Source organism: Anopheles moucheti, chromosome 3, assembly GCF_943734755.1.
Source record: "Anopheles moucheti chromosome 3, idAnoMoucSN_F20_07, whole genome shotgun sequence".
In the NCBI taxonomy this organism is placed as follows: domain Eukaryota; kingdom Metazoa; phylum Arthropoda; class Insecta; order Diptera; family Culicidae; genus Anopheles; species Anopheles moucheti.
In genome coordinates this window covers 34,359,488-34,481,383 of record NC_069141.1, presented here as the reverse complement: position 1 = coordinate 34,481,383, position 121,896 = coordinate 34,359,488, and the positions used below count along the sequence as shown (strand labels likewise).

The 121,896-nt window shown below is 46.1% G+C and overlaps 13 protein-coding genes across 16 annotated transcripts; 5 read left to right on the top strand and 8 right to left on the bottom strand.

The window, feature by feature from the left end:
- Positions 1-1,594: 1,594 nt before the first annotated feature.
- Positions 1,595-6,299, top strand: LOC128300343 (facilitated trehalose transporter Tret1-like). Its single transcript, XM_053036367.1, has 6 exons — positions 1,595-1,682; positions 4,443-4,806; positions 4,870-5,213; positions 5,295-5,509; positions 5,590-5,790; positions 5,857-6,299. The coding sequence occupies exons 1-6, from the start codon at positions 1,595-1,597 to the stop codon at positions 6,085-6,087; spliced, it is 1,443 nt and encodes a 480-aa protein (XP_052892327.1). The 3' UTR covers positions 6,088-6,299.
- Positions 6,298-9,218, bottom strand: LOC128300342 (oocyte zinc finger protein XlCOF6-like). Its single transcript, XM_053036366.1, has 2 exons — positions 8,991-9,218; positions 6,298-8,912 (listed from the first exon to the last, which is right to left on the bottom strand). The coding sequence occupies exons 1-2, from the start codon at positions 9,020-9,022 to the stop codon at positions 6,656-6,658; spliced, it is 2,289 nt and encodes a 762-aa protein (XP_052892326.1). The 5' UTR covers positions 9,023-9,218; the 3' UTR covers positions 6,298-6,655.
- A 1,814-nt stretch (positions 9,219-11,032) lies between these two features.
- Positions 11,033-12,369, bottom strand: LOC128304152 (uncharacterized). Of its 2 annotated transcripts, none has more exons than XM_053041300.1 (2): positions 11,818-12,369; positions 11,033-11,753 (listed from the first exon to the last, which is right to left on the bottom strand). In XM_053041300.1, the coding sequence occupies exons 1-2, from the start codon at positions 12,032-12,034 to the stop codon at positions 11,290-11,292; spliced, it is 681 nt and encodes a 226-aa protein (XP_052897260.1). In that variant the 5' UTR covers positions 12,035-12,369; the 3' UTR covers positions 11,033-11,289. The 2 variants fall into 2 exon arrangements, with proteins under 2 accessions (XP_052897260.1, XP_052897261.1); XM_053041301.1 differs by having other exon boundaries at positions 11,033-11,750.
- Positions 12,370-13,434: 1,065 nt separating this feature from the next.
- Positions 13,435-19,391, bottom strand: LOC128300876 (leukocyte receptor cluster member 8). The gene is made up of 5 exons (XM_053037104.1): positions 19,272-19,391; positions 16,887-19,143; positions 16,624-16,822; positions 16,336-16,543; positions 13,435-15,992 (listed from the first exon to the last, which is right to left on the bottom strand). The coding sequence occupies exons 2-5, from the start codon at positions 19,044-19,046 to the stop codon at positions 15,710-15,712; spliced, it is 2,850 nt and encodes a 949-aa protein (XP_052893064.1). The 5' UTR covers positions 19,047-19,143; positions 19,272-19,391; the 3' UTR covers positions 13,435-15,709.
- A 2,203-nt stretch (positions 19,392-21,594) lies between these two features.
- On the top strand, positions 21,595-27,932 carry LOC128302066 (cysteine sulfinic acid decarboxylase). Its single transcript, XM_053038787.1, has 4 exons — positions 21,595-22,453; positions 25,053-25,209; positions 25,284-25,494; positions 27,020-27,932. The coding sequence occupies exons 1-4, from the start codon at positions 21,728-21,730 to the stop codon at positions 27,618-27,620; spliced, it is 1,695 nt and encodes a 564-aa protein (XP_052894747.1). The 5' UTR covers positions 21,595-21,727; the 3' UTR covers positions 27,621-27,932.
- A 142-nt stretch (positions 27,933-28,074) lies between these two features.
- Positions 28,075-28,971, bottom strand: LOC128304181 (brain protein I3). Its single transcript, XM_053041341.1, has 2 exons — positions 28,842-28,971; positions 28,075-28,751 (listed from the first exon to the last, which is right to left on the bottom strand). Exons 1-2 carry the CDS (start codon positions 28,915-28,917, stop codon positions 28,324-28,326), a joined length of 504 nt encoding a protein of 167 aa, XP_052897301.1. The 5' UTR covers positions 28,918-28,971; the 3' UTR covers positions 28,075-28,323.
- Positions 28,972-29,463: 492 nt separating this feature from the next.
- LOC128302178 (brefeldin A-inhibited guanine nucleotide-exchange protein 1) lies at positions 29,464-37,389 on the top strand. 2 transcript variants are annotated; one of them, XM_053038931.1, is made up of 5 exons: positions 29,464-30,298; positions 32,025-33,669; positions 33,706-36,333; positions 36,505-37,126; positions 37,201-37,389. In XM_053038931.1, exons 1-5 carry the CDS (start codon positions 30,043-30,045, stop codon positions 37,387-37,389), a joined length of 5,340 nt encoding a protein of 1,779 aa, XP_052894891.1. In that variant the 5' UTR covers positions 29,464-30,042. The 2 variants fall into 2 exon arrangements, with proteins under 2 accessions (XP_052894891.1, XP_052894890.1); XM_053038930.1 differs by having other exon boundaries at positions 32,025-37,126.
- A 2,053-nt stretch (positions 37,390-39,442) lies between these two features.
- LOC128302115 (carnitine O-palmitoyltransferase 2, mitochondrial) lies at positions 39,443-41,945 on the bottom strand. The gene is made up of 2 exons (XM_053038852.1): positions 40,837-41,945; positions 39,443-40,769 (listed from the first exon to the last, which is right to left on the bottom strand). The coding sequence occupies exons 1-2, from the start codon at positions 41,615-41,617 to the stop codon at positions 39,550-39,552; spliced, it is 2,001 nt and encodes a 666-aa protein (XP_052894812.1). The 5' UTR covers positions 41,618-41,945; the 3' UTR covers positions 39,443-39,549.
- Positions 41,946-42,269: 324 nt separating this feature from the next.
- LOC128301679 (actin-related protein 2/3 complex subunit 1A-B) lies at positions 42,270-43,915 on the top strand. Its single transcript, XM_053038269.1, has 2 exons — positions 42,270-42,639; positions 42,720-43,915. The coding sequence occupies exons 1-2, from the start codon at positions 42,567-42,569 to the stop codon at positions 43,769-43,771; spliced, it is 1,125 nt and encodes a 374-aa protein (XP_052894229.1). The 5' UTR covers positions 42,270-42,566; the 3' UTR covers positions 43,772-43,915.
- A 56-nt stretch (positions 43,916-43,971) lies between these two features.
- On the bottom strand, positions 43,972-44,837 carry LOC128301681 (protein D2-like). Its single transcript, XM_053038271.1, has one exon. The coding sequence runs from the start codon at positions 44,802-44,804 to the stop codon at positions 44,184-44,186; it is 621 nt and encodes a 206-aa protein (XP_052894231.1). The 5' UTR covers positions 44,805-44,837; the 3' UTR covers positions 43,972-44,183.
- A 313-nt stretch (positions 44,838-45,150) lies between these two features.
- LOC128303736 (DNA polymerase delta subunit 2) lies at positions 45,151-47,236 on the top strand. Of its 2 annotated transcripts, XM_053040792.1 has the most exons (5): positions 45,151-45,469; positions 45,532-45,715; positions 45,874-45,882; positions 46,219-46,343; positions 46,404-47,236. In XM_053040792.1, exons 1-5 carry the CDS (start codon positions 45,182-45,184, stop codon positions 47,172-47,174), a joined length of 1,377 nt encoding a protein of 458 aa, XP_052896752.1. In that variant the 5' UTR covers positions 45,151-45,181; the 3' UTR covers positions 47,175-47,236. The 2 variants fall into 2 exon arrangements, with proteins under 2 accessions (XP_052896752.1, XP_052896751.1); XM_053040791.1 differs by lacking the exon at positions 45,874-45,882.
- An 8,620-nt stretch (positions 47,237-55,856) lies between these two features.
- LOC128304816 (protein dimmed) lies at positions 55,857-59,621 on the bottom strand. The gene is made up of 3 exons (XM_053042053.1): positions 59,220-59,621; positions 56,914-57,168; positions 55,857-56,606 (listed from the first exon to the last, which is right to left on the bottom strand). The coding sequence occupies exons 1-3, from the start codon at positions 59,619-59,621 to the stop codon at positions 55,857-55,859; spliced, it is 1,407 nt and encodes a 468-aa protein (XP_052898013.1).
- Positions 59,622-62,748: 3,127 nt separating this feature from the next.
- Positions 62,749-64,902, bottom strand: LOC128302464 (rac GTPase-activating protein 1). Its single transcript, XM_053039292.1, has one exon. It carries the CDS (start codon positions 64,849-64,851, stop codon positions 62,920-62,922), a length of 1,932 nt encoding a protein of 643 aa, XP_052895252.1. The 5' UTR covers positions 64,852-64,902; the 3' UTR covers positions 62,749-62,919.
- Positions 64,903-121,896: the final 56,994 nt, after the last annotated feature.

Genomic DNA, 121,896 nt, shown 5'->3' with positions numbered 1-121,896 from the left:
ATGGGGGAGAGTGAGGAGAACCCAACAGAAAAGCAAAAAAAAAAGCTATCCATTCGTCAACAATCAACAATTGCCTGCTTGTGCTTAAACGCTTCACACACCATGGCGCACACCGTGAAGCGTTTACACTCCAAATATGATAATTGAAGTCTACGGTTGCTATTCGCCGGCACACACCGCTGGAATGAATTGCTTGCAATTTGTTCTATTCAAACCGTTTTTTCAAATGGTTTCGCGCGTTTTTTGCTGTTGTTTGTCTCCCTATATTTGCGCACCCGTACAATCCCTTGCGATCGTCGTATCGTTTAAATATCAGGTACCCGGCCGCGAACGTCTGAATGATCAGAATTTTGGCAATGGTTAACCTTGAGTAAATTGATCGCAGGAAGGGGATTAATGCCTTAAAGGCACCGTATGATCATGTGTCCTTCAAGTAGAAACACATCTTGTTTGCGAGACCGCCAAATGGAGCATCGTGTTTCCGCGATGGAGCACCGGGAGATGGGGGGGGAGCGGTGTGTGCCGTGGGCTAAGTGGACAATAAGTGAAATCTACGTCACGTACCGCTATGCGACGCCGCCTGATACGGAATAAGCGCCGTGTCTTATTGACAATATATGTGTATCCCATTTGCAATTGGTATCATGTCCGTATCACGATGGGGAGCTTCTTGCACTTGCCCGGCCAATGGGGGGAAGCCGCACGGTCATGCACGGCCATTGGCCCTTCTACGCAAACGGTGGAGATCTAAGCACAGCACAGTCAACAGCTCCCTTTAACCTTCTGCTGGGGCAGTAAGATTTCCGAACGAGTTCAGCGGCCGGGCGATAAACACACCGTGGTCAGCTCAAATCTCGTCATCTCCTGATGTCACATCATCATCTCACACCGTTGCGCTCGTTGCTCCGTAGCTTCCGTAAAGGTCTGCCCTTTCCTTTACAGATAATAAGAGGATCATAATCAGCGGAGATAGCGTAACGCGCAAGGGATCAATCTTCACTACTCACCTTTTCTGCCAGACACAGACACTAACGACTGGACGGCGTAGTAGGCGCCCTTAGCCATGCGGAGTGGTGTTACATTGATGAGCGGGTGATAGCGTCCACCGACAGAATAAACGGCATCAATCGGAAGTCGCATATCGGTGGGGTTGGTGGAGGAGTGTTGTTGCGCTACCGCGTCCATACACACAAACGCAAGCCCGCTGCTGATGCGTGAGGCGGCACCGGACGGGGGACGGAAGTGGTCTTACGCAGCAAAGCAGCATACTAGCTGGACGCGGCGCTACAAATCGCATTCGCCGTCGGTACTCCAAACGAGCAACAGCGCCACACCGTGTGCCCACCAAGCGGGTTTGCACTTGTTCCTGTGTCTGCCAGTGATCGCCGATCGCCGCGCACTTTTAGAACGATCGGGTTCGGGAAAAGTTTACCGCGTTTGCTGCATTGCCACGTGTTGCGTGGAGGAAATTAAAAGTCACGTGTTTGGAGTGTAAATAAGCGTGTGCCTGTGGGGGGGAGTACCTGACGTGCGAAAATCCTGTTGTTGTGTTCAAAATTAAACAGCCAGTGCCCTCAGACCGGGAGTTTCAACGATGACGGCCGAAAAGCAATCCCCAGCCGGATCCGGCACGATTAAACCGGACCGGAAGATAGTCAAGCTTTATTTGGCCGCAATGGCGGGTAATTATCGTTGCATTGGATTTTTTTTTTGTTGGTTGCTTCGTATTCTTCGCTTCGGAATGCCATCCATCCCCTAACTCCATTAGTTTCTCCAAATTCGACATTCCATGCGTGTGTGTGTGTGTGTGTGTGTGTGTGTATTTGTACAACAACAACAAAAACCAAAACCCGGTGTCCATACTTGTTTTTGCGTGCCGCCTTGTGCCTTTTGTGGGAGATGATCGATTTCGTCCGAATGTTTCAAGTTCAATGTTGAAGTACACACACACCTCGTCCGTCGCTCGCAGCGTATGTTGCACGGCTGCAATACAATCGACGGTTAAATCTATAATAATAGTAGGGTATACCTACCGCCGGAACACATCAACACACCGGCCACGTGCACACGTATTCATTCACCGTTTTTCTCACACCCCATGAACATCCAGCTCATCTTCTCACACACAATGGCTTCTCGTGCGATCGCGCGATCGCGTTTCCCACCACGCGCGTGTCTAGCCGTATGATCTTCAGCGCCCCTGCTGCTGCTGGCCAGTATCGCTGGATCGCACAATGGATGCGAATGAAAACAAACCTATCACCGAAAACAGCACGCTTAGAACTAATGCGAAGCGTCACCCAACAAACACAGGATGTCGGGTCGAGAGTGTTTGAAGAAGGCCCGAACGGATTACAAGCTGACTCTATTTGCACTGTCTGCCCCCGAGGGGCCATGTTGTTTGGCTTTCGTAAGCTCAAATTCCCCACAACAATCCGCCGGTGCTTGGCGGAGCCTTACAATGGGAAAGTTCCGTTTCACTCGGCAACCCAAAAAAAACAACAGATATCCTTGTTGGAACGGAAGGTCACCGGTGAGGGGTTAAATAATGAGATGGGAGTGGCACGGTGCATCACCGGCCAGGTGATAGAATGAATCAATACCACCATCACGTACACCATTTTCACCAACAACACCTTCTGCAATGCGATATCCATCTTGTTTGGTTTGTTATTAATCCACTGTTTGGCTACGGGCCAGGGGTTTTCTGTTTTACCCCCTAACATTGTTTACGCATATGTTGTTATGGATCATCCAGCTTCTTCTGCGCTCCAAAATGGTGCAACCGTGTACGGGCACTACTAGCAGCAGTAGCAGTAGCAGCAGCAGCAACAGCCTGCCTTCCCTAGCAACCGTGTCAGTCAGTCATCTTCGTAAGGTGCAATTTGCAGGTCTGCCCACCCTGATAGATAACAGAACTGAGAAGACAAACCCACCCGCGGTGAAGTACTATTTGCAGCGGGATATACAGCAAAGATCTCGCAACGTCCGAACCCTGGGAACGATGCGTGTCATGTTATCGAGTTTCCGATTTTTATCGAAGCTAGAGCATAGGGCTTGTGCCGGTAGGGAATGGCTTTCAAGAAGTCTTGCCTCATTCTATTGTTTAATTTAATGCCTGGACACCTGGAACGATCCCGGCGTGCACACTAACTACATCACGCGACATACCATAGTGATACCGAGCTTTGTGGTTACTGAAAAGGCACGAGAAAAAAAAGGGACCAGTTTACACACCGTACGAATGAATGAATTCTATTAACGAGCAGCGTACGGTGTAGCAGCACAATACAGCAGCATTCAATACCCCGTACGGAAGCTAATGTTCGATAGATTGTGCTGGATAGGGAATTTAATTTTGGTGAACCAATCCCACTGTAAATGGGTTTGAAAGAAAAAAAAAACAGACTCGCGTCGTCCATTTCGCTGTGGAGACAGCATCCGTTTGTGGGTATCCATTAGTGTGATAGCGATCGAACAAGTTGTCGACTGTTGTTCCACGTCGATAAGACGCGAACAATACCGCGAGCAGACATACCACCGTACACGGCGACACGGCCTATGCGTCATCGTACCTTTCCGGTTCGTATTCGAATGGGCCTGGGATAGGATCATTGTGATCGCGGAGATCGTGCTTTGAGATCATCTCTTTATCCACCCGCAAAGTGTAATGCGTTCAAGATCGTCTAGTACTTCAAAGAAAAACAGACCCAATATGATGATAGTGCGCACTTCAAATCATCCATATCAATCTAAACACCGTTGTTTACCGAACCAACGTCCTAACCTCCAATCGCGGTGGGAATTATCTTGCAGCTCGAATCGAAGGACGTGCCCCACAACCACTTCACCTTACGGTTACGGTTCTCTCCCGAAACGAATGGGACCGCGCGGTGGTGTGTGGGGCGTTTAGTGTACGGCTCCACCTTCGGGTGATAATTCGTGACCTTAGCAAGCTGCTCGATAAATAGACACATCGATTGTGATTAACCGCAGCAGGCTATAGACCGTCTGAACCGGAACGACCAATCAGCCGTACCATTAGATTGCTATCGGGGCTTGGAGGTTGCTGCAGCGTTCGGAAGGAGAACGTCATTGTGTTGTTGTTTTTTTTTCTCGATTCCAGTCCGAATCCGTCGGGTGGAGTGGGTCTCCACCTGCATACGTCACTAACCGTGCGAAAAGGGCAAGTGCATCATCAGTGCTATTTATAACACAAACTCCTCTTCCGAAGATGCGAAGATGCGGTGATAAAGATTCATTTCGTCACCGAGTGTGTTGGCTGTGCGATAATCAGTGAGGATGGACGATGGACTCGGTGAAGGTCCCCATTAGCCAGTGCCCATTGTTTATCATTGCGGTAAACGCCCGCGACTTATCTTACCCGTCTCGATTGCATTTTACCCCTCACACACGCGCCTAATCGCCTTTCGTTCCAACAGCCAACATCATCTCGCTGTCGCTGGGCACCGCCATTGGTTGGCTGTCCCCGTTTCTGCCCTTGCTGATCTCGCCCAACTCACCGCTCGAGCATGGCCCCGTTACGGATGTCCAGGCGACCTGGATTGCGTCGCTACTGTGCATCGGTGCGTTCGGTGGTACCTTTCTGTTTGGCTGGAGCGCAGAGAAGTTCGGCCGTAAGCCGTCACTGCTGGCGACGGCGATGCCACTGGTCGGGTTCTGGGGCTGTGTCGCGTTCGGTACCTCGGTCGAGGTGCTGTACGTGGCCCGACTTCTGGCGGGACTTGCAGCGGCTGGCGTGTTCCTGCTCGTGCCCATGTACATTACCGAGATCGCTGAAGATAGGTAAGGTTTAATGTCGCACCTTCGACAGCTGTATGCTAATCCATCCCGTCCGTGGCTCCACAGGATACGCGGAACGCTCGGCTCGCTGTTCATTCTGTTCCTCAACATCGGCACACTGGTGTCGTTCGTAATGGGCAGCTACCTTTCCTACCACATGACGGCGTACATTCTGTTCGCGCTACCGATCATCTTCCTGGCACTATTTCTGCAATTCCCCGAAACGCCACAGTACCTCATTCGGCGCAACCGTGTCCGGGATGCGGAAAGTTCGCTGAAGTACCTCCGCGGATACACCTCCACGCCGGACCATTTGGAGATGTTGCGCTCGGAGATGGACGGACTGTTGGTGCAGGTATCCGGTGAGAAGGACAGCACGGAACAGAGCAGCATTTCGTTGGCTGACTTCGGTAAGCGAAGCTGAACGTTGTCGTAGATATAGGCAACCTGCAACACAATCTCATCATTCCCATACGTCTCACCCGTCACAGCTCCAAAATCAGCACGCAAAGCTCTTCTGATCGGACTGGTGTTGGTGTCGTTTAATCAGCTGTCTGGATGCTTCGCGCTGATCAACTACACCGCCCAGATCTTTGCCGACTCGGGTTCCGATCTTGATCCCAACATTGCCGCCATGGTGGTGGGCGCTATACAGATTCTCGGCTCGTACGGATCGACCATTATCGTCGATCGTTGCCAGCGGAAGGTAAATCGCGCGGCCGTTGAATAGAAACACACAAACACCATACTGATGTGACTCACGTTTGCTAAACACCTTACTTACAGCACGTGTACATCGCAACGAGCTTTTTCGCCGCGATCGGTCTATTCGCGATGGGGACGCACGGTTATCTGAAGAGTCAGCACGTGGATGTCAGTGCGATTAACTGGATACCGGTCGCTAGCCTATCGTTTGTCATATTCATCGCGTCCGTCGGTATGCTGCCGCTTACATTTGTTATTCTATCCGAGATACTGCCACCGAAGGTACGACGAACCTTTTCAGCTATTTGGCGATTCTTCACTAACACAACGACAATCTCGTTTTAACAGGTGCGTAGCCTTGGAGGATCCCTCTGTACGGCGTTCCTGTGGACGATCAGCTTCCTGGTGGTGAAATATTTCCCCGTCACGGTCGAACTGATTGGGCTGCATGGTTGCATGTGGGTATTCAGTGCCGTCTGCCTACTTGCCGGGCTCTTCAATGCCGTCTTCATACCGGAAACGCGCGGTCGCAGCATAGAACAGATCATACACGCAATGGAGAACAACATTAAAAGCTAGAGAAATACCCTTGTGGTCGAGTGGAGCTTGCACGTTTGATGTCTTTTGGGAGAATGCCAACCGTGTTGTATATATAGTATTTACATACATCCCAAAACGTTATTATTTATAGAACTACCCGTATTCTGTACATATTTATCGAAAGCATTTGTTAGGTGAAATTTATCAACACACACACACACCCGAGTGAGAGAAAAAAGGTCAATAAAAGATTGTCCATCCCGAAGCAGGGAAGTGGTTTATTTAGTAAATTAATAGTGAAAACAGGGGGATCGTACAACTGTACAATATTGCCCATTTTCTTTGCTTTTATTTAACGTTCGGCAATCTATGTAACGAAAAGAAGTTTCTTCTTCTCATGCTAAGGTCATGTGCCTGCCGATAACTGTAGAAGGCCAGTTATTTTTACCACGTTACCGAATAGTCCGCGTTCCTTGCTACAGAGGAACGGTCTACGGTGAGCTTTGATACCCGTATCCTGGTACAAGTGAAAGACCGGGCGCCTACACCACCGGAACCGTCCCGGGAAGAAAAAGCTTTGAGCTTAATATAGCAAAGTGGTTCGAACCTACAGTTCGATACCGTGGGAACGCTTGAGATGCACCTCTAGTGCGCTCTTATAATCGTACTGCTTGGAACAACGATCGCACGCGAACGCGCGGACCGTTTCGTGAGATTTCAAATGCCGCTTAAAGTTGCCCTTGGTCGAGAACACCTTCGCGCATACCTCGCACGTATACGATTCCGGTTCGCGCGGTGAATGCGTCCTCGAGTGGTTGTACAGTTCCCGCTTGTCGGTAAACTCCTCCCGACAGTGATAGCAGTAGAACGGTACGCGAGACGTATGGTAATGAAAATGGTTCTGAAACTGCTCGAACGATGGCAACTGCCGGTGGCAAATGTTGCATACCGTTTCACGCGTGTCATCGTTCGCATCGTACGTACTGCGCATCAGATCGAACTCATCGCTACGCGCTGGCCCACACTTAGTACAGTCGGGGTACGAGCAAAGGTGCGTTTTATGATGATCGCGCAGCGTTTGTTGATCCTCGAAACGCTTAAAGCATAACGGACAACGAAACCCACCATCGACTTGCCCGTTAGCTGGATTTTCCGACTGTTCCAGTTCCCTCATGTTCTGCAGAAAGTCGGTTGTCCCGGCGGCAACGTGATTGGCTTCATGTTTCTGCAACGAGTCCTCCTCAGTAAACGTTTCCGGACAGTAGTTGCACGAAAAGTACAGCACGTTCACATCGAGCGATGCGTCATGCACACCCATGTGCACTTCCAGCGCACGTTTGTAATAAAACCGACGATCGCAAACGTTGCATTTGAACTTGTTCCTTCCCTGATTGCCATTTCCGGTGCTGGAGCTTGCTACGCCGCCGCCGCCACCACCTGCACCATCCCCAACACCACCCGTCCGATCATCGTTCGCCTGTTCCTTCTTTAGCTCCTTTTTCGGGCGTGGAAAATGCACCTTAAACATGTGCTCCTTGTGGCTGGCCTTGTAGCAGAACACCTTCTCACAGTGGGTACACGCGATCGTATGCTCTTCCTGCAGCTTCTCATGGTACTGCAGCTGACACTTTTGATTGAACGTCTTATGGCACCGTTCGCATTTGAACGAGTTGGCCGCTATGTGCGCCGCCTTTTCGTGCGTACTGACGGTACTCTTGTGATTGAAGCGCTTATCGCAGTACGAACATTTGTACGGCTTTTCGCCCGTATGTAGTCGCATATGGATGGCTAAACGTTCCTCATTGTCCAGCACCTTGCTGCAACGGGCACATTTGAGCGCTTTCTTCACCTTCTCATGGATGCGCGAGTGTACGATCAAGTTCGACTGATGGTTAAAATACTTTAGGCACACCTTGCACTGGTACGGCTTTTCGCCCGTGTGTAAACGCCGGTGTACCTGTAGCTTTTCGGCAGTCGCAAACACTTTACCGCACTCCACGCACGAAAAGCTATTGTCCACCCCGTTCTCGCCGTGTACCTTTTCGTGGCAGATCAATGTGCTTCTGGTGCGAAACGTTTTATCACACATTCGACACTTATAATCCTGTTGGGCCCCATTCGACAAATGCGTTTTACTGTGCTTTTCTAGCTTCACCTTCGTATCGAACGTTTTCGGACAGGTTGCACATTTAAAGCTCGCTGGTTCGGGTGCTTCGCACGTATCGTACGATGGCCGTGCTTCGGTTGCAGCTGCCGGAAATGAGGTAGGAAGCATTGACGGCGGCGTTTCCGTGGTCAACATTGGCACGGCGGGTTTTTGGAGAACATATGCATACGGTTCCATTGAGGATGGATCCGCATGATCAAAATACTCGTGGAAGCTTGCTGCATGTTGCGATCGTTGTATATGCTCGGTTGCAATTTGCTGCGGTGAATGCATATCGGATGGCACTGTCGGAGTAGGTGGTGGAAGATGCTGTTGCTGCGGATGCTGCAGGTGCGTCACATGATGGTGGTTGGGGTGTGCAGTTGGGAGATGCGGAGGAGGATGTTGAATAAATTGCTGCGGATGAGGTTGCATGTACGCATTCGACAGGTAAGGCATGTCGAACTGTTTTCGATAGAACAGAGGTTTCTCCAAATCGACCGATTCCCCGTACTCGACGCCATACTGCTGATTCTGGCTATAGTTTACTGGCGGTGTTGCGGTTCCACCATGGATCACCGTATCACTGACCACCGTGCCCGACTCCTGCTTGATGTACGTTGGGTTGGGTACTTTAAGGAACGTCGGTGTAGTGTCATTTGCCGGGAAGAAACCCGAGCTCCCGGGAGGTGGTAAGGGTTGGGAAATGACGCCACAGCTATAATATAAAGACGTTAAGCAAACATCATCTTGAATGTATCTTGCGTTGTCTACCGACGCCAAGGACATTACTTACTACGGTTTGTTGTAGGTGTTGTTGTATTCCATCGCAGTGGAAGACGCCACCGCCGGTGTTTGTTTTTTACACCGTTATCCTGTTTCAAGCTTATCCTAGCTAAGCATCGCGATGAAATTCCGTTCTCTACCAGCACGGGAGTACCCTGAAGGACCGGATGGTTGAATGATTGAAAAAACAACTACGAAATCATTGATAATTTGGTAAAACAATAACGGAGATCTCTACAATTTTGTTGACAACAAAAACTCGGAAGTTATTGACGTTTTGCAGCCGCGACATACGAAGCGATTACCCAACTAACGATCAATTTATGCCCAAAGACCATGTGAAATTGCAATGAGACACAGTGAGAAAAATATGATCCTTACCAATTATAAAGACTAAATCATACCTACACTCAGCGATTACAACTATTTATTGTAACCTATGGATAAACTTTCTCATTATCTCAAGTAAAAATTATCGAAAAGTGAAATAGAAAACCGGACGTAGTGCGCATAGAATAGAAATCGCAAATAGAAAATCGGATGCCAGCCGGGCATGATGGTGCGCAAGATGGCGCGAAAGATGGCGCCCATCTAGGCCCAACATGGCGCTCTGCTGGTACATGCAAGTTCCTTGCATTGCAAGTTGGTTGCAAAGTTAGTGTATAAACATTGCATACCTTACGGCGCAGTACCAGGAGCTACCTCTTCCGTGGATGCTCTCCTGGTACTATACATTCGAAAACTGGTAGTTTTCGAAGAAATTTTTCTCGACCAACGTGAAAGTTAGTGTTTAAACATTGCATACCTTTCGGCGGTTTTCGATCAAAATTGCTGTACTAGGTGCTACCTCTTCCGTGGATGCTCTCCTGGCACTATACATTCGGAAACTGGTAGTTTTCGAAGAAATTTTTCTCACCAACGGGAAAGTTAGTGTTTAAACATTGCATACCTTTCGGAGGTTTTCGAGTAAAATTGCTGTACTAGGTGCTACCTCTTCCGTGAATGCTTTCCTGGTATCGGCAATCTGAAAATAGCTGGTTTGTATGGAATTTCGTACTGGTTTGTTTGCGCCATACGAGAACAATAAAACTCACGTCGAATAAAGCGTGAAAGGTGAGAAATTGTCCGCGAGATATTTTACTCATTCAAACAGCTCAGGGTAGTGAGACAACTTTCTAGTTCACATCTGCAAACGGTAACTCAAATGAACATCTCAGTATGGGGACTTGAAGCTGTCATCAAGACCGCTATAATGGGAAACTGTCATGCCATAAATCGAGAACAATACGGGGAAAAACGGATTGCTTGCAATTGCAATTTACCCGGTTCTTTTTTTAAATTCAGCTGCTGTTTATCACAAGCTGAGCAATACCTTATAGATCAACAAAAGGTTTTCAGTTAAATAGGTTTGCTCGAAAACCATCTCCAGCATGCTCTCTACTGCACATGGCATCCACTGCAAGCAGAGCGCCGAATGAAATGTGATCGATCATCCTTGTGCTGCCGTTATTGCAAGGATCCTTCGAACCGTTCTTAAGACCAGCAGAATCACCAATTATCACACTAAGGCGAGAAATATATTGCAGGAGAGCGCCGGAACCACTGACTAGCGTTACCAAACATTGCCAAGTTCCAATCGCATTGACAGATTTGATGTTTTGCCACGAGAGATGCAAATGCATCCTTTTTTGTGATGCATTTCTCGAATGCTGTTTTTAATACCCACACCCACAGCATGCAGCTTGAGATTTCTTCTCACTGGAGGAAATATGAATGGATTCGTTTGGCTGAAAAGCGAAAATAACGAATGCTGATAAACTGGGCATATTGTTCTTAGGCAAAATGACAGACCCAGCACAGGTCATATGTTTGTGAATGCTTAAGGTGAGATATATATATCCATTTACAGTTTTTTGCATAACATCGAAGCGAAGAAAATCACAAAATCTTCAACATGCGTCTCTTTCTTTGTCTCACAAAGCTACACAAACAGTACCCTTCGGATCAAAAAACAGTCGCCGTGTGGAGGCCGGAATTCTTAAAATGCACCTACATAGTATTTATTCATGTAAACGAAATAATAATTATATTAACTTCCGCATTGGAGGACTCATACAGTTGACCATTGTCGTTACTTCGCGGTTCCACGATCGACGATTGCTGCGTTCCCATTCAAGAAGGTAGCAAATATAAATAATAATTAAACTAATCCATCCTTGGCTCAATGCTGAAGTAATCAACAGAAAGCAAACGGATTGTGCCCCAGCCTTTCAGCCCATGCCCTTCCTCTGCTACCAACCCTTGACTTCCTATGACCCAAAGGGTGGGGAAACTTTACAGTCAAGCGTCGGGGTAGTGGACGAGGAAGAGGAGGCCGAAGAAGACGACGGTGTAGGCGAGGACGACGACGACGATGACGAAGTTTCCTGCTGCTCGTGGTGCTGTTGTTGCTGCTGGTGTTGTTGCTGATCCCGAACCCGCCTCCGTTTGGCAAGCCGCTTCTTAGCAATCGACAAGTACTGCATGATTTCGCGCTTGGTAGTTTCGGCCGCCTCGTCAGTCATGCGGCTTAGCACCAGTTCAAGATCGTCGAAGAATTCCGCATTTTCCGAGCGGAACTTTATGTCCTGCGTTAGCTTTTCGGCCATCGTCGTCAGACAGTGGTACAGGATCATCTTTACCGTGCCGATCATCTGGGGCCGCGTGTACATATCCTGTATCATTCGCTTGAGATAGCTCTTCCCGCGTAGCTGTGGTTCCGTGTCGTCTTCTTCTGGGTGGAATATAGAGGGCAATTTAAATGTGACGCGTGCAGCTGCAGCAAGGATCAAACAAACCTTCATCGTCGGAAATAATGTCCAGCATGGACTGGCCGTCCGTTTCCTGCAGGAAGCATATCATCGCCTCGTCCGGACAGGTCGCGAGGCAAAGTTTATCGATGAGCGTTTGAATCTGCGCCAACCGCACAGTCGTTTCCCAGATCTGGAATGTGTTTGTCGAGATGGTGCTGCGTTCGTACGCTTCGCTAGCGATCGGCCGATTGTTGGGCTCCATTACTTTTTTACCAGAAGCGCTCGTTATGCGCACAAATCACTGCCAAACAAACATTCACTACACGGTAGCGACCAAAGCAAAGTGTTGGGATTGGTTTATAAATTTAGTTGGCCAAGTTTGACAGCTTTCATTCGAGTTATTTCTTTTTCCTTATTACAACAGATCACAGGCGCTGGTTGAGCATAAATTCTTCACCAACCAGCGACATTTTGAATAAAGTCTTGTAACTCTTTTGCCACTACACTGTCCTTTGGCACTAGATACGCCTTATTTACACGTTCGCGAGTCGAAACACAGTCGATATTAGCATAGAAACGAATGTCGCGGTTTACTTTGCACTGCTGCACTTCAACCTACCGAGCCAAACTTGCTGCACACATTTGACAGACTGCGTCTACGATTTGTAAACAATCTCTCACGTTCAACCCCTACGTTTTCTCTTTCTTCTCTCTCTCGCCTATCGCGGGTGAAAATCTGCTGCCGTGGAAATCCCGAACAAAAACTCTTCGTTTTACATAATTTGCAAGCTTCATTTTACCGTTTGGCCGCATTGTGCAAGATCTTAAAAACATTAACGAATGTCTTTAACATTCGCTATTGATGTCCTGCAATAAGTTCAGCGATATGAAGGATAGGAGTCATTTGCTAGATAATGCTTTGTGCTTTACGCGATTGATCGTGAGGCCGCTTCCTTTATTCCCATGTTGCCCTCAATTTGTAGTCAAATCATTTTAATTCAACATACATCGGGCAGTTGAACTAGCATCCAACACCTCAATTGTAATTCAGTTACTACATACATATTTTTCAAGAAATATTACTGATGCCCTAATTCCTTAGGCTGTGAACGTATTTATGTTACAAAAGTTGTATAGCACAAACTTACAGATTCCTGAAACGTGAACATCCCCAAAAAGGGTGCATAGCAGTAAGGAAAGAACTTCACCAACGCAGTTATTAAAAACTTGCAGTATCGGTTGACGAGTTCCGTCTTGTTCACGGCTCTACTGTAAGCCGTCGATCGGTCCCAGACCTAATCGGTGCAAGTAAAATTGCTCGTTTTAGGTTTATGCCTTTACTTTCGAACAATGGAAATAATATATCGATGGAAAGCTTTCATGAAGAGGTTACCGCTTATAAAGATGTCTCAACAACGTATGTACAATGTATCCACAGCGATGACAGTCGTCTACTTAACAACAGGTTGGTGATATTACAAGAATACAATTTAAACATAGAAACGGAACGGAAACCTTAACCTCATATGCCATCAATAGATTTTATGTTTTATGTATTAGGTAGAGCCACAGCAATTGCAAACTTATAGCGGACCTTGCCAACACCTATGTGATATCGATGCGCCTTTGTGAGAGAATGCAAACAGCGTGTTATTTTAACTAATTTATTTATTTATTTAATCTCTTACAGATACAGCTGATGCCGAACCCACCACAGAAAGGGAATTTGAGTTGATTCATTGAAACAAGGATAAAAATCGGTCTCCTGATGCCGGTAACGAATGGTTGCAAGTTGGACGACAAAAACTTACTTCTTTTGTAGCGCGAAATATATTATCTAGCAGTAATCTATATATTATATAGTATATATACACACATATCAACAATGCAGCAAAACGAATACGGTTCGAAGTTGATAGCGAATACTTCGGGCCGTCCTTCAGCTGGCTCTTGTACTAAGTGAAGCAACAGAAAACAGTTTAACAGTATGGTACGGGACACACGCAGAAGTATGAATCGATGCTGTGCTGTAGGTGGTAGTTCCACGTGATGCTAGATGGTTCGATGATAACGCCGATAACTGCAACGATATGTACTGGTGCATATCTCAATGGAAACATGTCTCCCCTGTTTGCTCCTGTGTGTTGGACACGATCCTGTGTGATGTACACAACGATGCTTTCAGCTCGACGAAGTTGATGAAGAACAGGCTGTTTCATCGACTCGGTCAACTAATAGTCACACCGTCACAACGTAGTCTTATGGAAGGGATGTTCGTGAGAAAGGATCATCTCGAGCACTCGAGATAGACGGGATGTTTTCAAGAGTTGCTGGACAGGAGTAACATATAAAGGTTACAAGGAATTCACCCAGGATGGATAGTTTGGATAAAGGAATTTTCCCCCAATAGCTGTGGCTAACAGTAAAATCTCCTCTTTTTCGTTTTTCGTCACAACGGATGCGGTTAGTGCGATCATTCGTAGTATGGTGTGTTGTTGGATATCTTCGACTAGCATTTTCCATAACCTGAAAATATTGCCTGTCTTTCTGCATCCAAAGGCAATACGCATACGCAGCAGCGATCGCAATACGCACAAAAACACAAAACTGATGCGTGTCCTTGTTCCGCAATAACTACGGGTGGTAATGCCGTATGCGATATGTTTGTTTCACCAGCTTTCCAGTTCTTAGTTGCAAACGAATATTTATAGTTGCGGTCAGTAGAACTTCCCCATACCGCATGCTCTTACTGCACGATTTCACACCGTATTCTTCCCGTACGATTCAGATGCAAACGCGTGCATGAGAGGCGCATTTAATAGCGGAACGGAAGAAAAATAAACAATAAAAGTTCCTCTGTGACACACTGTCGTATTCGAAACACTATATTCACTAAGAAGACACTTTTGACTCCAGATGGTGCGATGATGATGTTGTTTATAGAGGCTTACAGTCTCGCTCTTCGCTTCTAACTCATGGTGTTTTCCGTAGAGCTCACCATGGTATAACGGAATAGATGCGAGATTGGTTTAGTATAGAGCTTATGGTGTGGAATGTAGTGCTGGTGAAATTGCTCGATCATAACATGGTTCAAAAGAAACCTATACCGACATATTATAGAGAATATTGAATTTCCTGCCACTTCAGCTGTACGAGTGCTTTAGATTCTTTCACATAAAGGCGGTCACTTTTCTATAACGATTTACTTAACGTATATCGTCAGGCTATTGACTGTAGCAATGTCGTGTGCTGTCTAGCTTCGTGAAGAATGCTGTAGGGCCTGTGCAATTGAATAGCCAACTGCTATCGCATTGCAAACGTTGAATAATCTCAGCAGGCATAATGGCAACATAAGAAGAGAGCACATAATGGGAGACGATGTCGGCAAAACATTTTCCATCCGAAGGTTATTTTTACGCAGCATTACGAGTTCTCGTTCGTTTCACGATCACTGGAACCACCGTTATTCATCACACGCACTGAGCCTCGATGCATTGTGCTCACGTATAATATGCACTACACACAGATCCAATCTCAAGGCGACCGGATCTACTCAAAGTTCTTTCTGCTTTTGTGCAACAGATGCGTGTTTACATTATAGAAAAGAGAAACATTCTAAAACAAATTTTTCTCCTTCCTCTTTTTCACTTTCCGCGATCCGTAACGCTTTGAAGGAACCCATCTATGTCATGAAGGTGTTGCTAAGCACGACTCGAGGAAGACGATGAAGACCAGACAGGCAGGCAATTTTAGACAACTGCCGTGAACATGCTATTCTCGTACTTTGGAATACCATACAATCCGGTCGGTTTGTCGTCTGCCTCGCACGGTCTAGTAACGAAATCAACTCATAAGCATGTATCATTGGAATGGAGTAAAGGGCGACTCCGATTCCAGTAAGCCGAGCTCGTTTGTTCCGCTTGCTTATAGAGCGTTACTAGAAATTGGCCAGCACGTTCATGCATAACTTGCAGTCGATCACTTTTCTTTTAGCACTTGTTACACTTTTGTAATCCGCAGCAGCAGCAACCGTTGAAGCACCACCGCCCAAATTCATCTCCGCCGTATCCGAAGATCCCTCCGCCGGAGCAGGTTTGGCCGCGGGCACAGGTACAGTTGCCATGATAATTTCTAATGACTCTAACCACTCGCAACATTTTTCCTCGCTGTCGAAAGCCAGCGTTTGGCTGACCATTTCCACCGGAATATTGGGACGATAACTAAACACAATTGAAATCGTTAAATGGATTATTTGGCTAAAGACTTTTATGAGAGAGGAGATAAATGCTAAAACGACTGAAAGAAATGTTATGTAGATGCATTGATGACGATCGTTCCACAACCTTCGCAGCTGTTACATAGCTGTTCCAAATACGAAAAGGAAGTCAGGTCCGCTATCAAAGCTGAATCACACACGTCTCGATGATCACAAACCGCAGACCAGCAATTCCGTCAAGGAAAGCAAAATCAGACCGATCCTAGACAGCACCTGAAAATCTGGCCCACAACATGTCTTCCGAATCCCACTACCCCACCCCAGTATTCCCGTTTTTGCATACGTACGCTTTAATTATGGATTTGAGTGCTAGTTTGCGTTCACGCTCGATGAACCAATCGATTAAATAACCTGCCATCAATGGCGCATCTCGATAGAGCTTGAAGAAAGTGCTATAATTACTCAACGCCCAAGCAGATCGAAGTCGGAGCGCGAACCCAACTATGTCACTCTCCTTATCCACTGCCGTCAAAGACTTGAGAATGGTGGTCAAATCTGAAGATAAACGAGAAATAAAAAGAATTTCCCATTGGATGAATTATAATTTCAAAATAATTCATCGTGATATGAATTACCTAAGGTATTTTTGGTGAAGATGTAGTACAGGACACGGTACGCGGTAAACTCCAGATGATTTTCTCCACCTACATCGGTGTACAGCATTTTGAGTTGTGTTTGACACTGGTTAAACTCTTCGTGATCTCCTTTCTCCATGGCGATACGGGCATGAGTTTCATATACCTGAACAGTGAATGCATCTCGGATACCTTGTACCTACGATGGAAGCAATTAGTCAGCAACAGATCAGGTACATGCATATGTTGCATACCACACTTACCGTTAAATCCTGCCTGATGGATTTCAGCTGATCACAGGCATAAAAATAGTCCTGTTTTTCGACCCATCTCTTCTTGACGTTCTGCAGCGAATGGCGCAATACTTCCACCGGACGCACTTCGGATGGTGCCGGTGCCTTCGTTAAACGCAGAAAGCTCTTTTCCAGATCTCGACACGTACCGACAATATGTAGATCGAACAGATCTACCTCATCGTCATCATTATCGCGATCGCCTGCATCGTCAATGAAAATGCGAGATGCCATTGGCATGGTTTGTCTACGGTCCTTCTTACCAGCACCATTGAACGGCGACACAATGTTCGAGGCAACGACAGGCGGTACTTTCTTACCACTTTGACCATTGAACCGAGCCGCACGCTTCTTTAGCTGCTCTAAATCACCCTCCACCGCCCCGCCAATCTGGCCGTGTTCGGAATAAAAACCACCGTGCGACTTATTGTTTCGTTGGTTTTGCTGGTTTTTGTTGTTCTGATGTTTCTGATTTTTATGCTTCTGTTGCTGCTGCTGATGCTGCTTGTTGTTGCCCTTGCCAGAGGATTTGCCCGAGTACGCCGTACGGCTGTCGTTATCGCTACTGCTCGAGGATCGACGGTTCTTCCGGCGTGGTGATCGTGAATCATCACTAGACGACCGGCTGCGACGATTACGACTGCCGCTGCTACTGTAGCGACTTGGCGATCGGGACCGTGAACGAGAAGGACGATTTTTCCTAGCCGTGCTAGAATTTCCCGTTTTCACGCCAAGCCTCGTACCGAGCGATGGCGAAAGACCAGCGTTTGGTGATTGCTTTTTCCCACCAAATGATTGCTGCTGCTGCTGCCCCCCTCCCTTAACATTGCCCAACGGGCTCTGGTACGGGGCGATGCCACCAATTTTACCTTTGTTGGAAGACATACCAAGTACGCTGCTGTTCATGTTCGGCAACAGTACCTGTTGGTTCCGTTCGCTGTGCACGCTCGGCACTGGCTCGTTATCCCAGTCTTTTGTCCACAATTCACCCTTGTTAGCCGCGGCCGTAATTCGGCCCTTCAGACAGATATCGATCTGATCCTTATCGAAATCCGTCTTACATTTGGCGTAACATCTTGCTACAAAATTGTTCAAGCTTTGTGGCCAGTCATCGGTTGGATTGTGGAAAGGATCGGGTTTTTTGGTCGTACCTACCGGTGGCGTTGGTGCCTGTGGCTGGGGCAACAGTGCTATTCCGCCGGGAATCGCAGGCGCAGAAGGCAGCGGCGGTGGAGGTTTGCTTAGATCGGGCGGAGGCGTTGAAAAGTTTGCGGTTGCGTTACCAGGCGATATCGGAAGAGAACCAGCTGGCATTAATGGTGGAATATTGGCCGTTGAACCGCCACCGTTCATGAAAATTGTACCAGTGTTTCCGTTACCATGCTGCTGGTTGTTCATACCATTGTTTTTGTTCTTCTTGCGCTTCTTCTTACCACCAGCTCCACCGCTCTGATTCTGAAAGGCGGCCATCATCTGCTGATGTTGTTGCTGTTGCATATGCTGTTGTTGCTGCTGGGCGTGTATTTGGCTGGCCTGTGCGAGCGGATTATTTGCTACGATCGGGCTAACCCTTTGAGGGTGTTTGTTGATGTTAAAACGAATCGGACCGAACTGACTCGGAGCCTGCTTATTAAATCCCATCACGTCGTTACCGGGTTGCTGCTGCTGCTGATTCTGTTGTTGCTGAGGAGAGCTGAAAAACTTGTTGCCTGTCATTCCAATGCCAGATGATCCCATACCACCGCCATTACTGTTATCCGACATTGGACCAGAAGAAAACCCGGACGATGCATTGTTCATGTTTCCTCCGACATTGTTACCGCCCTTGTTGCTATTGGCACCAAAGGCAGACGATCCCATTGGGCCCTGCATACCACCACCAGTATTGTTGTACTGTAGCTGTTGGTACAGTGCATAAAACTGTGCATATTGTTGCTGTTGCTGTTGCTGCTGCTGCTGCTGTTGCTGTTGCTGCTGCTGTTGATTCATTCCGTAAGGTCCCGAATATCCCCCACCTGCAGCGGTCTGCTGTTGGACTGCTTGGGCAGCTGCTATCCAAGCAGCTTGCTGACTCAATGATTGATCTTGCGAGTTCATAATCCTACTTACGACTGTTTCTCCTGCATGCATCGCACGGGTACGACGATGCTACGACACGTTGTCACCTGGGTTATTCCGTTTCAGGGGATAATTCCAAAGCTTCCAAAAGAACCTCGAATATGCTTGCCTATATATGGGGTACACATAGCGAAGCGAAAAGTGAAAATTCAAGATGGCGACAATGGGAACGTTTACGACTCACACTAATTTCTCCTTTTCTCTACGTTTAGCATAGACTAAAGCACTGCCACTTACCTTAACTAGCAAGGCCAAAGTGTTATCCACGATCAAAAACACGATTTAAGCTTATTACTTCACAATTATATCACTAAATTTGAATCTTTTTTCCTACGCTATTTCAACACACATCACCTCTATGCCAAGATAACATTTGTAGTGATGGTCGAACCGATTGTGAACTATGACTCCGGGACTGGAGCGGATCGATGAATGTTTCCAATCCATGTCAAATTATTTAAACTTCAAAAAAACCGTTGCAAATATTATTGCCTCGCCAAGTTGAAAAATTAATTGCATTCAATATTACTACAATGCAACAATATTTTTATGCATAATCGTATTGTTATTAAATTCTGTATGAAGTTGTTAAAAAACGGGAATAAGATTTGATTTTTTTAAATTTCTTGTAAAAACTGCAAAGCTGTACGATGCCTATCGAATTATTGAACAGAACAGAAAAATTCATCAAGTTCCGGTGGACTGATTATGTCATTAGAATGATACCGGACGACCCACCCCATGAAGTCTTTTTAGGTCATCCACATGGACAGATAATGTTAAAATTGAGATGGCGTTCATGGCGTACATTCGGAGAGTACAGCTCAATTCAACACATTATCGGAATATCAACTCAGAGTCCCCCTTTACTCGAAACCTTGCACGTGTGCATTCACTTGCTCCTTAATCGCTGAATGATGAACTAAATTTTAAGTGCTCTAATTTCCAAGCAATCAACGCTAAATCAGCGCTTTAATGTTCTTTTACCAACGATGGTTTTCCCAACTTACCCTTTCTGCAATGAATTAGTTAATCACAAAATCACTCAAAATTCGCAATGTTAATAAGGATGCTTCAATTGAAAAAATTACACATTGTGCGACGCATAATGGGAGCATTTCTGCACAACATTCATCTGCCGGTTTTTGCAACCTTCGGGTGCAACAGCGCAAAAACAAAAAAGCAAAAGGTTCTACCATTTTTATCAATTAAAGATTTTGCGTGCGCGTGCTCGATAAGGAGGAAATCGTGTTTTTTTCCTATCTACACACACGCATAGTGCAGTTGGGCGTGCTAAAGTTCAAGGCAGTGCAAAACAGCATTAGTATGCATATGGAATGCTTCTCTGTTTAACCCGTTAACAATATGGTTAATAACAAATGGACGATAAACCTCCTCTAACCTCCCTCCATTCAACATAGCAGGCCAGGGCGATCGTTTAGCATAATTTTTTGCAAACGCGTGCCCACACGCGCGGATTCCATATCGAGGAAATGGTCTGTCAAGGACTTGTCCAAATAATATACTAGCAAAGTGGATTGTTGCAGTGGAATGATGAAAAAAACCCCTAATTGTTCTGATGAACTCCTCGGCACAGGAACATTTTAGAACTTGCATAACCGATGGATGCAACAACGTTTGAAATTTACGTCAGATAACAATGAAAAGCATTTAAGCATTTAGTGCAATGAATTACTATCCTCCCTGGAATATATACGGCAATAGTGCCACAAACATCGTAACGCATCGCTGAATCCGATTGATTTTTCAGTTAGTTTTTGCTCCACGATTTTTAGCAGTTAATAGATTTGCTTCTAAACACTGGGTGCGTTTTTATCAATCGATTGTTCTACCGCCACCACCTTCGCATCGCTTCTAAAAGCGGCTTTACGCATATTTGATCGATTCATTCAATTTTATTTTTTTGTTTCTTCATTTAATTACATCCCTTTCCGCACTCGGACAGGCGATCATCACATGCAACCTCGCCGAATTGTGAACACGGCAGCGTGCTGTACCACGTCAAACAACTCACCGCGACACGTTCCGGTAGCGCGGCAGGGCGCGTGCCACGGCACAAAGGCGGTTCTCGCGCATCCCCGACCGATCAAACGAGAGCTCAACGTTCGTTCTTGTATGTGCTCGCGAACCATTTTCCCCCGACCTGCAGTATTCTACGAACTGAACGAACCGATCGCGATCGCGGGGTTGATCTTGAATGGAGGCGCGAACATACGGAGCGAATCGTTTGAATTCTCGCGATGCTATTGGCAGACCGGCGCACGGTAAACGGGTAGATGTGTTCGGTTTGCGATCGCATCACACGGGGGTACCCGTCGGTGCTAGCGCTACTGCTGGTTCATATATAAGAGCGCGTGTCGGTGGCCAAAGGAATTTAGTTAGAGCCTGATCGCTTCAAAGGTTGCGCAGCTAGCAGTGCGTGTGGTCTACCTTTTCCTTGTGCTTCGTGCCGGTAAAAGCTCCAGAGCAAGGAAGCACTCCATCCCGCGAGGTGACCGAGATCCCACCCTGATCCCACTGTTGCGTGACTGTTGGAGTTTACAAGTGGAACATTTGCAAAGTGCCTTTGAGTGGTCTGCAAGCGTTTGGATAGTGTCCGCAGGTTGATTCAATCTTCAGTGCTTCGTTATCACACGGGAACAAGGCTTGACAAGATACGACAGAGCACAATAATGCCTGCCAACGGTGTGTGTAGTGTCGGTTTGGAGGTGATCGAAGATACGGCCACCTATGCCAGCGGCTCGGACAGTGCGGGCGTCTCGGAGGACGAAGATGTGCAGCAGCTGTTCGTGAACGGTACGCATCGTGTTACTAGTGTGTCCCTGCCCAAGAAGTCGGATGCGCGTGGCAAGCTGTCGCAGCAACCGGATGAAGGCAAATCGGTGTCGGAAAAGCGTTACGCGAGTCTGCCGAACCGCGAGCAGCACCAGCAGTTCCTGACGGAGTTCCTGACGGAGGTGCTCAATTCGGCCGTTTTCAATGCTACCGATCGTTCGAACAAAGTACTCAACTGGGTCGATCCGGAGGAGCTGAAGCGTACGCTCGATCTGGCCATCAAGGACGAACCGGATACGCATGAAAAGTTGCTGGAGTTGACGCGGGCCACCATCAGGCACTCGGTGAAGACGGGTCATCCGTACTTCATGAACCAGCTATTCTCGTCAGTTGATCCGTACGGGTTCGCCGGCCAGGTGTTGACCGATGCGCTCAACCCAAGCGTCTACACGTTCGAGGTGTCGCCTGTGTTTGTCCTCATGGAGGAGGTTGTGCTGCGCGAAATGCGTTCGATCGTGGGCTACCCGAACGGGGAAGGTGATGGAATATTCGCACCCGGCGGTTCGATGGCCAACGGGTACGCAATTAGCTGCGCTCGCCACAAGTTCATGCCTGACATTAAGGTAGGTGCCATTAGAAAGGGGACTGGTAAACTGTGGGACCAATTTTCTTTCGCTCAGCGTACAGAAGAACATGAGTAATTAAATCACTCCAATTATTGAAACAATGATTCTTCTAACAAACATACAAACATTATTGCTCCCCGGAGTAGGATAACAATTGGAACAAATCAACTAATTCACCCACGGCATGTACATTGCCGTGCGATTAGTTGTTTGCAATCATTAGCATCAATTTCTTTCGCGTTCGCACGTGTGCACAAGCACAATATCATCGTGTAGAGTTAAAAGTTTTCCTAGAACATTCTTATTCCACGCTACCAGCCATCTGTCGGCATCGTGGTGGCCTGTTGTCTGATGATGACTTATCGGCAAGGCGAGTGGCATCATCCATTCACAACGCAAAAGATTGGCACGGGTAATTCTGTGGGTAAATTAGCCGTGATGGTTTAAATATAATTCCTGTTTGGTGTTCCGACCACCGACCTGCACCATCCACAGCTAAAGTGAAAGGGATATTTTAGTGGTTCCACATGCGGAAAATCTGATGCGACCACAATTACAGGAACTGAACGGTGTAAAGGGATCCGAACGTAGAACCATTTGCGATTGCTTCCTCGCGGGCACTGTGCGGTGAGGTCCTATAAATAGCCACCTACGGCTATACGTCCCCCTGTGGACCAGCTTTAATTGATGGCAGGCACAAACGAAACAATCATAAAAGCTGTAAAAAGGCTCCCGTGCATGGATGCCCAAATAGCACCATCAGTCAAAGAAAAGGTTGCTCGGAAGGAACGCAGCTCAGAACAGAACTTTACGCTATCTGGCGCTGCCATCACTTTTTCGAATGCGATCAAAAATGGTACGGGCCACCGGGCAGGGACGTCCGTGAAAGACGCCAGAAGGCACATCATATCCACTCACCTACCCGCCCAATCAACCGTTAAACAGGGGAAGTATTACTTCCTTTCTGCTCGTCGTCGATCACATCCCCATCTGTGGCGTGTGTATGTTTTTTTTTTTTCGTTTGCCTCTCTTGGGCCGGAAAGGCGCTTGGCCCGTAACAACATGATGACTTTGGCCCTGAACATGGCGATCGTGCGCCCGTGAATGTGCCCGTGTTGCCAGACTTCGCAACAACAATAACAACGAAAACAAAAAAAAAGCACTGAGCCACAGAACAGATTGAAAGACAACAAAACCGCGCACGCTAACGAAATCCTGCCACGCGCGATTCTTGGTGTCGGTGAACGCGCTAGTAGGCAGGTTTCGGCGACACGCGCCAGCTCCACCGATCAGTGAACTGGTACAAATCGCTAACCGGCGTATGACATTGAAAAGCTAGCGGTGTTGAGATGCACAATGCGACCCTCTCCATCCGTTCTTCTTTCCGGGGGACGGGGGTGTATCGGGCCACGAATTTGCAATTCAGCTACCAGGTGGTAAACTGGTTTCGGCAAGTTCCTGAATGATTTCCTGAACTCATTAATCAACGTCACAAGCACGGCAGATAGTCGCCGTGATATCATAAGCATATCACGCACCACCAAAATCTCGCATGTTTACAAACAAACGTGCCAAACAGGTTTCGGATCGGTTGGACTTTGCAAGATAGTGAGAGGTCGATCGAGGTGCCGTTACGATCGCTTACCTTGGGGAGGTGATCTGTTTTTGTTAGGGTTTCAGTTTTTTCACCTCTTTGCAAGTCAACCATCGAACCATTGGGACCATTGTGGATGTGGAATTGAGGAGTGAACTCTTTGAGGTCCGTAGAATTCCCATTCTGGGGACTTGTTCAATCGTTGCTACATTATTACAATTGAAATGGAATACCAGTGGAAGAAACTTTGTTAAAAGCATATAGCTACTACACATCGCCTTCCATTCACTTGAGCTCGGAAATTCCTTCTCAATGGAATTACCCAGGTGTGGAAAAAAAGACCTTAGATCGAGCAAAACCCCACCAGCTGCAGTCGATTACAAAGCCCAGACATGCTGACTACTTGCTAGGTGTAGGTACCCGCTATTAGTAGGCTAATTATCACTGCTACTACAACTGCCATACCATATCAGTGCGGCTGTGATTGCGATCAATTCATCACATCGCACGCTACGATCAGGAATCGACAGCATGATCAACCATAATGTGTTTGACGGAGAAATCACTTTGTGAACTTACCGGCAAAAGGCAAGATCATTAACGGTGGGAATTCTAGCAATGTACGTCACTGTGAATGGAGCTGTTACGAGAATGATTAGAAGGCCTTGAATGATCGCTAAGCTCGATTTTTTAAATCGCTTTCTTCCGCTGATTTCGAACGTTGTATAATCTGAATCAGATGGACAATAGCGATTAGTGTACTGCATGAACTGGATTACAAAAGCGGTTGAAACTGAAATGCGCTTATCGGTTCGTAGGAAGAAAAGCTACTAAACAGTAGCGTAGAGGTTATACCATCAACACCAGCCCGTCTAGTGTCTAGACGTAATAGATACTAATCTGCACAGACAATCGATGATGCTATTCTTTTAACTATCTACTGCAGCTTCCATCATCTTACAACATCACATAGAATTAACGAAATGTCTTTTTGTTTTACAGGCGAAAGGATTACATGCCCTTCCACGGCTGGTTATCTTCACATCGGAAGACGCCCATTACTCCGTCAAGAAGTTGGCTTCGTTTATGGGTATCGGTTCGGACAACGTTTACGCCATCAAGACCGACAGCATTGGCAAAATTCGGACCGAACATTTGGGTACGTTGCGATCAAATCCCGTCCCACAGGCAGGCGAACAGGTTCATTGTTCACGGTTCTTTCTCCTTTTGCAGAGAGTGAAATCTTGCGTGCCAAATCCGAGGGAGCCCTGCCGTTCATGGTATCGGCCACCGCAGGAACGACCGTAATTGGTGCGTTCGATCCGTTGGAACAGATTGCCGATCTGTGCGCTAAGTACAATCTCTGGATGCACGTCGATGCGGCTTGGGGTGGTGGTGCTCTGATGTCCAAGAAGTATCGTACCCTGCTGAAGGGTATCGAAAGGTAAGCTACTCTACATGAAGGAACCGGAAGTGTTTTGAGTTTGGCTTTCGATTGCAGACGATGGTTTCTGTCGCGGCAAAGTAATACTGGTTTGGTCGCTCCAGTTTACCCTTTTTTGCGTAAAATCGAACAGGTTTCCGGTGGCTAGAATTGGCAAGAATAGAACGATTCTTTAGCGTCCAGTTCTTTGGCGGTAGTTTCAATCGATGATGGACAGCAACAGATCAGTGCGACGTTTCTCCCCAAGCGCATTGTCTATTACAACGAGTTTCCGCGTTGCGGAAATGAATGTGGCGCGATCGTATGGAATGCTGCCGTGTGGCTACTTCAAAAGTGAACACGTGCCCCGTAACCTTGCGAGGCGAGCAAAATGTTCTCCTTCATCTTTGTATGAATTCTACACGGTATTGTAACAATGCATTCGAGTGCGCACTGGCAGCATCATATCCGTCCTATTCGCTACAACTAGGCGATCGGTGAACCAATAAAAGTTTCTTTGGCCTTTACTTTCCAACGGTAGCGGCAAACTTCAAGCTCCTTCGCTGACCTTTGCGGTGATCGATCCGATCGACACGCTACTTTATCTTTGTGATCTAGTATGGCTAAACGATTGATCACACCCGGTTAATGTCCATCATTATTACACTTTCATATCGTTCTCTGGGACGTGCTACTTTTTTAATCTTCAAATTGGAGGTCTGATCTAATTGTTCATTTATCGGATTCAGTAGCCGGTAGAGGTTTCTAGTGTTTCTGAATTGATTTTAAGTCATAAAGCAGTTCTTGTTGGTTTGACTACTTGGAGATTCATTTCCGGCCCAACCGTGTTCCGTGTCCTCCATGGGATTGCTCTCTGTTCCACTTCTACCTAACCTCTCAACAGCAACAAAAAAGTATCTCGATACAAATGCATGCAATTATTGCCGCAGGGTGATTAACACCCGGCACCTTACAGCTACTGTAGGTGCTGGTTTCGCTTGATTCGCACAACAGTCAATTTTCCGGAGAACTGGAAATAATTCGCACCGTCACTCGCATTGCTCGGCGGTGGCCGGTTTTTGTGGCCTGCAAGTATGCACACGCTACCTGGTAACGACATTGGCCCAAAAGTTCTACCGTCGTTTAATAGCGACCGGTAATAAGAAGGCCTACCAAGTCTACCGAGTTACTCGAATAAAGTTGACTACTATTTCTTTGTACTAAACCGTACTGCAATGGAGTGCGCTTGTGCCGCGCCATGCTGATGTGCACAGTAAGGTCAATGTCAATGGCACCACAGTGAAAATGGTAAGATCCTTGATCTGCGGGCACATTGGCACATTGCCGGTAGAGTAACAAAAAAAGAAGGTGGAACCGACTAACCGTAACGCGACTATGGTCATTAGCGCATGTGGATAGAAGAAAAAAAAAACTTTGGAATCATTTTTAAGGCTATACTGTATAGTACCGTAGAAACATTGTTTGCATCTCTTATTGTTCACATATTAACTTGGTTTCTATTTCCACTTATTTCCGGCATCTGCAGGTCCGATTCGGTCACCTGGAATCCCCACAAGTTGCTGGCGGCTCCACAGCAATGCTCCACGCTGCTAACGCGCCACCGGAACATCCTGTCTGAGTGCCACTCCACGAATGCCACGTACTTGTTCCAGAAGGACAAATTCTACGACACACGGTACGATACCGGCGACAAACACATCCAGTGTGGCCGACGGGCCGATGTGCTCAAGTTCTGGTTCATGTGGCGTGCCAAGGGATCTGCCGGGTTCGAACATCACATCGACAAGGTGTTCGAAAATGCGGAACACTTTACCAACAGTATTAAAGCACGGCCCGGTTTCGAGATGGTCATCGAAAATCCCGAGTGTACCAACGTGTGCTTCTGGTATGTACCGCCGGGATTGCGCAGTGTGCCGCGCGATTCGGCCGAGTTCCGGGAACGGCTACATAAGGTTGCGCCGAAGGTGAAGGAGCGCATGATGAAGGAAGGTTCGATGATGATCACCTACCAGCCAATTCACGATAAGCCGAACTTCTTCCGGCTAGTGCTGCAGAACTCGTCGCTGGACAAGTCGGACATGAACTACATTATCGACGAAATTGAGCGATTGGGCAAGGATCTGTAATGCGACACAAGACAGTACAGTTCCTCGTTGTTTCCTGTTGCTTAACTTATTCACCTGCTTTATCACGTACAGATGTATTTATTGAACGCATTCGTTACTAGCAGCTAAATTAACAACAAAAAAGGCAGACAAAACTAACGACCAGTGTCGTACTTTTCAGAGATACAAGAGCAAAAGAAAGCGATGACAAAAAATGCATCCTATGCGCACTGTATAGATGAGGGCGATAGTGTTAATAAGAAACCGTGACACAGTGTAATAGCATTCATATCCATAGTGGGTGTAATGTTGTTCGCTTAAGAATACTTATTTGTGCTATATTGTAAGCATGTTTCAATATATACCATTTTTTTACATACAACATACTGTTATCATGAACTATTTGGTAACCATAATATCACATTAATCGCTGCGTGGACCACCAACCGTTGACAATAAATCGGGAAACTTTGTTTACAGGGAGAGTAGTCCGATCGTTTATTTTTGGTATTCAATAATAATAAATTCCAATAACAAGAATAACGGTTCAATACTCATAAACATGGTAAATTATGTTCAAAGATAATCATTTGGTACGCCAGATTATATCATCCTATCGCTAATGATCTATCACATACCATTAGTAGTACCATTTCCTTGGCTATATGCATATGGTTGTTGGTATAAATGATTCAAAAAGATTCCAATTTCCTTACCATTCGCTTCAGAACTGCACGCCACAATTGGTACAGCGACGATTACGCAGTGCCAGGCACGCCAGTATACCGAGTGGAAAGAAGAAAATGGCGCAAAATATTCCCAAACAGGAGTAGTCATCTTCCAGCATACCGATCCGGCAAACAGGGCAACCGTTCACGACAATAATCTGATGGTTGATTATTTCGGGACGTGGAGCCGTTCCAGTCTGTATGGTAACTTGCGGAATAATTGGCACTGCTGTTTTGTTACCATCCATGGTCCCGTAGCAAGGCACTGTTCCAACAACCGGGGCTACATAGGTGTGGGCTGTAGCGATCGGTTGCTGTTGGATGTATTCCTGTCTTGGATAGGACGCCGATGGTGCTGCTGTAGCTGCTGTGACTGCGGTCGGTGCTGATGGTACCGGTGATTGTGTGAAATTATGATTTGTGACTACAAACAAAAAGTAATCAAACAGCATGAGTAATGCTTTCGGTATTAGGGTTCTATTTTGCGAATGCGGAATAGCGCATTATAGCGTACCGTATTGTGTAGAATAATTCTCCGCTATCACTTGGTCGTACGACGGAGGTTCGTTGGAATGCTTTTGCGAAGCCATTTCGCGAAAAGAAATGAATTTCAACTGTTTTTCTGCGCCTGAAAAGAATTATTCACTGAATACGTTTGTGTGTATTCTGGTGTTTACAAAGAAATGATAAACATGCTGTCAAATAGTGGAACGAGATCGGAACGGTTTGTTCTAAACATCTTGAGTTCAATTCGAACCGAACCGGAATGGTGCTCTTGGTGTGTGTCGGAATTCATTTCGTAGCGAATCATTATTGTACAGCATGCAAAATAAAATCTTTTCTGAATACAAAACCGTTGCATGTTATATTATGACGAACAAGTGGTATAGATTACGAGAATATAATTTAATCTCTTTTAATTGTAATCCACATATGCCCATCACTACCCATCCGTCGGAATGTTAGCACAATGAGTGCTGTACTAAAAACTCGTACTGTCAACATGACGTGGAAATAATCAAAAAATAATCAAAGAAAAAAGTTTGTGAAAAATTGCCACCGTAATCGAGTACGAACGAATTGTAAATTGCCTTGAAATTTGTGCGATTCTGGTGTGTTTTTGTAGGTGCTGCGTTAAAGAGTGTGTGCGAGAGTGGTTTAATTTATTGATGGTATAAGTTTGGCCGATACATACAGTCCAAAGTTAGTGAAAGTTTTGCCCGAAGAATGGTGCAGACGTGTTGAGTTGCACTCAGGTCACTCCCATATTCCCCATTGCACCTAACCGATTTGCAGCCTCGATTCGGATCGGATTTCCCATTCAGTGTGGCTGTAAGCCACGAAGCATCCGTCCAAACTTTACTACGTCTGACGGATACGCTTTGCTGGTGAAAGATACGGGGTACCCTTTGGTTCGTGACGAAAAGCGCTGTAATCAAACACTTTCATTAACAATGGTTCCAAATTGGGTGATGCGTTTCCGGTTGCTAATTTCCACTTGCTAAAACGAAATACTTGCGTAGACCATCCACAACACCATGCAGCGGATACTGGGGGAAATCGTGTGAAGGATAAACCGTCACAATAATATCTGGATAGTTGGAGGAAAACAGACCTACAGCGAAAAAAGGAAAAGTTGCATCCGGTGAGTTGATGCATTCAATTCGTTCGGTGCCATCGAGTGCGAGGACACAAGAGAAAAAACGGAGAAAACTATGCAAACTGCGACCGGCAGCGTAGGAAAAACGAGCAACACAAGTAGCGGCGGAAGCATTAGCAGTACGACAAAAGGCACGAACGGGACGACGACGGGAACGTTAACCACCGGCAGCAATACTAGCGGAGCAACTACGGCAACGACAAAAACGAAAGAAATGTTTATCCTACGAGCGCTCGAAAAGATCCTCAGCGATAAGGACATCAAACGTTCCCATCATCTTCAGCTAAAACGTGCATGCGATGTGGCACTTGGTAAGCAATTTAATAGCCGATTAGTATTCCCCAAAGTATTGTCCAATGTGGGTTTGTTAACTCACTCTGCTCTCGTAAACCGCTTTTCTGTTCATTATGCCAAAGATAAGACTGAAGTAACCCTAGTCTCGTCGAGTATGTGTCATTCGTTTGAAGAGCTGTTGGATTGCCCAAAGAAGGGGGATTTACTATTGATTATATGTCTTTTTTTTGTAGTACTGTCCCAAATTTGATGTTCTCATTTTCCCCGGTCATTTTCCCGTATGGCCCGTATGGGAAAGGTTACTGTGTATCTGGGTGTTTTTTTTTTCTGGAAAAGCCTCAAAAGTCCCATCGGTACTGAGAAGAATTACGGCGAAGGTCGCTCATTAGGGCGCGTTCCTTGTCCACAACGTTACGCGTCATACGGGAGTGTGTAATCGCTAAAAGAAAGCGTGCCGTAGTATTGGCTGGAAGGAAAGGAAGGGCGATAACTGGAACAAATGTGTAAAATGAGAAAAAATCAATAACACTTAAGTAACCCACTTGAAAGGGGCCAGTACGCTTTTGTGGGTACGTACAATGGTGTTGGCCCGAAGCACATGTAACGCACGGGTTGTAACTGTCACCCTGCCTGTCCTTAAGGGCATCCTTGCACTGGTTTCGGTTGATTTTCATTCAATTAATTATGTGTGATATATGGAAAGACACTGATTTGTTTTTAGTGTATGTGACGCCGCTTTTTGTACTACTGTTTTATTTAAAGACAATTCTACTACAATTGGGGCGAATTTTAGTCGAAGTATGTCTTCATTTATGTGTTTTTTTCTATAAGGAAAACAATAATATTGCATAGTACGTCGTAGAAGAGAAAACCGGAGCTACAACTTTTAACAATTGAATTAAATAATAATATTGTGCTCTTTACATTAAACACTAGCTTCTTAACTGTAATAACAAATATGAATATTCAGCGTCAATACTATCTGCATAGTTTGTAAAATATGTTTAACATATGTTTATTTTCGAATTCTTATGACACCATATGTTACGGTCGAGTTGAATGAATTTGAATTATATTTTACTTTTATCCATATGCATTGCTTAATGATAATTTTGTTAATTATTTGTTGTTACCAGTTGAGGTTTTCGGGCATTCTTTCGGAAGTACAATAATTCCTTAGAGTCTTGGTAGTTCACATAAGAACCCCTGGTTTGTAGATGAATATACCAATACCTTCAAGAGCAGCTGTCCCATAATCTATGTCCAGGGTGACAAACATTGTTAAACTCTTCACAAACTCAGGTAGAGAAGGGTTTTATTTAACCGGAGATAACGGTCTGTACGCCGCATTGTGCAACCGAGGGAAATGGTTACACTGTGTGACTCTCGAAAGCATTCGCCATAAGCCTCGTGCCGACATGAGCACCACCGTCGCATTATTCCACCAGCACTGATACTGGTTTTTTTTTTGTTAATTTACGCGACCAAATGATAAGTGGCCGTATTTTAGTCATCGCTCAATCGTCGCTGATAGCGGATCGACGATTCGATTCAGTCAATCTGTTCACTTCCTTTCCCTGCTGGTTCTAGGGAATGGATGAAGTTTACATGAATGTATTCAAACGAATAGAAGATTATTGGGGATTTGCAGCGAAAGGTGTTATTCAAACTGGTTATGGTTCAAATGGTTATGTTTATGTACCGTTTTCTTACAAATTTCTTTTTTCTTTTATACATTTTTAGAGGACATTAAGGAGGAGTTGAAGCAAGCGGGACACACCGAAACCAATGGCGAAACACCAGTTCCATCGGCGGCGCTGCCGCTACCGAAGAACGATTCGGGCAACATCATCAATGCGGAAAAGTACTTCCTTCCGTTTGAGCTCGCCTGCCAAAGTCGTACACCGCGCATCGTCGTGACGGCACTGGATTGTTTGCAGAAGCTGATCGCTTATGGTCATCTGACCGGCAACATTCCCGACTCGTCGAATCCGGGCAAATTCCTGATCGATCGAATTGTTACCACGATATGCAATTGCTTTATGGGTCCACAGACCGACGAGGGTGTACAGCTGCAGATCATCAAGGCATTGCTGACGGTCGTCACCTCACAACATGTCGAGGTACATGAGGGAACGGTACTGCAGGGCGTTCGGACCTGTTACGACATCTATCTGTCGAGCAAAAACCTCATCAACCAAACAACGGCCCGGGCCACCCTTACGCAGATGCTGAATGTGATTTTCACGCGCATGGAAAATCAAGCTTTCGAAGCAATTGCGTCCGCTGGTGCGGCAAATTCCGTGGCAACGGGGAGTAGTAGCTCGACCTTACAGAGCACTTCACCCAACAATAGTTCCGTTGCGGGAACGGCGGGAACGGACGAATCTCCCACGCAGCTTAGCTCGGTAGTGAATCCGACAGAGGAGAAACATCCGGATTACGATACGGTCCGGGCGATCGTGGAAGAAATTGTTGATAATGTGATAGCACAGGCTGCTTCGAACGTTGAAGGCGTTGAGAGCGTACTTTCGGGTAGCGTGAGCGAACCTGCAATAAACATCAATGAAACGAGTGAAACAGCCAGCATCGGGGGAATATCGATCGGTGGTGGTACTGATTCGACATCGATTGCACGCGTCCCATCGCAGGAAAGTATGGAAGTGACGAGCGAGAACGATAGCATCGTGACGGCCAAATTTACCCATATCCTGCAGAAAGATGCCTTCCTGGTGTTTCGTGCACTATGCAAGCTTTCGATGAAACCGCTTCCCGAAGGACATCCGGATCCAAAGTCCCACGAACTGCGGTCGAAAATACTTTCCCTGCATCTGTTGCTATCGATCCTGCAGAACGCTGGCCCGGTGTTTCGTTCGAACGAAATGTTCATCATGGCAATCAAGCAGTACCTGTGTGTGGCTCTCTCGAAGAACGGCGGCAGCGCTGTACCGGAAGTGTTCGAGCTGTCGCTATCGATCTTCGTGGCACTGCTGTCCAACTTTAAGATTCATCTCAAAAAGCAAATTGAAGTGTTTTTTAAGGAAATTTTCCTGAACATCCTCGAGGCGCCCAGTTCGTCTTTTGAGCACAAATGGATGGTCATTCAGGCGCTGACCCGAATCTGTGCGGACGCGCAAAGTGTGGTAGATATTTACGTTAACTACGACTGTGACTTTTCGGCCGCAAATTTGTTCGAGCGCTTGGTGAACGATCTGTCGAAAATTGGCCAAGGTCGACAGGCGCTGGAGCTGGGTACGTCGGTTAATCAAGAGAAATCGATGCGCATTCGGGGACTGGAATGTTTGGTGTCGATCTTGAAGTGTATGGTCGAGTGGAGCAAGGATCTGTACGTGAATCCAAACTCCCAGACTACACTCGGCGATCCACCGTCGTCTGGTGGTACGGTAGTCGAACGTAAGAACAGTTCGCTTAACGTGAGTACCGGATCGCCGGTAGATGATCAGGTTCAGGAGATGTCTATGAAATCTCACGGCGGTTCAAGTGTTAGCATTAATTCTGTGGGAAGCACCAATACATCCGGAGGCAATCGGGAGGTGCTCGATCTGCCCGAAGAACTGGAAGAGCGAAAGCAACGCAAAGAAGTCATGGAAACGGGTATCGACATGTTCAATCGGAAACCGAAAAAGGGTATCGCTTTTCTTCAGGAGCGTGGCCTGCTCGGAACGACGGTGGAAGATGTGGCCCGTTGGCTGCACGAGGACGAACGATTGGACAAAACGCAGATCGGAGACTATCTAGGAGAGAACGACGAGCAAAGCAAAACGGTCATGTGTGCCTACATTGACGCGATGAACTTTGCCGAGCTAGACATTGTGGCCGCGTTGCGCTACTTTCTCGAGGGCTTCCGGTTACCAGGTGAAGCACAGAAAATTGACCGGTTGATGGAGAAATTCGCATCGCGCTACTGTGACTGCAATCCGAACAATACGCTGTTTGCCAGCGCCGATACGGTGTACGTGCTGGCGTTCTCTGTGATAATGCTGACAACGGATCTGCATTCGCCACAGGTGAAGCACAAGATGACCAAGGAACAGTACATCAAGATGAACCGAGGTATCAGCGACAATAAGGATTTGCCGGAGGAGTATCTGTCTCAAATCTACGACGAAATTGCGGGCCATGAAATCAAAATGAAGAATACGGTTGCGAACAAACCGGCCGGCAAGCAAATCATTGTGAACGAAAAGAAGCGCAAGCTGCTGTGGAACCTTGAGATGGAAGCACTCTCGACCACGGCAAAAAATCTGATGGAATCCGTGTCGCACGTGAAAGCCTCGTTTACCTCTGCGAAGCATCTAGAGCACGTTCGGCCGATGTTCAAAATGGCTTGGACATCTTTCTTGGCAGCGTTCTCCGTTGGACTGCAAGATTGTGACGATCCGGAAATAGCGTCCCTGTGTCTGGATGGAATTAGATGCGCGGTGCGTATTGCGTGCATCTTTCACATGAGCCTGGAGCGTGATGCTTACGTGCAAGCATTAGCCCGATTCACACTCCTTACAGCTAACTCACCGATCAATGAGATGAAGGCCAAAAACATTGACACCATCAAAACGCTTATCATGGTGGCGCATACGGACGGGAACTATCTCGGTTCGAGCTGGTTGGACATTGTGAAATGCATTTCCCATCTCGAGTTGGCGCAGCTTATCGGAACCGGCGTGCGACCTGAGTTTCTGTCCGGGCCGGCATCACACCGCGATGCACTAGATCCATCCGCTAAAGAACATATCGGGGAAACGAGCTCGCAAAGCATTGTCGTGGCGGTAGATCGTATCTTTACCGGTTCGATTCGGCTGGATGGAGACGCTATAGTGGATTTCGTAAAGGCTCTCTGCCAGGTATCGCTGGATGAGCTGACGCGTCCGCAGCCGCGAATGTTTTCGCTGCAAAAGATTGTCGAGATTTCGTACTACAACATGGGACGTATTAGGTTACAATGGTCCCGTATCTGGCAAATCTTGGGTGAACATTTCAATGCGGTCGGCTGTAATACGAACGAAGAGATTGCCTTCTTTGCGCTCGACTCACTGCGCCAGCTGTCGATGAAGTTTATCGAAAAGGGTGAGTTCACAAACTTCCGGTTCCAGAAGGACTTCCTGCGACCGTTCGAACACATCATGAAGAAAAACAATTCGCCCGCGATCCGCGACATGGTGGTGCGGTGCGTGGCGCAGATGGTGAACTCGCAGGCGCACAACATCAAATCAGGCTGGAAGAACATCTTTTCGGTGTTCCATCTGGCGGCGGGCGATCACGATGAAGCGATCGTGGAGCTGGCGTTCCTAACAACCGGCAAGATCATTACCGACCTGTACCAGACCCAGTTCCACATCATGATAGATTCGTTCCAGGATGCAGTTAAGTGCCTGTCGGAGTTTGCGTGCAATGCTCGTTTCCCGGACACGAGCATGGAAGCGATTCGGCTCGTGCGGACGTGTGCGATTTGTGTGAACGACTCGCCAAACCTGTTTGCCGAGCATGCGGGCATGGAAAACGATGTGTCCGTGTCGGAAGAGGATCGGGTGTGGGTACGTGGCTGGTTCCCGATGCTGTTCTCACTCTCCTGCGTTGTGAATCGTTGTAAGCTGGACGTCCGGACGCGTGGGCTAACCGTGCTGTTTGAGATCGTCAAAACGCATGGAGACGCATTCCGGGCGAACTGGTGGCGTGATCTGTTCAATGTGCTGTTCCGTATCTTCGACAACATGAAGCTACCCGAACACCAAACGGAAAAGGCGGAATGGATGACAACAACGTGCAATCACGCACTGTACGCAATCATCGACGTGTTTACACAGTATTTCGATATGCTTGGTCCGATGCTGCTGGCAGATCTGTACTGTCAGCTGCACTGGTGCGTGCAGCAAAACAATGAACAGTTGGCCCGATCCGGAACGAATTGTCTCGAGAATTTGGTCATCTCAAACGGGCTCAAATTCAGCGAAGACACCTGGAGCAAAACCTGCCAGTGTATGCTGGACATCTTCAACAGTACGCTACCGAATGAGCTTCTTACCTGGAAACCGGACCCATTACCACAATCGATCGTTGGCACTGGTACACCTGCGAACGTTCCCCGTGTGCACGAGAACGGAGATTTACCGAGACACGGCATTCTAAAACGCTCGGGATCTCAACATTCAATGCACGGTTTGCAAGATCCTAACGCCGGCGAGCAAAGCAGTGTTACACAACTGGCGTCGAGCAGTGGCAACAGTGTCGCGAATACGTCGGTACTCTTCTCCAACCTGCTTATCAAATGTGTCGTTCAACTCGAACTAATACAGACGATCGACAATATAGTGTTCTTTCCGGCCACCTCACGAAAGGAGGACGCAGAAACGCTCGCCCAGGCCACAGCCGAGCTTAGCGCGATTAACCAGCATGCAGCGTCCTATCCGTCGTCCCTTTCCGGCGAGGAGTGCCAGCGGGAAGAGCAGGGCATGTACAGCTATCTGAACACACCCCATCTTCTGCAGCTGGTCGACTGTTTGCTGCAGAGTCACCGGTTTGCGAAGCAATTCAATTCCAACAACGATCAGCGGACGGTGTTGTGGAAGGCAGGATTCAAGGGTTCGCTGAAGCCAAATCTGCTGAAGCAGGAAACCCAATCTCTTGCTTGCGTGCTGCGAATACTGTTCAAGATGTACAGCGATGAGAACCGGCGGCGTGATTGGCAGGATATAGAGAAGCGACTGATCGGTGTATGTACGGAAGCGCTGGACTATTTCCTCTCCCTTCCAAGTGAACCGCATCGGGATGCGTGGACATCATTGCTGTTGCTCGTAATGACACGGTTGCTGAAAATGTCGGATGCCAGGGTAGGTTATTTTATAGCCAACAAAATTCAATATTCATAAAACGTTTTCTATATAATGTTTCTTTTACATTTCAGTTCGCGGCACACATTGCCAGTTATTATGTGTTCCTGTGTGATCTAACGTGCGTGGATCTAAAGCCGGAACTGCGAACAGTATTGCGACGTGTTTTCCTGCGCATCAGCCCAGTGTTTGGAATCTCGAGTGCCACTGCTGGAGCGTCCAATGCAAATGCGTCCAATACGGTTCCTATGGCAGCTACCTAGTATCGGCGGCACGGCCCAATCTCTCGTACTACCAACAGCGACAACCACAGCAACAGGTGGCACCCACAATACCGTCATGGCCCGTGGCAGTATGTGCCGCACCCAGCGATGTACCATCATGCTTATTCCACGACCCATCAGCAAGCAGTACGCTCTTCCCTAACGTCCACCGCCGGCTGCCAGTGTCATCGTTGGCGTGCGCTAGCGCTCAGTGACCAGAACGGCTTTCGTTCCTTCCCGTCCTCACCGGAGCGACAGCGTGACCGGCTGGTGCACCAAAGACGGGCTTCATCTACCGGCGTTTTAGGTGCGTTTAGTATGGGCAGTTCTAGAACAGGTCATCCGATAGGGGTAACGATGCGCAGTAACAATAGAAGCAACAATAGTAGCATAAAAAATATCATTAACACTACCTCTAGTAATAATGATAGCGTTAGTACACGGCGCTCTTCAGCTGCTGCAGCACCTACAGCACCAAGTTTTACATCGTTGGTTTCTTCCTTCGCACGCCGACCCACGTCCTCTACTTCTACTTCGGCCTTTTATCCGGTGGGTACATTTTATTCCGCTAGCAAACGTGCGGCCATCCCCGGTAGGATGGGTGGAGGTTGCAAAAACAATTCCTCATTGACAAAAAATCGTATATTGTAGTCACGTGATTAGACACAGGTTTGTGTGTGGTTGAATACAGACCGGAGCACTTAGTGCACATTTTTATTATTAAATTTTTGGGATACACCACGCAACAAAATTCCAAAAAGAAGCATCTAAAAATTATGCTATTGACTTTTAAATCCCAAAGAAAATTAAGATCAAATGCATTGGACACGTTCCAAAGTTGAGGTATTGTTATCTTATTTGCACCAGTCATAATGTTATCGATGTGTGCGCATTTTATGTTCATGACAGTCTTTACAATTCAAAAACCCCGGTACGAACGCTACTTCTAAAGGAATGAAAATGCACTCGCTGCAAAAAGAAGGTGTATGATGTTTGTTGTAAATAGTAAAATAGTTGCTGGAAATGAATTGAATTAACACAACCACTAGTTGCTGCTTGGCTTAAGAATAATGCACCTTCACTAGTTGAAAGCAATTCGATCAATTTGTAAATGAGAGACTCTTCTGGTGGTCACTGGTGACAACCTTTTTGCCCGGAATAATAGTCGAAACTCAACATAAAAAGGAACGCAAGTGGCGATAGCAAGGTAATAATATTTAATCATTAAATTAACACGCATAAAAAAGAGAAATGGAAAGGGCAGGTTAGAAATTAAAGAGACAAACTCAAATACAACCCCCAGAAATGGTTGTGTGGTAATAGTTCAAGGAAAAACACTTTAAACTAGGAAACTTCGCTTTGTATACATGGGTGTAGTGAATGAGAGATTTCAAGTAGCGTGTGTGTGTTTCGAGCGGCAATCGCATGTTTATCGAAGTGATAACAGAGCCGGGGTAGACACGACTCACAAGCTAGCAAAAGCGCACGTCTGTTTTTTTTTGGATCGGTTTGGCGCAGAAATTTCGGGTACAGTATACAAATTGTGTTACATTTTGGCATTTCATAACTCGGCACCGAAGGCTAGGTAGGTATGTTAACGGGATCCGGTCCAGCAATAGAGAAAGGAAGCAATGAATGGGAGGCGTTGTAGCATATACTCTGTGATCGATGCCGAGCAAATCACAAGTGCGTAAGAAGGTGATAAATTAATCATTTATTTGTTATATGAAGTAATTAATGAAAGAGAATATACAGTATATATATATATATAGTATAATATATACTAATCTGCATACGATTAAAAATACACCAGTTGTAAGCTTAGTGGAATTTAAATGGCGCATTGTAGATGATGGACAACCGTTTTTTTTCAGAGATACTCCGAAAAGATAAAAGTAGATATCATCCTTTTGAAAATAAAACGAATAAGACCTTAAAAACATAATTAAACTAAGCAGGAAATAGTATGACAGTCTCACCAGAATATTGTTAGACTAAGTTTAGACGATAAACTTTTGATAGATTATTTGTTTATTTAGAAAATATTACAACTATCCCAAAAGCCAGTTTTCAACAAACGATGTCAATCGTATTTAACTTTTAGCTAGCTTACACACAAATCAGTGCTTCAATGTGCAATCTAGCTCCAACTTGTTACAATTATTTCTCTTTGGAAGACGGACCAGTGGCGGTCAGCACTTTGTTAATGTCTTCGTATGCTGCCCGAAGACAATCGACAAATTCACGCCCATTACGGTGCGGCTTGTAGCTCGTAACGACACTGCCCAAGTAACCATCCTGTATGTTATACCCGATGCCATAACCATCCTTTACAACCGGTCCGAACCCACCGGCCAGGAGAGCCGGCGATGAAAGTGTACTGGTCGACAGAATGTTATGATTGATAGCCGCATAAGCGGGATCTTGGTAAAGTGCCGGCAGGGGGAGACCATTTTTTTGAGCCGTATGCTTCAACCCGAACAGATGCCTGTCGAATCCCTGGCCCATTGCGGCATCTTTTGTTAGCTGACCATGTGCAGTAGAACATTGATTCATCATGTCGCGCAATTCGGCCACACTTTTCTTCTTCGCCCCATCGCGCCTTTCCATTTCCTCGCAAAAAGCTTTCGTAGCGAGCGTGCACGGTCGCATCGTTTCCGTGCGGCCATGGCGGAATGCGGCCGTACTGCACGATTCGTAGGTGGCCACAAAGGTGCCTGTCTGCTTGTAATTTGCCAGCTGGAAACCGAGCTGCATTACCGAATCGGGACTGATGCGCTGCTTTTTGCAGACACTCTTGTTTATCCCTTCGTACTTCATGTAGTTCATATCCAGCGAGTCGATGACCGCATTGTGGTTGTTTTCGGCCGTTCGGATGGCAGCCTTCACGCGATCATCGAACGTAAATTCGATCGGAACGATAGCATCTGATTGCTTATCGGAACCCTGCAGTCCCACATCTGCGAAGGGCGCCGTTGTAGTTTCTTTGAAAATTTCCTGAAAGTAACGCAGTACGGCCACACCATCACCCCAGGAATGTTCGAAGTTTATGCCCGCCGTACCATCTTTGGCAACGATCAGTGAAAACGATTTGTCGAACCATCGGTTCGTGCCATCGCCGAACAGGAACTCACGAATGGCTGGAATAGGATTGTCAGGATTGATCGTTGAATCGTCCAGGCAGAGGCAAAACAGTGCTGAATCGACCAGTTCCAGTGATTTGGCATTGTTGCCCAACTGGGCAAGATGTGTTCTAGCCGTCGCCCAGGTGTCACGATTTTCGGTGGTCAGCAGTCCTAGCGGATCGGCCGCTGGAGGTTTCGTATCGTTGATAATCCGCTCGAATCGTGCTAATAGTGTAGCGGGTTGTTCGATATTGCCTAAAAGGTTTGCCATAAGAAAGAATTCTATAATCAGACATTCAACTTAGCACCTGTTTGATCTCACCTTCTGCATCCAGCACATCCACGGCATACATGTTTCCTTTACGTAGGACAAGCACGTGACGGGAGGAATCGTTACGATAAATTCGGTCTTTACCAAGCTCGGGAATACGCGTACCACCAAACAGACCCTGATACTGGCTCATATCGAGGGGGAATGCCTTGAACGTGTACGCCACGTACGTGGAGATGATCGCCGGCATCAGCGAAGTGAGCGTGCGGAACATGTGCGTATCACTTTTAGCTGGATTCAGATGAAATACTTCCGGCTCAAGTGTTTTGGCCCGCAGCGATTTCATGAAGCGCAACGAGCTGATTACCAGATTGGTCGTACGCAACACCGGGTCGTTAAATGCTGGCCGTGGATCCGGATTCATCATCAGCAGCGGGTTGTAGTTCAGCGGCAGTGGCACACGGTCCCGAAGGTACATGTCGAACCAGGGCTCCGAGATGTAGCTCGTATGTTTGTTCTTTGCATCGAATTCCTTTAGCAATGTCTGCAGCTTAGGTCCATCTCCTTGGGCGAACTGGTTTACCGCTTCCTTCGTGCGCTCGAATGCATCCGGTGCAAGCAACGGCTGTTGAGCGGCCAGATAACGCGCACAGGTTTTATCCAGCTCCGGAATAGGCAATCGTGGCAGGGAAGGTTGAAAGTGCAGCATCGGTATCTTAGAACGTTGAAGATACTGGTACTCATCGCCAGCTGTTCGTCGAGTCGAGGTAGATTGACACCGTGTAGCATTCGCCAAGGATGCTACCCATTGGGTTTTCGGAACACGAAACATGTTTGAAACTATAAGGCACAACAACAGTCCAGGTCGATCGGCTCGCAACTCACGTATCGGTAGACAGTCGGTGAAATTAATGTTCAGTTCCCAGGTTCAAAGTTCACTCGCGCTATGATTTCACTTGTCCGAACAGAGGAACCATACATCAGGTAGAGTCATACAGGGGCTTCGCCGTAATCTTATCAGTCGAAAACAGGAGGAGTATTAACCAAAAACATAGGTCCGTGGATAGATTAACTAAAAACTAGACAATTGCATAAATTCCAACACGGACGGATATGTACGGCGGACGTAAACTTTGACGATGCGAGCGTTTTTGCCTTGTCAGCAGTGGCAATAACAACAGAAATCCGTTGCTGGCACCAGTCAAGACAACAAGAACAACAAATAAACAATACCACAGATGAATACAGTATTCAATTTGTACATTTGATCATTAAAGCGGGTGGATCGATTTGTTGAAAATAGTGCTAATTGGTTGATTGCAATGTCTGATAACTGCACAGCAAATGAAAATAAAAGCAGTTTGAAAAACAACATTGATTCTTGCGTTTAGTTTGGCAGCACGGCCATCTCACAGCATTGTGACAGCATACAGCATCAGCTGTCAAAACATTCGTGTACATTTTTTTCTGTGAATCATTTTCATACGAGTGTGCGTGCGTAGGATTCGCTGCGGTTGTCCTGTTGGATTTCTCCGGTTTTTACGGATAAGATTCGTGTAGACGGACCAGAGTCCGCGAATTTTATCATCTTTTCCATCCTCGGTGTAATTTCCTCGTTTCAAAGTTTACTCTACAATTGAAGTTTTTGCTTCAGAACACAGAAAAGCAACAGTTCTGTGCGATAAACCAACTCTGTGCTGCAGGGCGTTTCCTCGTTTTGTCTATTGCCTTCTACTAGGCGTGATTGATTGTACGATCTCAACTGCATTTATTGAAGTATCATGACGGAACGCCATACGTTTGGTGGAACGGTTAACCCAATCACTTGCCATGCCTGGAACAAGGATCGTTCCCGTAAGTTCCATTCCGTCCGGGGGGTATCTTGGGGCTTAGTCACGTACCACCTTCGTATTAATCATTTTTCTCATCCACAGAAATCGCTATCTCGCCCAACAATAACGAGGTGCATATCTATAAGCGCGAGGGTTCCGAATGGAAGCTTACCGACGTGCTGAATCAGCACGATCTGCGCGTGATGGGTATTGATTGGGCGCCCAACACGAACCGCATCGTAACGTGTGCCGTCGATCGGAATGCGTACGTGTGGACGCAGGGTGATGATGGAAAGTGGAAACCGACCTTGGTGCTGTTACGCATTAACCGAGCGGCCACCTGCGTGCGTTGGTCACCGTTGGAGAACAAGTTTGCCGTCGGATCGGGTGCCCGACTGATCTCGGTGTGCTACTTCGAGTCCGAGAACGATTGGTGGGTTTCGAAGCACATTAAAAAGCCGATCCGCTCGACGGTGACGTCGCTCGACTGGCACCCGAACAATATGCTGCTGGTGGCTGGTTCCACCGACTACAAGGTGCGCGTATTTTCCGCCTTCATCAAGGACATCGAACAGCATCCGGAACCGACGGCCTGGGGACCGAAGAAACCGCTCGGCCAGATACTGGCCGAGTTTAAGAACTCGAGCAGTGGTGGCGGTTGGGTGCACAGCGTTAGCTTCTCGGCCGATGGCAATCGGATCTGCTGGGTAGGTCACGATAGTGCGATCAACATCGGCATGGCAAATGGGGGGAACGTTGGCATCAAGCAGAAGACGGAGTATCTACCGTTTTTGTGCTGTGAGTGGATCTCGCCCCATTCCATTTTGGTGGCGGGACACAGCTGCGTGCCGCTGATTTACACGGTGGCCGATGGGGGTAAAGTTGTGCTGGCCGTCAAGCTGGATCAATCTACGAAAAAGGAACAGAGTGGCATTTCGGCCATGCGTATCTTCCAGTCGCTTGATCGTAATCTGCGCACAGAGAACTCCGACACCAACCTGGAATCGATTCACCAGAATGCGATCACAAGCGTGTGCGTGTACAGTGGTGAGAAGGGCAATGTGCAGCGTGTAAGCACCTCCGGACTAGATGGCCAACTGGTTATTTGGGACATCGATACACTTACACGGTCCATGCAGGGACTGAAGCTTTAAATGCGGACGCGATGGAACGCCTGGCAAAAAGTATTTTCTCTTGTCTCTTAGCATTGTTTAATGCAGTTTTTAATGTGCATCTTAACTGTCCCTCGAACAAGAATCGTTACAAATAAATACTTCATTCCAGCTACATTCGTTTCTTTCTACGCTGAATTGGTGAGCAACATCATTACGTCTGTTTTATCTCCCTATTATGACACAACTTCGGGACTTTTTGCACCGTGGATGGGGGGTTTATCAGTGGTGTTTATTTTTATTCTTTTTGCTTTTTTTCTTCCAGAATTCAGGTTTTGCTTCTAGCAACTTCTATCGCTTGCGTGGAAATGATTTTCAACAAGCATATAATAAGTGCAATACGGTACAATGTTTCGAAGGCTGCTTCGCTTCAATTAAGCCAATTTAGCCCATTTTATGCACCCAGCTGCTTGTACAGTAGCGGCACATAATCGTCATATTCGGCCTGATACAGGTTTCCAGCAACCGGGTTGCCCAGCTTGTACTTCTCGGCAAACTTGCGGATGGCAAATCCACCACGATTGTCCGCACTAGTGTTGGTCAGCCGTGGCTCGTCGAAGGTTAGTTTGCCATTTTGTTTGTACACCAGAAACACGTAACGGTGGAGACCGGTGCCCTGTGGTGGACCCGATCCAACGTACGCCGACAGCGTTTCTCCCTGCGCGACGTCGGCTCCGGGAATGTTTCCTACCAGCCAGTGGTGCCATTCGCGGTACGTCGGTTCCTTGCGGCTCGGTGCATCCGGATCGGTCATGCAGAGCGTGTACATGGCGCCACTTTCCACATTCCACTCCACCTTCGGTACGTCCTTTACCTGGGTTGGGGTGAGAACGTTTCCTTCGCTCACGACCGCACCGCTCGGGTACGTTACCTTGGCCACTTCGGTCGGTGCAACCGGTACCACGTCCGGGACGACTTCGTGTTTATCCATACTTTTCGCAATTGCAGAACTAAACAAGCGGATCGACGTACTAAGAATGGACGATGCACGAGTTTGCAGCCGGCAGATTGACATTACTCCTTTGGATGCTATCTCGAAACTGGGGGATCATTCCATTTCAATGGTGGAGAATGCATATGGGCTTCTGTGATGTCATTGATGTGCAAACAACGATACATTTTAGCACTTATATTTCGTCATAAATCATTCCGGGGACATTAAAATATCTTCACAAAGGAGGAATTCACCGGAATTCTGCCCCGTAAAATCGTAAAGAGGAATTTTTGGGGCATTTTGTATTTTCCAACAATCCACCCTGTGCTGTCAGTTTTCGTCTCAGCAACGTCAAAGTAGGCGGCAAAAATGTTTTGGTTTGGTTTCGCGTAGCATCTTCATCACCCGATACGTAGGACACCGAGAAGAAACGCGCTAAAAACACGGCCACCAGAATCATGTTGTTTCCCGAGGATAAAAACTTTTCCAACCCGCCGACTGGGAGTACATTCGAGCGGTTAACAGTACCCTACACGTACAGATCGGAAAGTTTCCATTTCGTAAAGAAAGATTTCTCAAAACAGTTCGCTTTCATTTATGCGTCCCGTTTGGAGGAAATGCTGAAGCTGTTGGAAGACAGTGTGCAGAAAAAATGGGGCACCGATATGCCGATCAGAAGATTGGCTGATCTGCGTGAAGATTGTCCTGAGAAATGTGTCATCATTGGTACACTGTTTAAGCATCAGGTAGGGCACAAATTTCAAATGGATCGAACATCATTAACAGCCTCCCTTTCGCTCACTTTCAGGAACTGAAGCCGAGCATTTTGCGTGAAATATCCGAGGAAAATCAGTTGGCTCCACAGCCGCCACGCTCACACTACACGGACGATAATGATATACTGATTTTGGAAGATGCTCTGCAGCGTATCAAGCTTGTGGGCAAAATAGACGTACACGCAATCGTAACGGGGGTGGTGTGTGCAGTTATGGGTAAGTTTGATCATATCCTATCTGTGGAAGAAAATCTGAACAGAAGACTTAAATATCGATTGAAACTACGGATCGAATGTTAATGTCTTGTTCTACTCGTTCTATGCAATCGAAACCATTGAAACAAATGTCCTCTCTGAATCGTTCCCCACCGCAAGGCCAAGACAGTAAGTGAATGAAAAGTCTAGCTTCACTGATTCTCACCTGTGTGTGGTTACAAACCAAAATGATCGTTATATTATATTATAATCATCCGCATGGTTTTATCTGGTTTTATATTATTATTCGTTTATGATTTCCTTCACCCAAAAGCACCCATTTTTATGTACATATTGCGATCAAATGATTTAATAATTGTGTTATTGGTTATAACATAGGTTAAGTTTCGTACAACTTTTATTGTTTGCTTTGTAATTTTTGCTTTGACCGTGTTAAAAATAACCAAGACTGATTTTATTTTACATATTGATTCAAAATCTTAATCGAATGCATTCCGGTTTTAGGGTACGAGGAAAGTGATGGTCGATTTTTCGTGGAGGATCACATTTTCTATCAAGGAGGCCCTCAGAAAGAACTGAAACCTTTGGAAAGCTCCCCGTTGCTTGTTCTGATGTCCGGATTAAATCAGGTAACTTTATTCGCATCAACATTGGTTCAGATTTGACACTAACATCACTTGGAAGTTTAGACGGCCGCAAACGATTTTTCTCCTTCGTTGGAATTGCTGCAGCAGTGGGTATTTGGCAATCTGGAACAGCTCGTCGAGGGACAAGATTGGGAAGCGGCCAGTATTGTTCGTATTATTATCGCTGGCAATTCGGTTAAAGCGAGCGCCAAACCTAAGAATCATCTACACTCGAAAGTGACAACCGAAACGGATGCACTCCTTGGAGCGGTCAAGTCCGTCGACTCATTAATACACAATCTCGCCCAATCGGTCCCGGTCGATCTGATGCCAGGAGAGTTCGATCCGGCCAATCATATGCTACCGCAACAAGCGATGCACCACTGTCTGTTTCCGCGGTCGGTTCAGTTCAGCTCGTTCAAGGGTGTATCGAATCCGTATGCCTTTGAGCTAGCCGATCGGTACGTTATCGGAACGTCCGGACAGAATGTGCTCGATGTGATGCGTTACTCCAAGATTGATTGTCCGCTGGAAGCGTTAAAGGCAACGCTGCGCTGGAGTCACATAGTTCCAACCGCGCCAGATACGCTGCCGTGCTATCCATACTATCAAAAGGATCCCTTCATCATCGATGAATGTCCGCACGTGTACTTCGCAGGGAATGTAGGTAAATTTATGACGGAAATGTGGACGGGTGCAAATGGTCAGAAGACGCGGCTCATTTGTGTGCCATCGTTCTCGGAAAGTCAAAGTATTGCCGTCGTAAATCTGCGTACGATGGATTGCCGCAAAATCAGCTTTAAAATAGATGGTTTTGAGGGAGTAGAAGAGTGAAGTCGTTGCGGTGGTGTGTGTAACTGATTTCATATTAATGTGTTCAATACATATATCCATAATTTTATACGAAAATAATATTTCAATGAATCAAACATTGCGATACAGATGAGAATTGAGAACATTAATTTATTTGCTTTAAGGAGGTGTAATTTTCCCAGAGACAATGAAAAGAACCTTCGGTTAGAATTCCTCCATCAACACACAAAAACACAGAGCACAAGGTTAAACATTTTCAATGTGGTTTTATTTTCACAACGCACACTTACGGTGGCGCATCTAGAGTTTGCTTATTTTTGTAGCCATATTTTGATCATTTTCGTTCTACAAACATTCACTAAATACACAGATTAGGATTTGTTTAGCCGTAAGACTGGAGATGCTAGACGTGGAAACTAAAGTTAGATGCATTATTTTGCTGTTTCACACACATATGCACATTCGTATGGAAGGAAAGCGTGTGGATGGAAGGGGGCATTATATATGTGAGCGATATTGCGGCAAGCTGAAACGACAGTTTGGGGCAGAATTGTGTCACAGTGGAGATTAAAATTAGTTAATTGTTTATAAGGAGGAGGAGGCAAGAAATGTATTTCGTTTTGCGTTCATTCTAATGTTTCTTATAATTGTAATGGCTTATAAACTACATGCTACTAATGCACAATCGTAGCGGTTGCATGATTTAAAAGCGAGTCAGTGTTTCTTATCAGATAGTAAGCTGAATGTACATTTACTACTAATAACAAAGCTTACACTACCGTGTGATGAAACACTTTCCATACACCAAATTGGCTTAATAGTTAACGAATGTGAATGGTAGCTGCTCTTATGGAAGGACGTGGATTTACAAGCCAAAAAACGTTTTCCTCCAAAGTGTTGCCTTCTCCCGTTTGGATGATGCATCTTGCTAGACTCTGGAATTTTGTTTCTTTGATGATTTTTTTTCAAGACAAACATTCATCACTGTTCTACGCATGTTTTACTTACTAAAATATTAACACCTGCATTGCAAGCTGGCGGTTGTTGGCACATTTCTGCTAGTTCCGGAACGTACTGTAACACACATTTAGTTTCGCCAAGATACGCATGGCTGCAGCAGGCAAGCTGTTAATGCAAGAAATTTACATACACGAAAGTAATAACGATCTTAAAAATAATCAACTCTTTCTTAAGCAAGTTTCGCACTCTTTTTACCTTTGCCTTTGTTCATTATTGTAGCTTTGCCGTATTTTAATTTCCTTCTTGGTTGTAACTTATCTGGTTTGTAAACTCGACGCATTTGCTATCAACGTTAGCATGTTTAGAAATAGCATAATTTGGCATTCAGTTTTCAAATTTGTCATTGTATCCATTTGTACTTATTTGTGTTTGGTACCATCTAGCATTGTTTCGTCTCTTAGATGTGTGTGTGTGTGTTAATTATTTTGCATATTTTATCTCTTTAACTATTTACATATTGTTTTGGACAGCTTGCGTTACCTTGCGGGAATGTAGGTATTGGTTATAAAGTTTAGTACTGGTTTACAATCTAAATCGTAACTTAAACTTCATCTAAGCTCAATGCCTGAATGTTCTAGGGGTGTCAATACTAAACATAAAGCTAGAATTAAATTTCAACAAACAACAATTAAGTTTCTAGCAGCTGGTAGCTCTTAGCGTTTAATTATTTATTTGCACAGCATCGTGTTGGTTTCCTGTCACGAATCGTTCTCTATGAATGCTCTAGAATGTATTAATTAACGCCTTTTTTGTTTAATATTCTGCTTTCTCTTTCTCCGTGTGAGTAACGGACGGTACCAAACCTGAGCTGCAAAGAGCCATGGCCATGTGATTTGAAGTCGTTGTTGTTATTTTTTACTATTATCTTCATTTACTAAATTTGGGTTTTTTTATTAGCGTTGGTATCTTTACCTTTCCTCCGTGTTTATTCATCTCCCGAAACGCATAGAGCAGTAAGTTATTATCTAAATGAATTAATTAATTAACATTTAAAGCTTCTACTTTATTTACACAAATTTTAAATTGTCTCACTGTCCATGCAATCGCTCCACATTCCGCCCATCAGTGTGTGGTAACTTAAATGCTCGACTGAACAGCACAGCAATGTTATTGCCGGAAGCTCGAAAACAACCGGACAGCAATTAGTTGACAGAATCGGTGGACAAATCAACAAGTCAACTTTTAACGGCACTGTTTTGTGCCACTTTCTTTAACAATATTGAACCAATCGGGTGATGATGATAATAATGGACAAAACGGTTATGGCGTTCTTCAGTGGCAAATCGTCTCGTTAAGGGATCCTCCTCAGTACTGCCGGGGGTGGAAAACAATCTCGCAAACCTTTAGCGTCGCGGAAGAACGGGTTTTATCGCACTGTTGAACACTGATTGTAAGGTACTGTAAAACGAAGTGAATAATTGCATTATGCAGCTCCATTAAATCCTGTAGGTGTTCCTCTGTACCGTACCGGATGTTGGCAGACGTACCGTGTTGTCACTACATGCGGTTTCATGCGTTACATTCCTTAGCGATTATCGTTTGAACAAGGAAAATATTATTGCATTTACGGATACTATGAGGAGAATTCCATACGGTCACTGACCGAACTATGTCCCAGGTTTCTATACAGGGTGAGCACAGTTTGATAACAACTTTTGCCATATCTTCCTTTTCTATCGCATGGTAGTTTAGTGGGTAAAATTTTTGAAAAACCTTACCTGCTTCATTAAAAAAATCTAAAACATTGTTAAAAAAGTGGGTACCACAAGGTAGTCGAATCTTATACTCGATTTGCAGGAACCTTTATTAATAAAATTATTTAAAGATTATTTTTCAACTCCCGATTTCTGCCAATTCTGTTCCAATGATACGACGACACGCGTTTTCGTTCGACTGTGCCAGAAACATCTTGATACCAGTAATAATTACCCCATAGGAAAGCCATCAGGAGGTTGGCGGTTCTAGGTTACTATTTAAAGAACGGATAATCCCCTTGAAACTAAAACAACCCATCCACCCAGATAGATCATCGGAAAAACAAGCCTTTCCCTGGATAAACAAACAAACTCTTCCTGTCTCTTCGTTTCGCGATGTTGGAATGGAATCTCGGAGACAAGTTGGGTGACTAAGATCTTTCCCCTTTCTGTATTTTGAAAGCATTGTCAGTTCCCTTACTGCCCCTTTTGCACGGTCCTGCCATCGACCTTAGCCGTACCATCCAACCGAACTGTTGACACTGTTTGCCATAGGGATTGGCACGGCGGAAGTGCGTGGTTGATTCCAGGAAATCGGTATGTCAAATTTGATTAACATAAATATCTTTCCGCTATATCCGCCCAGCAATCATTGGCGTAAGCGCACGACACTCGTCGCGAAGGACACACACTCACACTGGGGGGAAAAAAACGCGAGACGGAACGGAACACACGCGAACGGCGCGCGGTCCTTACGTCGTCAGCAGACCATCGGTCTGACGAGCGTTTGTGTGGCGTTGAAACTGAAGAGTACGTGATGTCTTGGTGTAGAATCCTGCATTTGCAAAAAGCAGCACTCGAACTCGAAGCAAAGAGCAACATGTTAGCGCAAAGTGTGGCCGCAAACATCCTTGTCTGAAGTTATTACTTACCGTCCTGCCCACACGCTAGAATCGGGAGAAGAAAAAAAAATCGTAAAAGGGTTTGACAACGCCGGCGTACAGCCTCTCAGCTCCAGCGGAAAATGTTTGAATGGAACAAGCAAGCAAGCAACACAAAAAAACCCCAAGAAATGGAATAACAAATTCGTTGACGCATTGAACTGACGAAAATCCTGATAAATCGTCCAAACCGGCAGACCATCGGAGGGAGAAGCGTGTGGAAGGCAGGAGGAGCATATTTTACTCCCTCGTTCTTCTTCCGTTATGGCACTTCGGTGATGAATGATAGGGACAAAAGGGTGAAACAAATGGTGACCGAAACGTGGAACGAAAACAGGCGGCTCGGTGTGTGTGTGTGGCCAATGTCGCCTTTGCTTGTGAATTCTTCCCACAGAGAACAGGCACATCCCGCCCCACGAATGGTGGTCTCTTTCTTCCTTTGTGTATACATCATCTACCACTTCAAGCAGCTTGTGTATTTTTTTTGGGGCCACCAAAACGTGGAGTGTTTTAAAGTTTTTTGTCACCTCCCCCCCCCCCCCACCGCCTTTTCGATTCCCTATTGGCTGTATTGAGGTTATCGGAACTCAAGTAATACCGAAGGGTGAAAAAAAAGTGTCCCTTATGGTGGCACATACACATTTTTTTTGTTTTGTTCATGGTGTTCCACACCTTCACAGGGCGTGTGTGTGTGCGAGTGCCCGGGAGATATTGGGTCTCTTTTGTAGATGCGTAAATCTGCGTGTAATGTTATTATAAACGGTTCCTTAAAGGATTCCCTTTTTTTTCTCCCCCTCCCAGGCGTCGGTACAATGGAGTGATTCGATACGAGGGAGATGCGAATTCCTGGAAGGATCTCCCACGCCCGCGCACCGAACCACGCGAAACAGATTGAACCGTTGTACCGAATCGACCCCGGGGGTTGAAGAACCGCTCGCTTTGTTTTTTTTTGCTTCTCCCTCTCCCTCACTAAAACCCACCACCCACCCAAGGGGGACGGGGCGCGATACTTTCGGGGGTGACAGTGTCTGCACACTGTCAAGAAGTTAGCGAGCACACACACGCCATCGAGGCGCGTATGTGTGAACGAAGAATCGGTTGATAGAATTAGATGAACATAAATACGTATTTATCTTCTTGGGCGCCTTTCGTCAACAAACAACGGTATGCTTAGGCCGATTGTGAAGCAACATGTGGCAAAGGAGATGGTTTTAGCGACGCGTGGCCCGCACTTGAACACGCACGTATGAGGATCGAGGATTCCAATGGGGTGTGGGAATCGAGAATCGTGTGGCAAATGTGCAATAATTGAGCGCCAAGAATGATTGTCGCTTGATTGCCGTTAAAAGGAAAGATTGTCGGGATAATAAAACATAATAACACAACGACGGTGAAAGCAAGGTAAAGCAAGGAATGCCCTTGCAGGGCTGAGAACAGACAGGATGGAATTTATGGTTGGTGTTGGAAGGATAACGCGAATCGGTGCACCGAAGAACCCTTGGTATTTTATTCCATTTTTAGAATATCAATTATTTGATATATTTTTAAACCATTTTTATCATGTTTGCCACTTCACGGCAAACGGTGCGGGTGCGATAAAATTCTAGCCTGTACTCGCCACGGTCAAAAGTTTGTTACGCCGTCCCGATGGAGACGCCTCATCCTTCACGCTTTGGCAACAGCCAGCTCCCCAGGCAGAGTAGATATATTTGATATATTTTTACATCATTTTCATCTTGTTTGCCACTTAAAATTTCACACGAATTCGGTGTCATTTAAATCGGCTACGAGTGCAGTAAAATTCTAGCCTGTATTAACCACCACGGCCAGAAGTTTCTTACGCCGTCCCGATGGAGACGCCTCATCCTTCACGCTTCGACAACAGCCAACTCCACAGGTAGGGTAGAGAGAAAAACACGAAATTATGATTGATGGATTCAGATTCTTTCTTCAATCGTACCAAACAACCCCCACCGGGTCGGGCGGGGCACGGTTTGTCAAATTATCCTATTCGATTGGGCTAGAATAAAATTAGTTCGAATTGCTTGATAGCATTGTGAATGGTTCGAGATGGCAAGGGTGAATAGATAGGACGTGACACACACACATACACACACACACACGCACACCTATAGGTTGTCATTGGAGATAACGATTTGACGATGACGAGATGCTGGTTGGCGAACTTTTCCGCTACATTCTAAATCGTTTTACTGCTCTGAATTCTTTCGCAATAGAATCACTCCGCTTCGGGCTTTGGGAGAGGAGTCAGACGCGGGTGTTTGTTGGAAAATTGTGAAACAAAATTTTGTTTGTAATATTCAAACTTACTTATTTTACACAGCTACCTTTGCCATTTTCCTGGTGTCCTATTGCTACCCATTATGCCACTCCAAGGTCATCGTTAAAGTCCTTGTGTACAGCAAGCTTGAGAGACCGCTGACGAAGGTTGGCTGAGAAGAACGGAACGAGGGAACTGCACGAAAGGACAAGATGAAGCCTATTTGGAAAAGGAACCATGAAGTGCCCATATACACGCATTGGCAGGTGAGACGCAGACAAGAATGAATGATAAGAATGGATCATCCCAACCTATCCGGATGAGTTAGATGTAGATCGGTAGCGTTATAGAGCTGTAGGCGAACGGTGCGCAATAGACGCAGATGGTAGTAAGGGTAAAAAATTCGATAAATGTATTATCTGTCGCCTTTGACGAAGATACGTTTATTCGGAGACGAACGATAACGAGACGGCATACCGCGCCCAGGCAGCGAGCGAGGGTCGTTCGAGGGCTCATGCCTTTCCCGCACCGATGTGACACGTTTTTCCTTCTGTTCAACCCACTAACTGCCCAACCAGAGCTTCATCTTAAGCGAGAAAGTTCAATTTGGCGAAGGACGAAAGGACATCGAGTGTACAGGAAGAACATCTTCGCGAATCGCGGGTTCTATACCGGCCTAAAACTCGTTGATTCGTTTAGCGACTTTGTTTTTTAGTGAGGCATGTTTTTTTGTCTTTACTGGAATGGCTCACATAAAGAGACGTTTCCCAAAAAATTGGAGTCCATTTTCTCACGAAGCACCCGATCCCAATACGACGGTGTGTGGTGTGTTGTCCGCCCGCCGTAGCGATGGAATGGTAATTGGATTTCAAAAGCTTTAGAAAAAGTTCGGGACTGAATTTTCCGGGGGTCGAAAAGATTCGAAATACATTTAGACATAATACATCTCAACGGAAAGCACGTGCAAGTACAGGTACGTGGCAGGGCAATATCTATTTTAGTATGTTTTCGAGGGCGAGTTTTTGAAATCATTGTATGTTTGAAAAGCAAAAAAGTTGTACAATGGTTTGAGGATAAAGGATTTAGAGACTAGTTAGAAACGCATTTTTAATCAAGAAAATGTTTACTGGATTTTTTTTTGGAATGTTGTCCACAGAGGGAGATCGCTCGTTCTTGGATGTGTCAGATTATTATTACTCAAATGCGGTGGATATTGTTTGCTTTGAGCGTAGGACACAACCTCATGAATTTTGGGGACCATCCCAAAAATCCTGCCCATTAACAGCACCATCCAGTACAATAGCTTACCTGAAATCCATTATTCAGACTGTACACACACTGCAATCGTCTTATTGTGCTGCAACCGTATGACGCATTCTTTTCTGTTCTCTGTGCAAAACAATGATGAGCCTAAGTGTCCCCACGGTGTGTGGCGAGATTAGACGAAATGTAGAGCACTAAAACATCCACTGTGTTCCGTACCGCTGAGTAAAAACCATCAAAATGATACCATACCACGTGGGAGGCATTACACGCCTCGCATCATGCCCAATGCTGTTTTCCCGGTCACGCTCTCCATATGGCCATTCTTAATATGAGAAAATGAAAAGAATTCACCATTTACAGTAGCTGATTGTTGTAACAGAACTCAAGGACGACTGCACTGCCCAGCTCGGGCCCTTACGAAACGGGGGAGGGCGTAGAATTTGAGTCCGCACGTGGAATACTAATAAATCACCAACCGGACAAAACTGAGAGCGAATAAATAAAACAAAAATCAGTCCTTAAGCAGAATGCACACAGCGGTCGTGGAACAATCTTGCGGTGTTGTCCCCGTTCACTTTGTACGGATGTGTAGCTCCAACCTTCAGCACTAAACATTACCTTAGCCGAGTGGCCTACATTGGAGTGGTGGAGGCCAACGAGCAAAGGGTGTTGGTCATCTAACGAAGAAGGTGTACAACAGAGCGCGGTGTGGTTTGAAGAATAAGGTTCGAGGACAACGGATCCCTTGGAAAGTGGATACGTGCATCAGGTATAAGTCAAGAGATTTCAAAAGCAGACCGTTCTCAGTCGTACTGTCCTCCTGGTGGTGCAAGAAATAGGATCACTGGGACATAAATTTAAATCACGACAAAACCAACCAATCGTAGTAGGTCGGAGTTTTTGTTCTAGTATTCTAAATATGAAAAAAAATACCAATTAAAGTGGGCTGTGAGCTCTGCTGTGAGAAAGTGTCCATAACCATACACAACAAATGGAGTTTTTGTTATTGTTTAGTCTAAGTAAATATAGAACTCTTTGTCCAGTTAGTGGTTAGAGACTTACTGTCCTAGAGCGACAGAGAAAGGACGTACAACATTATTGTACCACCTTTCGGCATTGTACAGCCGGATCCGGATCGAGATTGTTTGTAACGAAGCTTACAGTAAATCATCACCCAAAATATTTTTACCTGCCATTTTGTTTCCACTTCTCCCGGTCTTTTTGGGAAATCTTGACGGTAGATTTCTAGCAAAGATTACGCAAAACAATAGCAGGCGTCGTGCGCTGTGCAAGTGATTCTTGTCCGGTGTTCCTTTGCGCTGAACATTCTTTAATTCTTTTCCTTTCTGCTGGCAGAATGTTTGCCGTGTGCTACCAAAAAAACTAAGTAAAAAAATGCACATTTCCTGGACATTTGCAGACTTAAGGTTGGAATGCCCTTTTTCTTGTGTGGGTTCGGCAGGAATGATGGCCCACCTTCGGTTCGGTTCTCGAATGGGGATTACATCATTTGAAATGGATCCTCGTAGAAGCTGTTTTCGATATCTATACTGCTGGCGCTATTGTTATTGAAATGGTGGGTATTAAGGTGATTGTTGTTTATGCTACCGTGGTGTTGATGGTGACCATTCGCTGTCGTCACGACGGACACGTCTATGATACTGCCGGTGGTGTTGCTTATGCTGGCGTTGCTACCGTTATTGTTGCTGCCGGTGGTGTTGTTGCTGCTGCTGCTGCTGCTGTCATTGCTGCTGGTGGTGGTGCTGCCATTACTGCTGTTGCTACTGCTGCTGCCGTCCTGCACCACCTGCTGATGATGATGATGCTGTTGCTGCTGCTGCTGCTGCTGATGGGGAGGAAGTGTGAGATGATGCTGCAGGATGACACGGTCGTGGCAGTCGAGTGCCGTGCCGACGGTTGCGGAGATTATGTCGAGCGAGGAAGAAATAGGATCCACATCGGTTGCATGACATGGACCCACAACTTCCGGCTGCGCTTTAGCCTGTATCGCCGTGAGACAATTGGTCTGCATCGCTAACGTGGCCACCGTGCCGACGTCGGCAATCGGCAGGTTGGCGGTGGTGCCGAGGTGCGGTAGGGTACCGTTGGCGGCAGCCGCTGCCTCACCCTCACCACGCATCACGATGATAACGTCAGTTAACGCGGTGATATAATTCTTCGCCAGCGTGAGTGTCTCGATCTTCGACAGGCGTCTTTCCTTTTTGACGTGCGGAATCACTTCCCGCAGCGACTGGACAAACAAAGCCATTACGGTTGCACCGGCGCAAGCGGCGGCGGGGGTTCAAGTACGGGGTTCGAGCCGAGCACACCGATTGGACGAGTTCCGAAGCATATCCAATTGCAATCGATGTTTTACCCAGTAAGTTGACGAACATGAAAAACAAAAACCGAATCACAAAACAAAGGCACCAGTTAGGAAAAGTTGAAGAAGAACGGGCACTCTTTCTCAAGGACATGACATTCGAGTCTGAAGGGGGATAAAGAGAAATAATAGACGAACTGCGGCAGCAAATACCGACCGAGTTGGCAAATCTCACCTGAAACGCATCGTTTAAGCTGTGCATTCGCATTCGTTCGCGTTCATTCGACTCCAGGCGCCGTAAATTCCTTTCCTTCGCGTTCATCGCACCTTTGCGACGGCGGGCTGCACTACTGCTGCTGCTCCCATTACCAGCCGCCCCCTGGCCGGAGCGGCCACCGTTACTGCCCCGGCTGCCGGTGCGACTGCTGCCACAGCTTGTATCGTCACTTTGCGAGCTGGAGTCCGTCATGTCCGGGTCGATTGTAGCTTCCTGCAAAGGGGGACGGTTCATTTCAAAACAAAAAATGAACAAACTTATCGTGAATGCAGTTTGGTGTGGGTGCGCCCTGTGGAATTATAATCTTCTAATAATGGTCCCTTATTTTTCAGGTAATAATATTGGTATTTATTGGTTGGAAAACTGTCAGGGCCCTGACTATTCTCAAGCGCCAAGGAGGTGGGCCAGCTTGTCTACTCTTCGATCGCGAGCGCTAGTGAAAGAGAGGATCGTCCACGACTCAGAAAATGAAGGTTGGAGATCATTCGAGAGAAAGATGCTTAGAAGAATTTTTGGTCCAGTATGTCTAGAACCGAAGGGGTGGTCCAATAGTGTATTGGTAGTGGTGCCCGTCTTCACACAACAGAACCGGTCTAAAATCCTATTCGTACCAACCTCTTGAAGTTGTTGATCCGATGCAAAAGAATATGTCTAGAATAACTATGGAGGAGTCGCTACAATGACGAACTCCACGAGCACGAGCTTGCATGATGAACGCACTGCTATCTGACTAGCCAGGCTCCGATAGGGGTTGGTAATCATGTCATGAGAATGACACCGAACAACCCAGCCCGTTAAATCTTTTTAGGATTCGTGTTTAAGAGGCGAAATAAAAGGTCCAAGTAGAGATATGCAGTGCACCACCAGGAATGCCGGGAAATAAAATGGCAGACAACGGTGCTGCTCGACCGTGAGAAGACTCCTGCAGAAGACTAAAACCACGAAGCGATTGTAGGGGCAGGATAAATTTATTGCATCAATTAATAATAGCCTGTTTAATTCGTGTTCAATTTGTCATCCCTCTTTTGCGTAGGCTTTCTACTTACTGCCTGGTTCACTCTCCCATCGCATACCACGCATGATCGATTGCGGCAGATCGTTCTCGTGCCGTAATAGCATCATAAACTGTACACGATTACAATCCGCCACCCAAAAATTCATTTCGTTTTCACTTTCTTTTTGGCTTTCGTTTTAGGCTTCTAATCATTTACGACTTTCACTTTCGAAAGCCTGCGCTCCGGAAGGCGATGGAATTTTGTGGCAAACCGAAACCATCAAACCACCACCACCTTTCATCGTTCCACGACGGTTGTTGCAAAGGATCGCGTACGGTAAGGCAAAGTCGCCATTACAACAGGCCACGAACGCGGATGCAGGTGAGTCCTCGACGTACTAAAACATCCATTGCTTGCTGTGGCCAGTCCAGGTGTGCAGCAGTGGCGTGTCCGAAACCCGTGCCCCACGGATGCCAATATTCGTGAACCGGATTCAAGGCACGATTATCATTATGACAGAGTAAACAAACCGTTTAATATCCGCCACACCGGAACACGATACCGGTCAACCGGTGGTGTGAGGGGGGAGAGAAAAAAAAATACATTTTGTCGCCCTTTCGGCAGTCGAGCGGCGTCGAGTTCTCCACACAATGTGCCTGTGTGCTTTGCGATTCCTTCGGGTAGGGGAGTTGATTGAATTTTCGCATTCGCGGATGCGCTCAAATTTCGTCCACCTTCGCCCACCTGGTGGCACCGTGGGTTGTTCCGTTCCTGCAAACCCGAACCACCCGCAGTAGCACACAGTGCTGCACATCTTCGGTGTGCCGATGGTACTTTTGTGGAGCGATATCGATTTCAGTAATTAGAGTCGTAAAAAGTGTGGACTATCAGCTTATTTTTATCGCAAAATAAAAACCCCATCATGCTTTGGGCGGGTGTTTTGCGAGCGCACCGGATCGGAAGTTCACGCAGACAGGAACGAGCAGTGTGAGAAAGTAATATTAAACAAACGGTGTAAAGCTGGTTAGTTTTACAAGATAGAACCATGTGTCAGTAAAGTAACATGATGAAAAATCCTCTTTTCTGGTATGGTATTTTAAAAAAAATATGGCCCCTCTTGGTGGTAAAGTTTCCTAAAACCTGAATCAACCAAAAATAAAAGCTTGCGCTAACAACGCTGGGACAGCATCTGTTATTTTCGGGTTTTTTTTTCTGTGCGCGTTAAACCACCATCAGTAGGTCAGGGTAAATCGATAACAACACTCTCACCATTTGCATGCGTCTGGTGGCCCTTTTCGGTCGCGAGGTAGCCCTCAGGGTAATGCCACCGGTCGGATGGGTCGTTAGGGATTCACTTTGCAGCAGGTTTGCATTCTTATCCTGCTGCAGCTCCTGCTGATGCTGGCCATGGGCAGGATGATGGTGCTGCTGCTGCTGCTGGTGATGGTGCGGATGATGCTGCGAATGGTGCTGATGGTGCTGCTGATGGTGGTGGTGATGCTGCTGCTGCTGCTGATGATGATGATGCGAATGGTGTCCACTTCCATGGATGATACCGTTCGTGGAACCGTTCGAGGCCAGCTCGTAGAATCCGCTCGTGTCGGATGATTCTGCTATTTCGGCCGCGGCCAACTGCACACCGTGCTTATCGTCGGAAAGATCGGAACGCATCGCGATCGGTTGTGTAGTAACGTTTAAATGTTTTATCTCCGTTATGTGTGTGTTTTTGTTTTTTCGTTTGGTTTTTACTTAATTGTGGATGTCTTTTCCATGCGTGTTGCCTTTCTTCAACGACGTTCACCTGGAAAGAAAATGAGAGTATTAGAAATGGCAGAAACGCAAATAAATTAAAGGATAATATGTATATTTTATCGCAGCAAATTACGTGAAGAATCTCTGGCAAAGAACAAGGCGTGATAAAATGTTCCCCAAACCCCGCACGTGCGGCATTTTCTTTTGCACCCCGAGCCAAACGACAAATGCGCCAATGCGATCCTCTCGCGATGGGGACGGTAGTTGTGGCACAATCCTGACGAAAGGTAGGCCCCACAGATTATAAAACACTTCCGGACCAATTTAGTCCGCAATCTATTTTTATTTCAAGATTAATTTGAAGACATGCCGGGCCGAGAACGTCCGTGTCGACCGCCGACCTTATAGAACGCCGAGGCAGTTGGGTTGGGCGACCATCCTGGGGGACCAAATGGGCCGGGAGAGGATGCTCAGCCCTGAGCTGAAGCTCAACATTATTCCGCATAATGGTGTAGGTTGGGCGAAGGACTCGAGCAACCGTTTTTCTTTCGCTTGTTCTTCCACCGGCAACCGGCAACCCGGGGAAGGTGTGTTCTGTCATGGCGAGATTGTTCTACGACCGCAACGTTTGTAATAATCGCGAGCCTGCAGTTTGTAGTGGGTCGATGGAGCCATACAGATTATCACCAGGGGTGAAATGTTCTCCCGCTAGATGACGGGACGGGATTTGCAAGTCTCGCTCCGGTTCCGGATCGGGCCGGGCAAAGAGAGAACATGTTCTTCGTGCACGGTGGAACCGGGTAAATAGCAAAACCAAGGGAAGGAAAAAAAAAGATCTCCATCCTTCTAACCGGACCGAGGATGATGTTCCGGTGGCGAAATCAAATCTTCTGCCACAAGATTAATGTTGAAAAGTTTTGCGGTAAACCTGCGGTGAGGTTTTAAACGGGGCGGTAGAGAACGCACACACAGCAACAAAGTGGCTCACAGGATGGGTTATAGAACGGGGTGTCCTTTTTTGGCGTGTCCTTCGGAGAAGGATGTATGTTTTTCTTCTCGTTGTTTGTAAGACATTTTAATGTTCTATCTTTTTTTTTTAAACCAGAACGTGTTCAGAAAAATCGCTTTATTACCATATTAGGAGCAGTATTATAAGCTTCATTTAGTATACGGAGGAACAATTTCTAATTCTGGGAGAGTTAATAAAGCCGTTGAATAGGATGTGTGTTTTATATGTTTACTTTAACAATAGATTATAAGAAAAATCGATGGTGGTTAGAAAATTCATGAAAGGCCAATAATTTGCTAGAATATTCGATGCGTGGAACTCGGCCCTATCTTGAAGAATTTTTGAGATTCGTGTGGAAGTGGGTCCAAAAATTATTTCGACTGATAGCTAATAATTGGTGTGAAAGAAAAATGGATTTGTGCGTAACACCAACGGGTAACGGCCATAGTCGTAATTTCTGTCGACCAAACGAACATCCACGCGGGAAGCGGTGGCACTAATCTCGATTCGCTTAATATTGCTCATAGCCCCACGTATAACGAGTGGGAAGTGCCAGAAGGTCAGGGAATGGGAATAGTTATAATGTACCATGCACCATGTACGCTGGAACTGGAACTGACGACCTCCCACATCCAATTTCACCATTGACGAATCGCTAAATAGGGGCTCTTCATTCGGTGAACAAAAGTTGGGCGTTTGGGCGTTGGGACGTTGACAGTAAAAAGCGAGCAACAAAAAGGTCCTCCGCACACTCACAACACTTTCGGCCGTACTCGAGGAATGGACGCCTGTTGCAACCTGGTAGGCTAGACGGTGGTCAAAGTTAACGGCAAAGTGACGAATTGTTAACAGCGCACTCCTCCGGTTGCTGCTGCTGCTAATTAAGGACACACGTAATTAAATTAGACCAAGTATCCTTTCCAATCCCTGCGCACGACGCCACAAGCCTATTAGGCTGGAGATGATTTCGGTGAACCGTTGCTACCAGGGAGGGCAAGAGAAAACCGTTCTATTTCCAATTTCATCAAAAATTTATCACTTGCGGGACAGTAAGCCAAACTCGGTTTCATTCTTCTGCCCACATACACACGTGTCGACGCTACCATCATCGCAGGCACGACGTTATGTCGGACCCAGCACCGCTGGACCGTCACTGTCAGGGGAGCTTTTGCCGGTCATGAAATGGGTCGCAGTGCGCGCACAGTAGGGATGTGTGTGTGTGCGGAGGAAAATTAACCTCGGGACCGGGCAAGGAAAACACAAAACAAAACCCACCCGGACGCGCGCGCGGTATCGAACCGTGGAAGTTGTTGATGAAAACAAATTGAATCATATCCCGCTGAGATTATATTCTTCTAATTTAGCCAATCTGCTCTTCTCCGGGGAGAATCGAACTGGGGGCAGTACGCCGGGAAGTTTTCCGGTGGCTTCGGTATGTTTCTGAGTCACTTTTTTTGCTGTTTGTTTCTCGCTTCGGTTGATCAATTGTTCCCGCATTGAACGATGATGTCCTTTCTTTCAGGGTTAATTCCACACGGGGAGAAGGGCGGGATCAGCGTGTGAGTGTGTGTGTGGCTAGACATGAAATTGTATCCTCCGGAAGATCAAATACCAAGTGGAAATTAAAAAGAAGTAGCTTGACCATCATCGACGTGGCTTTTATGGAAGTTTTTCTTCATCGGCCTTCGGTCGATACGATGATAACGAAGTGCTACAAGTGATGGTAAAAAAGGAAAATCGAATTAATCAAACTGTTTAAGGCCACAAATGAGAGGATGAATGTTGAAATAACTGATTAACTGAAATGAATATATGACTAAATCATTAAAAGGTTTAACAAACACTGAGTTGCAGTATTTCGACCATCTTCTACAAGTCAATCTAGATTCTGGCAATCATGCGCTAGTCGTTATTAGTCTAATTAATTTTACTAAATTGAATGTGGCACCATCTTCCATCACCTCACAATTCTTTCTTCCCTTTTGTGGACAGCTTTCGAAGGATGTGACACAATCGCTTCTGCGTGTGGTTGTGGTTAGTGCATATTTCCGTATTATTTTATTTATCAAATTGTGGATGGAACAACAAGTTTATACACCTTCAATGGGATAAGAGTAAAACATATAAAAGAAAATATGGGGGAATTAACGATATGGTTAATTTAAGTATCTATGACTAAGCACGGTTCCCTCGCCGTCCGTCCTACGCTTAATCTTTCGATGTCTTGTTGTACGGTGGCGTCGCGTAATACTTCCTGTCCTTGCGGGGTCGACGCAGTATCGGTGTTTCCATGCGTATGCGTCGTTCCTTCTCTAGTGCTTGCGTCATAAAATCGCCCAAACCGCGCCTCGGTGTAGGTACGTCCGCACCCTTTCTATTGACATCCTCGCTCCAACCGCTGGTGGCTGGCTGTATGTACTGGCTCCAGTAGTCGGTGGGGATGTGCAGCATGGCCTGCACAATGCTAAATTGCACGTACGTTTCCGCACACATCTCGTTCATGTCAAGATCGGCCCGCGTGTAACCGACGATGGTTGGTGCGAACACACGCGCCAAATTGTCAATCGGCATCTTGGCCGGTTCCGACTGCGCCACCCGCTGGAAATGTAACATCAGGAACGCGAGCGTATCGCGGTTCGGCGCCGGGAGCCGTTCAATCAGCTGGCACAGCTGTTCGCGTCTTCGCTGGCTACCGTTCTGGCTTGAACCGTCGGATACCACCTGCGAGAACTCGGGGAGAAGAGCGCAAGGGATGAGCGGTTCGCGCAGAGTGCGCAGAAAATCCTTTATGCAGCTACACAGCACGTTCACGTCGATCTGGCCAAGCGTGGGGACGGTTTTACCACGCAGGAACTTCTCCTTCAGTGCACGCACTTCCCGGTCGGATCCGGACAGTCGGTATAGGCCGACCTCGGTAAGGCCCCGATTTTCTATCTCGCTTACACAATGCACGATTAGCGCTGGGATGCGAGGGCTCGATGAAGGACAGTAATCTTCCAGGCTGTTAATGGCACCCGGAACCTGTGGCGTTTGTGGGCCACCGTTGGTAGCCGTCGTGCTGGCCGTACCGCGACGACCATTCTTGGTTTGTGATTGCGGTACGCAAGGGACGGATATCTTTTCGCGACAGTATACGTGAAATACGGCTCTACATTCGCGACACCGCAGGCCACTGCTACCGAAGCGAATCCGTTCCTGACATTGGTTGCACGTGTCGCCACCGATGAATGTTCGACCGACCAAATCGTGCTGACGCTGGATGACCGTTTTCTTAAGTTCCTGCCTTTCGGGTGCCGCCGGTACGTTCACCACGGTGGCGGCGGTAGAGTTGGACGATGCGCAGCTCGAAACGACCGCCGGCAGCCTTTGCGGGGCCATGGTGCGGAAGGTGGACTCGGCCTGAATGGGTCCACCCTCAGGTCCGGTCGGAACGGTTATCTTGGCGTGTGCGATGATTTCACCCTCGGTGCGTGGTTCTATTGCGTTCGAGGTAGAATTAATTTCCATCACACGCTTCGTCGGTTCCTGTGGCACTTTGAAGCTGACGTTATTGTTGTACGATGGGCGGTGCTTCTTCCAAGACTTTCGTTTGGCTTGCATTTTGAGCGGTTCTAGGAAATCGTCCTCCGATTGCGTCAAGGACAGATCCACCAGGAACGATCCGGTTGAATTGATATCGTTGTCTATACCGCCGCCCATTTCCCCACGATCTGGCCCATCGGCACCGTGTCCATTCCGTGATTTGCGCCTCGGTTCCGTCGCAAAGACGGCCAACTGTTCACGCGTCTCATCTCGGAGCGTATGTTCATTGCGCACTATCTCACAGACGGCCATCATCTTGCGTTCCATCGAATCACGCTCATGTTCCGCATGTCGACGGGCCTTCGTTTCCGTCTCGAGCAGCTTGCGGGCGTGAAACAGCTTCGATTCCAGATTGGTGATGATGCGCAGTGCATTGTCCAGCTCGTGCTGCAGGCGCTTCGCTTCGTCGATCGATTTCAGCCACTGCATTCGGCACTCGTCCTGCAGCTGGACAAAGCGTAAAAACTCCACCTCGGCCGCACCATCGCGTAACACATCACATGAACGCCGTAGATCATCGAATTGAGCCACCAGAGACAACTCCATCACTTTTACCATTGGTACACCATTCGGTACTTGATTTTCCGTTACGAATACACAACGCGTCCCTCTTTCTAGGTAGGGTTGACGGCATACACAGGATAACCCGTAAGCAGCCGCCGATTTCGAAACTAAACTGCCGCCGACCGTTACAGACCTGGTTTGACAGGACGTGTAGCTGTCAAACCGGACGCGATCAGCTGTCATTTTGTAGCGGCGGCTGCTTCGATCGCGTGTCAGCAGCTTTATCCGTACCTTCCTATCCCTAATGTAGAAATTAAATGCTTTTTATCGGTTATTTTACATTTAATTGACTATGTTTTACGATTTCTGTAACTTTATGCCTTCAAATTAATCCTTTGTTTTATAATAAATTATTTTAAATATTTTTGCGATCAGTCAATCTGCGATCATCAATCGAATTTGCTCGAGTTTGAAATATACGTTAAAATCGATGAATTATGTGTTGAAACAAATAAAAAGTACAACGAAAACATAACACTACATTGCTCACAAGATGAAAATGAAGCAGAATAATGTAGATTGCGAGCCAGTATGAACGTCATGTAGTAAAGTTAAACAAAATCTACAGTTTCTGCATCATTTTTTGCCAAGCTGTTGTTAAATTGCTAAGTGAATGTCATAGCTTGTTAGTTCTCAAAGTGCAGCACTTCTACATGTTTATCCTGCAATGCAGTAAAATGCTAGAACGCACGAACGAACGAGAAAAAAAACTGTTTGCAGAAAATTGCACTCACCCATGACGGGTAACTTGTTGCAAGTGAAAGTTCTCTAGCGGGTTAGAAAAACTACTATCATCGACACGTCGTAAAATAGAAAAACCCGTAAAGCACTTATCCAATGATGGCGAGTCGTAAAAAATCTGGAGGTAACAAGCAAAAGGAAGGAAAAAAGGGCAGATAGTTTTACGACCGATTGCTTTCAAACAGAGCAGGACACACATGTTGTGAGTTTGCTTTTTTATGTACAGAAAGTCATATAATTGAGATTACTTCCGCTGTATGCGGTATGTTGGGGAAAGTTGATGAATGTAGTTAACCATTTTTTACGAGGAATTTTAAATAGATTTAGATACTAGCAATATTTATCTCGATTGTATGCATTCCATTGGAAGAAGCTCTTTTAATATTTAAGTCTCATATAAAAATAAAAGCGCGTTTATTATTACACTTTTATTTATGAATTTATTGGGGGGAAAATCAGGAACAGCCTGTAAACGGTACCGACCAGGGAAGGAAATTAATAGCATAATTATATTCTGCCGTGCTGCTACTGTTTGCAATAAGTGCCCTAATCCGTCATTGGGGACAGTTGGCTTCATTAGGCACAATTAATCGTGGCGCAAAAAACGTGCCTGGAAGCCCGGATTTGAAGCTGTGGTCTTAACGATGGTCATCTTGGTGGTCGGAGCCAAAGGAAAAAGTTTACCGCACTTCGGTACTCGGAATAACTTGAGGTGAAGTTCTGTTTGGTCAGAAGGTAGTTAGGGAGACAAAATGGCAAAAAATGATTCTTATTTTTCAACCAGAACTTGACATTAGCGTGGAAGCCGTAAGGAGCGTATAACAAACGATGCGATTTGCTCGTGTTTGTTCTTTTTGATGAATTAAGCGAACCAAGGACTAGGAAGGACATCGAAGCTTAACGGTTATGTTGCTATCTGATTGAACGAGATAGAAAGTACAACATTGTTTGTACATTATGAATTATATTCGTCTTTGTTTTTAAGTATTACAATTCAAATAACGCCAGTTTTTTCAAGATCCTTTTTTTCAACAAAATGAAAAATAAAATATTTATGTTTATTTTGATGTAAAAATGTGCACCCTCAATAAAAAATGGAAAATCGTTCAAATTGCTTCTCCATAACGCCTCGCGATGGAGAACCTTTTCGTGTGCGATTGATGTACGATTTGATTACACTCTTAACATCTGAAGATACGCCTCAATTTCATCCAAATTGAGCACCCTAAGAGTTAAATCGTTCGTTCGTTGCGTATGAATCTGGGCTTGGGTTTGGAATTTATTGCAATGTTAAGGACTTGAACGAGAATGTATTTGTGTCTCAACACCTTTATTGGTGGAGATGGCGTAAAAGAACGCGTAAATTATTCCAATTTATTTCAATCGAACACTCTTCTATATGTTACCCCGTCGTGGCAAAATATCGACAAATACTGCTGCTTTAACGATTAGGGTTTAATAAAAGACATGTGAAGCGCAATAAAGCGTGATACTAAACTGTTTCCTTTCGAATAACTCTTTAATCCACAAGCGGGCACATCTGCTAGGTGGTAAAGAGCTTGAAGTTTTTGACGTTTTTTTCAATTGATTTTTTTCTGTCGTGAATCCGTAGGGAAAAGTCTCCCGATACGTTACCAACTGCCCGGTATCATACAAAACTGTAGCAGCTGCAGTCTGCGAAGTTGCAAGACTCAAAGAAGCGATTAAAGATCAAGGATAAAGAGCACAAATCGTTACCCTTGGGGACCTTGACACACCTAACTCTTGGCTGGCAGTACGGTGACCAGGATGCCGTACCTGTAATGCATTTTAATAGGCCTATCTGCATCGACCAGACTTTAATGTTTGGTGCACAGGGTAAGAGATTGTCCTTTCTTCTACCTTGTGTCTTTACATTGTTAAATGTTGAGGAAAAATCATGTTAAATAGTTGGGAAAAGTTTCCTTTATCTCTAATGAATGTACAAGGCTAAAGACATCACCACTGATGTCTATCATTTAATGCGATTGATTCTTCCTCAAAAACATTATCCATGTTTCCTTACTGTCATCATCATGTGAAAAGGATTAGTTTTGAAAACAAAACCTAACTGAGAACACAACGGTAACAAACGGTAGCCGTAACTAAAAGAATTGAACTGTACAATTGCATAACTCTAGGCGTTTTTCTATAAATTTGCATACTTTCAGGCGTATATTTCACTAGCTTACAAAATGCTTCAAGTTGAGTCAGTAATTCACATTTTAAAACTACCATAAAACCTTTAACAACGGCAATGTATTTCTTAATGATAATATTGCCGTTGAATGCTCATACCATTCTAAATGGAATTAATTAGGAAATGGAGTTGCATACACTTCTAGGCATTCATCCGACCGGAAATACGAGAAGCACAAAAAGGTACAAAGTGTTACAAGATTATCTCACCATCAGAACGGGCTTTTGAGGAACGGAATTCATCGTGCTATTAGGAATTTGTGTCTTTGTGGCTTTACGAGCAATGGTAGGATACGCTGCACACGAAATTCAAATTATTCCTTTATTAAGAGAAACATTTATTTTAAATATAATTAAATTGTAGCCTAGGTTGGTTCAATTATTCCACTTTTGGTTCATGATATTAAGACATTCAATAGATATTTTTTAAAGTGTATAAACACAGAGATTACTTTAGGTTTGCTGTCTGTCCAACAGTGTTAACGCGACGGGCGCATAGTGTACGGCGCGGTTTCGGGCCACTGCCGCAACAGCATTGTTCTCGTTCTCGTTCTCATTTTGCGATCGTTGTCGTCTGCCCGGCCACACATTCACCAATGCAGCACTGCACGTGGGCGTGGGAAAAACGGATCACCACCGTACTACACCGTACCATAGCCCAATTTCCCTTCCAGCTGGCGGTTCCACGGATGCCAGTTTTCACATTCCATTCTGCACCTTCTGCATCCGGTGCACTTTCGCCGCGGAACCGGACACCGAACGCCAATGTCGTGCAACCCACGCATACTCTTTAAACCCACTGTGTGGGGCTGTGTGTGTGTGTGTGTGGTTGTATGTGAGGCGAGCTGGTCTTGCTGGTACCGGATCCGGTCGCATAAATCATGACACTGCCGCATAAACGTGAGCCAAGCTAAAGGTCAACAGAGATCGTGGCTTTTCCACTGGCAAAGGCAACCCGTCGAGGAAACCCGTCGTATACGCGACCCGTTCGACACGTCCCAGCTGCATTGGGTGTTGGTGCCGCGACGACTGGAATAGGTGGTACGACGGTGCCGTTGTTGCACTTTACCGTGGTACCGGGATTAAGGTTACCGACACACGCGAGCGAGTGAAGCTGGCTTTGCCATCGCGCAACAGACCGCAAGATTCGGGATCAGGATACGATCATTTGCCGGGAAGCGTAGCGTAAATTATTTCCATAAAACTTTCCAACCATCTCCAGCCGTCCAACCGTCCGCGGGCATTACTTCGGTATCAAATAATTGCCTTTCGGATGGTAATGAAGATAATGGTGTGACCCTTTGCAGTGATTAGGTTGCTTCCCCTCGGCCGAACACGGTTCGTTCGGCCACCAGAACTCTACGAGAGCACGAGCTCGACGATAATGGGTAATGTTCGCCAATATTTTGCTGCTTCCGGTTCGGTTTGCCAAATTAGGATGAGAAGCAGCTAGGCATGGGCAAATCATCCCAAATGAAGACAGTCGCCCACCGTGGCGCGGCACTACACGGGTAGGTTCTTGCTGCAGTCGGACGGTGGCTTGTTAGTGTGCTGGAGTTTATCATAATCGCAATCGTCGCTTTATGCAGCTGATGATTCGTGCTGCCGTCGCTCGGTCTGTGCTCATTGCATATTCATCGGAGTTTGCCGTGGGTTTTCAGATTGTTTTTAAGAAATTCTATCCATTGTTGCTGTTGTTTGCAGCCAATCATATAACCCTTTTCAGTCGTACGATCGGTACGAGGATCCCCAATAAGCAAGCGGATGAACAATTTAGATGCGTCCTGCGCCACCAACACACCTGGACGTACGCTGGCTCGCTGCTCACTGACAATTTGCTGCCGGTTGATTGCAACATCGGTTGGCGTTAAAGGCCGTCGCTATCATTATGCTGATGGCGTTTGCCCAGCTCCATCGGCTGACTCTCCCCAGTCGTTACCGTTTGCTGTGTCGCAAAACTGGGAAGCTTTTGAATAGGAATTCTTCACCACTTGCTACCGCGTCACCGCGTCACCACACAAGTCACAGGTTGCTGTGTATGTGTGTTGTTTTCTTTCCGGCTTTGAGCGCTAAAGTCGCACAGCACAAGCCTCAGGGCAAAGAAAATGACCTCTATCACCGCTACACAGTGGCTGTGGAACGGAACCGGGACCGGTCTCAAGGACGAAAAACAAGTCACCGAAAGTTGTTGGACCCCACGGGGAACGACAAAAGAAAAAGAAAAACGCCATGGCTAGGAAAAGCACAAACAAAACGAGTGTCAGACGGAACGCGCATAAAATGAATTAATTTGAATGAATTTTTCACACTCCATCCTCGTTTGCGTGGCTCTGTCGTGGCTGCGGGGAACAGTATACAGCCTGGTACGTTCGTTTTTCCGTACGCCGGCGGGTGTGGAAACATAAAACACCAAACTGCGAGCGGTTTTTTTTGTTCTTCCGTTTTCGATTTTTATTTTCGTCTTTCAATTGTTGTAGGTTGTTTGCTTTTGTTTTTCCCCGTTCGGTCTGTTGGTGACCTGCTTCCGGTTAGTTGCGCTCGTTGCTGCAGAAAAGTGCATCAACTTCACTTGAGTATCAAGGTCAGTGCTAGCAATGGCGGCAAAATAAAAGTCAGTGAATAATAAAAAAAAGCTTTGTCTTTATGGAAATGGAACCCTTGCCAATGGTTGCAAAAGAGCTGTTTCTAGTGAGAGAAATAGGCAATCAACTGCTTAATTATTTTTGCAAAAAGGGATTGGATAAGGATAGCGCGAAACCAAATGAAACTGGCATCAATTTCTCCATGCGCAACTTTAAAGCTTCCCGAAAAATTCGAAAATAAAGTAACGTTTTGTCCTGTTTTGTTTCAAGTAAAAATCACGTTTTGCTCCTACCGCACAAGAACAATAAAACATGATTTCATTGCTTCACTCCAAAACCCAAGGCACGTGAAATTCTCGATAAATCCTACAAACAACGACATCACAGCCATTTGATATCCTTTCGGGAGGGGTGGGTGGGCTTAACTGTTTTGTTTTCCTTCCGCTTCGTTCCGCAACCGTTGCGCGAAAAAATCTCATAAACATTTTTCATTTCTTCACCTGTGCCTCCCTTGCCGACGACGAGTTTCGAGTTTCCCATCCCCCCCTCGCATATCATTGTCGGAGAATGATTGGTGTCTCAGGCTTCTGACTAGCGGTACACCAGGCCCAATATAAGTTGCATTCTAAAATTTCTTCTACGTCTCGGCTCAACCTGCAAGCCTCCAACTGCGGTACAAGAAACAATTGCGTACGGATCATTTAAATTCCATGTACGAGAAGCCAATTCCTTTCGGCTTTGTTCCATCTACGAAAATGATTGCTTGGATTGCCGTTTTGTGGGGTTTGATTTGGTTCCACAACACACATTGAGGAACTAATTTTGTTGTGAGCAATTACAGCGAATGAAAAAAGAAGGTTTTTTTTTCATAATTAACTCATAATTCGTTCTGTAATTAAATCAATTCCTTTTGCAAAATTGATTTTTAATCTTTCATTTACATTGCCTTATGTTGATTGCTTCAGTTTAGTGAATTTTCGTCTTCAAACATACAAGGGTTATCATTTTGAAGTTTATTAGGTAACGAAAAAAAATTTAAATCACACTTTTCGCATGCGGTTTGAGTAGAAGTGAGTTTCCATGTCCTTGAATAGGCGGATAACAGAAAGGGAGAAGCGAAAAGCAAGATTCCGACAAAGAAATCGCGCCGAAACAAAACCTCTAGTCTCAGTCAAAAACAAAACCCGGAACGAGAATAAAAAAAAAATATGCCCCGAAACAGAAAAACAGCTTGGGAAAAGCGTGTCGAAAAGGAAAACCTACGGAAAAATGCCTGGCCATTCATGCTCACCGCATTCGATGCCGTTCAATGTTGAAGCTTCCTCACCCAGACACTTGACTTGATTCTTTCGCTTTATTGCAGAAAAGTCAAAAGTTTGCACTCGCCTGGTAAATCGGGGTACGGTTCCCGGTTGCCGCGATTCCTGTTCGGTGCGTAGTATGTCTCCGGCAGGCAAGTTTCAGTTGACGGAACAAGAACAAACCCGCCCGAGTGGGAAAACAAAAGAGGGAGGGAGGAAGGGTGGTCGAAAATGAAATAAAGAACCGGATGTGAAGGAAAAGTGCGAAAGTTCTAAACAAAAGTCCTCTTTTTCGGTACGCTATCGAATATTTTTTCCGTTTGTTTGGTTTGTGTGATTTGGTTGTGACACTTTTACGAGAAAAAAAAACGGGAAGAAGAAGGTGCCGGTTGGTAGTGGAAAATGCGTAGGAACTCATTTTCAATTTCAAAGTATTTTGTCGAACAGTTTGAAGTGGAAGGCAGCAAAACAACAAAAAATAAAACTTTTACAAACAAGAAACGAACGCCAGTGAAGGTGAAAAGAAGTTAGCAGGACGCGAAAAACAGTGAACAGTGAGAAGTGTATTAGAAATAACCATTAAAGCACCGCAAAAAGCAATTACTGCCTAAAATTAGCTGAACAAACAAATAGCACCAAATAGCAAACGAAAACTTTCAAGAGTTGATTGAAATATTTCGACAACAGGCAACGAACCCTGCAAACGATAATTGCAGTAAAACGGTTTCCTTTAAATCACTCGCCATTCCACAACGACACCGGGGGTTGTAAACATTCGACCAGAAACGTTTATGACATGAGCATTCGCAACTAGGGCAGGGCATCCGGTTTCACATATGCATGTATCCGGTTGAATGCATTGTAAACTTTTGATTACATTTGAGATTAGCAATAAACTTCGGGCAGCAGTTCTTACCGGCAGCGGCAGCCACCCGGAAGCCTGCCAGAAGTAATTAAGTCGATCGTAGACGACGGTGCTGATGACACTAAGATGGTCGACGTTTGCACAAGCGTTCAGCAGCTGTTTGCCGGAAATGGGTCCTCGGTGCAGTTCTTCGGTGACATACACACCTCGAGGCCTTTCCCACTGGCGCGGGATGGTTGTAATTAGAGCTGTAAATCTTAAAACATTTAACGCTCTCCTGGTGGTGGAGCGCCTGGTGTCCTTTTTCCCAGTAGCTGTTCTCATATCGTGTTCTCTAAAGTGTCCTTCGGGATGGCTCCCCAAGGATGACAAGAAGTCGGAATGGTCTTTTTTCGTCGTAACATTTACCACAAAACCCGTCTCGAGATGTCGGGGGCAGTTGGGGCAAATCGGATTTCCTCGAACCGATTCTTTTGCCGGACTCAGAACGTTCGCTTTCAGCAAAGCGATACCCAGCGATACAAGGCGACAGCCTTGTGAGTGATGGAGAATGTTGATTGGTGGAACGGTTTGACGTCCGGTCGCTTTCGAAGGACGCCGAGACAGCTCGAGTCAAGTCGCTGCCAAACTGAACCGTAAATATTGACATTACAGCGGATCGGAAAATCACCATCGATGCCGAAGTTTGGACCGTGTCATCGGGGGCACCGGAGAAGCGAGGGACAAATCTTCCACCCGAGAATTCCCAAAGCTATTCTGCAAATATTTTAATTTGCCTTACCGGTCTGTCTCTGCTGCTGCTGCTCTGACCGCAGGGGTTTTCCGAGGAGCGTAATACTGAGAGCGTACCGTAGCCGTAGCTGTAGCTCGACGTTGATATTATTCGGTTCTGTCTGTTCCCCCCGAACTGAGAACGGAGGGGATGATCCAGCTCGATTTGGTGGTGGTGTGGGATGATGAAAACGTTCGTGTTTATTACACGGTAGTTGTATTTCTTCAAACTCCAACCCCGAGGGAGAGTTCAATCGAGTCACTGGTGCCGGGGTGATATAATTTTACAATTCCTCGACAGTTGGTGAACTGCCCAGGGGTGCATCAGTGGCTGTTGCTATGATTAACTCTTAAACGTTAACGGAAAATTTCGTTTTTCGTCTATTATGTGGATATCTTTAAGGATCGTTCTGCTGGGTCTCCTTACTATCGCTAACAGAGTGCTATAATATGTGCTTGAGAACTTTTTACTCTGGAAGCTGTATGGCATGTTAGGCATTAACAAGATTTATCATTAGCTAAAGACATTTATTTAAATGTAACAAAAAGTCTTCACAATGTTTATTTCTCTATGCAACTTTCACAATAAATATTACTCTAAAGCTATAACAACTGTTTGTGCGTTTAGTTTTTATAACAAATTCACTAAACAAACCTAATTGGAATCATTTTATAGCACCTCCTGTACCTATAAGTTACTAAAAAAATAAAACTTTACCAAAGGGGTTTAAAATTTTGGTACTAACTTACTGTTAGACATCGCAACCAAGTGTTTACTCCAAAGTCTTTCTTGTAGTCGTTGTCCGGAATAAATAAATAAAAAACCCGAAACCTAAAGCTGACCATTAACGAACGCATAAGACTTATCATCCGGGCACCCGACAGTGTGGCAGTGTCACTACGCTTTCGGCGATACTTCTGGTCCGTCAAGCGTCGGATGCCCCTGATGCCCATAGCTCGTGCTGTTTGCCAACGTGGCACTTTGGCGTCGGATGAAATGTGGGCAACTCGGATTGCGTCGCCGGCAGGAATTGAGGTGGGTGAATATTTAAATAAAGTTAAAGTTTTATTTACCTTACCGCCGAGCGATGTCTTACAGCTTTGGACTGCGTCCACTGTGCGTCCACCACTGCGAACCGGCAACACCGGCACGAGTGCATTAGGCGGTCGGTGCAAACGCTTCGGTCGTAAATGAAGTGTTAGCATTCGCGTCAACTCCTTGGACGGAAAAGAAAGAACACCGCGCACAACCGCCCAAACACGCATTCGTCCGAGGTGGAGGGTCAAAGGGTTGCCAAACGGCAAACGAACGAAATCTCGGCAGAATAACCTTTTGGTAGACGTGAAAAAAGGGCCCACCAATGACTCATTATGGTGGAACGTGGTGAAGAAGAGAAGAATAAATGCGATGGAATGTGAGACCTTACTGCAAGCCGGTGTACGGCTGAGTCTCGTCGCGTTCGCGATGCTTAATTTGGAGCATAATGGTGCGGGATTGCGAAGCCCGTGTGGCTCTGGGGTATGGTCATCGGTATGGTTACTAATTACAAATGGGGGAGCTCGGTTGCTCATGGAACCGAGTCGGAGTAAACAGTGCAATTGTAATTGTTCTGTTGCCGGTCGATGTTGGCGTACAGTACCGTGGTGTTTCTCGAATTTAGCAATTCTTTGTTCGTGGAGCTGCTTTAATATCTTTGACTGTAGAACATGGTTGAATTTTCGGGTGTTAACGTTTACAGAATGGTAAGAGAAATTTATTCTTGGTGTAGTATAAAATGTAGTAATGTATTTTTTGTTATATGCAATAGCTTAAATGTATTGCAATAATGTTGTTGTTCATTAGAGAACTGCACTGAGACCAGCAAGGAGGATCTCTAGATCATTCAACTTGCTTAATGATTAGATATTTCGAAAGGGTGGGAACAGTCGACCAGGCGCCTCCATCATACGTCTCGTCGTGCGTCTCTTTCAAATGAGTGAAACATTTCTGAACGAACTGCACCCAACTGTACGACAAAGTGACCGAATTTCCACCCAAATTGACCCAAACTACCGCGTTATCGACTTTGCCTTGTGCAACACACTTTTTGCTTCGATTTCGACCAGAGAATTTAATCAAGCAAAATGAAGATGTCAAAAAATCGTTTGGCCATTTAATTAACTCTGGTGATTAAAGCTTCAATCATGGAGAATAGTCGACATCGTTCTTAGCCGTTAGTCGATGGCATAACTCCGCATCAAACCACCGTCCACCCTCGTACTCGCCCTCGTTTCCCTCGCCGGTGTCATGGTTTTTTCGTTAATGAACCCATTCCTAGGAGGCTTCCGTCTTCCTTTTACCGTACCGTCCATCCCATCCCATCCAGGAAGCGCAAACATTCTTCTCCCACAACGAGCAAAAACGAAGGACAACAAAAAACTTTTTCCCCAGCAATGCGCATCCAGTACGTTCGGTAGGTTAAAGACACTTTGCCTGCCCACCAAACCTGCAATGTATTAGCAACTTTGGGTACACTTTCCTTTCGGAGGTTATAAAGGTCAGAGAAAAGAAGTTTGTGGCCGGATATTTCATCGTAAAGCAAGGAACAATCAAATAGAAATCAACTTATTCCGTTTGTTGGATTTCGCCCACTGTTCCCCACTGAAGCCCGCATATCGTTTAGAATGGTGCGATGGTTATTCACCATTTTCATGCGTAAGAAAAGAAGGTTTTGGGTGAAGATTAAAGTCTCCCGAACGGAAGTGACATTGATTTCAATTACAACTTGCGCGTGTCCGACCTTTCGGCCGTCCGGTTTGATCGCATCGGCGATGATCCGCGATACTTAGAACGTCGCCTATCGTTTGGTGGAATAATAATTGTGTAACGCACTCACTGGATCGGAATTTGGAGCATCGACGTCATCAACCGACCGGGTACCGGAGGGGAGTGGGAAATTATCGCTATAATCTCATGCCAAACGTCGTCAATATTTTGATCACCGTTAGTAACACCGTCGTCACCGGGCCGTCACAAGCAAGCGGGGGGAGGAGTTAATCGAACGGGCGGGGGGAACGAGGACACCGTAGGAAGGAGCCGAGAAATGTCTTAATGAAACATAATTCACGCATCAGGCCCGTTGGCTGGCAGTTGTTGCTGGTAGCCGAGCACATTTTCCGTTTCGGGTAAAAGCAGCAGCCAGACTACGCACACACACACAGTCACACTTCTCGTTCGCCGGTTGATAGAATATTGATAAAGTCAACAGCAATCTGTTGTTTATACATGCGACTTTCGTACTAACTAGCCGAGCCGGCTCGTCAGTTCCATGTGAGGAGATTGAGTAGGCTGGGAGGTTAACGGACGCCCGTCCATTAAGCATGCAGGCTCGTTTGACAGTGAGTGTGTGTGTGTGTGTATGTGTGTGAGTGTTCGAACAACAACAACAACCGAAAATGGGGACGAAATAAATGAACACTTTTCCTGACGTTCTTGATGCTTGTTGCCATGGTGGCGACACTTCGACGGCTTGCTGAGATTTATTTTCGTTCATCAGGTTCAATCGACTCGCCCGTCGTTTATTCCATGCTTGCGTGATGGGAACGATGGGGGCAACAAAAAAAATTATCACCCAAGAGCCATCGGATCGATCGGAACGCAGCCGAGAATTTCGCTTCAGAATGGCTGGAAATTGGATGAAACACGATGACACGCAGGATGGAAAGCGCAGGAGACACGAACATCGTTGACATTGACGTCCGTTACTAACCGTTATTCCTTTCTGCCCGTTCATGCGTTCCCGTTCCCGCTAGTTAGTTCCGCATCCGGGGGGTTTGCATTTCTAATCTTATCCACTGTGGGGACTCCACGCCTAGAGCGCCGAGCCTAATGTATGCAAATTGTTTTCTCACTCATAGCGACAATCCAATCAGGAACATCTCATTTAGAGCGCGTTAAGGACCGTGCCCGACCGGGGACGTTTTAATACGTTCTTGCGTACGCAGTCAACGAGTGTAGCAGTAATTATTGATAGATTGGGAAATGTTGTGACACATTTTTGATAGCTATTTTTAAGTAAAAATTGGTCTAAATTGGCTTAACAAGAGCAGGCAGCAAACATGCGCTTCCTATCCTTATGATTACAATGAATAACACAAGAAGAAGCTCTATTCTTAGTTACCTTAATGGTCCAAAAAGGGTCATTAAATTAATAGTAGAAGGTGAAAAGTCTTGATCACAATTAGTTGTCCTCTCAATTTGCTTACTTCCGCTTTGGGATGTCCTTCGAATATAAATCTCCAAATTAATCTCTAATTATCGCAATGTGGCATTCATTTTTTAAACCATTTTCCACACTTTTCCTCCAACGTAAGACGTACACAAAATCGCTAACAAAACTGGAAAACTGGTTACGCAAATTTCCTAATTAAATTCTTTTCCAAGAAACCATAAGAATCGGTTTCCCATACCGGGCGAAAAAGTTCAATTAATGTATTTATAAATCAAACAAATGAGAATTTTTCCAACAAACGTACAAAAAAAAATCCTTCCACTCACCTACTCCGGCGAACCGTAAAGAATGGCACCGCAAAGGTGGTGACGAGTGAGGTGAGAAAATCATTTAATGAATAATTAATACAAATGGGCCGTAAAGAGTGAGAAAAAAAACTTCTGAATGGAAAAAAAGGAAACGCTTTCTACCAAGTTTCGCTGTCTTTGGATGTTTTTTGGGTTGGTAAACGTCTAGTTTGCAATCTTTTCCTTCATTCGCAGCTTTTACATCTTCCGTTCGTAAGGAGTTCAACGATTTCAAATGGAAAGTTCGAGATCTGCCATCGATGGGCATAGGAAATCGGTACAAATCCAGAATGGCAAGAGAGGAAACATTCGTCAAAGCTAATTTTAATTTTTCTTTCTTCATGGCATTACCTTGGCTTTACCTTCTATTAGTGTCGAAAAATGAAAGGGCACATGCCCGATGATTTGTATGACGAAATTAAGGATCGGTAGTAGCAGGAAGCGCAAGAAAAAATGGCAAAACAAAAGTTGTTGTTGAGACAAAAAAAGGATAACGGCGAATGTTTTAATTATGGATTTCTTCACGCGTTAGGTAATGGGATTTGGTGGAATTTATATTTAGCTTTAACCCCGATGACACTTTGGCAAAAGTCACGCGTGCATTTGGGCGTATAATTTGATCGACACATCCAGGTTGCTTCCACCGTTGCGACACGGCACACAATAAGCTCATGCAACTTAGGTGAAGCTTTTGTTTTAACGGTTCCGCGAACAGTTCTAATGTAACTGGGACGAACGTAACTTAGAAAGCAAAGTTAAACATTATGAAAAATATGCAAAAACTAATGAATACAAATGAGTGTTTATGATTTTTTTTTGTTTGCTTTGTGCAGAAGAAACCCAATACACCGTAGCATTCTTCCTTAGCGGCACAACGGCGCTTTAAGGCGAGAACTGCAAAACGAACGCATTCGTTCTGTGTTGCTACTCGGACAGATTTCATTTCGCCCAACACGTCCGATCGTTTCAGTTTGGATTAAATTGTGTTTTACCATTAATCATGCTGGGAGCCAGGCAAAATCGGGAACGTTGGCCCGAACGAAACACCAATGCAAATAGCGATTGCTGTCTTGGCTCGCCCGCCTTGCTTTGCGCTAATCCACTGGCGCCTGCCGGAAGTGTCATTTCACCCCACCGGGCTGCGGCACCGAACGGTGGGTTTGGAAGTTCATCGAACGCCGGGCCGTCGTGGTGTGTAATGCATTCGCCCAGCTGGGGACATTACGGTACGGTGCGGCGCATTTCGGCGAACCTCACCAACACGAACGTTTTGGGAGAAAAATGCTGCTGCTGGCGACATTTTTTGACATTGACGGTCACCCATCTTTTCCCGTGCCCAATCGTCCTTTGGGTTTGGACCGAAAACGGAAACGCACCGAATCTTGCAAATAACAACACTCGGACCACCCATCCGTACCGCACCGCCGTTTCTGTCGCGAAGTTCCAAGGAGTTCCGCGTCTACAGACCTTCTTAATGCGGCTTTGCGTTTGTGGTCGTTCTAGCGGAAAAGTGACGAAACTGTGTCGGTCGGGCCCATAATCGATATCATTTATCATTATGCTGCTTGTTTTGGTGTTTTTTTTCCTTTTATTGGCAAGGTGTCCGAGTGTGTGCGTGTGTTTTGGTGAAGGAAAATCAAGTGCGGAGTTTCGGAACAACGACCACTCAAGGGAAATTGAGCACGGTATGAAGAATTGTTCTTCTTTATCAGCACAAAAAATAGCCTTTTAATGGATCATAATACACTCATTATAAAAACTGATTTCGTTTAGTTAAGTAAAATTATTTGTGTTATTAAATAAATTTTAACATATACCTCACGAAGCTTACAGAACCTTTTGGAAGTTTAAACTTGAGATTTGAGATTTAAACTTTAATAGTAAACAATTACCGAAAGCTTAGTTCTTGCAGCAACATTATTGGAATTAACCAGCTATCCATTTCTAAATCCTCATAAAAAGAAACATGCCACATAATCGGTTTCAATTTTCCCATTTACACCTAAATCAAAGCAAATTACATTGGTTCAGCAGATTCGTTTACATGGAGCCGTTGTTTTCCGCTCCGAACAATCCTTCTTGTTCTAGAGAAAAATCCAATCAGCAAAACGAAGAGTCCTTGCAAAACTACTTGTTGAATGTTGGCCCACTGCCTATGCCAGTTACGAAGCAAATAAAAGCCAATCCAAAGCATCAGTCGGAACCAAACCGACTCAGTGCTCAGTCTCTTGAACGATTACTAATGTGTTCCGTATCGTAACCCCCCGAACGGTCGACGGTTTACTGTCGCTTCACGACAGACGCATGCAACAGGTGGCCAATGATGATGAAGTTCTACTGGCATCGATCTACTCAAGCTGGCTTTTCTGTACGTCCTTGCCGCAAATGCTTGTAGCAAGCGGAATGAAAGGCGAAGAAGAAAAAAGACCAACGAAAAGCGAAAGCGAAACGAAAATCCCCCATAATTGTTCCGATGTGCTTTGCGAAGAATCGTAATCGTTTTTCACTCCATCTGTGGATGCGTATTTAACCCTTGAATGGCCAGAGAACAGAACTAGCACAGAATAATTTGAATTAAAAGTAAGTTAAAGGCATAATGACAGATAAACAAATAAAAGCACATCCTTGTTTGATTTATTCCAGCTAATATTTACACCGTCAAGTTTAATTTACCTTTAAATGCCCCCGAAAAAAAAACTCTTCCCATTCAACGGATGGTGAGGAAAAACTTCATCTTTTATAGCGTATGGGACAAGCGAAAGCTATTCAAAGTATGAGTCAAGTTCTCGTATGCACAAGCAGTGAGGCAAAATCGCAATCTCAGCCAAGAATGTGGCCGTCCGTACACTGTGTTTTGTCATCGTGTGTTCCAGCTTGTGCAAGCAGGCGAACGAATCGAAGCTTGTAAGGAATCTGCTAGAACATAATGGGAGAATTAAGAATACCTAGGATGCCACAACGGAGCTCAATCCGATTGTGGGACATTCGGCCCGGTTTGCGGAGGAAAAACACAAAACGCATATGGGATTTTACAGTTACGCATATGGGAGTTTTTTAGGAAAACTCCTTATACAAAAAATGTTTTGGGGCGGTTTTCCAATTGTTTTGTTTAATATTTCATTTGTTGGTTTCACTTGTTTATATTTAAATTCACTTTGAAGGTGTTAAACGAATGTAAGTGTAGCTCATTGTTAAACGGTATTTTATAAAACGCATGAAATGATTTTATAGGTACAGTAATGATAATTGTTAAGTTGTATGTAATGGAAAGAGATGAAAATATAGTAGTAAAAATGCACATATTTATGCTAAACTTAAACAAGTAATTGGAACAAGTTTGAAAGTAGAAGGGAATGGATGAAAATGAGGTAATAATTTATGAATCAAACAAAATTTGTATAAATAACGCAACAAAATTGACAGATAGATAAAAAATACATCTAAAAAAAGAATACTAAAAAGAATGAATTACAAACTCTTAACCAGTTAATCACTTTAACGCAAAAGTAGAAGAAAATATAAAGCAACAAACGAACGAAAGCATTAACTAAAATGAACATCTAATGAAGAGCCCTCACAATGACGCAAGTAAGTGATTTTACGCATCAACAGCAACACTCATACAGTCATATCAATTTAATCCTAGTGCCCAAAAAAAAAAAAGAAAGATCCATTGTCAGCCAATTGGCCACCAGTGGCAACTCGAACCCATTGAGCACCGGGGCGGGGAAGAAGAATCTCGAAGGTGCTTCAATAAATCTAGTGCCACTTTAGCGACTAACTGAATTGTAATTTAAAATGATTTTCGACCAATTTGTACCGTTCGGTGAGGCGAACCAACTTTCCCGAAAGAATCTGTTCCCGGAATAATGCGCTGCAATCTGTTCCCATCCAGCCCGGGGCGGTTTTATCTCGATATCTTCCACCCAACGGGGATGTTGACTTCTGTGTTTGGCGCGGTTTTTTTTTTATTATCGGTCTCCGGTACACCCGAAATGCTTCCTTGCGCTCCGATAATAACCATCCTTTTCCGCTGTTTTTTTTTTCCCCAACCGGCCTTTCCTTTTTCTCTCGCAAACGCAGCCACTCTAAACGGGCGCTGTTGATTGGCCGAGGCGGTTCAGCTGTGTGACAAAATCCATTACACTCCACGGTAAAATGTGTATCCGTTACAGAGCCTTTTTAGCCGCCGTAGCCATTCCTTCAAATCAGCGGGTGGTGTTCGAACTACACAACATGATATTCTTTTCTTGTGCTATGGCTGTGTGTGCGGGCAAGCGGCGTGGGTTGGAAGAAGATTATCGACAGGATGGTGGAAAAAATCGGCTTCGTTCCGGTGGCCGAAGATTCCGAAACGAAGAGAAGAATGAAAATGTGGGGGGGCTGGGAAACAAAATACGACCAAGAGCCTGTAGAACGAAGGAGAAGAAAAAAGCGACACATTTCTTTAAGGACGCCATAAAAGGAAGCATATCATGCCGGCCCACGCACGGCCCGTTCGTTGGGAGTGCGAGAAAAACAACCAACGCATTCGTCCCGCCCGTCCTTTCACCCAATGCCGGGCGCCATCAGCAGCGGCTCATTGCTCGGAAAGAATCCTGGCGCACGGTACTGACACTTTAGAGTAGGACGCTTCAAGATGAGAACGATACCGAGCGATGGCGCCCGTGCGGCACAGGAACGGCGGCGGTAGACGAAGTGACGACCCGTGGGGACCGACAGCGAATGAGCTGTAAATGGATTGGAAAATATGTTATTATTTTTATTATTATTTGATTATCGTTTCAGTTGCAGGCATCAACCCTGGAAGCGCTCGGGAAAATTGTGATCTCCCCACACAGCGTACCAGCCGTACCAGGGTGCGTTGTCTGGCAGTGCGGGAAGTGTGCAGAGGAGGGTGGGGGGACATACTGACTTCGCTATTGTCACGACGGGTAATTCTTGAAAGGCTGACTGACACCGGCCCCAACAATGACGATGGTTTCCGCGGGAGAAGGTGAAAGCAAAAAGCGGCCCCAAACTGTTGCCGAGGGGACTGAGAATGCACCGCGGTTGATGAAACGCTTCCCTTTCTAGTCGGAACCATTAGTGGCGGTCGCGTACAATGGCAATGGTGAGCGAAAACTCTTACTAGCATATGCCTGTGAGTTGGTGGAATGTCGCCGTGTCCGACCGAAAGACTTGTCAAGCTGGAAGTGGCGACAGCAGTAGAGGCGAGTTGTGAAGTTCGCTGGTCAATGGGGTTTGCTGTTTACGTTCTTATGTTACCGCAATGGTGTAGCAATTAGTTCTTTGGAGTTTAATAAGCTTTAAATAAGCTTTTAACAGGGGCGGGAACACATTAACCTGTGATCTTCGACAGGGACTTGAGAATTGAACTAAAATTAGACTGCTACTGAGATGTTTTTTAATCTTTTATTATCGGTAGAACGACCAGTCCGTATGTCTAAAGAGATGATAAATATCTACATATCTTCATATCTGATAATATGAAGAATGTTGGCACATGTTATATTAGATTGCTGAATTAATTTATATTTTCTTTAAATCACCAAATTTTGTTAATATTTTGAAACATAAATTCAACAGCGCTCTAATTAATACATTGTTAAAAAGTAACAATTTACCATTTTGTTATAACACTTTGCGTGAGATAAAGGACCTGTGCCCGACAATGCAGCCTGAATCCCGACTACTTAATATAAACATTTTAGCAAGAGGAATAAAACACCAACTGTACGCTTCTCAATTACAACATCCGGACAATCATTGCTTCCGGTGTGACTTCAAAGAACAACTGGCCTTCCAAAGTGGGTACTCATTATACGATTGTTAACTGAATGGTCCTTTTCATTCTTCAGATGGTGTGTGTGTGTGAGAGAGAGAAAGCAAAATGGGGCTTCGAAAAGGCAAAGACAGTTTGGCTAAAGTCAACAACTCAGTTCACAGTGAAGTTTGCCCAAATCCCACCTCATTCCCACGCTACATCAGCTACGTAGTCACTTTACAAGGGAGAGAGCGAGCGAGATGAAAGACGCACGAAGGTGAGTAGAATAAATAGCGATCGTGTTAGCACGACCGAGGAAACGCACTCGAAAAGGTGTTAATTATACACCTGTCAAATTGAACCACAACCGAACCGAGTCTTTCCAGCAGGGGCGCTCCACGGAGGATGCGCTCGGTTCTATGGAGATACCGGTTCTACGGAGAAGCACAACGGAACGATGGCGAAGGAGGTTCTGATGAAGCAATGTTACCTTCTCACCTGCGAAAAGGGCAATCTTGCTAGTGCTAGTGATAATGGGGAGTGACGATGGCAGGTCCTGGCAGAGCAGGCCGTGCGAAACCCAACCCGGCGTCCAACGACGATGACGCCCGGTATTACAATCTCAGGCAAACGAACGTACTGCTTCTCACGTGTGCAGGTCGCAACCTTTTTCTTCTGGCCGAAGGACTCTCCTTTTTTGGGGGGGGAAACAATCCCAAATCCTTGGCCGAAAAAACTTGCGATAATGAAATGGGATCCTGTGGCAACCCGTTCCGTTCCACCTTGCTACCGTCTTCAACGGTACCGTCATCGACGAATAATGGGACCGCGTATGGAAAGGGGTCCTTCAAATGGAAGCAAAACAAGCCCCCCCACACACACGCTTCGTCGTGTTGGTAGTGAAGAGTAAAGTTGTCTGAAGAAGAGTGAGTAACAGGAAGCAAGAAAGTAAAAAAAACGAATCGGACCGCTTTCACTTCATTCTGGCCGAAAGAATAAATCATTTCACGCCAACTGAACCGTTGGCCCAAATTAGGGTTCTTCACCGTGCTCGGCGATATAGTCTGTTGAGGTAGGATAACAATCGCTTATCGGTGGAAGGCATCAGTAGCCACCGGAGGACGACACGTGCCGGATCGGGCCGGTCGGTGGGGTGGAACCCGAGAGTTTGGTTTATGGAATGAAATTGTTTCCTTTCCATCGTTTCCAGGGCAAAGCATAAGCTGCAGCCCGTTCTTTGCCAATGTTTGCAGCAGCTCACGGTCCGTTGAAGATTTCATAACTCTAATTCACACACATACACACGAATACACACAAATACACTTTTGACAGAAGATCAGTGACCGGTACGATGGGTGGAAAGTTGAAATTAAGGATCCGAAAACCGATGCAACCTGTAACGGATAGAGCGAAGGGATCTGTGTTGGTTGGGCAGATATTTCGAACGTGGCATTCATGCAACAGGTTGAGAGGCCAATTCGCAATCAGTCGAACTGCACCATTGCCCGGTTTTAGCGAAAGTTGATTCTTTTGTGTGATCTAGATTGATTCCGAGGCTGCTATTGTTGTGAATGGTATGATCGGTGGGGCAGCTAAGAGGTTCGTTAGCCTCATCAAGATCCTACTTGGATTTATGATTTCAACGTCATGCATTTGTTAGATGATAATAGAAAATACATAATTGCTAATGTAAAACAGTGTATGGGGCATAGTTTGAATGTCTCATCATATTATAACACAAAAGTTATACAACTTTTAGTTGGAGACGACGCGTAACGTTTCCATGGTAACATTATTTCCCACACCCATGCATCATTATTTTGTGTGGAGCATTTTTGATTCCACATCTTCTTCTTTAAACTCTTTTCTTTCGCTATGCCTTCTATGATTCCCTTGCCAACAATTTATTTTTCCATGTATACTATGATGTTACCATATGGAAGTTTTTTACACGTATCGACGTCCACAGACGCGCAATTTGAGAATGTTTTTAATTGTTGTTCTTGGGTATTCGCGCGTTTTCTAGCAGGATTCTTCACAAGATATTCAAAAAGATTTTAATTTAGGTCGGTGATACAATTCCCCCATCATGTGCCACCGGGCCGCCCCAAAGCTTCCAAGTGTCAAATGAGCGCAGGACTCACTATCCTGATTGATACAAATCAAGCAAGACCAAAAATGACAGAAATAAATTATGTATATACTAATTTGGTGCACTAGGGATACACTAATTTAGTATATGGTATACTATTTTAGTTTACAAAAACAAAATTAGACAAATGGCTATCTCAGACAAAGAGACGAAGCCGCTAAAGCTCAATGTTTGTTAAAACCTAACATTACAACAATAGCTCTATGTGAATTGGAATATTCTTTGCCGAATAGTTTTTTTATGAGAGCCAAGGTTACATCCCAGCCAAGACACCTCGGGGCAGCGGCGGATCAAACGGTAGGCGGAGTAGGCGGTCGCCTAGGGCCTCGCCGTGTTGGGGGCCCCAAACAACTTGTGCCGATTGGGCGATTTTTGGAAATTTAGCAGCAGAGTTAATTTATAGCACAAAATCTAATTAAAAAGGTAAAAAATTGATCGAAAATATCTTTGGATTTTATATATCCTTGGTTATATAAACCATTTGTTTCTATTTGATTAGCTATATCGGCCCGGTTACACGGCTACGCAAGAGAAGTATGCAGTGTATTCAAACTCCTTCTTCTTTATCGGCACGACATCTTTAGGATGTTTAAGCCTACCATTTCTTTTTTACTTTATTTTTCCGTAGGATAGTCAGTGCTGCGTACGGAGGTTTGGTGGTCCAAATGAATGATTTTTCCGTGGTCCTGTCTTGTGCAGACCGGCTGCGCTACCAATACACCATCTGGCCGCCCCGTGAACCCGTATATGCCCTTTTACTTCAACCTATTCACGTATTCTATTTCTTGAACGGGATTTTTTCATATGTTCGTAAATGATCCTACCGTTAGATGCTAGAATAGAAACCATGCTTGTTTTCACTTCCGCAATATTTGCAAGCTATTGCCATTGCGATACTCGTGGTGTGGTATTGTTTTCTCTCCCCGATTGAACCGTGAAAATGTCCAGCCTACGTGTTTCGAAACAGTATTGTGGTGGAGTATTGTGTTTAGTATTTCGATTGTCACAATTTTTGCAAGTTTGCAAGCCGGTAATGATGTTATAACCGACACAATCTGTCAGTGTACTACGAAATAGCTAGCATTGATAGCATGAAACGGAAAGCATCCTTCATCTCGCTCAAACTTCCCGTCGGCTGGTACGAAATTCCATACAAACCAGCTGTTTTCAGATTCCCGATACCAGGAAAGCATCCACGGAAGAGGTAGCACCTAGTACAGCAATTTTGCTCGAAAACCGCCGTAAGGTATGCAATATTTAAACACTAACTTTCCCGTTGGTCGAGTAAAATTTTGCAGCATTTTTGATCGAAAACCGCCCAAAGTTATGCAATGTTTAAACACTAACTTTCCCGTTGTTCGTGAAAAATTTCTACGAAAACTACCAGTTTTCGAATATATAGTACCAGGAGAGCATCCACGGAAGAGGTAGCCTGGTAATTTTGCCCGCCTAAAGGTATGCAATCAACTTACAATGCAATGCGCCGTAAGGTATGCAATGTTTATACACCAACTTTGCAACCAATTTTCCGCCGTAAGGTATGCAATGTTTATACACTAACTTTGCAACTTTTCCGCCGTAAGGTATGCAATGCTTATACACTAAATTTTCATATAAACCAGCTGTTTTCAAATATCCGATACCAAGAGAGCATGTTGTTCAAAAGGTAACATCTTCCATCCCCCTCCCCCCCTACCCTCACCATCAGTCCATGGAGGCCAAGATGGCGTCCAAGATGGCGGACAAGATGGTGGACAAGATGGCGGCCAAGATGGCGGACAAGATGGCGGACAAGATGGCGGACACAAGATGGCGGACAAGATGGCGGACAAGATGGTGGACAAGATGGCGAACACAAGATGGCGGACAAGATGGCGGACAAGATGGCGGACAAGATGGCGAACAAGATGGTGGACAAGATGGTGGCCAAGATGGCGGACAAGATGGCGGACACAAGATGGCGGACAAGATGGCGGACAAGATGGCGGACACAAGATGGTGGACAAGATGGCGGCCAAGATGGCGGCCAAGATGGCGGACAAGATGGCGGACAAGATGGCGGCCAAGATGGCGGACAAGATGGCGGACACAAGATGGCGGACAAGATGGCGGAAAAGATGGCGGACAAGATGGCGTCCAAGATGGCGGACAAGATGGTGGCCAAGATGGCGGCCAAGATGGCGGACACAAGATGGCGGACAAGATGGCGGACAAGATGGCGGACAAGATGGCGGACAAGATGGCGGAGAAGATGGCGGACAAGATGGCGGACAAGATGGCGGCCAAGATGGCGGCCAAGATGGCGGACAAGATGGCGGACACAAGATGGCGGACAAGATGGCGTCCAAGATGGCGGACAAGATGGTGGCCAAGATGGCGGCCAAGATGGCGGACACAAGATGGCGGCCAAGATGGCGGACAAGATGGCGGACAAGATGGCGGACAAGATGGCGGACAAGATGGCGAACAAGATGGCGGCCAAGATGGTGGACACAAGATGGCGGACAAGATGGCGGACAAGATGGCGGACAAGATGGCGTCCAAGATGGCGGACAAGATGGTGGCCAAGATGGCGGCCAAGATGGCGGACACAAGATGGCGGACAAGATGGCGGACAAGATGGCGGACAAGATGGCGGACAAGATGGCGGACAAGATGGCGGACAAGATGGTGGACAAGATGGCGAACACAAGATGGCGGACAAGATGGCGGCCAAGATGGCGGCCAAGATGGCGGACAAGATGGCGGACAAGATGGCGGCCAAGATGGAGGACAAGATGGCGGACAAGATGGCGGACACAAGATGGCGGACAAGATGGCGGACAAGATGGCGGACAAGATGGCGTCCAAGATGGCGGACAAGATGGTGGCCAAGATGGCGGCCAAGATGGCGGACACAAGATGGCGGCCAAGATGGCAGACAAGATGGCGGACAAGATGGCGGATAAGATGGCGGACAAGATGGCGAACAAGATGGCGGCCAAGATGGTGGACACAAGATGGCGGACAAGATGGCGGACAAGATGGCGGACAAGATGGCGTCCAAGATGGCGGACAAGATGGTGGCCAAGATGGCGGCCAAGATGGCGGACACAAGATGGCGGACAAGATGGCGGACAAGATGGCGGACAAGATGGCGGACAAGATGGCGGACAAGATGGCGGACAAGATGGCGGACAAGATGGCGGACAAGATGGCGGACAAGATGGCGGACAAGATGGCGGACAAGATGGCGGACAAGATGGCGGACAAGATGGCGGACAAGATGGCGGACAAGATGGTGGACAAGATGGCGAACACAAGATGGCGGACAAGATGGCGGACAAGATGGCGGACAAGATGGCGGACACAAGATGGTGGACAAGATGGCGGCCAAGATGGCGGCCAAGATGGCGGACAAGATGGCGGCCAAGATGGCGGACAAGATGGCGGACACAAGATGGCGGGCAAGATGGCGGACAAGATGGCGGACAAGATGGCGTCCAAGATGGCGGACAAGATGGTGGCCAAGATGGCGGCCAAGATGGCGGACAAAAGATGGCGGACAAGATGGCGGACAAGATGGCGGACAAGATGGCGGACAAGATGGCGGACAAGATGGCGGACAAGATGGCGAACAAGATGGCGGACAAGATGGCGGACACAAGATGGCGGCCAAGATGGCGGACAAGATGGCGGACAAGATGGCGGACAAGATGGCGGACAAGATGGCGGACAAGATGGCGGACAAGATGGCGGACAAGATGGCGGACAAGATGGCGGACAAGATGGCGGACACAAGATGGCGGACAAGATGGCGTCCAAGATGGCGTCCAAGATGGCGGACAAGATGGTGGCCAAGATGGCGGCCAAGATGGCGGACACAAGATGGCGGCCAAGATGGCGGCCAAGATGGCGGACAAGATGGCGGACAAGATGGCGAACAAGATGGCGGCCAAGATGGTGGACCAGATGGCGGACAAGATGGCGGACACAAGATGGCGGACGAGATGGCGGACAAGATGGCAGACAAGATGGCGGACAAGATGGCGGACAAGATGGCGGCCAAGATGGCGGACAAGATGGCGGACAAGATGGCGGACACAAGATGGCGGCCAAGATGGTGGCCAAGATAGCGGACAAGATGGCGGCCAAGATGGCGGACAAGATGGCGGACAAGATGGCGGACACAAGATGGCGGACAAGATGGCGGACAAGATGGCGGACAAGATGGCGGACACAAGATGGCGGACAAGATGGCGGACAAGATGGTGGACAAGATGGCGAACACAAGATGGCGGACACAAGATGGCGGACAAGATGGCGGACAAGATGGTGGACAAGATGGCGAACACAAGATGGCGGACAAGATGGCGGACAAGATGGCGGCCAAGATGGTGGACATAAGATGGCGGACAAGATGGCGGACAAGATGGCGGACAAGATGGCGTCCAAGATGGCGGACAAGATGGTGGCCAAGATGGCGGCCAAGATGGCGGACACAAGATGGCGGACAAGATGGCGGACAAGATGGCGGACAAGATGGCGGACAAGATGGCGGACAAGATGGCGGACAAGATGGCGGACAAGATGGTGGACAAGATGGCGAACACAAGATGGCGGACAAGATGGCGGCCAAGATGGCGGCCAAGATGGCGGCCAAGATGGCGGACAAGATGGCGGACAAGATGGCGGCCAAGATGGCGGACAAGATGGCGGACAAGATGGCGGACACAAGATGGCGGACAAGATGGCGTCCAAGATGGCGGACAAGATGGTGGACAAGATGGCGGCCAAGATGGCGGACACAAGATGGCGGAAAAGATGGCGGACAAGATGGCGGACAAGATGGCGGACAAGATGGCGGACACAAGATGGCGGACAAGATGGCGGACAAGATGGTGGACAAGATGGCGAACACAAGATGGCGGACACAAGATGGCGGACAAGATGGCGGACAAGATGGTGGACAAGATGGTGGCCAAGATGGCGGCCAAGATGGCGGACAAGATGGCGGACAAGATGGCGGACAAGATGGCGGACAAGATGGCGGACAAGATGGCGGACAAGATGGCGGACAAGATGGCGGACACAAGATGGCGGACAAGATGGCGGACAAGATGGCGGACAAGATGGCGGACACAAGATGGCGGCCAAGATGGCGGACAAGATGGCGGACAATATGGCGGACAAGATGGCGGACAAGATGGCGGACAAGATGGCGGACAAGATGGCGGACAAGATGGCGGACAAGATGGCGGACACAAGATGGCGGACAAGATGGCGGCCAAGATGGCGGACACAAGATGGCGGCCAAGATGGCGGACAAGATGGCGGACAAGATGGCGGACAAGATGGCGGACAAGATGGCGAACAAGATGGCGGACAAGATGGTGGACACAAGATGGCGGACAAGATGGCGGACAAGATGGCGGACAAGATGGCGTCCAAGATGGCGGACAAGATGGTGGCCAAGATGGCGGCCAAGATGGCGGACACAAGATGGCGGACAAGATGGCGGACAAGATGGCGGACAAGATGGCGGACAAGATGGCGGACACAAGATGGCGGACAAGATGGCGGACTAGATGGCGGACAAGATGGCGGACAAGATGGCGGACAAGATGGCGGACAAGATGGCGGACAAGATGGCGGACAAGATGGCGGACAAGATGGCGGACAAGATGGTGGACAAGATGGCGAACACAAGATGGCGGACAAGATGGCGGACAAGATGGCGGACACAAGATGGTGGACAAGATGGCGGCCAAGATGGCGGCCAAGATGGCGGACAAGATGGCGGCCAAGATGGCGGACAAGATAGCGGACACAAGATGGCGGGCAAGATGGCGGACAAGATGGCGGACAAGATGGCGTCCAAGATGGCGGACAAGATGGTGGCCAAGATGGCGGCCAAGATGGCGGACAAACGATGGCGGACAAGATGGCGGACAAGATGGCGGACAAGATGGCGGACAAGATGGCGGACAAGATGGCGGACAAGATGGCGGACAAGATGGCGAACAAGATGGCGGACAAGATGGCGGACACAAGATGGCGGCCAAGATGGCGGACAAGATGGCGGACAATATGGCGGACAAGATGGCGGACAAGATGGCGGACAAGATGGCGGACAAGATGGCGGACAAGATGGCGGACACAAGATGGCGGACAAGATGGCGGACAAGATGGCGGACAAGATGGTGGCCAAGATGGCGGCCAAGATGGCGGACACAAGATGGCGGCCAAGATGGAGGCCAAGATGGCGGATACAAGATGGCGGACAAGATGGCGGACAAGATGGCGGCCAAGATGGCGGACAAGATGGCGGACACAAGATGGCGGACGAGATGGCGGACAAGATGGCGGCCAAGATGGCGGCCAAGATGGCGGACAAGATGGCGGACACAAGATGGCGGCCAAGATGGTGGCCAAGATGGCGGACAAGATGGCGGCCAAGATGGCGGACAAGATGGCGGCCAAGATGGCGGACACAAGATGGCGGACAAGATGGCGGACAAGATGGCGGACAAGATGGCGGACAAGATGGCGGCCAAGATGGCGGCCAAGATGGCGGACACAAGATGGCGGCCAAGATGGCGGACAAGATGGCGGACAAGATGGCGGACAAGATGACGGCCAAGATGGCGGACAAGATGGTGGACAAGATGGCGGACAAGATGGCGGACACAAGATGGCGGACAAGATGGCGGCCAAGATGGCGGACAAGATGGCGGACAAGATGGCGGACAAGATGGCGGACAAGATGGCGGACAAGATGGCGGACAAGATGGCGGCCAAGATGGCGGACAAGATGGCGGACACAAGATGGCGGCCAAGATGGCGGACAAGATGGCGGACAAGATGGCGGACAAGATGGCGGCCAAGATGGCGGACAAGATGGTGGCCAAGATGGCGGCCAAGATGGCGGACACAAGATGGCGGACAAGATGGCGGACAAGATGGCGGACAAGATGGCGGACAAGATGGCGGACAAGATGGCGGACAAGATGGCGGACAAGATGGCGGACAAGATGGCGGACAATATGGCGGCCAAGATGGCGGCCAAGATGGCGGACAAGATGGCGGACAAGATGGCGGACACAAGATGGCGGACACAAGATGGCGGCCAAGATGGCGGCCAAGATGGCGGACACAAGATGGCGGACAAGATGGCGGCCAAGATGACGGCCAAGATGGCGGACAAGATGGTGGACAAGATGGAGGCCAAGATGGCGGACACAAGATGGCGGACAAGATGGCGGACAAGATGGCGGCCAAGATGGCGGACAAGATGGTAGCCAAGATGGCGGACAAGATGGCGGACACAAGATGGCGGCCAAGATGGCGGCCAAGATGGCGGACACAAGATGGCGGACAAGATGGCGGACAAGATGGCGGACAAGATGGCGGCCAAGATGGCGGACAAGATGGCGGACAAGATGGCGGACAAGATGGCGGCCAAGATGGCGGCCAAGATGGCGGCCAAGATGGCGGACAAGATGGCGGACAAGATGGCGGACAAGATGGCGGACAAGATGGCGGACACAAGATGGCGGACAAGATGGCGGACAAGATGGCGGACAAGATGGCGGACAAGATGGCGGACAAGATGGCGGACAAGATGGTGGACAAGATGGCGGACAAGATGGCGGACACAAGATGGCGGACAAGATGGCGGACAAGATGGCGGACAAGATGGCGGACACAAGATGGTGGACAAGATGGCGGCCAAGATGGCGGCCAAGATGGCGGCCAAGATGGCGGACAAGATGGCGGCCAAGATGGCGGACAAGATGGCGGACACAAGATGGCGGGCAAGATGGCGTCCAAGATGGCGGACAAGATGGTGGCCAAGATGGCGGCCAAGATGGCGGACAAGATGGCGGACAAGATGGCGGACAAGATGGCGGACACAAGATGGCGGACAAGATGGCGGACAAGATGGCGGACAAGATGGCGGACAAGATGGCGAACAAGATGGCGGACAAGATGGCGGACACAAGATGGCGGCCAAGATGGCGGACAAGATGGCGGACACAAGATGGCGGCCAAGATGGCGGACAAGATGGCGGACAAGATGGCGAACAAGATGACGGCCAAGATGGCGGACAAGATGGTGGACAAGATGGCGGACAAGATGGCGGACACAAGACGGCGGACAAGATGGCGGCCAAGATGGCGGACAAGATGGCGGACAAGATGGCGGACAAGATGGCGGACAAGATGGCGGACAAGATGGCGGCCAAGATGGCGGCCAAGATGGCGGACACAAGATGGCGGCCAAGATGGCGGACAAGATGGCAGACAAGATGGCGGACAAGATGGCGGCCAAGATGGCGGACAAGATGGTGGCCAAGATGGCGGCCAAGATGGCGGACACAAGATGGCGGACAAGATGGCGGACAAGATGGCGGACAAGATGGCGGACAAGATGGCGGACAAGATGGCGGACAAGATGGCGGACAAGATGGCGGCCAAGATGGCGGACAAGATGGCGGACAAGATGGCGGACAATATGGCGGCCAAGATGGCGGCCAAGATGGCGGACAAGATGGCGGACAAGATGGCGGACAAGATGGCGGACACAAGATGGCGGCCAAGATGGCGGACACAAGATGGCGGACAAGATGGCGGCCAAGATGACGGCCAAGATGGCGGACAAGATGGTGGACAAGATGGAGGACAAGATGGCGGACAAGATGGCGGACAAGATGGCGGCCAAGATGGCGGACAAGATGGTGGCCAAGATGGCGGACAAGATGGCGGACACAAGATGGCGGCCAAGATGGCGGCCAAGATGGCGGACACAAGATGGCGGACAAGATGGCGGACAAGATGGCGGCCAAGATGGCGGACAAGATGGCGGACAAGATGGCGGACAAGATGGCGGACAAGATGGCGGCCAAGATGGCGGCCAAGATGGCGGCCAAGATGGCGGACACAAGATGGCGGACAAGTTGGCGGACAAGATGGTGGACAAGATGGCGGCCAAGATGGCGGACAAGATGGCGGACAAGATGGCGGACAAGATGGCGGACACAAGATGGCGGACGAGATGGCGGACAAGATGGCGGACAAGATGGCGGACAAGATGGCGGACAAGATGACGGACAAAATGGTGGACACAAGATGGCGGACAAGATGGCGGACAAGATGGCGGCCAAAATGGTGGACAAGATGGCGGACAAGATGGCGGACAAGATGGCGGACAAGATGGCGGACAAGATGACGGACAAGATGGCGGCCAAGATGGCGGACAAGATGGCGGCCAAAATGGAGGCCAAGATGGCGGATACAAGATGGCGGACAAGATGGCGGACAAGATGGCGGCCAAGATGGCGGACAAGATGGCGGCCAAGATGGCGGCCAAGATGGCGGACAAGATGGCGGACAAGATGGCGGACAAGATGGCGGCCAAGATGGCGGCCAAGATGGCGGACAAGATGGCGGACACAAGATGGCGGCCAAGATGGTGGCCAAGATGGCGGACAAGATGGCGGCCAAGATGGCGGACAAGATGGCGGCCAAGATGGCGGACACAAGATGGCGGACAAGATGGCGGACAAGATGGCGGACAAGATGGCGGACAAGATGGCGGCCAAGATGGCGGCCAAGATGGCGGACACAAGATGGCGGCCAAGATGGCGGACAAGATGGCGGACAAGATGGCGGCCAAGATGACGGCCAAGATGGCGGACAAGATGGTGGACAAGATGGCGGACAAGATGGCGGACACAAGATGGCGGACAAGATGGCGGCCAAGATGGCGGACAAGATGGCGGACAAGATGGCGGACAAGATGGCGGACAAGATGGCGGCCAAGATGGCGGCCAAGATGGCGGACAAGATGGCGGACACAAGATGGCGGACAAGATGGCGGACAAGATGGCGGACAAGATGGCGGCCAAGATGGCGGACAAGATGGTGGCCAAGATGGCGGCCAAGATGGCGGACACAAGATGGCGGACAAGATGGCGGACAAGATGGCGGACAAGATGGCGGACAAGATGGCGGACAAGATGGCGGCCAAGATGGCGGACAAGATGGCGGACAAGATGGCGGACAATATGGCGGCCAAGATGGCGGCCAAGATGGCGGACAAGATGGCGGCCAAGATGGCGGACAAGATGGCGGCCAAGATGGCGGACAAGATGGCGGACACAAGATGGCGGACAAGATGGCGGCCAAGATGACGGCCAAGATGGCGGACAAGATGGTGGACAACATGGAGGACAAGATGGCGGACACAAGATGGCGGACAAGATGGCGGACAAGATGGCGGACAAGATGGCGGCCAAGATGGCGGACAAGATGGTGGCCAAGATGGCGGACAAGATGGCGGACACAAGATGGCGGCCAAGATGGCGGCCAAGATGGCGGACAAGATGGCGGACAAGATGGCGGCCAAGATGGCGGACAAGATGGCGGACAAGATGGCGGACAAGATGGCGGACAAGATGGCGGACAAGATGGCGGCCAAGATGGCGGCCAAGATGGCGGACAAGATGGCGGACACAAGATGGCGGCCAAGATGGCGGACAAGATGGCGGACAAGATGGCGGACACAAGATGGCGGACAAGATGGCGGCCAAGATGACGGCCAAGATGGCGGACAAGATGGTGGACAAGATGGAGGACAAGATGGCGGACACAAGATGGCGGACAAGATGGCGGACAAGATTTCGGACAAGATGGCGGCCAAGATGGCGGACAAGATGGTGGCCAAGATGGCGGCCAAGATGGCGGACACAAGATGGCGGACAAGATGGCGGACAAGATGGCGGACAAGATGGCGGACAAGATGGCGGACAAGATGGCGGACAAGATGGCGGACAAGATGGCGGACAAGATGGCGGACAAGATGGCGGACAAGATGGCGGACAAGATGGCGGCCAAGATGGCGGACAAGATGGCGGACAAGATGGCGGACAATATGGCGGCCAAGATGGCGGCCAAGATGGCGGACAAGATGGCGGACAAGATGGCGGACACAAGATGGCGGCCAAGATGGCGGACAAGATGGCGGACACAAGATGGCGGACAAGATGACGGACAAAATGGTGGACACAAGATGGCGGACAAGATGGCGGACAAGATGGCGGACAAGATGGCGGCCAAAATGGTGGCCAAGATGGCGGACAAGATGGCGGACAAGATGGCGGACAAGATGGCGGACAAGATGGCGGACAAGATGGCGGACAAGATGGCGGCCAAGATGGCGGACAAGATGGCGGCCAAAATGGAGGCCAAGATGGCGGATACAAGATGGCGGACAAGATGGCGGACAAGATGGCGGCCAAGATGGCGGACAAGATGGCGGACAAGATGGCGGACAAGATGGCGGCCAAGATGGCGGCCAAGATGGCGGACAAGATGGCGGACAAGATGGCGGACAAGATGGCGGACAAGATGGCGAACAAGATGGCGGCCAAGATGGCGGACAAGATGGCGGACAAGATGGCGGACAAAATGGCGGCCAAGATGGCGGACAAGATGGCGGACAAGATGGCGGACAAGATGGTGGACAAGATGGTGGACAAGATGGCGGACAAGATGGCGGACAAGATGGTGGACAAGATGGTGGACAAGATGGCGGACAAGATGGCGGACAAGATGGCGGACAAGATGGCAGACAAGATGGCGGGCAAGATGGCGAACAAGATGGCGGACAAGATGGCGGACAAGATGGCGAATGAGATGGTGGACAAGATGGTGGACAAGATGGTGGACAATTGGGGGACAAAAATTTTTCACGACCAACGGGAAAGTTAGTGTTTAAAAATTGTATACCTTTCGGCGGTTTTCGACCAAAATTGATGTATTAGGTGCTACCTCTTCCGTGGATACTCTCCTGGTACTATACACTCGGAAACTGGAGTTTTCGAAGAAATTGTTCACGACCAACGAGAAAGTTAGTGTTTAAACATTGCATACCTTTCGGCGGTTTCGAGCAAAATTGTTGTACTATCTGTCGTCTTCCGTGGATGCTCTCCTGGTAGCGGAAATCTGAAAACAGCTCGTTTTGTATGGAATTTCGTACCAGCCGACGGAAAGTTTGAGCGAAATGAAGGATGCTCTCCGCTTCATCCATCCTCCCTCAACTAGTGATATGCAATATGCTATGCAATAGTGATGGGCAATTTTTTTCCACCCTGCAGGTTATTTCACCTGCAGCGCAAATTTATTCCACCTCTTGAATAACATGCTCTCCTGGTATCGGAAATCTGAAAACAATTGTGTGCGCGGCAACGGTATAGTGGTTTTCACAGTTGACCAACTGATTTGGTCATTGGACAAATTTGTCAGCATTTTGGCAACCCTCGTGGCCCTGCACCTAATGGATCAAAGAATGCTATAAAACATGATCAATTGTTGAAAAAGTTCAGTAAGTAGGAGCTCACCACAGAAATCAACCGTTAATTTTTGTTCATCGCCTAAAACATCTACATGAGCGGAACAGGTTGCTAAGAAATTTCGCTGATTGTTACCGAAAAGTAAACCAATTGGAAACTGTACCTTGGGCGAAAAAATCGTAGAAGGCGTTGGACTAATCAGGAATCATAACTGAACGTAAATCGTAGAAAATGTGATCCAAGTAGTGGCGTTATGGTTCTCCTTAGCTCATACAAACGTTTATATATAGTCTAGCTTAACGGCCCGGTTTCAGGGCTACGCAATAGAACTCTGAGTTGTAGGCAAGGGAACTTTGTTTTCGATACTTTGCTGATGTTTGTTTGATCATGGAGGTAGTCTTTCAACACAAAAACTTGACTTGATTTTAGTTTTCAAATGCTAAAAGCTATGCAAATCTAACCGGCTGTGCATAACACAAATGACTATTATTATTAATATTATTATTATTATTATTATTTATTAGTTTGTCCGCACAAGCTTCACAAACATAACTTATAACTAAGCGCCTTAATTAAAAACTAACATAGAGGCAAAGATAAGATAAGTACTTACTAAGAGTAAAGGTCTAGACTAGAAATAAATTTAAATAAAGGCTACTAAGGCAAGGGAAAGGAGGGATGAAGGTATCAAAGAGAGGAAAGGAGACGTGCACGATAGGAAGAAAGAGATTGGAACTCAAACAAGTGACAGGAGAAGTTAAACAAATGCATTGCTCGCAACAGAGGGTTTTTGCGGCCAACAGGAGTTCGCAATGTGGGGGTATTTAAAAGAGGGCGAGGACGGAGGGAGATTATTAAAAAAAAATTGCGTTGTTTGCTTAATGGGACACAATGTTAAACAATCCAATAAATAACAAATAAATAAAAGAATCGAAATTCACAACTTAGTAACTCGTTCATTCTGAATTGCAAATCGTACTGGACTATATTCCTGTTATCAAGACTCGGATTACAAGTCACGGTGATGAACAGATCTGGTTTGCCCAAAAGCACAAACAATGATCATTGAATTTTGATACTGTGCCCTCATGTATCCGCTTCAACTGAGTGTTGCATGGCGAATATCCCGGAAGCACTACGAGCGAATCAATTCGATGGCAAAGTGCTCCTTGGATGCTGTAGTTGTAAATTCCACCACGTGATGCTTCTCGAAATTGGCGCACGTATGATTGTAGCTCCATTTAGAAGAGTACAGATACCGTGGTAACTGGTGTTGGTGGTGATATAGCCGGTTCCGTTATTGTATTCGAAGATGGTGATGGCCCTGGCGGACCATTTGAAGAAGATGATTAGGGGTGGCCCAGCGGCGGATCAAACGGTAGGCGGAGTAGGCCCTTTCTTACTGCGCTTTTCGCCTTGTCTCATTTTAAATCCCCTCAATGTTCCCCTTCTCTCCTGCATCGTTTTTAAAATTAGAGGCCCCAACTATAATTCCGCCCTGGGCCTCCAAGGGGATTGATCCTCCACTGCCTCGGGGGATGTGAAATTTGACTAAATTAAACTAAATGAAATAAAATTAACAACGTCGACGAATTGGGCTTTGAAACAGTTTTGAGTTTACGAAACAGCTTTGAGTTTACGCACACAACGGAATTCTGTTGCATAGCCATGTAACCGGGCCGATTAGTTAGTACTAACAAATATTTCTTTAAAAAAACAACAAGTTGAATCATAAATTTCATCTAGGCTTTTCATTCAAGTTTAGAGACCTTTCCATTTTTACAGAGATTGAACATCAAACCTCAGCCCACTTTAACTCACTGTATCATGGCTTACTATGCACAAGATCACAAAGCCATGGCGTGTTTCTGTCTTGCTTAACCGTTTGCGGTTATTCACTTACAGATGACGACAAAACACAGGACAAAAAAGCCTCCCTCCCTCCCCCCAAAAGGCGAATAAAGTGCCAACGTTTGACGAGCATGAAACATATCATGACACACACACCGCCATCACGCGGGAGCCATGACTCGGCACATCCCACGTATCGGATGTGGCGTATTCCCGGTTGAGGGCCATGAACCCAGACGTTGGATACATTGTTTCCTTCGATCGCGCTTCGAAGTTTGGGCAAAGATTGGGCCCAACCCCAAGAACGCAACGTGCTCTGATTCGGCATAAATCAATTACCGCATCAGGAGGCGTCACTTGCGTGTGGTATGATGGTGCTAAGACGTCGTAAAAGTACCAACATGTACGACGACCGTCAAGACGTTCAGGGATGCCAAGCGGGACGGGTCGGATATGATGAATATCCCTTAATCGACGCCCGGATCCCCTTCGCACACCACCGCACCGATGGCACTGGCGGGTGGGGCGTTACGTGATTTGGGCGGTGGGCCTAGGCGTGTTGGAGTGTTCTGAGTGTCGAAAACAAGCAAATGGAAAAACGATCCACCTCCACAGCGCGCAACCACCTGTCGATACATCGTTACATATTCGTTGCCAATTCACCCGAAGGCGCATTGTTTGGCACGTAGACAAGGTTCACAATTCGCAAATACATCTCCCACGGACGTCGTTTGGTGACTGGATCACTGGCTGCAGCCGTGTCAGTCGATCTTGGGTTCTAGAGTTCATCAGATCTGCTGTCATTTTTTCCGTAAGATGGATGCCGCAGCAGGGGTTTGGAATAACGGCAATACCGAGAACGACACGAAAAATGCCAACGACAACATTTCCTCGCCCTCTTTCCATTCCCGTTAATCTTCATGTTCGGTTCATGCAACATCAACGGCTCTGTCACTGGTTCGTCCTATTGCTGACGTACGCACACAAAAGTGTCTTTGAGAAAAAAAAACGATGATTCGCTCTGGGGGTGTATGTTTTATGAAAATCATATCAACATGATTTGATATTTCCTGCATATTTCGGGCGCAGGAAGAATGTCTTGATCGATGCCGAGGTTATGGTGGATATCAATGTAATCTTTTTACAACTGCGAAAATAGTTTTGCTGATACAAAGATGAGCGTGCTGGAATAAAACAAATATCTTGAACAATTACCGTGAAAGTTTGGAATACAAAATTGAAATACTTTGCCACGAGTAAATGTTGAAGATGATTGACCAGCAAGCAATGTTAGGCTGCCTAACACAGGAGTCTGGATGCCTAAAAATAAACTGTTCGATACTGTGAATATGTTTACTGCATGGTTCAGCTAAGAATGTCATATCTCTTAGGACAGAGGTCGATAAATCATGCAATATTTCGTTAGAACATCCTTCCTATTCATCGGATCCTTTTTGATACGTAGCAGATCCCTTATTGAAAAGCTACAAAATGATAACCTATCAAACGACGGATGACGTAAATTCCGTAACCATCCTTCCCGGTACAGATCCCCGATGAAGTTACCCCGAAGGTGTCCGGGAAAAATTCTTAACCAACGATAAACGGAGGCTGCCACGGTGCTGACAAAGTTCCAGCACGAATATCAGCTTGCTAAACGTGTTAACTCCACATGAGTACATAGCTTCTGATACTGCACCATCATCATCGCCATCATCATCACCATAATCATCTGCGTATCTTTTGTCAGAATGTCTCCTTAGCGTTCTGGTGAATGTGTCCCTTGAAGATGTCACACGGAAGGACGCACACAATGGCCTCACTCAATCAGGCTCCCTTCCGGTGATGTGCGAGACCTCACCACCTCGGTCGCCACCACGCCAATTCGAACGCAAATGGGAACATATGGGCATATGGGTGGGGCGGGTTCTCTCCTTCCGCACTCTCCCTCCACCCCCTTCTCCATCTTCGGAAGGAGTGAAGGAGATTGTCGTCTGCGTTTTGTAGCCTTCGTTCTCTGGCCACTAGTGTTTGCAGCACTCGGTCTACGGTGCCGTGCCGTTGATGGAGTAATGATACAAATTTGAAAATATGACTCAATTTATCTTATTCCTCTTTCTGCTGGCCATCCGAGGCTTCTAGCTTTATCGCATCCACCACGCCGCTGCTTCTTCTCCGGTGGTTTAGAATAGCCACGGCTTCACTTTGATTGTACGCCCGTCACCTTTGTGAACCTCCCCCCGTGGCAGAAAAGAAATACCAGCGAATGAGTCCTGTCGCATCCGACTAAAGAGAAGATGTTGCCTTCCATGGGTCACACCAGTCTTTTGCAAGCTGAGCTGACATTTCCTTTTGCTCCCTTAAAACAAACCACCGTCTCGCGTCACGCTGGTATGTGACCAGATCGGCTCAAAGATCTCAAAAGTGTACCTATATATATTATGTTATTCTTTCGCCCCCCTGTCCCATTCTCTTGCGATTCCCCCCACCCTGCCTGACGGCGGGGCATTTTTACAACTTGAAAAAGTTTTTCCTGAAGAACCATTTCCATCTTCCGGACAGCTTTTGCGGGTTTCTGGTTTTTGAGAGGTTTTCCTGATGGGCAAAAGTTTTCGCTTTAGCTCTATTTTATTTCCCCATTCAAGCTGTTTTACTTTACACTTCTCTTCGTGGTGCTTAACATTCGAAGCAGTATGAAGTAGGAAGGGAAAGGCAAGAGATAAAAAAAATACAAATGCAATATTTCTGTCCAATGCAGTTCAATTTGTCAATGTTTTAAAATTTGATGAGTACAGCAATAATATTAAAAACGAATATTATGTCCATTTCTAATCCAATCTAATTTAGCATCCTTCTCTAATTTTTAGGAAAATATATTGTGTCAGCCCCTAGTGGCAGACAATGTAGACCAAAATAAATAAATATTTTAATTTTTTTGTTTCGAACGGTCAGGCCGTTTGATTTATTTTAAGCACGTAGTCTAGATAGTCATTCCTTGTTACGGGGGTTTGGTCCGGATGGGATTTTGTTTCGGTCCGGTCGTGTCGATCAATTCACCACCGGACTTTCAACCAACACTTTTGAAAACTTCTTATGTTTCTTAAGAGAATATTTTAACATTTTTGAATCAACTAGAAACATTTATATTTTATGTTCACAACCAAGTTCATTCACCCAAAATGTTAATGAGAACGCGACGAACTCAAGAAATGAAGTGAAGTGTCATGAGGTACAATAAACACAACAACAAAAAAACCCGCTCGTCTCGAGCAGCACTTAATTAACTTTTCCGTTCTGACAGAATAACAAATGAATGGTTACGTCCCGAAGAAGGATCCCTAAAACCGCAGATACTGTTTCATGTCCTTCCACCTGAATAAGTGTCTCTGTGTGTGTGTGTGGGTGGGTAAAAAGTGCTACACACAGTGTGAGAATATCCTTTCGAAATCTTTGACGTGCCGGAAAACCAGGTCCAGTCACAGTGGCAACGCGAGATATTCTACGTCACGAACCACACAGGACATGCGAATGTGAGACAAAAGTCCCCCTGAATGCAAAGACGATGACTAATGGCAATGGCAGAATGGCCAAAAATGACGATGATCATCGCGATGTTTGTACGTAAAAAAAAGCAACAACAACAACGGTCCAAAAAGCAGCGTGTGGCAAGGGTGGCTAATACGGTGGCTAGCATGCCAAAGAATACTAATTATAGGATGATGCTAATGATGGGCCACAATCGTACCCGTCGTCGACCGTATGCAATTATTTACGCGTTCTTCGCTAATGGGGAGAAAAATTAATTTAAGACACATCCGACCGTTGAGACACAGGGAAAAAGAAATTATTTGTCATGCTGCTGAGGTATGTCTTAATCAGCGGTGAAATGAGCTCTGTGTGATGATATTGATGTGTTAACAATTGATAAGAAGGGCCCGGAAATTAGGTGCATGATGTTGTGGAAAAGTGTTCCTGTATCTGTGGCAGTTATTTTTGGCACTAATCACTGGTCGTGTCCAGATTAAACATTAATGTGACGTGAAACGTTGAAAGTGAAAGTATTGCTAAGTTTGCTATGATCACCAACAACATAATTACGAATAGATATATAGGCAGTCCCCGAGATACGCTATTACAGCGGACTGCTATAACCCGCAAAAAATCCGCGTTACTCGAATTTCCGCGTAGGATTCGACAATCCTGGTGCAATTTCGTTTATACAGGCAGTCCCCGAGATACGCGGTTCATCTTACACGCGGATTCGGAGATACGCGGTTTTTTGAAATTTGTCAGCTGAGCTAGTTTATAGCACAAAATTTAAGCAAAATGGTGAAAAATTGGTCGAAAATATCTTTTATGTCACATAAAACATTTGTTTTTAGCATGTTTTAATGTAACCTTTCTAAAAATCGCATGATCCGTTGCATAAATCAAATGCAGAAAAGGAAGTCGACTCTGTGACTTTGAGGTATAAACGAAATTTCACCAGAATTAGACTTACGCGGAAATTCGAGTTACGCGGATTTTTCCCGGGTTATAGCGGTCCGCTATAATAGCGTATCTCGGGGACTGCCTGTACTTCAAAGTCACAGAGCCGACTTCCTTCTCCGGATTTAATTTATTCGCCAAATCAGGCGATTTTAAGAAAAAATATATTAAAATAAGGTAAAAACAAATGTTTTTTATGACACAGAATAATATTTTAGAATAATTTTTCTACCTTTTTGCTTAGATTTTGTACCTAGCTCAGCTGTCAAATTTCCAAAAACCGCGTATCTTCGAATCCGCGTATAAAAGGAACTGCGTACCTCGGGGACTGCCTGTACTTTAAGAGTTTGCATATTTGCTTAGAATGAGATGAAGAAACACACCAAGACCAATACAATTCAATACAAAAAAAATCACTCAGTATTGGAAACACTCAATCCGGGGGACTGCATTCTGATGGTAAGCACGTGCCATTTCGAATGGATGGATACATTTCTCTCCTGTCCCACAATTTGCTATCGAGAACGAGAATCTACTACAGGTGAGCAGTTCAATCCACCGACCGAAGTGTGCTTCCCAATCGGTAAGCGTAACTCTTGCAGGTTGCACGATGTGGCGAATTAATTATTATTTATACAGATGCCTGTTTCCTTCCCATCAGCAGCGAAGGCGAAAGTTCTTAAGCCAACTATCACGTGCAACCGCTCGAAAGTAAAGACAAAAAAGATGAATTTTCTGTGCTGCCAACGGGGCACCGGGCACGTACCGTAGAAGAACCAAATTAAGCATAACTGCACCTGGTTTATCCCGCGGGGAGGAGGAGAAGGGAGGTTTCGTCTGGGCGAAAACCCTTGGAAGATGTTTCGAAAATCGCGATAAGGCAAGGTGTCTGGCGTAGTTTCGTTTCGTGACCATTTGCCAAACAACGCTGCAACAACGGTGCGCTGCTGTTTATTGGAAAGTTCTGGTCAAAGTAAATTGCTTTCAGTTAAATTGCATTCGTCCCTGGCCGGTTCCCATTCCCAGCGCGGTGCAGCTGCGCCCAGCCGGAATATATATTGTTCGGGTCAGACCATAAAGCAAACGGTGCCACGGTGCTACGACATCTTAGGTTAAGCGAATAAGAGGTTCTTATGTCACCTGGTGTTAAGATATTCTCCTGCAGCTTCCCACACAAAGTGAGCTCCCAAGGTGAGGGTGAGCTAATACACGCACACACACACACTAAGTACACTGTAAACTATAAAAGCACCATTTTGGAGCAAGATGCACCAACAGTACGGGAACTTGGGAAAAAAGAATGGGCAAAAAAAACCGTATCCTACCTCTGTGTTGCTACCACACCGATAGCATCTTCTCGGCTGTGATGGCGTTGAATCTCCGTTGCATGAGAACAGCGTGTAGCCGCAGACGAAGGACGACGTACCGCACGCCTTTGTCACCACCGTTGAGGTGGGAGGAAATTATCTAATTAGCAGTTTAATTTATTAATGGAAAACTCTCGCTGCCACTTCACTAAACACCTGCACGGTGTGAGGCCTGTCGTGGCGATAGTTGGTAAGTGCTTGGGCACGGCAAAACTGAAACCACCTCTGACACGCGGCAATTGCAATCACGGTGTGGGTGTGGGTTACTTGATGCGGATAAGTTTGGTGGTGCTCTTTCACTAATATGCGGCACAATTGAGCGGTATAGTATCAAACACACTGGCACACACACACACACTTAGAAGAGCTTCGAAGGAGCCCGAGAGCACGTTCTAATTGGCACCAGGAGTTACCAGGAGTTTGCCAGCACGAGTTTAGTCTGAGTGCCTGAAAGTTCTGCACAGTCCTTTCTGGGGAGCATCACTTCTAAAAGTTTTCGACAACTTTTAGGCCACTGCACTACCACTGACCATTGGCTAGAACTCCACCTAGAACGCGGTAGAAACCTGTTGAATCACGTACCGCGTCAGCAACAGGTAGTAGTGGACACTTCCGCTTGCACACATCCACAAATAGCTACACTCGAAAGACTTCCTTTCCCAATGTCCATCATAATCGAGTAATCCGCCACACGATGGATCACCTGTCGGATAAGCCGAGCCACCTGGTCCCAAAAAATTGTCCAACGATTCAATCAACACACGAAACACCTTATCACCCGACTAGACCGTGACGGCGATCGTTGAACCGAATGGTCGGATCGAGATGTGCAACAGGCAACTGTTGGACGCATACTGAACCGAACGGAACGCTCAAAGAAGCAACACGTAGCCTTCCCTACGTCGTTTAGTTCTATTTACCTTCCACTGTGCCAACACTCCGCTCCGCTACATCCGGCACTCCGCGGACTTGGAGCACCTAAACAACAATCCGAACGAGCTGGCACGAGCGGCGTGTTTTCCATTCCACCCCCCCGGGGGCAAGTTCTACGTTGCGTTGCGATGCTTTTCGGTCGCAACAGGTTCTCGAGCTGTGCCTCCGCCGTGTGCGTCCTCCGGGTTCCGTTCTCGGGTTTTTGGAGAGTTTTGTCTCGTTGGGTCGACAACACCCCTTTGCTCCCCTATTCCATATTCGGCCGATACATTGCGCGTCAATGAAAACCAGCGGAACAGACGATCCGAACGCAACGTAACCGAACTTGTTGCTTTTTCAGCTTCGGCTTTTCGGTTCGCTGGAAAATGTACGAACCGAGTTCAAGTGCGTTCTTTCCAGCAACACTGCATCGTGCCGTCGAGCATTGCTGTGAGCAACACTGTATCGGATGAAAGGGAGATAGACATGTAGCTGATGTTCGCGCTCATCTCACCGGTGACTTGGTTTGATAGAGCGAGTACACACTCTCACCGTACATCCGGCAGTGCCAGGAGCTGCCTAACGATTAAGCTGCAAAGGCTACTTGATACGAGAACGTTTGCCAGAAATCGTGTGCTCCACGCTTGACGCGATAGCGAAGCACGACGGTCCACGGTCCACCCACGGCCAGCTAGCATAAACAGCTTATGTGGTGGCTTATGCGTAGGAATAGCTGCGGTATTTTTGGCGGTCTGGATACGACAATCGGCCCGTACCGCGGGATTTCATCGCGGTTGCTGTACGAGCGACCAGGCGTCTCCACCATTCGGAAAAGGAATGCAAATGAGATTATGCGTAGCGGAAAAAATGGATCTGCGACACATTGGATCAACGTGCCCGAGATTCGTCTATTTGTGACTGCAATTCTAGCAGTTTTGTTTTTTTAGAGTTGCTTTGGACATTACAATTCATTACCATTCTCGTAGACTGATACTTCTTGATGTCCGTTCTCAAAAGCATGATGTTCTGATTTATTGTTTTATACAATTTTTTTAAGTATAAGAAACCACATAGAATTTGAATCACAGCATATATTTGACACGTGATGCATGTTATTTAAATGCTCCTTCTGTAAATTTGATAAATGTTTTAGGGAATTGGAATATCAGAACCTTAGAATACACAATACAGAGATTTAGGATTACTATTTGCTTTCCAAAACATTACCACTGCAATTCATCTAAAAAAACATGGTTCTCCATACGTAGTCATCCATTCTATTCTGTGAAGCACCAAATTGGCAATAACATCCTCATCATTCAAAATCATTGCACCGATCGGGGATTCAAATGACACTCGACCGGCATCTTTCTTGCACGTTCTCGAGCAGAGATTGAATTCTAGCCTTCGTCCGCTATGAACCTCCTTCTCATAGGGCTCGAATTTAGGGCCTATCGTCTTACGACCTACGCTTCTGCCGATGCTGATCAAAGCCGCACACGTCGAGCGTAAGCCACCAAGCGCCTCCTTCTGAATGTTCTGAAGGGTGTCTGCCTGCCGTGTGCTCCCTTACACTTCCCGGTTCTCGGTTGCCACCGGTGGGAGGACCGCCTCGGTACCATGCACGCTGAACGCCAACGCAACAGGCGCGAAAACGGAACAATTCTGTAACGGCACGCAAGCGGTACACGAACCTCGCTGAAACGCTCGTTCGTATTTTTCCCCTGCGTGGCGATGGTCACGAACCATCCTGGGGAAATGAACACAGCATCCGAGCGTACGTTAACCGAATCGAACCATTAGTAGAGGGAATGCTGATACACAAACCGTACGACAGTCCATCGTTGGAGGCCGTGCGTGATAGGAATGCGGTTTGGGCGTTCGAATCGATCGAAGCGTTCGTTACGTTGCAAAATCAAAGCGCCGAAATGTAGGCAACCAGCGACGCAGTACCGATGCAACAAGTATAGAACATCGACAGGACATTCTTTGACTGCGGAATGTTGTTGTTTTTTTTTTTTGTTCGTCTACTGTACCGGGGCGCATTTGTGCACGGGGCTATGATGGAGAGACAGGACGTGGCATAATAACGATAATGTGACACGAGAATGTAATAAAATCTTATCGAACTTTTGTGCTTGTTTTTACACGCCACTCGCTATTCTGCGATTCTACTTTCGTAGCCAGTTTTCCTTCCATTTGCTATCAAACGCTATTTTGATAAGGGTGTTTTTCTGAATCGTTCCCGGCCGCGTGCTGTGACGGGGAAATAATCTTATCTGCCTTAACCAGGAAGGGTAATAAAGGAACAAAAAATCGGAATGATAGTAGATGGAAAATGTATTTTAACGCTGCTGCGCTTAAAATGAATATTTATTTATAACGTACAGAACACAGAGAATGATTGTACTTTGAATGTAGATGGTATATTAGAACATGGATTATTGTAATAGTGTTGTACCTATATCAGTTTGTTTAAAATTATCTTAGAATAGTTGAAGTTTAAATATTATTTTGGTCCATGACTTGGTATACCGAATTTGATTTAATATCTATAAAAGAATACAAATTCGAATATAATCGACCTTTAGCATAGAAGAAATGTCACAAGAAGACCCATCGTTCGCGTATCTACGAATATTAAACTTGACACGGCTTCTTTTTACTTAACACAAAAAATAAAACCCTTCATCACTGCAAATCGATGATTCTTTCAGCAGGAATACAACAATGGCATAAAAAAAAACCTCACCAGCATCTGTTCTGTACGCTGGATCAGCCACAAATAGCTAAACGGTGGAACTGGTCGTGGGATTCTTCAGTACCGAACGTCGTCGTCGTCGTCGTCGTCGTCGGTCGCTTCCCGAAAAACCCTACACGGAAGCTGCCCAGAACAGAGAAACAACATTAAAATTAGAAACGTTTACTCAGCGGGAGTCCGTCGCTTCGTTCCTGTCCGTTCCGTTCCAGGTCGGTCAACGGTTGTCCTGCTGCCGTTGGCCTGTAGACAGGAAGTCATGCCGTGAGTTTCATCATGGGAATGACGAAGGTTCCTTACCGCTTGCATTTCGCTGCAACGGTTTCCCAACGGAGCAGCACGGTATGTCCGGAGGATGGGATTGAAACCGAAGAACACGCATAACACGGCCACTCACTATATTGACAAGCTGTTTGCGTTCGGTGGTGGAGCACCAATTGAAATAGCTGCCGGCGTTCCGGACGGTGGAGCGATATACGTCAGACTGGGTCAGCCGGAGTGTCATGTCGCGTGTTTAAAGTGTACGAATGTAACGTTGTTGGGCACTGTTCTAGGTTGAATGGGATAAGTGCGAGAGGTCATTGTACGAAAAATGCACGTGAAATGGGGTGTAGAAAAATGTGTTTAATACAATAATGAAAAGGTCCTTTATTAACACTACAGAAATGAAATCATTACCGATCATCTGACAACATCCCGAAGCTGCATATTATTAAAATGTAATCATTGATAACTACTTCAAAAATGTTTATTAAAAATGATTACACATAGTATTACCATGTCATACCAATAATCTAATTTTATAAGTAAAAAATGTTAGAGAAGGCTAATAAAAACTGCCTCACTCAACCTCACCAGCACGTGAACGCAAATATTTAACGTCTAATATTGAACGATAAAAACTTATTACCGCACAAGTGCAAAGAAAGATTTTACAAGGTGTGTGCGGTTCCTTCTGCTTCTGTCAATAAGGATTTGTGCTTGATCCATGCTAAATCTACAGCACCGGCTACCAAATGTGAACTGACAGTGTTATCCGAACCGATGGTAAACATGGCACCCACGCCAACCATCGAAACGATGAGAAAACGATGATGATGATTAAACTTTTCGTTACCTGTTGGCTGGTTCTACTACCACCATCGGTCGGTGGAATCCATCGAAACGGGAATAGGAATTGACACGCCAGCAGGTGAAACGGAAATGCACTAAATGCAAATAAGCTAATGCCGGTAGTCAGTGTCGATTATAAGGGTTGCTAGCACTTACATTTGCTGTGGCGGTAACAAAAAAAAAACACACACACACACACGCACCGATACATATAGAAGAGGGCTGTGCAAGTTCATTGGCCTGGGCATGCTGGAAATGCAAATTGACTGCCACATTCAACTATGAACAGATAAAAAACCCTCTTAAACGGATTATTAGACTGCCTTGCGGATGAAAGTACAAGTAGGTTCACCGTTTGTACGCGTATTTGAATATGATAGTACCAGGATGTTTACCGGTTATACAGTGGTCTGATCCCCGTGCTCTGTGAGGAGAAAAATTAAAACTAAAAAGTAATAAAGCGTTCGCCGACTTCTGACGACGTAATCGTTTGTTGATTTTAATCCATCAAATACAACACGCTCCTCACAGATAGTTGAACCAATATATGCACGGTACATGCAGAATCGGGAAGAAAATTAATTGCTACCACCGGAACTTATGAACGTGCGAATGCAAATTGATGAATCTTTATCGCTTCTGGGTAAGAAAAAAAAATGGCAGAACAAAATACAAGCGACAATCCCCACAACACACAACAAGCTCAATACCGCAGCAAACAGGCGATCGTGCGACATATCGATAGCAATAAATTGATGCTAACTGTATCGTGGAAAAACCAGCGATAACCGTCCACCAGTGGCTCGATGATAGGCGCTGATAGGCGAAATGATAGATATGGTCGTATTTCCCACCAAGAACGATAGCCACATTTTCCACCGCACCGCAATATGACTTACGATGACTTGTCGGTGTACGGTGCCATTTTTCCTGCTATTTCTCTCAGCGTTTTCGGTTTGGTGGGTTCGCGCAACATCAACACAGCGCAGCGTTATTTGCTGGTGCAATCTCGCGCGAAGGTAAACACGGCCGAGGTCTCACCAGCAGGCAAGGGTTGTGTTGTCGCTTATCGGGACGTTTACGTCATTTGTAGATAAGCGTGTTAGAATGTGTGATGTATCGGATGTATGGAAAGTGCCACAAGGTAACATATTACGATCGATTGAGCCTCGATAGAACAAGTGGCAGATGGCCAATGAAAAAAAAAGCATCCTATTTGTGCTGTTTTTGGCCCTCAAAGGAGAAAATTTAATTAATTTAACAACAATTATCTCCTTCATTACACTCACTCCTTTCAAGCAGAGAAATAAACGACTATAAGTAATTAAATTGCATTATTTAACCAAATGAGTTGTTTTGTTTTTTTTTTATTTGCAGTTTTTCCTCTTATAAGGAATATTATATATCGCTGACGTAAATGTCCTAACGGGCCATCCGGCATAGGTTCTGAGGCTTGAGGAGTTGTTAGTCCGTAGGCGCTCCGGCGATTCGGGCAGTTCCCTGACTATGGTGGTTTCTGTTTTAACAGGCATCCTTGGCACGGATGTGGGTTCTCTATGAAGATTCTCTCCTCTGACAATCCAAAAGAAGGAATATACAATATACAATATGTTCACTTCACATATTATACGAACAATCGGAATAAATAAATACGTCTTTCTAATATCACTGTTATGCTCCACAACGCTTAAAACTATCTGACCAAATGAGCACGTTTTATCGACACATTATGGTAACTTTCAGCTCGTCCTGGACGGACTTTTCCATACGTGGAGGGCAACATTTTAAGTGCACAAACTTTCCATCCCACATATGTATTCAAATTATCACACCACCAAACCCCGATGTGCAAAAGTAACTGACCGACCACCAAGACCGACCACCACAAAGGGAAAATAGTGGCCCGGATAGTGTTACTTTTGTGAAGCTGATTTGCATCTTTTAAACACTGGTCTACCGTTTCGAAAACTTATCCAAAAAACACCTCAAAGTAACCGATATCCCAATCCAATAACATACACATACACACACACTCAGTAACAGCCTGAGTGAAGGTTGGTAAGGGACGAAACGATTGGGAAAATTAAATTGAACCAAAACTGGAAAGTTACTTCGAAAATCTCCACCAGCGACAATTCTGCTTCGTTTCATTCATTTGAATCCACCTTCGGGCGAGCCAAAATTGGTATGAAGCAGATAAAGTGACATAGTTTGTTTCGAGTGGAAGCATCCACCAGCTCACAAACAACTACACAACAACAGAAGATAACAATCTACCAGAAGGCGACTAGCAGCAAATAGGTGCTTCAACAGAAATCCAATAAACAATGCACGGTGTGAAAGCTTGGAGGAAATCCTTTGCTCGTTTTTTCAGGGCGAGCTTTCAACGAAATTAGGACACAGTGGCGATTCAATTCCCATCCGGTGAAATCTGCTACGCTAATTTGATGATAAGTGGAAACGCATTTTCGTGTTAAGCGTGAAGCGTTTCAACGTTTTTCGTAACCGTGCAAATAGACGTGTAGCGATTTTTCTCAGTGAAACATTTCGCAATGCTATTCGATGAAATGCGATGATAAGATGAAATACGGCTTGTCGTTTTCATCGCGTGTATGAAATAGCTCAATTTGGCTGTCATTGATTACAAACAGAAATAAAAAATCGGTGTAGATTGTGTTTAAAATTATATTTATTATATTATATTATAACTTAATTATATAATTTTTTTAATTGCATTATAACTTTCCAGTTGGTCGAGAAAAATTTCTTCAAAAACTACCAGTTTCCGAATGTATAGTACCAGGACAGCATCTACGGAAGAGGTAGCACCTAGTACAGCAATTTTGCTCGAAAACCGCCGAAAGGTATGCAATGTTTAAACACTAACTTTCCCGTTTTTCGTGAAAAATTTCTTCGAAAACTACCAGTTTCCGAATGTATAGTACCAGGAGAGCATCCACGGAAGAGGTAGCTCCTGGTACTGCGCCGTAAGGTATGCAATGTTTATACACTAACTTTGCAACCAACTTGCAATGCAATGCGCCGTAAGGTATGCAATGTTTATACACTAACTTTCCATACAAACCAGCTGTTTGAGATTTCCGATACCAGGAGAGCATGTCTCTCAAGAGGTAACCCTCAGACACTCAGTCACTCAGTCACTCATGAGTGCCGGTCACTCATGAGTGCCGGTCACTCATGAGTGCCGGTCACTCATGAGTTCCGGTCACTCATGAGTGCCGGTCACTCATGAGTGCCGGTCACTCATGAGTGACTGAGTGACTGAGTGTCTGAGGGTCACCTCTTGAGAGACATGCTCTCCTGGTATCGGAAATCTCAAACAGCTGGTTTAGCTGGAACACTTCCTGGAACAGCTGGAAAGTTAGTGTATAAACATTGCATAACTTACGGCGCATTGCATTGCAAGTTGGTTGCAAAGTTAGTGTATACACATTGCATACCTTACGGCGCAGTACCAGGAGCTACCTCTTCCGTGGATGCTCTCCTGGTACTATACATTCGGAAACTGGTAGTTTTTGAAGAAATTTTTCTCGACCAACTGGAAAGTTATAATATAATTTAAAAAATTATATAATTAAGTTATAATATAATATAATAAATATAATTTTAAACACAATCTACACCGATTTTTTATTTCTGTTTGTAATCAATGACAGCCAAATTGAGCTATTTCATACACGTGATGAAAACGACCAGCCGTGTTTCATCTTATCATCGCATTTCATCGAATAGCATTGCGAAATGTCTCACTGAGAAAAATCGCTACATGTCTATTTGCACGGTAAGGTTTTTCGAGTTTTGTGTGGCTTTGAGGAGAACTAGCGAATAGATGCCGCAAACGAAACTAAATGGAACCAACCAATCAAATCTATGGAATGTATTTGTGTAGTATATGAAAACGAAATGAAAATTATGCAAAAAAACTAAACAATACGTTTAAATGACGAGTAAATTGCGGATGCACAATGGAACATGGAACCACGACATCACACCTGGATTCAAAAATCAACACCTGAGTGGATAACAGATGGTATGGTATTAGCGATTAAATATTAATAAGTAGCTCTCTCTCTCGCTCTTCTTGGTCTAACGGCCTACTGGATCGTTTGCCTGCCATTTCTGGCTTGCTAGATTGAACTTTACCACAGTCAATCCTTGCTACGGGGGATTGGTCCGGATGGGATTTTGGTCCTGTCCATTCGTGTGAAGACCAGCGCCACTATCATCATGCCACTGGGTCTCCTCAATAAGTGAATGGTTGAAGTACTAGCTATGTGTTTAGCTGGTTAATAATAAGTAACTATATAATAGGAAACTCCTAAAGGAAAAGTCTTAAAAAGGAGCTTTTTTTTGATATTTTATTTTAAAAAATTTGCTTCTTTAAGTCAGATGAATACTTGTTTCAATCAACGCGTTGCACTGTTACAAGTGTTTTTATTTATCGATTTGCTAATCAATTGCTAGCCCATTTCAAAGTGACAACTATACCCTCACTCGAATCACGCATCGATAACACCGCTGAACGTCGGATAATCCAAGACGCAGAGCCCTATTATCCGTTCTTCGTGCCAAGCTTCTATTCGCATGCTGTTGCATAAAATTTGTTGCCTGTTACGGTACCCCAAACCCCAGTTGCAGGTGTTAAATGCCAGGTCTTCTAATCGAAACGTAACACTAGGGACGGATAGAGATGTAGCTAACCGTCTCAACCATCCACCACCGAACACCGTACACAAGTTGAAGGGACTAATTTTCCACCCGCTTTGACGGCAAACGGGAAAACAATAGTTCTGTAACACTGTTGCGTTGGGCACGTACCGCCGAACGGTGTGGCCTTTGTTTCGTGTGATGCGCCGCAAGTGCAGCCAAAGCATGGCAGGTGAATATGTAAATTTTCCCAACCCCCGCACCGTCCTCTCTCTCTCTCGGTGGAAATCGTGACGAATCATCGGATCAAACCGAGCCGGCAGTTAAGCAACGACGCGGTAAATAATGTAACCGTCGCAGTACGAGCTGTTACAAATGTGAAACACGCATGCAAATGCAACACCCTCTGACAGTCTGGCACCCTCTACGAATGCCCTTTTTGGCTACACGTTGGGAAGGATTTGAACCGAAGCAGGATATCGGAAGACGTAGATTAAAAGCACAAATCACTTAATAAAATGTACATTCAATTGCACAACTTCCGGCACGACACTTTTACTTAGGCACCGTGAAGTTTGGGGTGAAATGAGGACATTTTTGGAAGGTAATATGGGATGTATGCTTCACGTGCTTCAAGTCAACGTATATTGAATTGTGTTTTTACGCGCACGTCACGTTGCCTGAAGCAGATTGTAGGTGATTCATAGCGCAAAGAAACAAACTTAAGGTTAACATTGATTGATATTGTAAACGTGGTTTAAACGACATTTTGCTTTCCCTTTTTGTTTCTTTAATAAATTTATATCACTATATCAATCTTATATCAATAGATAGAACATCCTTTAGAGTTGTTTATTTATTAAATCACAGGTTATGGCTGGAAGAGTATGAGTTAAAAAAAACTTCCAGAACTTGTTGCTCTCTACCAATAACCTGCAAACAACCGACGGTACAATTACGCTGCTTCCAAGGGCAGAAAACTGGGCATTACATGAGGCCACATCGCTGACACAGCCACAACCAACGGCAAGCGGGAAAGTGTTAACGGAAAATTAGAGCAACGATCGGCCAGGCGCCAACGAGCCAGACACCGGACAAGTGATTTAATTCATCTCCCATCCCATCGCATACGCTCCCCTCAACTACTAAACCTTCTCAACGGCTCGTAAACCGACACAACCCTTGGGAAATGGCGATAGTGCTCCGATATCTACGAGCAGGAGTTCCGATTCTGTGTACGAGAGAGCAAAAAAAGGCACGAAATACCAATAGCCGACGAGTACGTGTGAAGCGAGAACAAAACGGTGCCATGTAAAAGGAGTCCTTTTCCCTGTTTCTACGCCACAACTATAATAAATCAGCTTAAAAATTGTCCCCAACCCGTCAAAACCGCGAGCGGATGGATGGCAAACCCATCCCTCAAACCGCTAATCTCAATATCGCACGCCGGTAGGTTTTGCTACAGCGCCTCACGGTCACAAAACTGAACTCTAGCACAACCCAACCATGTTCCTGCATGTTCGGAAATGCATTTCTTTCGTCCGCACGTCACGCAAAGCTAATAATCGTCATTATTTACCGAACGATTTTTATTCGAAAACTTTGCCGTTCTCTTGAGCACGGTGGTTCCATCCCTCGGGTGACGTTCGGGTTGCAGAGATTTGTTGCTTATCGCACTCATCCCCGTTGCCGATGGTTGATAGGGAAAAGTTTTCCCATTGCCGATAAGGCTTCCGGTAATGTGCCCTTGTGGGTGGAATGTTTCATCATGTGTCAATCATTAGTGAGAATGGGCACACTCACACACACACACTCACAAAATGTGCTCGGTTGTGTAGTTTGGGTATTGAATCGTGTGAGAGAAAGTTTGAACATTGTCAGCCAACTGGAATGCTAATGTGGGGTGAAAGATGGTTTGAGTTTGCTAAGTAAATGGGATGCTTTATTGAACTTTTCTCACTGTGTTAAAGGCGTATTGTAATGGGATATCGTTTATGATTCGATTCATAAGTGGAAAAAATACTTCCAAACACGATTGTTGGTGGCAAGTGACCTTACACAGCCATGTTATTCAATACTTCAGAATGACTTAAACATATTTGAATATAAAGCTGATTTTAAATTATTGAAATGACTTAAGAACTGTACAATTGACATCCTTGGTTTACGGATTGGTTACTAAAGCATTGAGCTGGTGGCAGAAAACCTCGGGTTGGAGATTAACGAGGCAAAAAAAAAGTTGATGGAGGTATCATCGGTGGCCCTGCTAACAAATCCTGCGTCATAGATCAGCACCGACAATAACATTAATGTTGAAATACGCGCTAGGGTGCTGGCTGCCAACCGGTCATTCTACAGTCTGAGAAAACTCTACTCTCTACTCCAAACACCTGACGCGACGAACGAAGCTGGGACTATATAGAACTTAAATAGTTCCACTACTCACATATGCCTCTGAGCAATGGACTTTTTCCAAAACTGACGAAACCCCCTGCTTTATCCCAATGTATCGTACCGCGATGCATCTCTGCGATGCTATATTTTTTAATTTCATGTTTAAATTCGGTTTTAGTTTGCGAGGCGTGTGGCTACGTGTCTGGTTTAATTGACGGCTAAGAAGAGACTGACAATCTTTGCAAAGTGTCACGCCAACACTGCCTTAAAAACTATCTCTCGAATTCCACTAATTTCATTGTAAAACAATACCAAACAACCTCTTAGCCGCGTTTGAGAGGAAGATTGTGAAAAGAATTCTGGTGGGCTGGTCACGTCATGAGAATGACGCCGGACTGGACCCAACCGCTCTTTTAGGTCGTCCACATGGATAAAGGAGACGTAGTAGGTCCCAAATTGAGATGGAGTGAAGGCATTGATGCGTCCTTCAGAAAGACCACCATAATGGATTGGCAGACGAAGGCTCTCGACCGTGAGCAGTATACAGATAGTCCCCGAGATATGCTAGTATAGCGGACCGCTATAACATGGGAAAAATACTTCAAAGTCACAGAGTCGACTTCCTTCTCTACACTTAATTTATTCACCGAATCAGGTGATTTTTAGAAAGATTACATTAAAATAAGTTAGAAAGAATTGTTTTATATGACAAAAAAGGTATTTTAGACCTGTTTTTCATCTTTTTGTTTAAGTTTTGTGTTATAAACTAGCTCATCTGTCAAATTTTTAAAAATCGTATCTCGGAAACTGCCTGTATAGGACTTCTGCAGTAGGCCAAGACCGCGAAGCGGTTATAGTATCGAATACGGAAGTAAGTAAGACCTGTACAATTTGTGTAATATGACTGAAAACATCTTGATTTTTTGAAATATAAAAGTATGTTAAAAAGTAGTTTAAGTAAAAACGGAAAGTGATTAATAATATCATGAAGATTATGAAGCTGAAATAAAATGGGATAACACTATTGAGCAATAATTTCTTGCATATTTTAATCCTACGAAAGATCAAACGAAAACAAACAAATCTTGCAAAGTTTCGCCTTTCCCTTCATCGTTTGCTTTGCGAAAGAATCCACCCTCATCAACAGTGTTGAATGTGTTGGGTTGATAAAGCGACGAAGATATCGGATGATTTCTCCGTTCCACACCGGCATAAGGTCACGAACGTGCCAAAAACCTACACCCCTTTGTCGCTACGATCCCTGTTGCTGTGTACCTGCGTGCGATATTCCTGTGGTTGCACGCAGTGATGTGTTCATATGAGGTGTGTGTGTGTGTGTGTGTGTGTTTGTGTGCGGTGTATATTTATGAAAACCCGGCCAACTAGATGTGACGGTGAGTGTGGGGCGATACCACGGAAATGAATAAGATAAACAAATAAAGATATTGATTACATCAATAAACACCTCACGAACGTTGACGAGCGATGACGAAACATTTGCCGCAAGAGGTACAAAGCTCGAAAGGATTGAAGGACATACGGTTACATCGAAGCGATCAATGGGACATCAATGGAACCGGGGATGGGTGGAGGGGGGCAAAGGGGTTGCGGAGGGAGTGAAGATGTTTTCCCGACCAATCACACACCGTGAAGGGTTCTGCATAGCATCGGATAAGCAGCAACCTACGCAACGGAGGAAAATGGAAAACTTGGGACCGAACCGTCACCGTTCGAGTGTCTCCGGGACAGTCCAGAGAATGTGTGCTAGCATCTTAATATGGTGTGTCTATTTGTGCGATAATATGTTTACCATCACCCACCGGTCCTTGAGGTTCGACTGGATTCTAGGAAATGTGTCAGACTGTGCAGAGTGTCTTCACACCTGCCGTCACACACGCACGGGCATACGCGATGTATAATAGAATATGTTAAATAAGGTGAAGTACCGTATTTTTGCGTTTATAACACCGTCATTTGTAACTACGATTTTTATTTCTAACAGTAGAGAATCGGAATATCGGAATTTAAACCAATTCTTCTACTAGTTTTGTACACGAATTTTGGAAGTAGTGTTATATAAGGGTGGTGCTAAATACGTTTTTTGGGTAAATTTTAATGATACTGTTCGTAATTATAAAAAAAAGATAAATTTTGTGGAAAGATGTTGTTAATAAAATAATGTTGAAGAATATATTGAAGAAAGAAATTTAAATGAAAAGTGTTATGAATAATTAAGTGTTAGCTCCAAGAAAAGATTAAAATTCTCTTTATTTTCTCCTTCTCTTTTTCTTCTCGCTCTACTTACTCTGTTTTGTGACTTGTCCATTTCCTCTTCTATTTGTTTTCTTTCTTTTGTTTAACCGGTTTAGTTGTACTCGCTTGTTCCTGCAGTTTTCTTAATTTCTTTGTTTAATTTTTTTTAATTTTTAATTTATTTTTTTCTTTTTAGGGCTTTAGATAAGGGCTACTTTAGATTTATTTATTTTTTTTACCATTATACAGCCCGCTAGGCAAACAATTTTATTAAATAAATAATAATAATATTAATAAAGTGCTTATGCCATCCTTAAACATTAGTCAGGCCTTAAACAAAGTCTTTAAAGATGGATGTTTATTAACAAGAAATTAATTTACAATAACTCCAAAAAATTAGTTTAAAAATATCGCTCACCATCGTCAACTCCGCGTTTGCTTCCATCGTTCAACCAACCGAGAGCATTTTGCCTCACCGGATACCATTACATGTGTACCGAAAGGATCAACGCTGCGCTGGACAACGGTCACGAACTGGAAAAAACGGGCTGATTAAGTACTTGGTACCTGTGTCACCGTAATACCCACCACCGGGACCCAGAATGAACCGATTGAACGTGTATTGTTCGGTTGGGCGCACTTTTTTCTCCCTTCAACTTTTTCCACCCATCGCAGGACGGAATTAAGCTTCCCACCTGTATCGCTCACGAAAGAACGAATCAAACACCACCGCTGAGGTAGCGTCATCAGCGACGAGCACGGGCGAGACGAGATCCCCGAGATGATATTAAAAACTTGTGCAACAAATCGTGCGGTAAATATTGACGACCGTGGCCCGTTGCGTGGTCATCAATGAAGGTTTGATTTTCTCCCCGAGGCGACGCTAAGCCTACACGCAGCAGACCGTTCACGAAGCATTTAACACGCTCGATAAAGTCGCCTCGGTGCGGATACTGATTGTTGCGCTCATTCTGTACCGGTTGCGTTACGTGTGTAACCGTGGTGAGGTGTGCGTTACTGTGCACAAGTTGTCGTAATCATTTCAAGGATTATTTTTTAGTACCTCTCTGGTGGGGCGACACGAAGATAAAACATCCAGGACATTCGATACTTCTGTGGGGCTCTATTTCCAGTAACGCACTTCATCCGTGCGAGGCTCGTCGCCAGGGTGTGCTCCCTGGCAATGATGGGCCATTCTCTGACGGTGGATTTAATTCAAAAATATCTCACAAGTAATAACGTTTCCGCATCTCGCTGGAGGATTGTGCTATTACGGGGCATCCGTACCATCCGGCTGGTGACGTTAGCAAAGAGGGACGATGAAAGCTGAGAGTGCAGGGCAATCCAAGCATCAACATATCCACACCTAATAACTACGGTTCGCCGAAGTTATCCACGAGGTACGTGGTTTCGTTGACAAATTATCCTTATTTGCCCAACAATACGAAGCACGGCCAAAATCCCCCCGAGTAAAGTGGACGCCCACTACCCCGGAGCGTTGGAACGTTGACAAACCGTGAAATAGGCTCCTGTATGCACCGGAAACGCTCGCCACCATCATCTGTTTCTCGTTCAATTTTCGAACTGTCACCAATGTCACAGAGTGCAGCTCGGTGAAGACGCAACAAAGCCCTCCAACCTTAAAAGTGCGCACACAATACCCACGATCATTGTCTCGTCACGCTTCTTCGCTTTTGTGCAAACCATCGGTTGGGTGTATATTTTTATCACCAACCTATAATTTATTATGATTACAGTTTGAATGTTTCAAATTAATCTTGCTTCCCGTGCGTACGGAAGCTGCCGGACTAAGCTTGGCCACGTTTTCGCTTCAATGCAATGGACGGTCGCAGGCCACAGGCGCAGCCCGATGGTGAAGTGTTCTGGGAGGGTATGTGCTTTGAAATGTGTATATTTTTGTCGTCATTCGTATGATAATGATGGTA

Excerpts from the sequence above, each read along its gene's own strand:
- LOC128302464 (XM_053039292.1), bottom strand. The coding sequence starts at position 64,851 with ATGGTAAAAGTGATGGAGTTGTCTCTGGTGGCTCAATTCGATGATCTA.
- LOC128302115 (XM_053038852.1), bottom strand. The coding sequence starts at position 41,617 with ATGTTTCGTGTTCCGAAAACCCAATGGGTAGCATCCTTGGCGAATGCT. Across the intron at positions 40,770-40,836 it reads GGATGTGCTGGATGCAGAAG|GCAATATCGAACAACCCGCT; the intron begins GTGAGATCAAAC and ends CAAACCTTTTAG.
- LOC128303736 (XM_053040792.1), top strand. The coding sequence starts at position 45,182 with ATGTTGTTTCCCGAGGATAAAAACTTTTCCAACCCGCCGACTGGGAGT. Across the intron at positions 45,470-45,531 it reads GTACACTGTTTAAGCATCAG|GAACTGAAGCCGAGCATTTT; the intron begins GTAGGGCACAAA and ends GCTCACTTTCAG. Across the intron at positions 46,344-46,403 it reads TGATGTCCGGATTAAATCAG|ACGGCCGCAAACGATTTTTC; the intron begins GTAACTTTATTC and ends TTGGAAGTTTAG.
- LOC128301681 (XM_053038271.1), bottom strand. The coding sequence starts at position 44,804 with ATGTCAATCTGCCGGCTGCAAACTCGTGCATCGTCCATTCTTAGTACG.
- LOC128302066 (XM_053038787.1), top strand. The coding sequence starts at position 21,728 with ATGCCTGCCAACGGTGTGTGTAGTGTCGGTTTGGAGGTGATCGAAGAT. Across the intron at positions 22,454-25,052 it reads AGTTCATGCCTGACATTAAG|GCGAAAGGATTACATGCCCT; the intron begins GTAGGTGCCATT and ends TTTGTTTTACAG. Across the intron at positions 25,495-27,019 it reads CTGCTGAAGGGTATCGAAAG|GTCCGATTCGGTCACCTGGA; the intron begins GTAAGCTACTCT and ends CGGCATCTGCAG.
- LOC128300342 (XM_053036366.1), bottom strand. The coding sequence starts at position 9,022 with ATGGAATACAACAACACCTACAACAAACCGTA. Across the intron at positions 8,913-8,990 it reads AACACCTACAACAAACCGTA|CTGTGGCGTCATTTCCCAAC; the intron begins GTAAGTAATGTC and ends TTTATATTATAG.
- LOC128300343 (XM_053036367.1), top strand. The coding sequence starts at position 1,595 with ATGACGGCCGAAAAGCAATCCCCAGCCGGATCCGGCACGATTAAACCG. Across the intron at positions 5,214-5,294 it reads CATTTCGTTGGCTGACTTCG|CTCCAAAATCAGCACGCAAA; the intron begins GTAAGCGAAGCT and ends CACCCGTCACAG. Across the intron at positions 5,791-5,856 it reads CCGAGATACTGCCACCGAAG|GTGCGTAGCCTTGGAGGATC; the intron begins GTACGACGAACC and ends TCGTTTTAACAG.
- LOC128302178 (XM_053038930.1), top strand. The coding sequence starts at position 30,043 with ATGCAAACTGCGACCGGCAGCGTAGGAAAAACGAGCAACACAAGTAGC. Across the intron at positions 30,299-32,024 it reads TGCATGCGATGTGGCACTTG|AGGACATTAAGGAGGAGTTG; the intron begins GTAAGCAATTTA and ends ATACATTTTTAG. Across the intron at positions 37,127-37,200 it reads TGAAAATGTCGGATGCCAGG|TTCGCGGCACACATTGCCAG; the intron begins GTAGGTTATTTT and ends TTTACATTTCAG.
- LOC128300876 (XM_053037104.1), bottom strand. The coding sequence starts at position 19,046 with ATGCATGCAGGAGAAACAGTCGTAAGTAGGATTATGAACTCGCAAGAT. Across the intron at positions 16,823-16,886 it reads CCATCAGGCAGGATTTAACG|GTACAAGGTATCCGAGATGC; the intron begins GTAAGTGTGGTA and ends CTTCCATCGTAG. Across the intron at positions 15,993-16,335 it reads CTCAAATCCATAATTAAAGC|TTATCGTCCCAATATTCCGG; the intron begins GTACGTATGCAA and ends AATTGTGTTTAG.
- LOC128301679 (XM_053038269.1), top strand. The coding sequence starts at position 42,567 with ATGACGGAACGCCATACGTTTGGTGGAACGGTTAACCCAATCACTTGC. Across the intron at positions 42,640-42,719 it reads CTGGAACAAGGATCGTTCCC|AAATCGCTATCTCGCCCAAC; the intron begins GTAAGTTCCATT and ends TCTCATCCACAG.
- LOC128304181 (XM_053041341.1), bottom strand. The coding sequence starts at position 28,917 with ATGGCTTCGCAAAAGCATTCCAACGAACCTCCGTCGTACGACCAAGTG. Across the intron at positions 28,752-28,841 it reads GAATTATTCTACACAATACG|TCACAAATCATAATTTCACA; the intron begins GTACGCTATAAT and ends TTTTGTTTGTAG.
- LOC128304152 (XM_053041300.1), bottom strand. The coding sequence starts at position 12,034 with ATGGAGCCCAACAATCGGCCGATCGCTAGCGAAGCGTACGAACGCAGC. Across the intron at positions 11,754-11,817 it reads CATTATTTCCGACGATGAAG|AAGAAGACGACACGGAACCA; the intron begins GTTTGTTTGATC and ends TATTCCACCCAG.
- LOC128304816 (XM_053042053.1), bottom strand. The coding sequence starts at position 59,621 with ATGCGTTCCGATCTTTCCGACGATAAGCACGGTGTGCAGTTGGCCGCG. Across the intron at positions 57,169-59,219 it reads CCACCAGACGCATGCAAATG|GAAGCTACAATCGACCCGGA; the intron begins GTGAGAGTGTTG and ends CCCCCTTTGCAG. Across the intron at positions 56,607-56,913 it reads GCTTAAACGATGCGTTTCAG|TCGCTGCGGGAAGTGATTCC; the intron begins GTGAGATTTGCC and ends TTGTTTGTCCAG.